Source organism: Apodemus sylvaticus, chromosome 2 (genome assembly GCF_947179515.1).
Source record: "Apodemus sylvaticus chromosome 2, mApoSyl1.1, whole genome shotgun sequence".
NCBI classification, from domain to species: domain Eukaryota; kingdom Metazoa; phylum Chordata; class Mammalia; order Rodentia; family Muridae; genus Apodemus; species Apodemus sylvaticus.
In genome coordinates, this window is record NC_067473.1 from 84,209,065 (window position 1) to 84,337,083 (window position 128,019).

The 128,019-nt window shown below is 40.8% G+C and overlaps 2 protein-coding genes across 6 annotated transcripts; one reads left to right on the forward strand and one right to left on the reverse strand.

Annotated features, from left to right (window-relative positions):
- Nucleotides 1-23,107: 23,107 nt before the first annotated feature.
- On the forward strand, nucleotides 23,108-118,614 carry Herc3 (HECT and RLD domain containing E3 ubiquitin protein ligase 3). 5 transcript variants are annotated; one of them, XM_052173826.1, is made up of 25 exons: nucleotides 23,138-23,343; nucleotides 35,098-35,352; nucleotides 47,064-47,223; nucleotides 47,810-47,886; nucleotides 48,759-48,980; nucleotides 49,872-49,963; nucleotides 51,345-51,475; nucleotides 52,720-52,880; nucleotides 57,514-57,590; nucleotides 64,076-64,200; nucleotides 65,484-65,543; nucleotides 68,485-68,596; nucleotides 68,962-69,151; nucleotides 71,222-71,385; nucleotides 71,544-71,657; nucleotides 80,353-80,376; nucleotides 80,466-80,555; nucleotides 82,960-83,130; nucleotides 84,174-84,317; nucleotides 86,084-86,250; nucleotides 90,011-90,077; nucleotides 90,500-90,582; nucleotides 115,139-115,322; nucleotides 115,529-115,631; nucleotides 117,393-118,614. In XM_052173826.1, the coding sequence occupies exons 2-25, from the start codon at nucleotides 35,127-35,129 to the stop codon at nucleotides 117,599-117,601; spliced, it is 3,153 nt and encodes a 1,050-aa protein (XP_052029786.1). In that variant the 5' UTR covers nucleotides 23,138-23,343; nucleotides 35,098-35,126; the 3' UTR covers nucleotides 117,602-118,614. The 5 variants fall into 5 exon arrangements, 3 of the variants coding, with proteins under 3 accessions (XP_052029788.1, XP_052029786.1, XP_052029787.1); XM_052173827.1 differs by lacking the exon at nucleotides 80,353-80,376 and having other exon boundaries at nucleotides 23,139-23,343; XR_007976619.1 differs by lacking the exons at nucleotides 71,544-71,657; nucleotides 80,353-80,376; nucleotides 80,466-80,555; ... (6 more) ...; nucleotides 115,529-115,631; nucleotides 117,393-118,614 and adding an exon at nucleotides 70,287-70,608 and having other exon boundaries at nucleotides 23,108-23,343; nucleotides 71,222-71,308.
- On the reverse strand, nucleotides 101,864-102,619 carry Nap1l5 (nucleosome assembly protein 1 like 5). Its single transcript, XM_052173829.1, has one exon. It carries the CDS (start codon nucleotides 102,532-102,534, stop codon nucleotides 101,884-101,886), a length of 651 nt encoding a protein of 216 aa, XP_052029789.1. The 5' UTR covers nucleotides 102,535-102,619; the 3' UTR covers nucleotides 101,864-101,883.
- Nucleotides 118,615-128,019: the final 9,405 nt, after the last annotated feature.

Consider the following 128,019-nt stretch of genomic DNA (forward strand, 5'->3'; position numbering starts at 1 on the left):
GAACATGTATCCTTATTACATGGTGGGGAGTCTTCTGGGTATATGCCCAGGAGTGGTATAGCAGGATCTTCTGGAAGTGAGGTGCCCAGTTTTCGGAGGAACCGCCAGACTGCTTTCCAGAGTGGTTGTACCAATTTGCAACCCCACCAGCAGTGGAGGAGTGTTCCTCTTTCTCCACACCCTCTCCAACACCTGCTGTCTCCTGAATTTTTAATCTTAGCCATTCTGACTGGTGTAAGATGAAATCTTAGGGTTGTTTTGATTTGCATTTCCCTAATGACTAATGAAGTTGAGCATTTTTTAAGATGCTTCTCCGCCATCCGAAGTTCTTCAGGTGAGAATTCTTTGTTTAACTCTGTACCCCATTTTTTAATAGGGTTGTTTGGTTTTCTGGAGTCTAACTTCTTGAGTTCTTTATATATATTGGATATTAGCCCTCTATCTGATGTAGGATTGGTGAAGATCTTTTCCCAATTTGTTGGTTGCCGATTTGTCCTCTTGATGGTGTCCTTTGCCTTACAGAAACTTTGTAATTTTATGAGGTCCCATTTGTCAATTCTTGCTCTTAGAGCATACGCTATTGGTGTTCTGTTCAGAAACTTTCTCCCTGTACCGATGTCCTCAAGGGTCTTCCCCAGTTTCTTTTCTATTAGCTTCAGAGTGTCTGGCTTTATGTGGAGGTCCTTGATCTATTTGGATTTGAGCTTAGTACAAGGAGACAAGGGTCAAAGGGATACAAATTGGAAAGGAAGAAGTCAAACTATCATTATTTGCAGACGACATGATCGTCTACCTAAGTGACCCAAAGAACTCCACTAGAGAGCTCCTACAGCTGATAAACAACTTCAGCAAAGTGGCAGGTTATAAAATCAACTCAAGCAAATCAGTGGCCTTCCTATACTCAAAGGATAAGCAGGCTGAGAAAGAAATTAGGGAAATGACCCCCTTCACAATAGCCTCAAACAGTATAAAGTATCTTGGGGTGACTCTTACCAAACATGTGAAAGATCTGTATGACAAGAACTTCAAGACTCTGAAGAAGGAAATGGAAGAAGACCTCAAAAAATGGGAAAACCTCCCATGCTCATGGATCGGTAGAATTAATGTAGTTAAAATGGCCATTTTGCCTAAAGCACTATACAGATTCAACGCAATACCCATCAAAATCCCAACTCAATTCTTCACAGAGTTAGAAAGAGCAATTATCAAATTCATCTGGAACAACAAAAAACCCAGGATAGCTAAAACTATTCTCAGCAACAAAAGAAAATCTGGGGGAATCAGTATCCCTGACCTCAAGCAATACTACAGAGCAATAGTGTTAAAAACTGCATGGTATTGGTACAGTGACAGACAGGAGGATCAATGGAACAGGATTGAAGATCCAGAAATGAACCCACTCACCTATGGCCACTTGATCCTCGACAAAGAGGCTGAAAACATCCAATGGAAAAAAGATAGCCTTTTCAACAAATGGTGCTGGTTCAACTGGAGGTCAGCATGCAAAGATTCTTGTTTGACTAAAGAGAAGACAAAAGATCTGATTCTAATAAAAATATACCCCACCCCACCCCAACCCAATAGGTCTCTGGGACACATGTCTGGTATTGACCAGATAATCCCAGAACAGGCAAAAATCTGTAAATGTAGGGAGAAGAAACATTTCAAGGACAGCTCAGTTTACAAAGAGTACAAGAAGTAATCTCCCTCATAAACATCCATAATGAGTATTAAGGGATCTCTCTATTGCTTCTCTCTCTCTCTCTCTCTCTCTCTCTCTCTCTCTCTCTCTCTCTCTCTCTCTCTCTCTCTCTCTCTCTCTCCTCTCTCCTTCTCTCTCTCTTTCTCCCCTCCCCCTCTCTCTCCTTTCTTTCCTTCTCTCTCTCTTTCTCCTCCTCCCTCTCTCAACTGGATCCCACCAGGAACTTTCAATAGATGTGAAGTGGAAGCAGACAGGGAAAATACCTTTCTGCCTAACTTTGAAACTGCATATTCCCGTCTTTCTTGATTAGAACAAGGGAAATACATATTTTCTATCATCTAAAGCTATAATTCTATGGACTGGAGAGATGGCTCAGTAGCTAAGATGACTGGTGCTCATCCAGAGGCGTAAGCTTCAATCCCCAGCACCAACATGGAAGTTCAGCAGCTTCTGCAGCTCCAGTTTCAGGTGATCCAGCACACTCTTCTGGCCTCTATGAGCTCCACGCCTACAAGTACATGAAACACCCATGCAAATAAAATAAAAATAAACCTTAATATAAAAACAAAAACATCCTACTTTATAGGGTTGACATGTAAAGATTTGGGGCTCTTTATTCTTTTCTTTTATCTGTCTTGTTTTATTTACAAAGAGGATCTTACTTCAAGGTCATGCTGATAATGTGTCAAGGATCTTGCCAAAATGTAAATTTCGTTTTACCTCACTCTTAGGTTCTGTAAGGAAACACACATACATACACACAGACACACAGACACACACACACACACACACACTGTGTAAATCAAGAAAAAGGAAGTATTTTTGAGATTTACAACAACAACAAAACAACAAAAAGCTTGATAGTTAAAAGTACCTGGGCAGGTAATCTTAATGTACTGTATATGTTTTTGGATTCAACACTTGATTGGGAAAATAAAATAAGAGAGAAAGATTAAGTGGGGCTGATTTAAGTATATAAATATGAGATTATATTTCTGGTATGAATAGTTTAAAAAGAAAAATTTCAGACAGTGATGGATTTTATATAATAAAATTAGACTTTTGTCTGAAAAATAAAAAAATTAGCAAAATTATAACAACTTAAAGCTACTTGCAAAAGGTCTAAATAAATTATATAAGGTTTGAGCATGGTGTGACTTAAAAATGATATATATTTGATGATTAAAATTTCTAGGGTTAATTAATTAATTACGATAATTACTTGTGGTTTGGCTTACTTTGTTATGCTTTAATTATTTTAGGAAACAGTCACAATAAACCAAGATTTACCAGAAACTGTTTGTCTTGTTTTCTCTAATTATTATCTAATTGTACACTCTTAATATTATGCAAAAATTAAACTTACAAGTCTCGTGAAGATGTCTGGGTGTTCTGGGTGTTCAACAAGGTCTAGAGACTACACCAGTAAGGGTAGGATGGTTAAAGGTCACAGCCAAATTTTTGATCTTTGTCCTCCAAGGCCAGTCAAGGCCCAGAGGACAAGATACCTCTGATAAGTCTCTTCTTCTCTTGATCAGAGACACCAGAGACTGGACTCTAACAAGTGCACATATAAGAAGAGGGAGTCAAGGGGACTTGGGGATATGTGCAATACAAATTTAAAATTGAGGATTGTATGGGGTCCACACAATCACTAAAACTTATAAGAAACATATGACTTGCAGAAAGGCAAACAAAGGAGTACTATCACAAATAAACATCATCTGGGAGACCTCTTATACTAAGGTCTTTCAAAGTATTATGTGGACATCACAAAAGTGTCAAAGGTAAAAACCAAACCAAACCAAACAAACAAAAAGCAAGCAAACAAATCCCTAAAATATTTACTGGTGATAGTGGACCACCTCTCTAGGTAGGTAGAAGCTACCCTCTTCACACAACTATTATTGCTGATAAGGTGAAAAAGTTGTACCATGATTTGGGGCACACACACACACACACACACACACACACACACACTTCTGCTATCCTAAAATATTTCATAAAGACATTAGACACTAATAGAAGTTATCATACTCTTGACATTACTTCCTAGTCTGGAAAAATAAGAGTGAATCAACTTTTAAGAAACATAATTCATACCTCAAACAAGATTAACCTGGCCTAAATGTCTCCTTATAGCTTTATTTAGGATTAAGATAGTTCTAAGAAGAGATGTGGACCACAAAAGTATTGTGTGGCTTCCTATATTTCAATAGGTTCATAGACCTTTGCCATCATGGAGACTAAAGATCAATTTCTCAAAATTGAGTCTTCCCCAATTTTCTTCCCCCAAATTCCCCACTTATGGGTCTTCCCTCCACTTTGCTTTCTCTCATGTTCCCAGACCTTCTCACAGATTGTTCTGCTCAAATGTCTAGGCCATCCTTTACAATCTAGGGACTAAATGCTGGTAAAAATCTGGAAAGTGCTCAAGTTGAAATAAAACTAGGAGGGGCCCTTTTAAATATCGTTAATGACCCAAATCATGATTTGGTTGCTTAAAAGAGGTTGGACAAACTACATCCACCATGCCCCCCCCACAAAAGCTGTTGACAACAGGATCTAGGGAAAATGGACAATCCTATCAGAAATTTAAAGACCCTTTAAAATTAAGATAGAAAAACCTGGTTTTAGTCTGTTTATTATAGATATAAATAATGAAAAACTTTGTGGTTAATGTAATTAAAACAATATTTTCACTTACTAGTCAGCTTGGTGTTATCTAGTTTTACTTTGAGGAAACTTACAAACCATAGAGAAGTTTCTTAAATGGACAAAATTAAGTGTCCTAGGTTGTCTCCATGTGTCATCTAGGGAGCATTTAGAAGTAATAATAAGATTCCCTGGGACCCACCTTACATTCCATCACACACAGATCCCTTATGATCCTCAACCACACCATAAATTCCATATCCCTCTACCTGACTTAGACTAGTTCCTTCTGCGTCACAGCCAACCTTTTCACCAGCAATATCTTCAACATTCTTCTTTGAGATCTATGCCTGTTAGTTTTCCTACCTTCTCTATTATCACCTCCTCAAAGTGCCGGATCTACATTCAGTGCCCTGGACTAGTCTAGTGTCCCTTGCCTGCACCATAGTCTCTTCTGCCAGGACCTTTTCTCCCTACCCCCCAAACCACAGACACCCCTCACAACACATCAAACCTTTCCTCCAGATAAACACCGGCCTCCAAGCATGAACCAGGAGGCACATCCTATACACAAATACAGTCCCTCTGTCTATCTGACCTCACTCCATTTAAACTGTTTTCAGTCTCTAGGCATAATCTGACCATATAACCTCTTTTCTGCCCAAAACTGTTCCATCCATACCAGAATTAAAACTAACAAAACAGGTCCAAAGGCCCATATTTCATGGCAAAAATACAAACAATATGAAACATAAAGACAGTATCTTTTTTCCAGAATCAATCAGTTCTAAAGTGATGTTTGCAAATGAGAACGGCCTATATGAAACCCTAGAACACAAATTTGAAAGAATAAATATAAACTTCCTCAAAGAATTCAAGGAGTTAAAAACAAAAAAAATCCCAATGAAATCAAGGGGAAAGAACACAGGAGGCTAACTACCTGAGTGATGTCCAAGTACACACGATGTGAGGCTGATAGAAACCAAAACAAACAAACAAACAAAAAACAAACAAACAAACAAAACCTCAGGCCTTGAGAATGGAATCAATAAGGAGGTATAAACACTGACAAGAACTGAAGCTGAAAGGAAGGTGGAGTTCAAAAACCTAAAAATCTCAAGTAGAAAACTCAAAGGATAGTCTTTCAAGTAGAATGAATTAAGCAGAAGATAGAATTTTAGAACTCAATTATAGAGTAGAGGATCTAGACAAATACACAAGGAATATAAGAAAATTAAGCAAAGCAAAACAAAACAAAAAAGAACACATGGGAAATGTGGGACACTATGATAAAAACAAACCTTTGAATTGTAGGCATAGATAAATCCCAAGTCAATGGCATTGACCAGATCTTCAATAAGATCATAAAAGAATACTTCCAGAAACAAAAGAAAGACATGTAGAAATGGAAGCACACAGAGCACAAAATAGATAAGACCAGTCAGGAAAATTTCCATGGCTTAATATAGATAAAACACTAAGTATACAGAACACAGAGGGTGCATTGAAAAACCCAAACACAAGTCATATATAAATGAAAAACCCTATAGAATACCAGCTGATTTCTCAATGAACACTTTAAAATCAAAAGAGCCTAGAGCAATGCATTCCAACTCTGCCATGACCAAACTCCACTAATACACCTGCAAAACTATTTACCATAATTGTACTATAATTGAGGAAGACAGAAAAAAATCATGATATAAACTGCTTAAAATTTTTACAGCCAATAAACCAAAGGGAAATATAGGAACCAATACTTTGGGCTGAAGAGAGGAATTAACACTGTCAAAAGACAAATTACCACTGAGAACACAGTGCCAAAAATCAACAATAGGATGACCACGATTAACACACACATTTTAGTAACTTAAATTATAAATGACCTCAATTCTTCAATCACAGACTCACTGAATGGATCAAGAAAAAAAATCTATAAATCTCCCGTCTAAAAGAAATATATTTTAGCTTTAAAGATATGCACTACTTTAGAGAAAAATGATGGGCAAAAATATTCTAATCAAATGGGACCAGGAAGCAAGAAGATGGGAGTATCCTAATATCTGCAAAATACCCTTAAAACTAAAACCAACAAGAAGAAAGAAGGAGACTTCATTCTAATCAAGAAGACATTACTATTCTAACCATACATGCGCCATCCAATTTCATAAGAAATGTATGTAAAGAAATTGATTTACAAGAGCATCGACTGCTCTTCCGGAGGTCCTGAGTTCAAGTCCCAGCAACTTCATTGTGGCTCACAATCATCTGTAATGGTATCCAATGCCCTCTTCTGGTTTCTGAAGACAGTGACAGTGTACTCATATATATAAAATAAATAAATACATAATTAAAAAAGCAAATCGATTTATATCAATACTCTATTTTCTCCAATAGACAGATCATCTGGACAAAAATATAACATAATTATCAGAATTAGTTGACACTATACATCAAATGATTGACTTAACAGACATCTACAGAACACATCACCTAAACCCAAAAGAATATACAATTTATCAGCAGCACATGTAAGTTTTCCTAAAACAGTCCACATCCTAGAACAGAAAACAAATATTTATAAATTTGAAAAGATTGAAATAACTTTTCATATTCTCTTGGACTTCAATAAAATAAAATTAAAATTGAGTTAAAAAAAAAGCTTCTAGTAAATAGTAACTCTAGTAAATAGTAACTCCTGGAAATTAAACAACTCACTACTGAAGGATGAATAGACTGAAGGGGGGGAAGGAACAAGAAAAATATTCCCAACTAAATGAAAACAAAACCTCTGGGATAGGTTGGTGGCAATCCTAGTAAGAAAGAGCACAAATATATTATGTAATGATGCAAAAATTTGAAATCAAAACAAGACCTCTACAATGAAAACATTAAACCTCTAAAGAAGGCGACGCTAGGGGACGTCACTGGAGAATGGAAAGACACCCTGTGCTCATGGACTGGTAGAATTAATATTGAGAAGATGACCACTTTACCAAATGCAGTTTACAGATTCAATGTTACCGCAATTGAAAACCCCATCTCATTCTTTTCAGAAATAGTGTGTGTGTGGGGAAACTACTAAAATCCACTTGGAAATGGACTCACAAAAGGTCCTGGATAGTCAAAGGAATCCTGAGGAAAAAGAACCGTGCTAGAGAGATTGACATTCCAAAAAGGAAAATCAGTGGGACAACAATCTAAGATGCAAATGTGAATACCTATAATTTCAATTACTTAATATTTGAAAAAGATGCCAAAAATAATCTGGAGAAAATAAATCATCTCCAACAAATGATGCTGGGGACTGGACGTTCATATGCAGAAGAATGAAATTAAACTAGTATACATCACCTTGGACAAAAACTAACTCCAAATGGACCAAAGAGCTAAAATAGAAGCTATTTTAAAATAGAAGCTATTATTTCTACTGCTAGTAGAAAACATAAGTTGATTAAAGTATAGGGAAGGACTTTCTGAATATAATTCAATTTGTGCAAGAATTGAGGCTGGTAGTCAAGAATTGGGACTTCACGAAACTAAAATTTCTGCCCACAACTGGGTGAAGAGGAAGCCCATAAAATGGGAGAATCTTTACCAGTTCTGCCTATAACATTGGATTAATACATAGTATATACATAAAGAACTCAAAAAAAAAAAAAACCAAATAATTTTTTTAAATGATGCATTTGGGAGACTGGCCTGGGTCTTGAACCAGAGCTCCTAGAAGAAAAACAATGGCCAAAAAATATCTTTTAAAATGCTCATCATTCCCAGAAATCAGGGAAATGCAAATCAAGACAACTTTGAGATTTTTATCCAATTCCTATCAGAATGACAAAGATTAACAAAAGAGCAGGAAATAAATGATGGGGGGGATGAAGGGCAAGGAAACCCTCATTCACTGCTGGTGAGATTGCAAATGGTGGCAGCCACTGAGGATATCAGTGTGGGGAATCCTCAGAAGGCTATAAATAGATCTACCTATATATACAACTAGCTATACCACTGTTTGGCATTAGACCAAAGGACTCAATATCCTATGCCACAGATACTTATTCAGCTATGTTCACTGCTGCTCTAGAAAATGAAAACAACATAATATCATTTAACTGAAGAATAAATAATGAAAATGTGGCAAATGTACTGTAGTATACAATTCAGCTGCAAAGAATAATGAAACCATGTATTTTGCTGGTAAATGGGTGGAACTTTAAGATAATATTAAGTTAGATAACCCAGCCCTCTCCAAATAAATGTTGCATGTTCTCTCTTATTAGAAACTCCTAGTATCATCATTTCATCAGATGTGAATACATATCCCGATGCAACTGCAGAAACCAGGTAAGTAAAAAAGAGACCATTGCAAAGACAGGGATTTAGGGAGCAACAGAAAAGGGAACAGAAGTGGGGAGGAGTGTTATTTTACAAAAGTAAAATAACAGTAATTATGTCTAAAATAATACTATTGATTATTTACCTAAAAAAATAAATATATATACATTTTTTCCACAACTGTGTAAAAGATGGAGTAGCCACCATTACCCAAGAGGGCCACATGGGGGCTTCACAGGGAGTTGGGTGATAGAAGATGGAGGATTTACAAGGAGCTTGGGTGATAGAAGATGGAGGATTTACAAGGAGCTTGGGTGATAGAAGATGGGGGCTTCACAGGGAGCTTGGGTGATAGAAGATGGGGGCTTCACAGGGAGTTTGGGTGATAGAAGATGGGGGCTTCACAGGGAGCTTGGGTGATAGAAGATGTGGGCTTCACGGGGAGCTTGGGTGATAGACGATGAGCCTGCTGAACACACAATATCCATGAACCAACTAAGAAAAGGCAGGTTTTATCAGAAGATGCCTTTAAAAAATGGTTTAATGGAATTGGAGCATGGCAGAGGGAAGTGGAACTAATGACATGGCATGGCTGCAGTAGACAAAGGACCATGTCCTTGGGTAGCTATCAGGCCTCCTCACTCCACTGTTGCCTGCTTGGCCAGTGCCACCACTCGACCACAATGACCAACATGGTACGATAATCCCAGGAGTACAGTAGTGGCACGTACAACTTGACGGTACCCAACAGCTCTGTATTTAATGGTTGTTTCCAATAAGAAAACAACTATTCCTGGTACTGGAAACCCAGCCAACTAGACAGGGAGAGTAAATCATGCATCTTGTAGGAGAGCCTACAACCACCACTTTACTAAACCTAAACAATCTCTAATTACTCTTTCAATATTTGTCCTTGTATCCACAGATATGTTTTGTCTTCATCCCTTGTCAAAGAAATTTCACTTTGTACAGAGACCATTAGAGATAAACTACAACCAATCAAAATGTAGCATTGTACAGCCTAGTTCCAGTAGATACATCTATGAAACAACTACTACATTTAAGTCTCAGGGGGACATTGAGGAAAGGGAGGCAGAAATAGTCTATGAGCCACAGGGTTAGGGAGTTTGCCGTGAGATTGTCTCCTAGTAATGTCAGGAAGAATATCCAGAAAGTCTCACCGACATGGCTGCCTAAACATGAGCTGAACAAGGACAACAAGAAACATGCCAAAGTGGATGGGGAATCCTGATAGCTGGACCATTCACAATGAACTACAAGCAACTGAGAAATGCTGAGTGGGAGAAATAGTCTTCCTTAGGTGGGAGCACTGGTATTGGTTAACCAGTACCAAATGGGAGCCCTGAAAATTTACACACAAGCAGCATTAAACAGCCTGAGCAGGTTATAATTAGAAAGATTTAGACACAGATACACATACACATACATGTATGCATGTCATTAAAGAAAAAAGAGGCCATGAACTTGAAGTGAAAAACAGCAAGGAGGAGTATATGGGAGGACTTGAAAGGAGAAAAAAAGAAGGGAGAAATGATGCAATTGTATAGTAATCTCAAAAATAAAATTAAAAAAGCAAAAAAATTTAAAAAGCAGTATGCTGAAGAAACTTTTTTAAAATAAAATTTTATATGTCAAAATTTCCTTTTGTGGAGGTAATGGGAGAGATCTACCCTTGAGGAGTTTATCATGTGTTTGAGACACTCACCTGTCTAGGTTTAATCCATCATCATGAACTTTCACTACAATGCTCAGTCTTGCTTTATGGAGCCAAATTTTATTTCCATAAGAAAAGTAAAATATGTGTAAGTATTTGTATGCTTCTTTAGGAAAGGGTATTTCCTATGCTGTAATGTGTTGTCTTTTATAGTACTAAAGTTTCATTAAGTTAAAAATGCATAGAAATTAAATCTTCTAGATGAAGTTGATGAAGAATGTATTTGGAAGCTTTAATAGTCTACTGGGAAATTGGAATAAATAATAGATATGCTCGTGTGTTTGCTTGAAAAGATGCAAATGTATCGTACAAACTCTAGTCAAGGACTATATAGTTCCTTGAATGCCATGGGTAGGAAGAGGCTTTGTCAGTTTCAATACAGAATTCTTTTTGTTGAGCAGACACTTCAAGAAGACCTCACATGAAGTCTTTGGAGGGAGAGAATCCAGCTGGTTGTTGAAGAGAGACAGGTAAGAATAGGAAATACTTTAGCAACTCAGGACTCAACCTAACTTGGTCTATACCCAAAACTTTCTTCTAACAATGGCAGCCTATGACTCTTATCTGTACACATGATACAAAACTCTCTTGAACTTAGCAGCATGTAAATAATCTAGAGCTTGCATCTACAAATAAATTCCTTCTCCCCTTAATGACCCATAAACTTTGGCAGTTTAAATTTAAACATATTTCTACACATCTAGGTATAAAGTAGAGATGATTAGGTTTGATCTGGTTTTGGAGGCCCATGTAAAAAGGCAAACTGTCCTCAAAAGGAAATCTTATTGAGATTCCCCTGTTTACCATGCATAATTGGACACATACTTATGCATAATTGGACACATATAATTAAGATTAGATGTATTATGAGGTGAATGCAAGTGAGAAAATAGCTACATAACTCGGAAAAGAAAACTACCTACACTGCACCCATAGTAGTCAAACTGTGCCTTTACCCAAACACCATAAAAAAAAGACCCAAATACTTACTGAGGCCCTTTTCATTCATGTGGCTTACTGTCAGTATTGACAGTGTGTCATCACTAATCTGGGCCATCACTTCGTTGGGAATTAAATTTCCCTGTTACCTTTGCAATCTGTGTGAACCATGTCTTTCATTCTTGAATAAGAGGCCATGATCCTGAAAACACCCAGCCAAACTCCAATTACTTGGTTATAGTTTGAGAAGTGTTAAGTGTTCATCTGGCAACAGATACCCCAGCCATACCACATTAAGGGATGTTATAGATTTTTTATAGCATCATCTGTGTTATTTATAGTAGTTTTCTAGATCCATCAAACTATTAAAAACTAGATGTTCTGAAACAACTAAAATTTTGTATCTCATAATTCTGGAACCTAGGAATCTTTTATTGAGGTGATAGAAGTGTAAGTCTCTTTGTACCCTCTTGTAGGCTCCAAGAGAACTTGTTCCCTGACTTTCTCTTAGTTTCTGATGGCAGCTTTTTTTTTTTTTAATTTATTGATATATTTATTTACACTTCAAATGATTTCCCCTTTTCTGGACCCCCACTCCCCGAAAGTCCCATCAGTCCCTTTCCCTCCCCCTGTTTTCCCATCCAACCCTTCCCACTTCCCTGTTCTGATTTTGTTCTAAACTGCTTCACTGAGTCTTTCCAGAACAAGGGGCCACTCCTCCATTCTTCTTGTACCTCATTTGATGTGTGGATTATGTTTGGGGTATTCCAGTTTTCTAGGTTAATATCCACTTATTAGTGAGTGCATACCATGATTCATCTTTTGAGTCTGGGTTACCTCACTTAGTATGATGTTCTCCAGCTCCATCCATTTGCCTAAGAATTTCATGAATTCATTGTTTCTAATGGCTGAATAGTACTCCATTGTGTATATATACCACATTTTTTGCATCCACTCTTCTGTTGAGGGATACCTGGGTTCTTTCCAACTTCTGGCAATTATAAATAGGGCTGCTATGAACATAGTAGAACATGTATCCTTATTATATGCTGGGGAACCTTTTGGGTATATGCCCAGGAGTGGTATAGCAGGATCTTCTGGAAGTGAAGTGCCCAGTTTTCGGAGGAACCGCCAGACTGATTTCCAGAGTGGTTGTACCAATTTGCAATCCCACCAGCAGTGGAGGAGTGTTCCTCTTTCTCCACATCCTCTCCAACACCTGCTGTCTCCTGAATTTTTAATCTTAGCCATTCTGACTGGTGTAAGGTGAAATCTCAGGGTTGTTTTGATTTGCATTTCCCTAATGACTAATGAAGTTGAGCATTTTTTAAGATGTTTCTCCGCCATCCGAAATTCTTCAGGTGAGAATTCTTGTTTAACTCTGTATCCCATTTTTTAATAGGGTTGTTTGGTTTTCTGGAGTCTAACTTCTTGAGTTCTTTATATATATTGGATATTAGCCCTCTATCTGATGTAGGATTGGTGAAGATCTTTTCCCAATTTGTTGGTTGCTGATCTGTCCTTTTGATAGTGTCCTTTGCCTTACAGAAACTTTGTAATTTTATGAGGTCCCATTTGTCAATTCTTGATCTTAGAGCATATGCTATTGGTGTTCTGTTCAGAAACTTTCTCCCTGTACCGATGTCCTCAAGGGTCTTCCCCAGTTTCTTTTCTATTAGCTTCATAGTATCTGGCTTTATGTGGAGGTCCTTGATCCATTTGGATTTGAGCTTAGTACAAGGAGATAAGGATGGGTCAATTCGCATTCTTCTGCATGCTGACCTCCAGTTGAACCAGCACCATTTGTTGAAAAGGCTATCTTTTTTCCATTGGATGTTTTCAGCTGATGGCAGCTTTTTGTTCCATGGTTTGTAAATGCTTCACTAACCTAACTAATGGCATCTTCAAACACTCTATTTCCAAATAGATTTACATTCTAGAATTCTAGGCAGGCATAAAATTGAGGAGGAACATACTTAGCTAACTGTGATTTCAAAGTTGTCTACACATCAGCATTTAGATAAAGCTACTGGCTAAGGGATTCATGCTCCATTGAGATGATCAGAAAGCCACTTTTAACTGATTCTTCCAGGGTTTCTTTTATGAAGGCCCTAATTCTAGCTTTGAGGGCTCTGCTCTCATGACCTAATTATCTTCTGTGCCCTTGCCCCAGCCTTGAGCAAGTTAAATAGACCTAAGTGTTTGCTATAGTTGGACCTTAATGACCCAGGTAGAGTCAATTTCCTACAGGAGTAGACTGCTTGAGGAGCTTGCTTTGCAACTCAATCCAGCTGAAATAAAGGATGGGGTGGGGGCGGTCTGTGTGCTTTCCCTATATAAACACAGTGCTGACTGTTAAGCTGTGAACCTTGATCAGAAACTTGTCTTGGCTTCATCCTTCTCTCGAACCCTGTCCTTTTTCATTTCTAGCCCCCCTTTTAGGTAACCCAGTTCTTCATGGCTGCTGGACAGCTACAATGTTCCAAAGACTTTCCCTATTCTCATCCATTACTCTGGGGCTGAGGATTTCAACACAAAGCTGAAACCAAACATTAAGATTTTGGCAGGATCAAAGATTATATCCATCTTATGACTGGCCAGCAATGTAGTTTTCCTGTAAAGCCTTGGAAGCACCAGCTCATACAGGAAGGTGATGGACAAAAGCAATTAGACCATGCTGGATGTTTGTCTCATTACTGTTGGGTCCTCCTTTCCCTTCCTCCTTCCTCCTTCCTTCCTTCCTTCTTCCCTTCCTTCCTTCCTCCTTCCTTCCTTCTTCCTTCCTCCTTCCTCCTTCCTTCCTTCCTTCTTCCCTTCCTTCCTTCCTCCTTCCTTCCTTCTTCCTCCTTCCTTCCTTCTTTCCTTCCTTTCTTCCTTCCCTCCCTCCCTTTCTTTACGTTTAGGCATGGAGAGTTAAATGCTTTTTCTAGCTGTCATTCAATTGCTGATGACAAATTCTGATGCTTTGCCTGGAACTTGGTGAACCACCAGCTCATTGGTACTGCCTGCTGCATTCTCTGCTGAAAATTAAAAAGACTAACACTAGACTGAGTTTGTGCCAAACTTCCTTTTCAGAGCCTTTATTTCTGGCAAATATGTGGGAGTACATGTAGAAAACAACAAAAACAACAACAACAAAAAAAACCAGAGTTGTGTACTGACAACTATAATCATAAAATTTTAAGTCAGTAGTTAATTTTTAAAATAAGTAGGTAGAAATATATTGCCTAAACTATTGTTTAGGTGTTGCATATTAATTTTTACTGCTAGACCTTTTGGTTTTATTTTAGTTTATTTCAAACATATTTTAATAAAGACAGATTTATGAAATTACTGTAATAGAAGGGATTTTTTTTAAATTATTGTTGAGGCAGGGGTTTGGGGATTGGAAGGAGCTAAGCAGAAACCACTCAGGACCTTTATTTGTTTGGTGCCATCCTGACAAATTACAAGAACTTAGAGTCTACATTCTACCTAACGTCACCATTCTGCTTTGAATAAGTTATTCTTGAGAACAAATATTTGTCTTTTTACACAACTGTTTATAATGGCAAAGAACTAAAAACAATTTAAACATGTGCTAGGAACAAATAACAATATATTCATTTTGCCAGATAGCATGCAGTTGTTTAAAATGTAGATTGTTACTCAGTTTTATTAAAGTGGTTCAAGCCAGGCAGGATGGTGTGTGTTTGTGATTCCCAACATTTTCTGAGACACAGACAAAAGGATTGGAAATTCAAGGCCAGTTTTAGCTGCATAGGGAATCTGAGGCTACCCAGGACTATAAGAGGGTGTCTCAAAGGATAAAGAAATAAAACTGTGGAGGTACATGTCTATAAACCCAGTGCTGAGCAGGTAGGGTCAGGAGGGTTAGTAGTTTCTAGTCTTTGGTTCTGGCAAAATTCAAGACTAATTTTTGATACAATGACATCCTGTCTCCACCCCCCAAAGCCCCAAACAAACAATAATAACAAGAACCATAATGAAACAAACAAGCAAAGTAGCTAGACCTGGCATCTTACTCCTGCAGTTCCAACACTTAAGAGGCAAAGGCAGGAAGATCAGTATTTCAAGGTCACACTGTGTTATATATAAATTTTGAAGTCACCCTGGGCTATATTCCCTTCGCCTCAAACAGTAAAACAACAACAACAAAAATGTTCAATTATGTGATTAATTTCAGAAAACAGCAAAAATGTGCCTAGAATAAGCAACTTTAAGATTACATAAATACATTGGAAAATGAAAGGTTTTTAAGCAGGCAATATTAAGCTATACTCTGGCTCTTGGTGCCAGGCAACTAAGAATTAAATGCAATACATGAATGACAGTTTATATTACTATTTTTTTCTTCAATGAATTTAACATATTTTTATATAGTATTTGTGAAGAGAAAAGCATTCCTTCTACATTTAGCATTTTTCATTAAGTTTAAAAGTTTATACGTTGACAATTTCATGTTTATAGAATGAATTTTGGTCAAATTCAACTTTATTACTCGTTATTATCTTTTACTTCCACCTGGTACTTCATTTGCCCACACGTCCACTTCTTACTTCCATGTCTTTTTTTTTTCTTTCACTTTTAATGACACTCTATTTAAATAGTGTTGCTTGCATGAACATTGATGTGGGGCTATTTCCTGGAGCATGGGTAACTAACAATGACAACTCACTTTAGAAGAATGGCCCCTTGTCTCTCAGGAGCCATTAGCTGGGACCTCAAGAGTCTGTTACCCACCCATACTGGACTATGGACTTAATGCATGTCTTGTGCAGATAAACAGAGCTGCTGTTGAGTTCAGGAGAGCGAAGGCCATGGTTTCCCCAGAAGACCAAATTCCACAATACTCCTCCCTAGCCCTTAGCTCTTGCATCTTTTTATCCTGATGTCCCCTGAGCCTTGGCTGGGGTAGCAATGACAATGTCCTGTTTGGGGCTGGGCACTCAACATTTAAGCTCAGCACTTCCAGTCCTTAGTCACTGCATTAGTAGTGCAAAAAGAAGCTTCTATGACAGAGGTTGACAGCAGTTACTATGTATATAAATAAACACAAATATGTCATGTATTTCTCTTCCCAAGAAAGATTCCATGATCCCTTTACTCTTGTATCCTTCCTGACTTGACTCCGAAGCCATCACCATGTGGGCAACAACCCCAAGCAGTTGCCCCTTTGGGATGACATCTTGGCCGCTTGAATGACCTTTGAATCAGCATTTGTATTCAGTTGCTTGCTTAGAGCAGAAGACCCTATAGGCTTTTTATTTCTGAAGTTGGAATCTTAATGTGTGTGTGTGTGTGTGTGTGTGTGTGTGTGTGGTGTATGTATGCACACACATGTGCATGTATGTGTGTCCTTGCCCCAAGGGCAACTTTCCTTTCATTAACACTTATCTAGCCTCCTTAATAATTCCAACCTGTCTTCCAGCACAAGCCAAAGCTGTCACATCAAGCTCGCCATGGTTCTTTTCCACTCCAAAACGTACATTTCTGCCCCCCTTCGTCTCTGTCACTGTAGAACTGCATTAAGTGATTACTAATAACCACTAGGCAGGGTCAGTTAGGCTTTCCTGAAATATCTTCTCATAAATAAGTTATTCCGTTACTTTTTAATTTAGCCCCAGGCAAGAGGACAGAAAGCAGAACCAGTCTTGGCAAAATAGTATAAGAATGGCCTCTAGAACAGTTGCTAATGATGCTACCCTCTGAAACCTCTTGAGCTGGCCCCCCACAGTCCACATTGCTATTTTTACTACTGTCTTCCAAGCACCTACTAGAATGAATCTGATAATAATCTTCAACTAATGTTCCAGTCTAAAGTTTCAAAGTTCACATTCCTCCCATTCTCTGGTTATGTCTTAAGTTTACTGTTGCTGTAATAAAACACCGCGACCAAAAGAAACTTGGGGAGGAAAGGGTTTGTATAAACTGATGCCAGGACTGCTCTGTGGTATGGTTAAAGGGAAGTTTTTTATTGTAGCTATTAGGAAGAGAATTGTGCAAGGCATCTGGAAGAGTTCAGAGCAGAGACTGAACACAGTCAGCAGATTGAACTTGGACATGAGAGGAGAAAGAGACACCGAGAGCTAGAGAGGAAGAGAAAGAGGGGAGCAAAAAAGACCAAGGGAGGGCATAGCCAAAATAGCAGAGCAATAAGGAGAAATGGGTGGCTGGGTTGAGGGAGGGGCAGTAATGAGAAGAGCCAGGAGCAAGCACGGACTTTGATATGAAACAGGCACTTGTGATACTGAGGAAGCCTGAGCATGTGCATTGGTATGCTAAGAGGCAAGTGGCTCCTTTGGTAGAGAAGAACTAGCTTCACAAGTTCCTGAAGATTGCTTTGTCTAGCCATCAGAATTTGGTGAGATGGAGTTTCCTTTGGACCTGGCAGGGTTTAGGTTTATTTGGGTTACCTAATCAAGTCAGAGTCTATTCAAGGATGCCAGGACAGAAACTCAACTGGGTGGGAACCTGGAGGCACAGTTGAGTCAGAGGCCATGGGGGAGTGCTGTTTACTGGCTTGTTTTTTATGTCTTGTCCAGTCTGCTTTATTACAGAACCCAGGACCACCAGTTCAGGGGTAACACCACCCACAATGGACTGGGCTCTCCCCCATCAATCACTAATAAGAAGATTCCCAGTCGTAGGGTTGTCTATGGCCTGAGCTTTCGGAGGCATTTCCTCAGTTGAGGTTTCCCAGTCTCAGATGACTTTATGTCCGATTGACTTAAAAACTAGCCTGTATGAGTGTCTCAGTTAGGGTTTCTATTCCTGTGATAAAGCATTATGACCAAAGCAATTTATAGATGAGAGAGTTTATATGACTCCAGAGGGTTAGAGTTCACGGTGATGAAAGATGGCGGCAAGTTGCTGTCATGGTGGCTGGAGGAGCATGCTGAGAGTTACACCCTTTACTGAACCACAAAGCACAGAGGGTGAACTAGAAGTAGGTGAGGCCTTAAATTTCTAAAGCCCACGCCACAGGACATATTTCCTCCACCAAGATTGTATCTCCTAACCCTCCACGGCAGTGGGACTAACTGGGGACCAAGTATTCAAATCCCGAGACTACAGGAACACTTATCATTTAAACCAGCACATTTGTAAGTGTGTCATGATCAGCTGGTGAAACAATGACAGTTAGCTCCACTGAAGGCCTATGACTTCTCCAGCCTCAAGTTCTTGACTAGATTTACCATACCGGGCATGAATTTCTTCCTGTGAGATGGGCCTCTTATCTCATGAGAAAGCTGTTGGTCACCCACAAACCATTTATGCCATTCCTGTATGAGGGGGCACATCTTGCCTGGCAGGTTGGTACTGCAGCATGCAGGGTCTACTCCTGGTTAATATCATTGATGATACTCCCCACGCTCTCCACAGACACTGGCTTGAATAGCGCCATCTGGTCTTCTGAAAACTGACCAGCAAGAGGAAACCTTGCAGCTGTCTAGCCTGACAGTAAAATATGTGGTATCTTCAGCAACAAGGTCTTACCATCACCCAGGTCTGTGGCAACCAAGAGCAGTGGCAATAACCTGAAGTGTCCTGGGGTCCTCTGGAGTCTCCTGGAGCAACTCATGAAGAGCTATGTCATGCCTCAGATTTTCATTGAATAACCCTAGGCTTCCAGGAGCAGCATTATCCATACTTGTAGAGTACTTCTATTCAGACTCTATTGTTATTGTTGTTATTATTATTATTATTATTACTATTACTATTATTACTATTACTATATTTTAATTAGCTTAAAACAAAATAGGTTTCCATAAAGTTTTGTCAGGCATCCTTAGCCTTTATTAATCCTCTCTCCCGCTCTTTCCTCTCTTTCCTCTCTTTCTTCTACCATCTCACCTCCCCTTTCTGTTTTCATGTATTATGTGCTCTAGAATCCTGCCCCTGCTGAAGGCCTCTTCCCTTCCACACACTCTGGGCCCTCAAGCTTCCTAGCCTCTACAGACACTCCAAATTAAATATCTAAACCTGAGCTAGGACTCACATGTGAGGCAGAACGGGTGGCATTCGAGTTCCTGGGCTGTTTTTTATTCTTTAATCAAGAAAATGAAAACTATCAGGAAATGACACACAGATACACATGTACAGTTAACAATAACAATTTTTTTTGTCTTTGTTTTTTAAGTCAGAGTCTCTCTGAATAGCCCTGGCTGTCCTGGAATTTACTCTGTAGATCAACGGGGACCTTGAACTCAGAGATCTGCCTGCCTCTGCCTCCAGAGTGCTGGGATTAAAGGTGAGTATTGCCACTGCCTGGCTAATATATATATATGTGTGTGTGTATGTGTATATATATAATTATATATATAATTTATATATTTATATATATAATATATATATATTTAAGATGTAAAAGTAAAGTCTCTTTACTGTTCCACCTATGATAAAATGCCTAGGCTTTTGGCCATTTTATAAGAAAGCTTACAGAACTCTAGTTATTTACGCATCGTTTCTACCTCATCTCTAGGCTTGAGTGTTTGATAACAAACTTTTCTCTTCAATTTGAAAATTTACACAAAACCAACTAGATTCATAGGCCAAAATTGAGACTGATTATGAACTTTATATTTGAAACAAGAAACAGGATCCTGCTGTTTATCGTAAGTTCTCCTTGGCCATCTACCCAGTTCTTGCTAGTGACATTTCTAATTTCACTTATATCTTTGTAAAAGATTGAGTATTCCCAGCAGTGCTACACATCTGGAGAAGGAGTGATTACTCTTGCTTCTAGAGTTTCTCAACACGGCCTTTGTGATTCTTATTTCAAAAGTTTGTGTGTTTTTTTTTTTTTAAGACCCTGGCTTTTTAAAGCATGAATCACAACCCCATATGGAATCACATCACTGAATGTAAGGGTCACAAAAAAAATCTGTCAATTTCTGAATATTCCGTGACCAAATATTCAGTCAAAAGTACTCCCTGCCCCTGAATTGTAATTTTATATTTCATTGAAGTTTTGGTTTTGAACATACAGTAGCATGCTTTGCATTGCAGAAATTGTCAAACCACCTGTCAAATGTCAAGCATACTGTCGTGCCTAACCCACCATCCACCAACAGTGCCTTGAATAACTCAACTTAGGTTGGAGACTATTGTGTATTGAATTACAATGTTTTCCTGCACATACAGTTTTCTGCTCTTATAGAAACATAATGGTTTAATTACAGAGAAGAAAGACTTGATGTCTACTTATTGACATTCCTGAACAAGTTCATATTAAATTAATGCATCTCTGGGTTGGATTGTGGTAGAATGTTTAATTTAAGAAATTGAATTCCTGACTTGAGTTTCAGTTTAAGAAAACAATCGTCCAATTAATTTTGACCTGAGATCAGAACAATTTCTCATCACTTAAGAAATGACCTTAAATACACTTCAGTTCTTTTATACTGTGCATATATACATATACACATACATATATACATATATATGTATATATGTAAATACATAGTACAAAATGACTGAAGTACAAGGTCAAACAGTTTTCTCAGTATTGATGCTTATAGGATCAATGTGTCTAATTCTGAAAAACAATGTTGTTCTCTGTCCTGGAGTGACAGGCATTTAAATAAGATTTAATTCCTCATGTAAAATAAATGAGCAATCAATCTAACTAGTTAATTTCCTGTCCTCTTTAATAAATGTTGAAACTGTATGATAACAAAGAATCATTTTAAAGTTAAATTACTTATAATTTCAATGCCTATTTTATATGTCTGTATGTAAAATTTTGGGAGGCAAAGAGAGTTTAGGAAACCTTGTCTTAGATTACCTTAGTTACGCCAAGAGATTCTACTTCCTCCTCTTCTTGGTCTCAGAAGTGGTTCAGTTGTCACTGAAGGTCCACATGAAGCCAACATCCCTGCCATATCCTCAGGGTACTTCCTTACTCCTTAGGATACATTGGGGTGCTACCCTATTCCTCAGGATACATCAGGGCAATGCCTTATTCCTTAGGATACATGGGGCACTGCCATATCCTCAGGATACATCAGGGCTTATTCCTTGGGATACTTCAGGACACTGTCATATCCTCAGGACATATCAGGGCACAACTGTATTTCTCAGGATACACCAGTCTCCTGCCCTATCTTCAGGATCTATCAGTCCTTGAGATTTCTTTTCTATTGTTAGATTTTCAGAGCCTGCAGACCTGATGAGATCTGAATTATTATGGAAATGTTAGATTATGAAATTTCTTTTACTTATACTCATTTTCCTTTTAAAATTTAATTAAAATTAAATTATATCATTACCCCTCCTTAAACATCTCTCAGGTGCTCCCCTTCAAATTAATGGTCTGTTATCATTACATTTGTATGAGAAAGTCAGGATGTGCTGAGGAATTCCTTTAAGAGTTGATTGCTTATATATGTTCTCAGGATTGTATATGTTGATAGGGGATCATACCTTCATTTTAAATTAGTTTTTGGAGAATTTTGTACATTCTTTTGGGTTAAAGTCTCCATGTTCAGAGTTTCAAATTCAAGGCAGACAGATACATCAGTTCACTGTTACCATACAGTTTTCCTGAAGATTATTTGAAGATGAAAGGAGCCCTAGCTGGGAGCATTTTTGGCCTTGGGAGAGGAAGAAAGCTTGTATATCCTCTCACAGGCCTGGGAAAGGGGAGCTGAAACTTCTATCCAACCCTCCCCCCCCCCCCCCGCCCCACCCCTGTCCTTCACTGGAGTTTTAAACCAAAGGTGGTGCTTTATGATTTTAGAATTGGTGATTCTCACGCTCTCTGTTTTCTGCAGTGTGCAGAAAATAGTCCAGCCTGACTCTGCACTACTGCGGGTCCGCAGTCCTTCGCCCCAGAGTGACATCAATTTGGAACTACCCTCTGTTCTGGCAGTCACCCCACAGCTCACCATGCCAGTCCCAGTCCCCCCTCTCACCTCTGCAAGTGGGAGGAGTGGTCTTTGGTCAGGTAAAGGCTCAATAGAGGCCCCAACAAAGGGAAACGGACTGGGTGGGGGGTGGGGCAGGGGGAGGTGGGAGTGTGTCAGGTAGAGGGGCATATACATGGAGGCAGGGGGTGGGAGGAGGGGTTGGGAATCTTTGGGGAGGGGGGCTTTTAGGAGGGTGGAAATTGGGAAAGGTTTTACCATTGGTAACGTAAATGAAGAAGCTACTCAAGAAATAATTAAAAAAAAACAAACCAAAAACCTGAATCCAGAACCAAAAGGAACCAACCAAGCAACCAAACCAATGTGCCAAACCCCCCACACCATCGGGCATCGCTCCTTTGCATCCTCGCTGGCAAAAAGCAATTTCACTCCAGCAATTTCACTGCCATCTCCCTACCACCTCCTGGCTGTGGGTCCCGCAACCTCCAGTCACCTTTCAGCCGCCGTTCCCACCACCTCCCTGTCACCTCCCTCGCCCTAGGTCCCGCCCCCTCCGGGTTTCCTCCCAGCCGCGAGTCCTGCTACCTCCCCGCCCCCTCCCGGTCACCTCCCCGGCCCCTCCCGCCCCGACGTCGCCCCGCCTTCTCCGCACCCGCCGCGCCCCGCCCCGCCGCCGCCGCCACCATTGGCCAGGCGGGAAGTCGTTCTCTCAGCTCATTCTGCAGCCGCGGGAGTGCCGGGGGAAACTTCATTATTACTGTGACGCGGAAGGCCGGGAAAGCCTGAGCCGCGGGGTCGGCCTGCGGACCCGAGTGCGGGTGCGGGTGCGGGCGGGGCGACGATCTCAGGGCACCGAGCCCGCCGCACCCGCGGGGGAGGGGCTGGGCTGTCCGCAGCTCCCCGTCGCGGAGGCGCCTCCCGGCTCTGCTCGGCCGCGGGCGGCGGGTGACCTCCCCTGCGTGAAGAGCATCGCGGCGCGGCGGCAGGGGAATTCGCGTTGCGGCTGGCCGCGGGCTCCTCCCACTCAGCTGGAGGGCGGGGCTCGGGGATCTAGTGTCTGGTGCAGACGCTGCTGCAGCCTAGCCGACGGCTGGACCTTGGAGCAGGTGTGTGAACCTGGGGAGACTCGCTCCGGCTGCTGCCGGCAGCGTGTGGAGCTCGGGGCTCCAGGGGAGGAATGCTTGAGCTTCGCTCTTCCTGGCTGTTTTCTGAGTTCACACCTGCCCCATTAGGAAGTGCTTTGAATTTTACCTAAGGCGTCTAGGATTTTACTGGGATTTGTCTCATCCGGGGTGCATTGGGGGAGGACGATTCAAGTGATATCTTCCATTTTTATGTGCCTTCTGTCTCTTTCCACAAATAGGAAGCTATTTCTAGAACCTTTCATTTGATAATTTGATAGAGTGAACTGATTTTTAGCTTTAGATTGGAAACACAGGAAAGCGAAGTAAAAAGGATTAGCTTTTTAAAATGCAGCCAGAGCAATGTGGTACTTTCAGAGGCAAATTACAGTGCAGCTCTCTCTCTCTCTCTCTCTCTCTCTCTCTCTCTCGCTCTCGCTCTCTCTCTCTCGCTCTCTCTCTCGTATTTCTTTCCGCGTATATAAATCAGAAAAACAAAATCGGTGGCTTACTTTGACCCCATCAGAGAAGTTAAACTGCAGGAATCAAATTAGATGCAAAACTCCATTGTCGTGAAAAACAGAAGTGTAGTTCACTTAGTTCACTGCTTGTCAGTTGGACTTGTTCAGTAAGTAGTGGGGATTCATTGTGTTTAAAAAAGAAGCAGGAGTCTAAAAATGTTCCAAACTGTGTTGGAGAAGTCATTGGGTATTGCATTTCATGTTGCGGGACAAAGTTGAATCTCTTTAAGATCTGTATAACCACTTAAAAACGTCTGTGTAAGTAATGAAAGTAGCGCCCCTGCTGGAGACAAACATAGCTTTGCACCAGTTTCAGAAATAAAAGTGAAGAGTCTCCTAATTGAAAGAGATTCTCATTCGGAGATAGAAATGATGTCTGAAACTCATCCAGGACCACGGACTATATAATGGTTCGTACCAACAATGCTGCTCTGTGGGGAACCTTGTTACATCTTAATGTTCCTCTTTGCTGTATTTGGGTGACTGGAGGTGCCTGTCTGTGACTTCTTGTATTGCATGTAGAGGATATGGTAACAGGGAGAAACGAAAGTAGCAGTTGCGGTCAGGTAGCTAGCTGTGAAAGACACCTGGAGAAATGAGCAGCAAAACTGAATTATTTTTTCAATAATTTCTGTCCAATCTATGTAAGAAATATGAAAGTAGTGAAAATTTACTGCCCCTATTAAGTAGCAAGAATTTTATAAGGTTCTTTCTATGGCTTTAGTCACATTAAAGATTACTAACTTGGTCAAACCTCTATCCTGATATACACTGAAGAACATTCTGCCTTGAATGGCTAAACATATTCTTAGTTTCAGAAGTTTACTCTTACCTTTCTTTCCTTTTTTCTTTTGGAGGTGGAGTCATGCTATATAGTATAGACTGGCCTCTAGGTACTATAGCCCAAGTGTATGTTGAACTCTCAGTAATCCCCCTGCTTCAGCCTTACAAGCCCCGGGATTACAGTTGTGCGACCTCACTCTGCTTTAGGCTTATGTATTTTTAAGTCCTTAGCAGAGTCCTGTTCTGAAGTTATTTCTTTAATGTGCATCTCCCCATTCTGAGATGTGAAAGCCCTGGCTTCTAGTCCAAATGCCCAGTATATGATTAGGAGTGAGTTGTTTTTTTTTTTTTTTTTTTTTTTTCTCCCCTGTCTTGAAAATGGTGATAATATCTAATGCCTAGAGCTGATAAGAGGATTAAACAAAGTTGAGGGCTGTAGCCGCTTGGTGAGGGACCGAAACACATCTTTGCTTTGAGGTAGTGCAGAGAAAGAGGCAGGTCTGGAAAGTAGGGGACCTAATTTCTGGGCTCTGCTTCCACAGCTCCTCCTTCCTCTCGTCCTTTTGTCCCCCTCCCTGCCCCCTCATTCTAAGACTGGATTTTATATAGTTGAGGCCAGCCTTGAATCTAATATGTAGCTGGTGACCACCCTGAACTGATGCCCCTGCCTTTACCCTCTTAAGTGCGGTCATTTTCTGAAGCCGCTTAACTATAGTGACTTTGGTCCTGAAGCTCTCAGCTTCCATTTCTGATGGATTGGTAAACCCGTTTCAGTAAGATGGCCCCCTGCGCTCTTAAACATGTAAAACCTTCAGAAATGATACTTGCGGGTGCCAAGGGTGTGTGTTTCTGTGTAGGTGAGCTGGGTTTTATCATGAGTCAAGGTTGTAGAGGACGGGCTGGTTAACTCTAATGAGATTTGCTTGCTCCCCTCTCTCTCTGGCTACCTTAAGTTCTGGTTGTATAATCGCCGATGATTTAGCGAATATGAGCTCACTTTTTGCCTACAGCTTGTCTTTTTACATTTTCTTTTTAAAAATGTTCTTTTAACATATGCTAATTACATATAGTAATGGTGTTATTATCACATTTTTATACATTTATAGTTATTTTGATCATATGCAGCTTTATCTTTAAACTCTTACAAAATTTTAGAGTGTGTGTGGCTTTTGTGATTTGGCTTGCTTTTGTTTGAAACACAGTTTAGGGTTGTGTTCAAGAGTGTGGCTTGTAGACTAGTAGAGGGAATTTGAATTCTGCCTTTTGACTTCGGAAGGTTCTATTTCAACTCCTTATTTACATGTTCTTGGGCAAGTGATTTAATCTTGCTAATCTTGAGGTTTCTAAAGTGGTTTTGCCAACTTAAACTCCCACCAGCTGTGCATAATAAGACTTCTGGGTGTTCTAGATCCTGGGCTTGACAGAGGGTAAATTAAATAAGGTTTTTAGATCTAGACCGAGGATAGGTTTGCAGTCACGGGAAGCATTGTTTTTTTCCTTTATTCAGAAATCATTTTTGAGCCCTGTCCTACTTAGCGTTACTATTGCTGTGATGAAACATCATGACCGAGGCATGGGCGGAAAGGGTTTGTTTGCTTTATGCTTCCACATCACCGTTTCTCACCAAAGGAAGGCAGAACAGGAACCTGAATGCAAGAGCTGATGCAGAGACCGTGGAGGAGTACTGCTTTCTGGCTTGCTCATAGCACCCAGGACCATCTGCCCAGGGTGGTGCCACCTACTGTGGGCTGGGCCCTCCCTCATTAATCACTACTTAAGCAAACACCCTCCAGGCTTGCCTACAGCTCCATCCAATGGAGGAATTCCTTGCGGTTCCCTCCTCGCAGATGACTTTAGCTTCTGTCTAGCTGCTGAAGACTATCCAGCTCAAGCCCCTTCTGTGTGCTAGACACCACTCTGGTCTCTAAAGATGGAGAAGTGAACAAAAGAGTCCCAGGCTCAGAGCTACCAGGAAGAGCCAGAATTCCATTCTCTCAGTTGTAGCACCTTGGTATGCTTGCTGCAGTCCCCCCTATGGGGGGCGGTGTGTGTGTGTGATGCAGGGGCCTTGCTGGGCATGGTGCTTCCCTACTCACCTCCCAGGTGACGCTAGGGTAGGGTGATTGTCATGGGCTTTGGACGAACCTGTACTGCATAGCTAGACTCAAAAACAGAACAGTGGGGTCTAGATGGCAATGTAGCTCATGGTAGAGCCCTGAGTTCGGTCCCCAGTAATGCAAACAACAACAAAACCCCCACATTTTGTCAGCTGTGATGGCTCATGTCTTTGATCTTGACACTTGGGAGACTGAGCTGAGGCAGGAAGATTAATGTGAGCTTTAGGCCTATGTGGCCCATACACTAAGGGCCAGGCCAGCCTGGGCTTAATGAGTTAGACAGTTCAACTGTATGCCCAGGAATAGAATTCCTGTGCTGTGCATATTCATATCTACATTTTCAATAGCAAATGCCAACTTCTTTCCCATAGTTATTCTAGTCTGGGCCGCAGAGTGACCCTGTCTCAAAAAGTAAAAGGAAAGAAATATGGCAGGCATGTCATCACCAACCTGTAATTCCAGCACATGGGAGATAGAGGTAGGAGAACCAGAAGTGTCAAAGTCATTCTTAGATATATAAGAAATCCATAGTGAGATTGGCCTGGGATGCATGACACACAGTCTCAATAAAGAAATAACCAAGTAAATCAGAGAAGTGGACAGAGTCACCACTTGTTCCCTGGCATATATGGTTGTGGTTAGAATATTTACTGTGCTGTACCCAATCCCTGCTCCACTTCTGCCCACTTCCAGGGGCTTCTGGTAATTTCCAGATAAAAATTCAATGTGTCTAAACAGTCTGGTGACACCAGTTCCTTTTTTTTTTTTAAGTATAGCAGTATGTATACATGTGTTCCTGTGCACATATGTACATGAATAATTATAGTAAGTAGAAAAAAAAAGCCTACTGACCCAAGCAGGGGATGTTGATCCACTATGTTTAATGAGAGCTACATTGTAAAAAGCATTTCACTTTGAGGTCAGCTGAAGCACAGGAGGTCCATTTTAAGTGGAGAAATACATTGTTATTTTTGTTAGGAATAGAAACTAATTAGCTAAATCCAGGCTGGAAAACATAACTGTATGCAGGTTAAACCTGGGAAGTGTGGTCTTCTTAGATCACAACTCAGTTCATTTGTCTCTCTGTGCCCTTGCATTCGGCTGAGAACAGGAGCCATCAAAGAGGAACGAAGCTTGGTTCCTCCGGTAGTGGCTGCCAGTCTGCGTGGGCATAGGGGATGGAGGGAGGCGCTAAGTGGGACACTGCCTTACCAGTGCCTTTTCTAAACTGTGAAATACTTGTTTCATAAAGTAATGCTGCTGATGTGTGTTTAGAGATGTGAGAATGGGTGTTCTTCTAGGTTGTCTGCTCGGCCCCTGATGGCTCCAGAAGCACTACTTTCTGCTTTGTGTTTTTGAAGGTTTCTGACTCATACCTTTACTACAACAATGTATTTGTTTTTACAGCATTTAAACTTTGTAACATTCTGATTTCTTGTGTAACTCAAAACTTGGCTGAGACTCAGTTATACTGTGTCTTGGTTAGGGATTTACTGCTGTGAACAGATACCATGACAACATTTAATTGGGGCTGGCTTACACATTCAGAGGTTCAGACAGTTATCATCAAGGCAGGAACATGGCAACATCCAGGCAGGCATGGTGCAGGAGGAGGTAAGAGATCTATGTCTTCATCTGAAGGAAGCTAGCAGAATACTCACTTCCAGGCAGCTAGGTTGAGAGTCTTATAACCCACACCTACAGTGACACACCTACTCCAAAAGTCACACCTTCTAATTGTGCCACTCCCTGGGTCAAGCATATACAAACCTCCTGTTAGTTTATTTTTAATTGCTGTACAGTATTCTATTTTATGCATATGTAATTTATGTTCTCTTTGAGACAAGTTTCATGAAGACCAGCCTGGCTTTGAACCCCTCATCCTTCTGCCTCTATTAGATTCTGAGATTACTTTTAGCCATCTCACAAAACATTCTTGTTTCTGCCCTGAGCATCCTCTTAGGGGGTAGGTATGTACCACCACACTTGGCTTTTTTTCTTTCTGTTTCTAACAATTAAAATTTTTATATATGAATTATATATATATATATAATATATTTATTCACATTTTATCTAACTATATATTATATACATTTATACAGAAAGACATTTAATATTTAATATTTATACTTATTTATTATGATATATAAATATATATTTATGTATAAATATTTATATATGATATATATCATGATGCCTAGATTAATGAATTTCTTGGTAAGGTAGCTAGTAGCCAGTGTGCTCACTGCTATTAAAATTAAAATCAAATAGTATCGAAATTTCAGTTCTTCAGTTGTATTAGGTACATTTCAAATGCACAGCCACTATAGTGGACAGTGCCAGCATACAGTATTTCTGCACTGCTGCATGTTCCAAGTTTCCAGGTTTTACTCTCTGCCTCTGTCTCTGTGCAGTTGCAAGAGAACCATAGATTCTTAATGAGTTCGTCTGGCTGTAGGCTCAGGAATGAAATGTTTTCCAGAGTTGTTAATGGTGGTTCACACTCATTAGCTGTGAGTAAGAGCTCTGGCTGTTCTGGTGTTACCAGGCTGTCAGATACTTGCCTGGCTGGCTGGTTGTCTTTTGAAGGCAGTCCACAGCTCCCATGGAGAGCTTCTCATTCAGTTAGCTTCACAAAGCCTAATGCCAGATAGTGAAGGAGGCATCTTGGTAAGAAGGTAATGGGGAGGAGCAGGAATTCTATGTGATGGCTGACAGGGTCTGGTGACCCAAATCCCACTAAAAGACCAGGAAGCCACAGAAGGGAGTGGATGTCTTGATTTGCAATTCGTGCTAGCAGAAAAAATTTAATAATAAAGCATGTCATTAGATGAATCTTGTTATTGGCATTTGAGTTTTGCCTCTAAATTTGCTTGCATCTGGGGCATACTTGCAGTGTGCTGAATTCTTGTACAATGCCTTAATACCTGCACATACATCACCATCCACATATATCACCATTCATGTATGTATTGATAAGCATATTTGAGAGACTGAACATCATTATGTTAAGTGAGATAAGGAGTCCTGCCTCTATGTTTCTAGGTTTCTGTGTCTTTCAGAGGAGTAGGAATTGGTTGTTAGGTTGTTGTTAAGACAGTTTAGGAAATGGAGGTTGTCATTCAGTATTCAGTTCACTCACTAGGACTGGAACAGACAAATCTATCTACCTTTTCACTCCAGATTGTAAAGAAAATCCAGAATGCTCTCTTGCCACTTCAGATGCCCTAACAAAAATTACAGCTGTGGCCGGGCGGTGGTGGCGCACGCCTTTAATCCCAGCACTTGGGAGGCAGAGGCAGGTGGATTTCTGAGTTTGAGGCCAGCCTGGTCTACAGAGTGAGTTCCAGGACAGCCAGGGCTATACAGAGAAACCCTGTCTCAGAAAAACCAAATAAATAAATAAATAAATAAATAAATAAATAAATAAATAAATTACAGCTGTGTTGGAAGCTCAGCGTTGCTGTGGTGCAGGCTTGGCAGGACATAGCTAATGCCAGTCCTGGCCAAGGAGATCAGGAGTGACACCTCAGCCTCTTCTGGAACTGTGTTGTCTGCAGAGGCCTTCATGGAGAGCACCAGGCCTTGTAGGAATCACAGTGGTCACTTACTATGTTATGCTAGCACAGTGCTGAGCCCTGTCTACACATTTGGTGTAGAACTTACTTATTCTCGATTGGAGAGAAGGGGAAACAGGCCTGGGAGTCTCTACACTCCCTTCTTCAGACTTCCCGGCTAGTTGATGGTTAACTCAGGACTTGAGCTGAGTTGACCCGTTTGGCCATGCAGAGTATCAATCTTTTACCAAAACTAAATGAGAAAAAGAATGAGCCATGTATGACACCCAGGGAAAGTTGTCCTTTGAAAGCCGTCTCTGCTTTTGGTTTGTCATTGATGGAACAAGAGGCAGGATGTGGAAGCTGAGACTGAGGAGGGGTAGGGATGGGTGACATTCTGTAGTCTTCTGTCACAGACTCCATAATTGGGTATTTTGTAGGGAAACAAAAGAATTACCTTCCTTAATAGCTAGGGAGAGGCAGTAAATGTAGAAAAATGGATGAGCAAATCGGAGAGATCAAAATGCCAGTGATGCCCAGACTGGTTGAGCTAGATGTTAAGTTCATGGACACTGGCAGTACCCAGTTCTGGGGGTTCAGTTTAGAGTAAGTCTGTAAGTGAAAGTGAATTAATGGTGTGTGTGTGGGTCTTCCTCCTTTTGAGAGGGTCTCCCTGTTAACTCAGCGTGGCCTCAAACCCATGTTTCTCCTGCTTTAACCATCCAAGTACTGGGATCTCCAGGATGTGCCATCATGCCAGTTAGCTGGATTCTCTTTAACACGCTGAACATAACCTGGAAGGTGGACTATTTCAGTGCCCCCTGATGCCATTCTGAGAAATTATGATAACCTCAACCATATTCCAATTAGGAAAGCAACCCTCCTACAGAGATACCTCTGGTTTATGTTACTGCTAAATTCTCCTGGCAAGCAGATTTTACTTAGCTACTTGCAGATTCCTTTAATTCAAGCAAGGTGAAGTTTTGAAGGTTTTTTTTTTTTTTTTTTTTTTTTTTTTTTTTTTTTGTATTTTTTGTATTTTTCTTTCTAAAATGTTTCTACTTGTCAATCGGAGGTCACACCAAAGGCTGGTCACCTAGGCTTATACTCACCCAGAGCACTGAGAGTTCAGTCAAGCACAAACTCCTCCAAGTTGATTGACTCAGGATGCCAGCATGGTAATAAAGAGAGGTGCCATGCGGGTTGGGATGCCTGGACCCCATTGGCCAGTATGTTTCATCACTGTTGTAGACTTGGCCCTGGGGGTTGGGGGAATTAGGTTGCTTGTTCACCATGGAACCAAGGCAAAAGGCTGGGTAAATTTGGGAACTGGTGTAATGGAGTGCTATATCCACTATTAAGAAGTAATTCTTCAGTACATCCAATACACTGACTATTGATCAGGGTGTTCATTCTTTGTGGACAGTTCTGGGGACGCTTGGGAATGCTGAACATTCAGTGTCCATTATAGGTTCCTTACTGGAGAGGTAAAGAATAGAGTCTGAATTCAAATCCCCTGCGTGCCACAGTGTGAGTGTGGCTCTGTGATTGTTTCCCTTGGCACGCTGTTTGTATTTCCCTTCATATGTATGCATGTACTTAGATACATGCATACATATATATAGTCACTTTTTGGTCTTTCTGTATGTGTAAAATCTTATAGAAGATGAAACAGACCAATACCTTTGAGTTTGCCTCAGAATAAGCTCAAATTAAGTTTTACCTCTAGATAGTCTTAATGATGTAATTATTAATATTATCAGTCAGGAGTTTATTTTATTGCAAGTAAAACAAACCCAATTCCAACAAAATTAAATGCCCAGCACAACAGTCTTTTCAAAAGCATTATTTGTGTGATTATATAGACATAGTTGATTCTCATTATTTCCAATAATTACATTTTATAAAGCTACTATGAACACCCCATTAGTGATCTATGGAAACCTTACTTCCAGGCAGACACAGGTGAGGGTACTATGTTTTTGTCACCATGAATGTTGCTTTATGTATGCCTATTTAGTATACATTTCAACTAATTAACTATTTCTTTATACACTAATTGAGGAGGTTTCCTCTTTTTTGGTCTGGGTAATGAAATGTTGGTATTTTAACTGTGAGCCTCTAGATGTCTGGTGTGAACCCACAGACACACAGCTGCTCCCATAGTCTCTGTGCTTTTGTCGTGTACTCTAAACTTAATGTAAAGATAGAAGAATTTTCTGTTTTTTTTTCTGTTACTGATTATTTATGGACTTACAACTAACATTTTAATTTATTCATGGAGGAAACTCACCTAAAACACACATGATCTTCTCACAGCAGCCTTCTTGCACCCAGTACCACTACAAGGCACTTCAGCTCTAAGATTAAAGGCAATTCTGAACAGCAGAATCACCAACATGTCAGGGCTCACACTTGAGCAGGCTCTCAGCTCTGGACTTCTTGTTTGCACAGCAGACACTCTTAACTGCTGAGTCATCTCTCGTCCCCAGACATGTTTTCTTCTGTTGGTTAATCCTATAGTTGCTCATCTCTGAATTATGACTAGTCTGGGCTCAGAGGGCAGATCTATTTTAAATTTTACAATTTCATGCCTTTGTTGAAAGCTTAAAAATTCAAAGAATAAATTAGAATTACTGTAGTACCATTATGTTTTGTGTACTGACTATAGTGCAGTCACTCCTAAAGTGTTTTTGTGCTGTGGCATTGTAGGTAACATGTTCCTTGGGTAGCAGGGCCGGCCTGTGGATCCGTGTGGACATTGGTGTCAATCTTGTATGTGGAGTGTGGCTCTGCAGCCTCCAGCTGTGTGACTGTGGTGTTTTAGAATATTGGGAGTGCTGCTTTATCTGAAAGTGGTTGTTACGATGATGACAGGAGGTAATAATAAACTATGTGATATTGCAGTGGCTGATAGTGTAATATCTTGGTGCTAATACAGTTATTGATAGGAGAGAGAAGACAAAACCACAAAATATTAAATTGAAAGAATTGAGTGTGGATCAGCAATTGAGTTAGCTGGGGAAGTTCCACTGTAAACAAATGACTTCTCCTTGTCCTCCCCCTGCCTGTTTTGTACTTACAGGTTTTCTTCCCTAATTTAGCAATTTATCAAAGAATAATACTTAAGCTTAATGCTTTTTTTTTTTTTTTTTTTTTTTTAGTCTAGCATTTAGACAAGATATTAAACTCTTGGAAAGAAACAATACTTTCTGGATGTGAAAAAGAATTAAGTTCAGTTTTATATTTTCGTGCCTTTGTTGAAAGCTTCAAAAGATTTTAGAAATAAGTTAGAATCGCTGTAGTGCAGTTGTGAAAATATTTTACATAAATCAAGGACACAGTACAGTATCTTGTCGAGAAGTATTGGAGTAGACGTCACTGGATTATAATCTGTTTGTAGCCTGTGCTTTTACATTAGGAGGAAGGAGTTGCCCATTTTAAAGCCTGCCTTTGCACAAAAAGGCTGTCTGCTTTGTGCCCATAGACCCTCAGAAGTTAGTCAGAGTTCTTCTGGTGGTCTGGTTGATGGGGCTGTCATGCTGTGTCTAGCCCTGTTCATAGTGAGACTGTCATGTCTTAACATCAAGCACTAATTATGTAAGCACCTGAAATGTGTGCACTACTGAAATTTGAAATGTAATCTGAGTGTTCTAGGGCCAGACTTTGGAAGATTTCCTTTAAAATCCAAATAAAGTGATTTAAGTGACAAACTCTGCTGATCAGAGGTCTTCTCCAATGGTCAAGAATTGCTAGGGCAGGAAGCAATGCTTAACTATCTGTCACTTGCCTACAATTCTTGGTTTCCCCACAGTCCTCAGTCTTCATTTTAGTCTTCTGGTTTTTCTGTTTTTTTGTTTTTAGAATTCCCTCCTCCCTCCAAAGCCTTTTCCATCAAGGTTCTGCTTTTCCCCAAAGGTACTTATTGTAAGGATGTCGAGGCTCACTAGATGTTTTCTTCAGTGGGGAATTACCTGCTTGATATTTCCAACTGTAGTGATAGCAAGAGCCACTTTTTAAAAGGACAGAACTTTTGAAGAACTGCCCGCCATTTTCCAGAGCAGCCACGTCAGTCATTTTGTGTTCTTGTAGAAGGGCTCCAACTTAATCTGGCCACTTCGGTGCATATGAACTGGTAGAGAGGGAGACTTCGTTTTTTTGTTTGTTCGGAAAAGCATTCCGCTGTGGGGCATATTTTAAAAGCTTGTGGATCTCGTCAGCAGTAGTCAGTTGGTCAAATCTGATGCCCTGCTATCTGGAAGAGGCCTACACGATTCTACGGTTTCTGGTGAAGGGGGTTACAAATATGATGGAGTTCAGTTTGAAGAGTAGAGAGAAGGAACTTATCAGTTCAGGTAGACAAGTAGCCATGTCAGAGAAAGCAGGTGCAGATACATGTAGAGAGCCCCACTCCCAGGTAGGAAGCACTCAGTGATGGGAAGAAGATTTATTTAAAATTCCCCTGTAAGCACTACTAAAACAGAAAACAGCATCTTTCTAACTTATAGAGCTACTTTGTATAATATTAATGTGTTTTATTTTAAGATGCAAGGCGTGATGATTATTAGGCGAGGGCCTTTTTTAATTAACCCAAAAGTAAATGGATTTTGTTCTGAGGTTACATTCAGCTGTCACACCCTTTGCCCACAAGGAGGGTCATTGTAATTGGTTGCATTTGTTACGTGATTTCTTCTGATGCTTTTAAACAATTTTTTCCTAACCTCCCCCTCCTTTTTTTTTTTAAACAAAACTATTTTCTAGGCTATATGAGACCCTGAAGGATAAGAACAATGTTATGTTGGGGGTATTGGTCTCTGGGCCAGCCAGGCATCAGCTCCAACCTGCAAGGAATCGTAGCTGAGCCTCAGGTGTGCCGTTTTGTATCGGACAGAAGCATCAAGGAAGTGGCATGCGGAGGAAACCACTCGGTGTTCCTGCTGGAAGATGGAGAGGTTTATACCTGTGGAGTAAACACCAAGGGGCAGCTTGGCCACGAGAGGGAGGGTAACAAGCCAGGTAAGTGCCACCCCTGTCTTGATCATCAGACACTGCTAAGACAGCTCATTTCTTACTAGTCCTCTTTCTTCAGGGAAGCTCTGGCTTCTTAAAGTAGTGCAGTATTCCCCATTGAACTGTGTCTAATTTAAGCTATGTAATGGGAAAATAGCCTTTCTTCTTTTAATCTTATTATACAACATGCAAAGCAGGATTGAGAGGTGATTTTCCCTAGTAATTGAAAGCTAAGACATGAGGGTTTTAAACAAGGAGTCCTCACGTGATCAGAATCAAGTTCCTCCCTGGTTTTCTCTGCATTTTTTGATATCTGTAACATGCTTTTGTAAAGCATTTGGTGCTGAGTGTTGTGTGGGACTTTGTGAGCAGAGATGAAGATGCTGCGGCCAGGCAAACCTGTGATTCTTGTGGCAAGTTTGCCACGTGGATGTTTGGGTGCAGACTTGTGACAGATGCGCTGGGGTAGAATGGAGAGGTGAGGTGGGCAGAGGAAAAAGGATGAGTAGATTTTTGACCCATTAACAGATCTGTGTATGTGTGTGTGTGTGTGTATGTGACCTAGTACTGACTGCACCCCAGGGTGTGAGTGGCAGATGTTTGTGTGTGTGTGTGTGTGTGTGTCTGTGTGTTTGTATGTGTGTGACCTAGTACTGACTGCACCCCAGGGTGTGAGTGGCAGATGCTTGTGTGTGTGTCTGTGTGTGACCTAGTACTGACTGCACCCCAGGGTGTGAGTGGCAGATGTTTGTGTGTGTGTGTGTGTCTGTGTGTTTGTATGTGTGTGACCTAGTACTGACTGCACCCCAGGGTGTGAGTGGCAGATGCTTGTGTGTGTGTCTGTGTGTGACCTAGTACTGACTGCACCCCAGGGTGTGAGTGGCATATGCTTCTGTGTGTGTGTGTGTGTGTGTGTGTATGAGAGAGAGAGAGAGAGAGAGAGAGAGAGAGAGAGAGAGAGAGAGAGAGAGAGACCAACCTAATACTGACTGCACCCCAGGGTGTAGGTGGCAGATGCTTTTGTGTGTGTGTGTGTTGTGTGTTGCTGAGTACTGAGTGTACCCTAGGGTGTGAGTGGACAGGTGCACTAGTGCTGTGCTGAGACTGGTAATAGTAAGGGGAAGGAAAGACTAAGCGGAAAGACAAGAACTCATCAGGGTTCTTATATCCGTGCTTTGCACTGATTTCTGACAGCCGTTGTGCATTTTAATCCTGGTAGTCTACATCCTTTTCTCCTCACTGTATCACTACATAACCTAAGTTTGACCCTCCGTGGACTTTCAGTGTAGACTTGCGACCTTGGAGTGGCGGTGCTGAGGCGAGCATCCTTGACTGTGCTCGCAGTTCATAACCTAGCACGCTCGCTCGGGAGCCAGTTTCTTTGCTCCTCGTTGCTCCTTCACCCAATCCAGACCAAGTCTAGACATGGAAGCTCACCAGAGAGCAGTCATCAGGGCTGGAGAGATGGTGAGGTGGTTTACAATCACTGCTTTTTCTAGAAGCCGGGTGTGATGGCTCAGATCCTCCTGTAACTCCAGCTCTGGAGGATCCAGTGCCCTTTTCTAGTCCCAGTGCTCATCCAGCACATATGTGACATAGACAAATATGAATGCACACAATTTTATTTTAAAAGAAAAGGCCAGGGGTGGTGTTCTATTAACGCCAGCATCTGTGGGCCTGCAGGGTCAAGAGCAGCCATCTGTGTTTCCTGAGGGGAGTTGTGACCTGATTCGTACTGTTTCCTCCGCATTACCTTACCCGTGTGCCTGGGCCCTTGTTCTGGGGTCTTAATTTGTAATCGAGACTTCCTGTTGAACATTTGAAAACAACAGACTACAGGATTGGTTTTAGATGGAATTTATGCAGGGTTTAATGGCCAATGCTTGCAGTCTTAGCACTTGAGAGGTAGAGGCAAGAGGCCCCAGACTTCAAGGCTGCACTCACTTATAAAGCAATTGCAGGTCAGCCTGGGCAGTGTGAAACTGTGTCTTCTGCCCTAAGTCAGGAAGGATATGAGTGTTCTTAGAGGGCTTCCTCCTGTTCATTGTCTGCCACCGAGTGCCCACTTGAACAGTGCCTACTATGTGTTTTTATGTGGATGTAATTACAGATTTCCTAACACATTGCCCTGACTTTTGGGATTGGTGGGAGTGGGTATGTAGGCTCACCTATTCACCAGTGTCCTTTTATACAGTGCATAGAATATGCAACGTATTAAATGCTTGTTTTGTGCAGTAAAATACTATCAATGAAAGGTGTCAATAATTAATAAATAAGTCATATTATCTGTTTTACCATTAGTATAGTATAGCAGGAAATTTATGCTTTTTAATCGATGGAATTCTGAGTGGAAAACATTAAAACCTAGCATCTTTTTCTGTCTTCTCTTACAACTCACTGAGTCATATTAAGCTCACTAACATCCTGTTTCTTCAGGTGAGAGGCATTGTCTATTGACAGTGCCTACAGAGGGGTGTGGCAGCTCACAGCTTGCCTTTAATAGGGAATGTTGCTATTCAGACAGTAATTGGTGGCTTGGACTCACCTCCTTCCAGTGATTTTTTTTTTAAATGTGTGTGTGTGTGTGTGTGTCTGTATGTCTGTGTGTCTGTGTCTGTGTTCATTCACACACATGCGTATTCATGCACTTATGGCACATATCTGGATGTCACAGTGCAATTTACTTTGTGGAGGATTTCAAGTCAGGCAGCATAGTAGAGGTACTGCCCAACCCATTCTGGAGGTAGTCTGTGCTGTTTCATGCAACATCTCCAGGTCCTATTCCAGCTGGATGAGTCATGCTCCTTGCAGCTCTCTCTAGCAGCCGGGAAACTTTGACCTTTCTCTGAAATGACAAGGCTAAATGTCTGAGCTGAGAGTCTGAGAACTGGTCTTGTCTTTTTACCACTAGGAAGTAAATGCTATACAAGATTCTTCCTGAGCTTCAGATCCATTTTCTCTTAAAAGATGAGGCTTCTTGTTCTGGTATTGTAGATTTTTTTTTTTTTTTTTTTTGCAGGGAGGGCAGTGTTTGTTTTTGACACGTGTTCTCTTGTAGCCCATTCTGGACTTGAACTTTATGTGAAACTATACATGACCTTCAACAACTGATTTCCTGACTCTACCTTCCGAGGGCTGGGATTATAGCTTTGAACTACCCCCATCATTTGTCATAACCCTGCATCTGGCAGGGAGCTTCACTCAGAGGCGTGGGTGCACACATCTTACTCCATGTCTTTTCCTTAAAGCCTGGAGTGGTAACAGATAGGAAAAGGAGCAAACTTGGTGGCACAGTAATGGCAGCCATCATTCAAAGGCACTGTAATGGATAGAAGTACAGTCTCATGTATCTCTAGAGAGCCTTGGGACACCGTTATGTGAGCTAGTGGGAACCCTTGGGCCTCTGTTAAGTGGGCATTGTAGGGCAACCCTTTGTTTGCTTGTGCCCAGGGTTAGGCCAGCACCTGCCAGCACAGCCAGGGCTGGGTGATTGCAGAAAACCAGAGAGCAGCACCAAGAAGGCCTTTGGCGTCAGCAAGGGGAGCTGGTCCTGCCTGGGATGTAACTTTGTGGTAAGCCAGACTCCTAGGTAAATCAGGAGAGTCCAGATATTTCTGTTCCACTTTAAGCTAGTAGGTTAATTATAAACTCTACAGCAACTGTTGAATAGTGCCTATGAATGGAGAGATGTGTAGGTGGGCGCCTCCCTCTTTAACTTTTTCATGGGGTTCTAAATCTGGCTAAAAATAAATTGGATTTATTTTTAATGAGTGGAAGAAAGAGATTGAGCGTTCATGCTCTGGGTGCTTGTTGGGAATCCTTACCTGGAGAGCTACTAGACCCAGAAGGGCAGCAGGGGATTATGGGTAGGAGTCACTAGACAGAACACGCAGAAGAGGGGTGTAGTCTTCTGTACTGTGGGAAGGGAACGAAGGAAAACAGGGCAAACGGGCTCTACTAGAGAGACCTTGCTTCCCTGGCATCAGCACAGTCCTTCAGCACAGGGGAGGAAACTGCATGAAAGCCCTTTGTTAAGAGGGTGTTCTTGAGGGCCAGGGTGAGATTTCAGCTCATGAAGAGATCAATTGTCTTTGGAATATGAAGGTGCCTTAGACATGAGTATGTGATGATGTACCACAAGGCTTTGAGGATGTGAGGAGAAGAGTGAGAAGAGTTGGAGTTGTTCTATGGGCTCTAAGGTCTTAGATGTGGAAATAGTTACTGCACCCACCCTTCTCTGGCTGAGGGAAATGTGAGACTGGACTGTTGTACGTGTCGCAGTCATTACACTCACATCACCTACAGCACTTGGATGCCGATGGCTAGTGCAGCCTCGGAGGACTCACCACTTTGCCTTAACAACTTTATGTCTTGAAAATCCAGTGACCCAAGGACCTGTGAGTCAGACCTGCAGAGGAGGAGAGTTGGGCGGTCTCAGGACGGAGGTTATCCCTTCGGCAATATGCCTTCAGTCTGTCTAGCTAATTGTCAGGTTGTTTACTTGCTTTGTGTAACTGGTATGCCACATGGACTTGACTTTTTGATACAGATACCCAGTTTTTTTTTTTTTCTCCTTGAGAATATGTGTTACTGTAGATGCCCTTGAGCCTCCATGTTTTCCTCAGACTGCCATTTTCAACTTCTCAGATTAGTAATGCACCCCAATCCCTGTGTGTGAAAAGGAGGCATGATTTCTTTTTAAGGAATTATTACTAGTTCTGTGTGTGTATATCTATATCTGTGGGGGGGGGGTATACGCACATGAGTGCAGTTTGCCCGTTGAGGCTGGAAGAAGACATTAGATCCCCTTGAGCTGGAGTTATAGTTGGTGGTTACTGCTGCTCAGCTGGGTGTTGGGAACCTAACTCAGCCCTGCTGCAAGAATACATGCTCTTAACTTTTGAGCCAACAATTCAAACTGTAAAAGTGGGTATTTCAAGAATAGGCTGAAAATGAAACTCCTGGCTTTGGCTGTCTGTATAACTGTCTAAAGAGAGGAGAGATATTGTTTAGGTGTGTGTGTATGTGTGTGTGTGTGTGTGTGTGTGTGTGTGTGTGTGTGTGTGTGTGTGTGTGACATCTGTTTGCAAACAGGCTAAGGGCAGTGAGGCCTGGGACAGCCAGGCCTGGGACAGCCAGAACCTTTTTCCTAAAAACTTATAAAACGTCATCTAAACCCGGTGTCTAGCTTTTCTGGCCCAGGTTCTTCTGTAGTCTGCCTTTTCTTTCTGTTCTCCATCTTACATTCTCATATCGGCCCACCCTCACTCCTCCATCGAGGTAGCTCTGCTGATTAGAGGATGGTAGGATTATTACTAATTCCTTTATGAACATAAAGGAATTATAACAGATAAGAACTTGTCTGTTCATAATTTCATAATACAATATTTTTATAGGCAACATAATTTGTCACTGGACAACAAGTAAACATGGGTGGACCTCCTTTTCGTGAGCTCTGTAGAAACCCTTGTCTGTCCATTTCTTGCCCTTCTCTTGCTTTCACCCCATTGTTAGCATCTCACCCCCACTTCCTTCACATACCCGGATTTGCAGTGTTGAGATTTTGATGTAAGCTAATCCTTGTGTTATTAGGGATGTCTGAACTTGTATAAATACCTGCTAGCCTTTCTTCCTGTTTTGAATAGGCAAGAACTGTGGTAGGTGCAGTAAGTTTAATTGAATTTCACTCTGTTAGACTTCCAGTTCTGCAGAGACATTGCTGGAAACCTTTTGTACAGAATCTGAAGGGCGAGCGTTTATAACAAGTCTCTAACGCCCTGTTTCATGCATCGCTAGAATTCTTTCTTTGTCCTTCCTCATGGTTAGTCTCTCCCTTTCTTGTAGATAATGTAAGTCAATTCACACACTCTGTATTCCATCTAAGCACTTCCACAGTGCCATCACTGAATGGAGTAGCTCTGCCGATTGATGAATGAGGTTTAAGAACATCCAAAAGCCTCAATTCCCAGAACTGGGGCTGCTGCTGGAAGTTAGCCTCTCAGCTCGGGTATCTGGTTGCTCTTGGCATCTGAAAGATGTGACAGTTCTTGGTGAAAAGCATGCTGGCTGAGCTGAAAGGAGACTGGAGCGGATCCTTTACTGACTCCATGTTATTGAAGTGCGTAACGTCGGTGTAAAGGCAGAAGTCACCATAGGAAACGTCTAGGTTCAACACTGTCCCTTGCTTCCTGGTTTGAGTGGCAGGTGGCCTGGGAAACTGCATAACCCTCTCTGATGGGGACGACAGCAGTCATCAACCCAGTGCCCTCGCTCGGTGGTGTGTAGACCACCATTTGATGGGGTTGATCAAAAATTACTACTTTCTGCCTGTGAGAGTTATTCTAATTTCTTTAAAGACAGTTGAGTATTTTTGAAAAACTGTACTTGTTAACTAGCATCCATCTTTATGGAAGGAGTATTGGTGTTTCATAATTAGCATTATTTTAGAAAATTAACCCAGTGGCTTGCATTGAAAACAAGAGGCTCTGGTTACGTGTCATTGTAAGAGTGTTTATAGCTGTTACAAGCTGTCATCATCTATGCTATGATTAGCTTTTTAAAGCACATTAATCCTCATTGCTGGCTCTAAAGTAGGTCAGTATTATTGTCTGATGTATGTGTAAAGGACAAAAGAGTTGAGTTTGGGCCGACAGTTGGGAATTCATAATTCTAGGATGTTTGTGCACAGATGTTTTATTTTTATTTTATGTGTATGAGTTAAGTGTTTGCCTGTTTGTTTATATACCACTATGTGTCTGGTGTTCAAGGTCATGGGAATGCATCAGATCCCCTGGAACTGGAGTTACAGGTGGTTGTGAGCTGCTATGTGGGTGCTGGGAAGGAACTCGGGTCATCTGCAAAACCAGCCAATGTTCTTAACCACTGAGCCATCTCTTCAGCCCCGACACAAACATCTCAGGTTGACTAGGTCTTCCTGATAGGGTTTTATTCTCAAGTTGTTTTTTATTTTATTTTTTTATTTTTTCCCCCTGCCCCCCATTTTCTTGTTTATATTTACTTTCTGTTCATCCTAATAGAAGAACCAAAGAGGATATATGCTTGACCACAAGGAAGTCTGCATTTTTTAACCTACTAGCTAAAATACTAAGTACAACAGAAGGTATTCATTAAAAGGTATTGAGAGATAGTTCTTGTTTCAGTGATAAGATCATTAGACAACTGTTGTGAGCAACATGCTTTTTAAACAAAGTCCATGCACTAGCTTGTGCACACATATGTGTCTAACTTTTTCTGGTTTCCTCATGTATATCCCCATGCACAAGGACTTCTTACCCTCTAGAATAAATGAGATCAAGAAAGAAATACATGAAATAAATTAATGAAATAAATTAATGAAATAAATAAATAAAAATTATTACATTACATTAATACAACACAAAAATTCAGAATTAAGAGGTATCTTTACTCACTGAAGTTATAGAACATTTCCAGTATATTGACCAAAAGACACTGCTCAGAGCTGCTAAGATTGCATGGGTCCCATAGCTATTATGCTTGTTAAAGATCAGAGATCAACACTTGGAGTGGTCTGTCTTAGACCTGGTTCACCATGGGACAGCTTATTTTGCTTGTTGAGGACTTTATCCTGTAGTACATGGTGAACTGCTTTAGATAATATTTACAGGTATAAATTCCATCCCTACCAAGTCTATAAGCTTCCAAAGAGTAGGGCTGGAATAAATTTGTTGTGTTCCAACAATGTCTAGATGAATGAGACTAATAGTATAGTTACACAGAAAATATCTGCTCAGCCACTCTCTCTCCCAGCAGCTATCAGCTGTTACAAGTTCCCCAGTCAGGGTCAGGATCCTTTTCCCTGCTCCATGCCAGACTTTTTAACTCACATGATATGTGAGTAACCACAGCTGCTTTGAGTTCACGGGTTTGATATTCATGTCATGTGCAGAGCTAACCATCTCTAGCTCTTATGTTTTTTCTGTCCTCTCTTCTGGGATGCACCCTTATGCTTATAGAGATGTATGTAGAGACACCTCATAGAGATGTCTCCTCTACAGCTGAGCACCCACACTCTCTTATCCTCAACATTTTGAACAGTTAGTATTGTGTGCACTACCCACTGCCCAGTGCAGTGAGGACCTTCTCTGAGCCAGATCAGTACACCCAAATTTATGGACATAAACATCAATATTTAGAAGGCAGTCTAACAACAGGAAAGCCAATAGTCAGTCTATAGATTCTGGACTAGGGCCATGGCTTCGCTTAACTCTTAGAGCAGAGGAATTAAACTGTGAATTCTTTTAGGATAAATTTATTTTTGGTGCCGCCGGGGACAGTTAGCAGGGAGTTCTTTTTTTTAATACTCCCTGCAATTTAACCCATGTGTTTTGACCATGTCTGTAGTGCTGGACATGGGTTCCCTCCTGTGGAGCAGGCCTCGGATCTGATCTAGAGTGTGCTTGTTTAAACACTCATGCCGCTGTCACACCAGTGGACACATCTTGCTTGGTATGTTGGTACTGTAGGGTAAAGGGTTCAGTGTTGACTGAGACCATAGATAACTTCTTCCCCAGCAGCCTGCATGCCATTCATTTTTCCTATCCAGCCTCATCCTTCTGCAGTTAACCTCTCTGTCTCCTGTCCCCCCCCTCCATATCCTCCCGATCCCATTCACTGTCCCCTGTCACCATTTCCGCTCTATCTCTGTGCGATCAACTGGCATAACTTCCATATTTAGGTGAGAACCTACAATATTGATCATCTTGTGTCTGATTTGTTCCCCTAACATAATGTCTTCCGAGATCATCCGTATTGCCCTATACCACAGAATTCCATCCTTTCTACAGCTGAATAATATTTTTTATTAGTATAAATACTAAATTTACTTTATCTACTTATCCATCATTGGATGCTTAGTTTGACCCATACCTTGGCTATTGTATAAATCTGAGTATGTCATCCTATTTTCTTCTGTCCTGCTAGACTCTTAGACTCTTATTCTGTTCTATATGGCTTGAATTTTTATTCTTACTGTTTTTCTGAAGTTTTTTTTTTGTTTGCTTGTTTTTTTTTCTGTCTTTGACTAAGTTTAATTTGAGCTGTGATGTACTTATCTTTCTAGGGTATTGGCAAGTTTTCAGCTGTTTTTCATTAAATACATACCCTGTGGCTTTCTGCATTTCTTTTTCTTCCTAGGGAATTGCAGTGATTTGTTCCTCTAAGACTGTACTGTAGGCCTCACCTCCTTGTTTTCCCCCACCCCACCCCCTTTTGAGATCACCCAGCCCTCCTTGAACTCTCCGTTCTTCTCTTACGTCCTCTTTAGGACTGGATGGTAGGCAGCTGCACCATGCTTAAGGATGGCCTTGGCATTTATTGTTTCCTTCCTCAGTAAGTGAGTCTATTCTTCAACTTAATTTTACATTCTTTTGCTTGATCTACTCTGGTGCCGTGGCTCTCAATTATATTACCTACTTGTTGGATGGTTGGTTGGTGATGGTGTGTTTTGAGTGCACACATGTCAATTATGTATATGGTACACTGTGACCCAGGCCGTGGATGTTTGGAGTGGTAATGGCGTGGCACAGTTTTGCTGGGGGTGGGCCTCCTTCCTACCTGCAAGCCTGGCTGGTAAGCAGTGACCTAAGTGTCATCTTTTCTGATGTGCAGAGATCTCTCTGTTTCCTGGGAGTCAGCTTGAATTTCAGCCTTTCTTCTTGGCCCTAGGCTCTGGGCAGCTATTAGATGCTGCAGCCGCCCATGTACTTGTGGTGGAATGAAAGAAGAAATTCAAGATGGAGGTATATTGTGGCTTCTCACTTTCAAAGCAGTTCACTTGATTACAAAATGGCAGAGAGCTGGATCCTCCTAGTTCCTGGCTAGGTACAAACATGATGTGTTTTGGACCTCAGTTAAAAACAATTAATTTAAAATTATGAATATTTTGTGGAAGGGAGAAAAGGGCATCACTGTTCCTGGTAGAATTTCATGCACTCCATGGCTTTTAAGAATATGCCCCTTCCTGTTCACATTTGGGGCTCTTTGCTCTTTGGTTCAACATGCCTGAATAGTAAACTTGCACAGTTCTCTCTGCATAGATATGTACACATATGTCTGCCAAAGTTCAAGGACCATCTGAGGATTTATGTGCTACAATAGGCATGTTCTACCCAGTATAGCTAGAATCTATATTGATGATATTTAGCAATATATAAAGTTGAGTCAAACACACACACACACACATTAGGTGTAACAAAAATTTCAAGAATAGAAAAATCTGGAGAGCAGAAGAGAGGGAAAAGATGACTTTAGCACACTGCAGAAAACAGAGTAAGTGTAATGGGCTGAGGAAAAGAGAAAGCATCTCAGAAAACATGTATTATAATTTCTTCAGTTGAGATCACACAGTTGTGTGTGTGTGTGTGTGTGTGTGTGTGTGTGTGTGTGTTTCATTGGCTAATGGCTCCGTGACCTGGCCATTATGAATAGTACTTTGATTCGTATAGCCATGCTGGTTATCTCTATTGCATGCTACCCTTTCTCTTTCAGATATACATCCAAAGTGGTACAGCTGGATAGTGTGGACGTTATCATTTTAGTTTTTTGAGAAACCTCCTCAGTTGCTGTACTAACTTAACATTTCTACTAACAGTTTCTAAATGTCCTTGCCCAGCCTCTCTGGCATGTTTATTGTTCTCTCAATACTAGCCATTCTGACCTAGTTGGAATGGTCTCAATGTAGAAGTGGTTTGCACTCTCTTGATGACTAAAGATGAAACGCTTTTATTCATTGTCCACTTGAACTACTTCTTTGAGAAACGTCTGTTAATTCATTCACCCACTTATTAACTATGCTATTTATTCACCCATCTATTAACTGCATTATTTATTCTTCTGGCATTTAAGTTTTAAAATTCGTTACATATGTTGGTGATTAATCCTCTGTCAGATAAACACATGGTAAAGGGATTTCCTTGTTCTGGGGGTAAGCTTTTGCTGCAAATAGTTTGCTTTGTCAGCAAAAGCCCTTCACTTAGATGCAATCCTACTTGTCAATTCTTATTTTTTCCTGAACTTACACAATTAGCTTATGTTTTCTCTCATATGTGGAATCGCAGTTAAAAAGAAAAAAAATGCCATGAAAATCGAAGGAAGACGTCAGTGAACAGGAAGGAGATGTAGGGGGAGGCATGTTAAATACACCTAATGAGAATGAATATGAGCAAAGTCTTATATACAGTTAGAAAATGTCAAACATGTACCGATGAATCCCCAAAGTTTAGTACCTCTGCGAACCTACAGGTTTCATGGTTCTCTTTATAAACTAAAATTACCTTGGATAGTGATTGCTGTGGTTTACCTTGACTGTCACAACTGGATCTAGGATCACCTAGGAGATATCTTGTAGTGTTTTTGGGGTGTTTCTGAGGTTTGACTGAGGATGGAAGACCTGCCCTAAGTGTGGGTGTTACCATCCTGTAGGCTGGGGTCCTACCGTGAATGAAAAGGGGTGAGGGAGAAAGCCAGTAGAGTGCCAACATTCCAGACTCTCTTCCCAAGTGCCCAATGTGAGGATTCACACTCCTTTCACTACAGTGTACCATGTGCTTTTAGCTGTGTGCTGGAATAAATGCTCCTCCCCTCCTGGTTAGGTGTTTGGGCATGCAATGAAAGTGGCTAATGCAAGGGGGAGCAACTTCTTTATTCCCATGGTCTTCCTTTATTTTGATCTCTTTCAGAACAAATTGGAGCATTGGCTGATCAGCATATCATACACGTGGCATGTGGCGAGTCACACAGTCTGGCTCTCAGTGACCAGGGCCAGCTGTTTTCTTGGGGTGCAGGAAGTGATGGCCAGCTGGGCCTTATGACTACTGAGGATTCCGTGGCAGTGCCCAGGTGAGAATGTTACCCAAAGGCTTCTTGATTTGGTAAACTGGTAAACGTAGTGACCAAAAAGGGTGCCCCTTTTATCTTTTTATACTTATATACCCTGAACAGATGATCAGGAAATTTTAAATTACTTTTCTTTCTTTTTTGAGACAGGGTCTCATTTAGCCAGGTTGTCCTTGAACTCACATTGTAGCAGAGGCTGACCTTGTATTTCTGGTTCTCTGGCCTGTACTTGCCAAATGTAGGTTCCTGGGCACTGTCAGCCATAGTCTCCTCCTTAGCTTGTGTGGAAATAGTCTATCATTTGGAGATTCCAAAGATTTTGTATGCTATAATAATTACTTTCTGAAGTGGGGGTGGCAGGTAGTAGGATTTTAGAAATAGGTCCAAAGGTGGGAATTTTTTTTTTTAAATAGTAAACTTCTAGTGAAAGCTGTAATAGACTCTTTAACAGACAGAATTGCATGCTTGATTTTTTTTTAAAGGTCTTTTAGCCAAGATAATGCTTTTTATCAATCTGTTTAGTTGAGATATTTCTGATAATTGTGTTTCTATGTGAATGCAAATTTAAGAAAACCCCTTTCTGTTTCAGGCTAATACAGAAGCTGAACCAACAGACCATATTACAGGTTTCCTGTGGCAACTGGCACTGCTTGGCTCTGGCAGCTGGTAATTTATAGAAATATATGCTAATGTTATGTTAATTTTAAAAGCATTTCTCCCCTGCAGTCCTGTGTTATCTAACTTGAAAGCTTTAACCACAGTGACGGTGTTTATTCCTCAATGTCTGTGTATCGCATCCCTTCACTCCTGTGTATCGCATCCCTTCACTCCTGTGTATCGCATCCCTTCACTCCTGTGTATCGCATCCCTTCACTCCTGTGTATCGCATCCCTTCACTCCTGTGTATCGCATCCCTTCTTGGAGATGTGGATGATGTGGGAGACATGATTGCTCTTTCACCTCTTACAGAAAACAGAAACAAGGGCCAGGGCTGGAAGAGTTTGGAGAATATAAAATATGTGCAGCTTTATTTTAAAAAACTACAATCCATTCTCAAGCTCTGTTCTACTGAGGATTCCAGATGAATGTAAAATCTGGACTTAGGGAAATGGAAGGCAGGGCCCGGGCATACTGTTTTTGTTATTTGTACTGGTCAGGCCTTCATCCCAGGGCAGTCTGGGGTTGTAGCTGCAGCTCCTGAAACTGTCCCAAGTCTCCTGGTTTAGTGCAGTCAGAAGTAAGGTCACCTTGCTTAGATAAAAGCCTGGTCACCAGCCTGTTTATAATCGAATTTACTTAACTCTTAACACTTTAGATAAGCGTTGAAGGCCACTGAGGCTTGAGTTTACTTCTCTGTTGTCAAATGCTAATTTAGGCTTTGGAAATCTTAAAACACAGTGTCTCTTTCTTTTGGGTGAGTTTGGTGTCTATAGGGTAACTAACGAAGGGTGTAACAGCTGAAGAATCTGGGTATGGAATCTATATCTGTAATCTCTGTCATTTTGTTTGTAACATCACTTGCTCTGTTGATATTTCAGATGGCCAGTTCTTCACATGGGGAAAGAACAGTCACGGACAGCTGGGCCTGGGGAAGGAGTTCCCCTCCCAAACCAGCCCACAGAGGGTGAGATCGTTGGAAGGGATTCCGCTGGCTCAGGTGGCTGCAGGAGGGGCTCATAGCTTTGCCCTGTCTCTCTCCGGAGCTGTTTTCGGATGGGGAATGAACAATGCAGGACAGCTAGGGCTCAGTGATGAAAAAGGTATGTGACGTCTTTGTATACACTCTTCAGTTCAAAAACCACACTTACTTAACAAATGCTTCTTGGAGACCTACTGTGTGATAGCCGAGTGCTAGGTATTAGGGGAGCAGCAGTGAAAGAAACAGGACATCTGTGACTTGACTGAGACCATGTTCTGGTGGGTGGATGGAAATAACCAACAATAAATAGCGAATTACATGACTTTGGAGTAAGCTTTGTGTTTCTCACAAATTGGTCAGGAAGGAGCTCTTTGATAAGAACACATTCAAAATGAGTCCTTTGGGAAACCAGCTAGGAAGTAGGGCGTGTAGATAGCTTGGTGAGGAATGTTCCAGTCAGAGAGAACAGGAACAAACAGGGAAGAGTGGTGCGGAAGCAGAGGCAGAAGGAACGGAGTGTGTGGGCACTGTTACCAAGGACTCCTGAGTTACAGGGAGGACTTTCACTTCCTTTCTCAGTGAGGGGAGAAGAAACAAGGGTTTCAAAGAGAGGCGTAGTCTAGTTTGAGTCAGTGTGGTGAATCAAGGGCCAGGGATTTGTTGGGAGGTGGACACAACAGTCAAGCTTTTGTAGAGCTTAGCGACGATGATACTGTTCATAGGCTGTGCCGTTGGAAACGGGAAAAGGGAAGGCGGGAAGGATCAGGTTGTATGTGTGTGCCAAGGAAAGATGGCATGAGCTGGAGTGCACAGAATTGGAGAGTCAGAGAGATTATGACTTAAGGTTTTAATAATTAAACTTAGATTTTTGTTGGACTTTTTGAGTAGAGTTGGAGGCAGAGAGGTAAAGTAAATGTGAATCAGAAGACTAAGGGACATGGAATTCTTGCCATTGTTGTTTATAGTGCAAAAGGCCAACGGGAATGACACCCTGATGCTTAATTTATCTTAGATCGAGAGTCACCATGCCATGTGAAACTTCTACGAACACAGAAAGTCGTCTACATTAGTTGTGGAGAGGAGCACACAGCAGTTCTCACAAAGGTGAGGAGCTTAGAGGGGGCTGGGCTGTGGTGGTGGTGGTGGTGGTGAGATGGGCAATTCCAAATGTGTCCAGGTAGCTCACTGTGGTGGGAAGTTCCTTTTCTTCTACTTGAATTTTCTCTTTGGCTTTGTTGTGGTTGTTTTGGGAGGAGTAGAAAGAAGACTGCTTTTTAAAAATACTCCTATGCGTTCCTCTTGGGTAACCTTATGTATTTTCTAGGTAGCATTTAAAATAGTTTGATAGAAATAACTAAGTATGGTATGTATACATATGCAAAACAATTCTCATCTTTTGTTCTTTAAAAATAATTCATTTGAATATATAAAACACATTGTAATTTAATTGCTATTTTAAAACCATTAGGTGGTCTCTATTGCTTCTAAAGACACTAACAAGCTAGAAATAATAGAAGTCTGTCCTCCCTCCCTCCCTCCCTCCCTCCCTCCCTCCCTCCCTTCCTTCCTTCCTTCCTTCCTTCCTTCCTTCCTTCCTTCCTTCCTTCCTTCCTTCCTCCCATCTTTCCTTCCTTCCTCCCATCATTCCTTCCTTCGTTCCATCGTTCCTTCCTTCTGTCCTTTTTTTTATGGCCATTTTGAGACAGTGTCTTACATATCATCCTTCTCCTGTCCTGTAGCATGCATTAGCATGATGTTCAACTTTTGCCCCTCCTGCCTCACAAGTACCCAGATTATAGACTTGAGCCAGCATGCCTAGCTTGAAAATGTCTTTTTTATTGAGGACGTGTTATCATATATTGATAGTATTTATATAGCATTTATTTGAGTACAAATTTAAAATTTTTACTACAGAGTTTATGGAGCCTCCATTTCTTACATGTGACCAAACCTGACAAATTCTATTCATTTCACCTGTTTTTTCCTTTAAAAATTTATTTGCCTCCTCACACATTGCTACACTTAAAACATTCCTTTGTGATTTGCCTGTGTATGTCTGTTTGTGCCATGTACATGTCTGTTGCCTGTGGAGTCCAAAAAAAGGTTGTTAAATCACCTGGAACTAGAGTTACCTGCAGTTGTGATGGCGAGTGCTGGGAATAGAACTCAGGTCCTCTGAATGAGCACCAATTGCCCTTCCTAAACTACTGAGCTAACTCTCTAGCCCTGCATCACCTCGCTTTTACATATTCTTAAATTCTCCGTTGGCAACCAGTCCTTTAAGCAGTTCAGACCCATTCCCTAAAGCTGTAGTCTTACATTCCTTTATTCTTTTCCACTTAATAAATGTTCTCAGGAAATGCTGACTACTGTCAGGTGAATGTAATACCTAGAACAGCCTGGTGAAGTGGAATTCTATGAATATATTTTAGAGGACAGCCCTCGAACTCAGTTACCAAGTCACCCAATCCTTGTTCCTTGCTAGAGTGGGGGCGTGTTTACCTTTGGTGCTGGCTCCTGCGGACAGCTTGGACACGACTCCGTGAATGATGAAGTTAATCCGAGAAGAGTCCTGGAGCTGATGGGCAGTGAAGTCACTCAGATTGCTTGTGGCAGGTGAGTGTCACCGAGAGCGTTCTCGTGGTAGTGATGGTAGAGAGATCCAGAGTGGATCTGGCAGTGGGAAAGCCTGCGAGCTCACTGAGCCTCAGCCTTTTAAAGACATATTTTGTTGTAGTTTGTTTTCTTTTCTTACAACCTCTTTAAGATAGTACTGGTCAATGTGCCCTATTCTGGCCTTAAACTTGGTATGTAGTGTGGGATGGGGTGGGGTGGGTGGGTGGGGACTTCCTCCTTTTTATGTCCTGACAGAAGGATCTACAGGCATGTGCCACAATGCTCAGCTTTGCTTTAGGAAATCTCACCTGTGTAGGGAAAGTCAGACTGTGGTAGGTATGGAAAGAAAGGGATTTAGGTAGCAGACAAACAGGAGGACATTGGACCTCTTACAGAATAGAGGGTGAGTGGCAGAATGTTGGGAAAAAATGAAGGAGGAATGTGACAGGTTCTTGTGTGGGCTTGTTCTGCTTTTCTTTCAGCCCAAAGGGAGGATGTGGCAGACTGTTAATCCCTTTCCACATACCACAATCAGTAGGCACATGTGTGACCTTTGTCACAGCATTATAACATTGTCATCTACAGTTGGGCTGGTGAGATAGTTCAGTAAGTTACAAGTCTGCTCTACAAGCACAAGGACACAAATTAGAACCCTCCACACCCCCCTCCCCCCCAAAGCACAGGAAAAGCCGTCTGTAATGTCAGTGCCATTACAGGCTGGGACAGGTGTGTGCATCCCCTAAGCACTGCCAAGCCAGTCTAGTTCACCAACAGACTCTGCCTTTTAAAAGGTTCAGTGAGAGGCTGTTTTTAAATATAAGGAGAAAAATATTTCTGGCCTACCCACTTGTGCAGGTGTGCATATCCATATGCACATACATATGCATAGCCTCCATACAAGCAATTATAGTGCACTCACGCATGTACGCATGTGTGCATGCACGCACGCATGCACGCACGCACACACACACACCATAAAATCAAATTATAAAAACTTCTTATTTTAAGCAAGTTTATGCAGCAGTGTTGGACCACTTTCAAAGCTGTTGTGGGTTTCAGCCTCAGTTAGCCATGCCCGACCAGGGTGTCAGAAGTTAGGAGTCTGTTATAAACACAAGAACAAGGAGAGACTCCACAGAAACCCCTAGGAATTTCTGCGATTTTATGTGAACATTAAACTATCAGGCTAAGTGCACATTGCCACCAGAAGGATGTCTGCGCCAATGAGTTCATTATTTCCACAGACAGCACACTCTAGCCCTCGTGCCTTCTTCTGGACTCATCTATGCATTTGGTTGTGGAGCTAAAGGTCAGCTGGGAACCGGACACACCTGTAATGTCAAGTGCCCATCTCCTGTGAAGGGTCACTGGGCTGCCCACAGTGCCCAGCTCTCAGCTCGAGCTGGTAAGAAGGATTTTCATTGCAATTGTATTTTCAAGTAATCATAACTATTATCTTAATATGTATTTGTTACTTGTCTTGAACTACTTTAGAGGGAATAAATAAGAGCTTCCTTCCTTCCTTCCTTCTTTCCTTCCTTCCTTTCTTCCTTCCTTCTTTCCTTCTTTCCTTCTTTCCTTCCTTCCTTCCTCCCTCCCTCACTCCCTCTCTTTCTCCTTCCCTCCCTCCCTTCTTTCTTTTCTTTCTTTGTGTCTTTGGATACTGATCCAGTCATTTGAGTACTCTGCATAAAAGGCTGCAGTCGAGCCTAAAGAACAACGGAAGATGCTGGTATCAAGGTGCTTAGTAGTGTGTATCTTAGTGTCGTAAAGTGGTGAAAATTAATCTTCAAGTCATAATTGATTGCTTAACAAATTCCATTACCGTAGCAATAATAATTTGTTTGCTAAAAAGCAAGCATGTGACCATTGGCCATTACCCCGGTCTCAGGAGCAAAGGACTGTTCTCCCAGGAGGTTAGGTAACTTGCCTAAGATCAAAATATTTCTAGAGGCAGGATTTGAACTCAGATGTGCCTCATTCAAAAATCTGTGTGCTGTTTGGTGTCTGGTGATAATGGGATAAGACTTTTTTTTAAAAGATTCTCTTGAGAAGATTGAGCAAGCAGACTGAAACAGTTCATTGGAGATTAAAATTAGACAGTTATGTCTATTGATCAAGTTCCTCATCCTGAAATCATATATCTAGAGGTAGAGATAGAGCTGCAGAGTTATTAAATAGAAGTATAATTTAATAATCTAATTTTGAAATCTAAACTAACACATTTAGGGCTTGATATTGATGTAAAGGGCTTGATATTATCTTACTTTGTTTGTTTTTGGAACAGCAGAGAACAGAGATTTACTTACTTGGACACACAGGAAGGGCACCATTGAAGGGTCCAGTGACCTGCAAGTTTGTCTTTCTCCTTCCTGGATGTTAAGAAACTTAAGGCCAGGGAGTAAATAGTCTAATCTTTGTAAACCTAGCACACATCACAGAGCTGCTGTGAAGCTGTTACTCAGTAAATACATATGGGACAGATATGTCTGAGATGTAGCAAGCTTAAAATATAAACAAGCAGGACTGTGCATTAGTATTCTCCAAAGCAGAGAATAGCTTGACGTTTTCTTTGTCATTTGTAAGTATCTTTCTCTGGGCATTCTCCTCAGACTCGGAATATATATGTTTAGTAAGAGTGCTCCTGGATTTAATGGTTCATGCCTGTAATAGAGACATACTATAGGACTGCAAGGCCTAGGTCAGCCTGGGCTGTGTAGCCTTGACTCCGTCTTTTCCTCCTCCAAACAATAAGCAAGTCAAGAAATTTAAGTTTAATTTGAAACCACACTTTTTAATAATGAATCAGGGACTAGACAGGGCTGCCCCCTTTCTCCTTATCTTTTCAATATTGTACTTGAGGTACTAGCTCGGGCAATTCAACAACATAAGGAGGTCAAAGGGATACAGATTGGAAAGGAAGAAGTCAAACTATCATTATTTGCAGATGACATGATAGTCTACCTAAGTGACCCAAAAAACTCCATTGGAGAACTCCTACAGCTGATAAAGAACTTCAGCAAAGTGGCAGGATACAAAATCAACTCAAGCAAATCAGTGGCCTTCCTATACTCAAAGGATAAGCAGGCTGAGAAAGAAATTTGGGAAATGACCCCCTTCACAATAGCCACAAACAGTATAAAGTATCTTGGGGTGACTCTCACCAAACATATGAAAGATCTGTATGACAAGAACTTCAAGACTCTGAAGAAGTAAATGGAAGAAGACCTCAAAAAATGGGAAAACCTCCCATGCTCATGGATCGGTAGAATCAATATAGTTAAAATGGCCATTTTGCCAAAAGCAATATACAGATTCAATGCAATACCCATCAAAATCCCAACTCAATTCTTCACAGAGTTAGAAAGAGCAATTATCAAATTCATCTGGAATAACAAAAAACCCAGGATAGCTAAAACTATTCTCAGCAACAAAAGAAAGTCTGGGGGAATCAGTATCCCTGACCTCAAGCAATACTACAGAGCAATAGTGTTAAAAACTGCATGGTATTGGTACAGTGACAGGCAGGAGGATAAATGGAACAGGATTGAAGATCCAGAAATGAACCCACACACCTATGGCCACTTGATCCTTGACAAAGGGGCTGAAAACATCCAATGGAAAAAAGATAGCCTTTTCAACAAATGGTGCTGGTTCAACTGGAGGGCAGCATGCAGAAGAATGTGAATTGATCTATCCTTGTCTCCTTGTACTAAGCTTAAATCCAAATGGATCAAGGACCTCCACATAAAGCCAGACACTCTGAAGCTAATAGAAAAGAAACTGGGGAAGACCCTTGAGGACATTGGTACAGGGAGAAAGTTTCTGAACAGAACACCAATAGCGTATGCTCTAAGAGCAAGAATTGACAAATGGGACCTCATAAAATTACAAAGTTTCTGTAAGGCAAACGACACCATCAAGAGGACAAATCAGCAACCAACAAATTGGGAAAAGATCTTCACCAATCCTACATCAGATAGAGGGCTAATATCCAATATATATAAAGAACTCAAGAAGTTAGACTCCAGAAAACCGAACAACCCTATTAAAAATGGGGTACAGAGTTAAACAAAGAATTCTCACCTGAAGAACTTCGGATGGCGGAGAAGCATCTAAAAAATGCTCAACTTCATTAGTCATTAGGGAAATGCAAATCAAAACAACCCTGAGATTTCACTTTATGCCAGTCAGAATGGCTAAGATTAAAAATTCAGGAGACAGCAGGTGTTGGAGAGGTGTGGAGAAAGAGGAACACTCCTCCACTGCTGGTGGGGTTGCAAATTGGTACAACCACTCTGGAAATCAGTCTGGCAGTTCCTCCGAAAACTGGGCACCTCACTTCCAGAAAATCCTGCTATACCACTCCTGGGCATATACCCAGAGGATTCCCCACCATGTAATAAGGATACATGTTCCACTATGTTCATAGCAGCCCTATTTATAATTGCCAGATGCTGGAAAGAACCCAGGTATCCCTCAACAGAAGAATGGATGCAAAAAATGTGGTATATCTACACAATGGAGTACTATTCAGCCATTAGAAACAATGAATTTATGAAATTCTTAGGCAAATGGATGGAGCTAGAGAACATCATACTAAGTGAGGTAACCTAGACTCAAAAGGTGAATCATGGTATGCACTCACTAATTGGTGGATATTAACCTAGAAAACTGGAATACCCAAAACATAATCAACATATCAAATGAGGTACAAGAAGAAAGGAGGAGTGGCCCCTGGTTCTGGAAAGACTCAGTGAAGCAGTATTCCGCAAAACCAGAATGGGGAAGTGGGAATGGGTGGGTGGGAGGACAGGGGGAGAGAAGGGGTCTTACAGGACTTTCGGGGAGTGGGGGGCTAGAAAAGGGGAAATCATTTGAAATGTAAATAAAAAATATATCGAATAAAACAAAATAATGAACTCAGAATCTGGCTCGACTTAGGTGGTTGTAAGCTTATGTCTGTGTGTTTGACAAAATATGGTGCAAGTAGGAAAATTTCCGAATTTCATGTCATACACCTTGTACTCACGGGCCTTTGTGGTAATGTGAGACCTCAGAGGAAGGCACCCAGGAGGTGCTTTATAGCTAGAGGAGTTTACTGTTGCTGGGTTGAGTTTGTCAAGGGGATGGCTGTTGAGGGCTGTTACCTGGAAGTGAAAATTCATGTCCAAGGAAGCACACCATTCAAGGAGAGTATCCAGTGTGAGAGGAGAAGGGAAGACGTGTGGGGCGATGAAACAGTCTGAGAGATTAGGGTATTGGAAGAAATAATCGTTCATATATGTGTGTGTGTATATATATGTGTTTATACAGGTTTATATGTATACATGCAGGTATATATGTATATATACACATATATACATACATACATATATATATACATACATATATACAGGTAACACTAAACAGAATGGGAAGGTTTTTATATGTGTGCGTGTATGTGTTTGTGTGTAATAGTAACAATTAAAAAGGGCCATGATATCAAAGGGAGAGGGTAAGAGGGTACATGGTAGGTGATAAGGGGATAAAGGGAAAGGGGGAATGATGTAATTATTTAAAAAAATTTTTTTTAAATTAAATTTTTTTTCCAGTTTTTTTTTTTTAAAGCAATTAGGTGGTCCTAAGAATGTCCCCGTGACGGGATGTCAACACCGGACTGGGAAAAGAGGTCCTAATATTGCTATCATCATCCTGAAGGGGATAGAGAGGAGAGCCCACAGATGTGTGATTGCTACGCATATGTTACCATTTATAGTAGTGCCCATTTTAGGTTTCTGGCTGGTGGCATGACGGAGTTAGCATGAGAAATAGAAACAGGGTCAGGGTTAGCTGGCTGGGAGGGAGGCGGGCTGGGCACGCTTTCATATGTTTATTTTTAACTGAACTAGAAACAGGTCTGGGCAGGGAACCAGGAGGGCCCTTTTCTGCACACAATTAAAACAGATAAGCCCTTGTGAAGCACATTTTGGAATGTCAGGAGAGGATGGAGGGTAGTGACCATTGACAGACATGCTGTTTGAAATGCTTTTTGACAGATCGCTTTAAGTACCGTGTCGTTAAGCAGATCTTTTCTGGAGGGGACCAGACTTTTGTACTTTGCTCCACGTATGAGGTAAGATTTTCATTTATCACGTTTGAAGTAGAGTAATGATAATCATTGTTTTTTTTAATAGCTACACAAAAGCTTTGTCACTCTTTGTTTCTTGTCGATGATTTTATCTTATTAAAAGAATCAACTAAACAACATTATCTCCACTGAACGCCTTTGAATTGCTAATAATTATCTTGTTCTTAACATTGTAGAGTTCTAATTTATAGTGTAGAGTTATTTATATTTATATTTGTTCTAAAAGAAATTTAAGAGGGCTTAGAGCATTTATGTTATTATTTTTCTGTTTCTTCACTATTCAGTACCAAGGAATTCTAGGCGTTTGATAACTTACTGGGTTTCATTGTTTGGAATGACTGAGTATATGATAAATATATAAAAGAGGTACAAAAAAATTAAGATTTTTTTTTTATTATTTATTACCTGATCATCATTACCACACCCCGATTTCCCTTCTCTTTCTCCTGCATCATTCTACCAGTTAAGGCACAAAGAACAAGTTGCACACATGGGCATAGCAGTGTATACTTGTAATGCTGGTTCTTACCTGTAGAGACAGCAGTTCAAGGTTATCCTTGCCAAAGAGGCCTGTTTGGGCCAGCCTGAGCTACATGAGACTGTCTCAAAGAAAAAGAAAGGAAGGGGAAAGGAGATGTTGCCTTTCAGTATTCAAAGTCTGCGTAGATTTAAGAGGCAGAAGCAGGTGGATTTCTGAGTTCGAGGCCAGCCTGGTCTACAGAGTGAGTTCCAGGACAGCCAGGGCTACACAGAAAAACCCTGTCTCGAGAAACAAACAAATAAGAATATGTGACATTTATTTAATTCATTCTGCTCTTCATGGTCTAGGGCAGCCAGCTGAAGAGTACTGAGGTATGGTTTGTCTTCTCATACTCCCATTTCACAAACCCTGTGGGGGTGGGGGGGGTGGGGGGTAGCAAACTCAAAGCAGTAGTTGGAAAAGCCTGAGATGATGGGAGAGAACAGCATCTGTGGAAATACAGGCCCTTTCCATTGCGAATGTCTCTTTCTTGCTCCGATGCCACCATCTGGGCCCTTCGTACCATTCTGTGATCCCACAGGAGAGGTGCAGGCCGGGGATGCTCTGCAGATGCTCAGCTGTGCTGCAGGTCAGGCACTGGCTGGAAGCCATGTGCTTTAGCCATCTTAGGGGAGATGTGGAATAGCTGCCTTGGGTTCAGCTTTGTAACTTCACAGAGAAATCCTAAAGGGAGCTGAGGTTATGCCAGTAAAACAAATGATAAAAACACCGGGTCTCTTCGGAAACTTTTTTGTTTTCAAGAAGTAGACTTGTAGGAATTTATTTCTCAATGAAACTGATGTAAGATTCTGTCTTTTGCTGCTGTTCCTGAGACAGGATTTCTCTGTGTAACCCTGGCTGTCCTGGAATTCACTCTGTTGACCAGGCTGGCCTCTAAATTAGAGATTTGTCTGCCTCTGCCTCCTGAGTGCTGGGATCAAAGCTCTATGTCACAACCACCTGAGAAATTGGCTTAAATAATATCCAACTTTTGTTTTTCTGAGAATTAAACATAAAACTCAAATTTGCTTCCTTTTGTAAACATGCAGTAAGATCTGTGTAGCTGAGTTTTAAATGTACTAGTAGTGTTGGGTGTGGAAAACAACCCACTGCTTAAAGAATGTAAGGTATACAGTAGTGTTAGTTAGCTGGTAAGTTAAGGTTTCAATTGGTGAGAAGTGTCCCCCATTAAAGTTTTAAACTCACAGTGGAACGTTCCTCCCCTCTACCTTGAGAAGGTAGCAGGGCTCACTTGAAGCACACAACTGGCCTTTGTCTCAGGCTGTGAAGTGCTGTCTTTGCAGCCATGGCACTCCAGACTTTTCAAGTGTAAAGTAATACTTATGTGCATTTTATTTTATATATGTACTTATGTGTATATATATACATATTCTCTATATAATACATATATACATATATGTATGTATATAATGTGTGTGTACATATGTGTATATATATATATACTCATGCACTCTAGATGCTCATTAGATACAGAGATTGAAAATTATAGTCTTACCTCATGATCTCTATTTATCACTACTTTAATATGTGAAGTGACAGCTAGAAAAATCTTTCAGATTCTTTTGCATTTTGAAATATTTGCATATGCATAAAGTATCTTGGAGTTGGAACCCAAGTCTCTACAAGAACTCATGGCAACTCCAGTACATTTTGGAGATAAATGCCGTATGACATCTTAAGTCACTGTGTGCGTGAACATGAAACTTACCAGGACTCACACACCCTGAAGGCGTGCTATTCGCCATCTTAAGTTACTGTTTGTGGACACATTAGACATACCGTGAAGGTGTGCAACAGGGCATTTTAAGTCAACGCGTGCGTGAGCAACGCTTCCTGCTGTGGAGTTCTCCACTTCAGCAGCATGATGGTTTGGGATCTGAAGCTTTCAGGGTTTGAATGTTCCACCTGTGCTCACTGTGGAATCTTCTCTCTCTCTCTCTCTCTCTCTCTCTCTCTCTCTCTCTCTCTCTCTCTCTCTCTCTCCCCCCCCACCTCCTTTCCCCTCCTCTTTCTCTCTTTTCCTTTCTCCATCCCTTTGTGTGCATATGTGTGAGTGTGTGTGTGTGTGTGTGTGTGTGTACAAGTGTATATGTGCGAGTGTGTGTGTGTGTGTGTGTGAAACTGAACAGTGATATGGTGATTCCCAACTTTGATTCTCCATCAGTGTCTCCCATCACCTGGGGGGATACAAGAAGCAGAGTTGCTGTTGGTGATTCTAACCTAAACTGGCCTAGAGTATGCATTGGCATATGCCCTGGAGTATGTTGCCCGTTAGGATGGTTCAAGGTTCTCTTGGTATTCTACAACCCAACCACATTTGAGGAGCACTGACCTAGTGCAGCGTTTTTCTTTTTGGCCTGTATACAACCACAAGTGTGGAGGCCTGGGAGGAAAGCTCAGGGATTCAGTACTTCCTAGCATGTTTGGTTCCCACACCCGTAGAGGAAGAAATTACACTTTTTCTTGTATCTGTGGGTTATTAAATATATGATGAAGAATGAGTACAATCGTTTGAAGCCTGCATTTATTTTCTGTAAGTTTGTGTTACTGTTGGTGTTCAGTTGTCCCTTTGGGGATGCATTTCAAGTTTGGTAGTAATACTGCTTTACCGCTAAGATGGAGGAAATATAGCTGGGAGTAGGCCATTCTGATGCTGGCCCTTGTGCCTGTGGAGGGAAGCCCGGCCAGGAAGGGAAGTCATTGGTCCAGTCTGGTGGCTAGAAATGCTGAGAGGCCTTTCCATTGCTCCAACATGGCGGGTTTAGATAAGAAGATACACCCAGGCGGTGGTGGCGCATGCCTTTAATTCCAGCACTTGGGAGGCAGAGGCAGGTGGATTTTGGAGTTCGAGGCCAGCCTGGTCTACAGAGTGAGCTCCAGGACAGCCAGGGCTATACAGAGAAACCCTGTCTGGGGGTGGGGGTGGGGACAAGAAGAGACAGCTCATGGCTTTAAAGCATTATTATATAGAAAAGTAGGGGGAAAGAAAAGAGATAGAAAATTTGAGAGAGAAAGAAGAGATAGAGAGGTTAGAGCTGGCCATGGCCACGTGGAAAGAGAATGGGGAGAGAGGGAGCAGGAGAGCAAGAGACAGGGGAGAGAGTAAGAGAAGAAAAAAAGGACAAGAGAGCATGGGCAAGAGAGCGGGGGGGGGGGGGGGGGGAGGGGCCACGCCTCCCCTTTTATAGTGGGCCGAGCTTCCTGGCTATTGCCAGGTAACTGTGGGGCAGGGCAAACCTGGCTATAGCCAGGTGACTGGGAGTGAGTCCAGCAGAACACTAGAGGGCTGGGGCGTGGCCCTGTGTGACTGATGGCCATAGAGGGCTATGTCCAACAGCTGGGTGCATGTTTAAGTTGTGTAGGTTGGTTTAAGAGTTTCTTTGATATAATTCACTATATATTTGTTCTTTTAGCCTATGTCTGTACTCATTTTTGTAGAATCATTATCAAGAGCCAGATGATCTGATATGTGTTACAGGTACCTTTCTTTCTCTGTATACTGCTAAATCACAACTGTAGAGTAGACCCAGCAAGCTTCCTTTGAAAGCAATATTTTATGTACAAGTACAAAGGAGAAAATGATGGTTTTTTCTATGCATTGATGTCTGACTGCTTGAATATTACTTTTCCTTCCTTTAGGAGGCATAAAGCACCATCAGCTTTTTCTTAGTTCTGGATTACAAATAGCTGTTGGAGGAGAAAAGTTGAAAACAGGCGGGTTTAGAGAATAAAAGTGTTTATAATAGTTTCTTTAAAGATACCATTAAATGGGTTGGCAAGTCAGCTCAGAATAATGGTGATGCCACTAAGCAGGCAACCCTTGATCTATCCTTGGAACCTGCATGCTAGATGGAAAGAACTAGATCCCTAAATTATCCTCTTACCCTCACGCACGTACCCTTGAGCGCGCGCGCGCGCACACACACACACACACACACAAATTAATAATCGTTGTATACTTAAAAATATCACTGGGGTTGGTGTTGGAGAGCTGGCTCAGTGGTAAAGAGCATTCATTGGTTGTGTTTCTAGAGGACCCAGGTTCGATTCCAAGCATCCACGTGGCAGCTCACTGCTATTTGCAACTCTAGTTCCAGGGGATCCATTGCCTCCTGGTTTCTGTGGGCATCAGACATGCAAGTAGTACACAGATATGCATGCTGGCAAACTACTTATACACATAAAAACAAAATTAAAGAGTATGTATCACTAAAGGAAGGATGTACAGTGTTTGGGATTTTTAAAGCTGGGATAACATCCCTTTTGATACTTTCATAAAGTTTATAGGTATATACTTGGACTGAGGAGATGGCTCAGTAGTGAAAATGCATGCCCTACAAAGTGTTTGGACAAGAGTTCAGATCCCCAGAACGTTTGTAAAGCTTGAGGCATTAATCCCATCATTGGGAGGTGGAGACAGAACTAGCTGGCTAGCCAGGGGAGCCATTGGTGAGCTCTATGGTCACTTGAGAGATCTTGTTTCATTGAATAAGGTGGAGAGTGATCAAGGTGGAGTGACCAGGTCAGCCTCTGGCCAATACATGCTTGTACATGCACATGTGTATACCCATACACATGAAAATACACCCATAAAGGCATGCACAGCACACACAAACACTTGAGGGGGAAAAAAGGCATGTGAAAATGAATTTTTTAGAAATTGCTTACACTGTAACTAAATTCTGCATTTGTTTCTTAAACTTACTTAAACAGGGTTTTATGTATCCCTGGCTGGCTTGAGAATTCACTATTCACTGTATAGCCAAGGGTGATCTTGAACTCTTTTTTGATTCACCTCCCTCTCCTTACTTCCAAAGTGCTGGGATTACAGGCATGTACCGTCATGTCTGATTTCAACACTTTTTTTTTTTTGGTTTTTCTTTCTCTTTTTTTTTTTTTTTTTGGATATTTTATTTATTTCCATTTCAAATGTTATCTCCCAGTTTCCCCTCCACAAATCCTCTATCCCATCTCCCCTCTTCCTCCACCCATCCACGCACTCTCACCTCCCTGGCATTCCCCTATACTGGGGCATTGAGCCTTCACAAGACCAAGGGCCTCTCCTCCTATTGATGTGAGTTAGGGCCATCCTCTGCTACTTATTCATCTGGAGCCATTGGTCCCTCCATGTGTACTCTTTGATTGGTGGTTTAGTCCCTGGGAGCTCTGGGGGGTCTGATATTGTTGTTTCTTCCTATGGGGTTGCAAATTCCTTCAGCTCCTTCAGTCCTTTCCCTAACGCTGCAATTGGGATCCCCATGCTCAGTCCAATGGTTGACTGCAAGCAATCTGTATTTGTCAGGCTCTGGCAGAGCCTCTCAGGAGACAGCTCTATCAGGCTCCTGTCAGCAAGTGCTTCTTGGCATCAGCAAGTGTCTGGGTTTGGTGTTTGTATATGGGATGGATCCCCAGTGGGGAAGTCTCTGGATGGCCTTAAACATTTTTTATACTACATTTTATTGGAGTTGAGGGAACAATTATGGCAACCAATACCTCTGTGGCCTGGTGACTCAGAGCAAAGGGAAGGAGATCTGGAAAGCTTGTCACGGAGCTGAAACAGAAACTCTAGAAGAGTACCTCCTCAAGAGCAAAGGAGAGAGGGCTTGCTGGAGGGAGATGCTGGGCTTAGGTCTCTTGCAAAGAGACCTCACCCAGTGTGGTGTGGTGCCCTGAAGTTGAGGGAAAGGAGATGAGCTTTTGTACCATAGCTACCTGCCACCGAGTGTGAAAGAACAGAGCCATGGCTTAGGGAAGATCCTGAAGAACAGCCTGCATCCTCGCTGCAGGGGTGTGGACAGGTCTCTGCTCCAGGGGAGAGGATTTGGGAAGCTTCAGTCCATGAAGTGCGATCTGGAGACCACACTGAAGAAGGCAAGGGGAGAATATCCACATCTCTCATTTCTCTTTTCTTTTGTATTTATTTCTCCAGAATTCTTCTCCTGCTGTTGACTTCAGAACTGTGAACCAAACACATTATACCCACTTAATAAATGACGAAACCATAGCAGTTTGGAGACAAAAACTCTCAGAACACAACAACGCAAATACTGTCAAGTATGAGTTTGTCTGCTTTCATTTTGCTTCTTTTAAATCATGCTAGAGTTTCCTGGCCTAGTGGCTGGTACTCCCTGCACCTACACTGAGGTGGTGAATATGAATGGAGCTTTGCATTTACAGAATCATTTTTGTATATTTATTTGGAATCTCATCTCATTAGCCCCCAGCTAACACAGTCACTGCAAGATTTGTGACATCCTCTGAAGGAAGGCCTGAGGTTGTATCTCTGCTGAGAGCTCTCTGTATCATGTTGCATATAGAAATGGCTTTCTTCACACTGTTGTTTCAAGGAATCTTGAATATTAACAGCCTTTTATTACTTTAACTAATCTGAGAAACTTCTACAGTTTTGCCATTCAATGTGATTAGTTGAAATAAATATTCAGAGTCTTCTGGGTAAAAGGTACATTAAAATGTGAGACTGGTTGGGTTTGAAAAATAGTTTTCTGTACATTTTTACACATTTTTTTTACTTTGATCAGCATTTCCATACTTTTCCTGTAGTCTCACTTATGAAAACAAATCAGTCTGTATCTTAAGTGCATAGTGAGTTTTGATTTATGGTCAGGGCTGTTCTGGAGCAAATGCCCAGGGCCTACCCTGGAGCAGCCTAAGGAATCTCCTATTTTTTGGGTATTGTTAAGGAGCTGAGGGTAGAGGGGGAGAGAGGCCAGGTTGCTGAGCAGTGGGCAGCCTAGAAACATGGGCTTTACCACCGTTTTCTTGCTTAACAACAGACGCTAGAGGAAATCATCTCTAAAGACCTTACTTGATCCAAATGCTACAGCTGACAGAAGTTACTATGATCTCCTTCCTAGCTGTTTACATTTTGTATCCCTTGTTTCTTGTGGTAATCCTGGGTCCTCACAGAGTAGACCCTTCCACAGATACTGCAGCATTTAGTTAATAGGAATAAGACTTTATTCCTACTCATCCTTAGTTTCTTTCTCAGATGGTCAGTATGATGGCAGACTGACCGGACATGTATTAACTTCTGTACTTGGGAAATAACAGCTCACTTTTTCTGTTTGTTTGAAATGGTGGTGAGAGAGTGTCCAAGCTTTTTATGATTTTGACACATACACATGTATGTATGTATGTATGTATGTAACCTGTGGGATACTAGTTTTTGTCCATTTGGAGGCAAAACATTGTTCTCTAATTAGGTATGCACTGATGACTCAATAGAGGCTGGCTAGGAAGATGTCTTGTTGTTGAAGCTTTTATAAGTGCTGATTTGTAATCTTAAAGACTCCTTTCTCCTTTTCTGTTTTGAATAGTGGTGTTGTTCAGATACTGTCTTCTGCAGCTTGTTGGAATGGAAGCTTTCTGGAAAAAAAGTAAGTGCCATAGACTCCTCAGAATCTGGCGTAATGTAAATACTTAGCAAGGCTACGAAAGACTTCTCCATAGGGCTTGGTTTCAATGAAGGGGAAAGCTGACATTTGCACAAAATTTGAAATATCCAGAAATGATGAATTAGAGGATCCCAGAGTAGTGATATTTGCTCACTCCTCACTGGAACAGATTTGCAGATAAAAATGGTCCCTTGGGACATCTAGCCATGACCCAAAGCCAGAACTCCAGGATGTTTCAAGATGATGCTTTCACATGTGTGTATGATTTATTCTTAAATTCAAAATTCTCCAGTAGTTCTTTGGCTCTTTAGTTTGCTGAGGTATTTTTCATTTCTCAACAGGAGTGAAGTCATGTAGAGGTCTTAGGGAAGCTTCATTCTGGGGCTCTGTGGATTCAGTCAGACTCAGCACTGGCTAAAACCAGAGGCAGCAAATAGGATGTCTCTTTTGGCCTTATGTTTTCTGCAGATGGCCACTCAGGAACCTTATGCATCAGAATGACCTTGCCAGGAATTAGGATCTTCAGGGATCCCAAGTCCTATCTTTTTGTGGTCCTTTTCAACCACTGACTAGGTTAATGAAACATTAGGAGGAATATGTTAGTTATGTCTCTGTTATTGTGAAAATACCTGTGATGACTAAAAAGGACATTCTTACCTGAGGTGCGTTTACAGCAGCATCTTCAGTCCATGGTCAGGTGTCACGTTTCTCTATGGATAGTGATAAGGACATCCATCATCGTAGGAGAAGATTCCATGTAGAAGCTGTTCACCTTTTGTTATCTGGTAGGGAAGAGATAGGAAAGGGCGAAGGTCTGGTATTGAAAGGTACAAAACACTATATCTCAACTTCTAAGTGCTCCACTACCTCCCAGCCTGATGCTATAGGCTGAAGTCCATGCCTTCTACACATACCATTAAGTAGATATTCCAAATGCAAAGGTATAGCAATGAGAACTAACAGGAATGGGTAAGGGGGTAGCTGATCAAGATAGATGGGGAACAGTGCGCTCAATGCACAGCATTTACTAGTATGGAATGTCCCTATGTAAAAGAGTACTATGTATGATACTATGTATGATTACTGTATATATACATATATATATATATATATAAAATCAAAGAATTTTTTAAGTATAACAATGAGTCACATGTTGATTCTCTGTGTGAATTACCATCTACCATGTAATTCAGTTATAGCATACCTGGGCATAAACCCAAAGGACTCTATATTTTAAGGATACCCGCTCATCCATATTTAGGGTAGGAGTACTCACCCCAGTATGCATTGTGTGAGATCAACAGACCAACCATAAATCTGGGCCATACCTTCTAGTGCCAGCCACATAAAAGGACGTGAAAACTTTGCTTTTTGCCTACTTACCCTGACTCTTCAGGACAGGATCATCTGTCCTGTTGCTGCGGCATTCCTTCGCTGGTATTAAAACCTACTTCAGGATTCTAACAGAAACCGAAGACCAGTTACATATCTCAGCCACATGATCTAAAAAAAACTACTGAATTCTTGGTCATTTTATGGGAAAACAGCCATTGTTGGACTAGTGAGACCTCGTCCTATAAGACATTCTGATGAATCCCATGTATATGTATGCATCCCATCTAACGTGTTACTAAGAAATATCTTTAAAATTATTCAACATCCTTAATGATTAGGGAAATGCCAATTAAAATGACTGAGATATCATCTTACCCCAGTCTGAATGTATGAGTTCAGGAAAAAAGCTAACAGATAATGCTAGAGAGAATGTGGGGGAAAGGGAGCCCCCTTTCATTTGGATTTTTCCTAACAACATAGGAAAAAGTCCTTCCACCTTTGTTCAAGGTTACCTCTAGGATATTAAAATTGATGTCTTAGTTAATTCATTGTAGGAACAGGAACAAAATACCCAATCAAGGAAGTCTAAGCAGCTGTTCTGGGTTTTGCCATTTTGATTCTAATATATGCAATGTCTACATTCTGAGTTTTCCTCTATTGTAACATTGTCAGAGATTGTTAAATCACTTGAACGTATACATTACTCAGAACAAAGCCTGTTTTTCAAATGACTATTTTGCAGATTAATATAATATATTCAATTATATATCAAGTGACAGTCTTAGAGATATCTTTTGTCTCTGGGAAGCCAAGACTATGCAGAGTTGGAAAAATGATTTTATTGTTAAAGTTTGAACACTAGCTGTAAAATCCCTGGTGGGTAACTGTAATTGAATCTGTTTAAGTAAGAGACATAATAACTTGGCTTTTTGCTCTGATTTTTATTTTGAATACTTCTTGAGGAAGGCTTAAAATAAAAGAGTCTAAGTACCATTTGTTCATGTGTGAGTGGGCCCCTTTTGCATAAGGGAAATGAGTGGGTATGGGTAGGTGATTGCAACCAGCCACAACATCCACATCTAGCAAACAAACAAACAAACAAACAAACAAAATCATAGTAGTGGCTTGGGCAAGGGACCTGCTTCCAGGCTTTGTGAATGCCTGGTTTGAAATGGTAATGTTTCTACTTTGACTTGAGGGGGAAAAGGTTTGAAAAAATTTGAATCATGTTTAACAGTGGAATTGTCCTCAGCACTTAGGAGGCAGATGCAGAGGCAGGTGGAACTTTGTGTTGAAGGCAAGCCTGGTCTACATAGAGACTTCTAGGCTGGCAGGGGCTACCTAATAAGACCCTTTCTCAAATTAAAAAGAAACAACCAAAGTGGGGTAGGTAGAATTGCTGTAAGGCTTAATCTGTTAGCCTTTCCCAAATTACTATTCTTGGATAGCACATGTACTAGGGTAAATTAAGATTTGTCTAGACTGAGTTAGCTAAATAAGTACTTACAGTTTTTTTTTTTATTATCAGTACTTGCCTTTTATTTTATTACATCTGGATTTTTGCTTGTTTGTTTGCTTGCTTGTTTAGAATTGATGAACATTTTAAAACTAGTCCCAAAATCCCTGGGATTGACCTGAACTCAACTAGGATTTTATTTGAGAAGTTAATGCACTCTCAGCACTCCATGATTCTAGAACAGGTACGTTGTTTACATTTATAAAATTTGGTTTACATTGAAGTGTTCTTCTCTTAAGACAAAGGGGACAGCAAGATAAAACTATACATTCTTGTATAAGCTGTAACTTTGTGAAAGCATTAGTTTTGGGACTTGGGCTATCTTTTGCTCATATCTTCCTGAAGAGTTGCCTCTCTAAAGTATTAGTTCTGTGAGGTTGGGACTTGTTCCTTCTCCCCGATGTCTTGGGAGTCTGAACTGGCTCCTTCTGTTTGCTTAGTGCATATCGAATGAGCAAGGGTTGTGAGTTCATTAAATAACGTATGGATTTGGAGATGAGTTATTTAAGTCTCAGATACATTTCTCACTACTTTATTTCTTTCTAACAGATATTAAACAGCTTTGAAAGTTGCCTCATTCCCCAGTTGTCAAGTTCACCCCCAGATGTGGAAGCAATGAGAATTTACTTAATACTGCCGGAGTTTCCGCTGCTTCAGGACTCGAAGTATTACATAACGCTGACCATTCCCCTGGCGATGGCCATTCTGCGGCTGGAAACAAACCCTAGCAAAGTATTAGGTAAATTCATCAAATTTAATACCACTGGCTTCGGACTCACTTGTTCTGTTTTGTCAGCTGACTCTTGTGGACTGAGATCTAACCATTTGTCGCCATTTAATAGCTCTACCACTTAGTCCTTTCTTTGCTGTTGATGTCTAGCTAACCATGTTTGCAATTTAGGCTAATTGATCTCTTATTTAACTCATGTGAAATGATTCATGGGAGGTTAATCCCAATTCTGAGATATTCATAAAGTTAGGTTATTCAACTTTAAACTGTTTTTTTTCTTCCACATTTGCTTGTAGTTGTAATGCCTCAAATATTAGTGTCCTTCTGTCTGTCCATCTCCAGTACTGATGTTAGGGGGTGGGAACCAAACGGACAGCTTTTGTGATGCAGAGATCTCCACACAAGGGGGAACAGAGTGACCCAGTGAGGACTTACAGAATGTTTGTTTTCTTTTTCTTTTTTAGGACAGTTGAGTCCACACTGATTTTTGCAGGCTCCGGACACTTTGCTGAGATAAGAACCTTCCGTTCCTCAGCGGGCTGGAGAGGGTCTCTGCTGGAGTAGCACCCGAGACGTTTTTTCCCTTAGTAATCTGGTGCAGAAAGCTGTCCCCTGGCTTTTGACATTTTTCTCCTCCCTTGGTAATTTTCCCAGGAGTTCCTTTGACTTGGTAACTTCTATGGTTCAGGTGGCCTGAGTATCACTGCAGCATGGTTTTCCCTCAAGTGAATTGATCTGCTTCTGGCTTTTCCATTGCTTCTGCCTTCACATGAGAGTAATGATGACCATATTAGTAATGTCTTAGCACTCGCTACTACTTCCCCACATCAGGGGCTGTTCAGAGCATGTTTTCTTAGGTGTTTCTAATAGGTGTAAAATAGAGCAATGGCTGTTTAAAAAGATATTTTATCAGACTTTTAAATTTTTGGCATTTTAATTTTTAAAATTTTTCTAGGCCAGATAGCACAAAACAGAATGCGATCATTCAGTTTTATAATTAGTTTATTTCTGACATCTGACAGTTCAAATTGAAGAGAAACTTCAAAGTAGATCAAACCCAACAGATGCCTGTCACACGAATCCAACAGCTCTCAATAGTTTGTTCTTTTTGTTTGATGTTTCTCCCACTGTGATTTTTTTTAAGGTTTCTTTTATGTATATGGATATTTTGCCTGCATGTATGTCAGTGTACCATATGCGTGTCTGGTGCCGTGGAGGGCCGAAGAGGGCATCGGATCCCTGAGAACTGGAGTTTCAGATGGTTGTGAGCATGAGTGTATGTGGTAGGAATCGAACCTGGGACCTCAGGAAGAACAGTCAGTGCTCTTGGACATTGAGTCATCTCTCCGGCAGTCCTCTCACTTTAATTTTTAATGCAATATTTTAAACAAGGAAACCTTATGGATTTCAGTATGGCTGATTTCATTTTTGAAGATACAGTGAAATAATCCTGCTTGAATGGAAAGGTACTACTCAGAGAGAATAAACATAATCAATTTCTTAAATTAATTATGCCTCATAACAGGAAGAAATGGTTTCTCATGTCCTCTAAGTGTGAAGTGTCCCTTGTATAAAATGTCAGTAGTGGCTGAGATCCAGTCCTGAAAGACCAAGGGTGCCCTAATACTACTGCAGTAGGTGCATCCTGCCCAGAGTATGTGTCCGGTCCCAACACAGCCACTGAACTGAATGTTTTCAGATTAGCCTTCAGCATGAGTCTGAGGACAAAAAAAGAGAAAACAACGAAAACTCCTACATAAAAACTTTTAAGAAAGGAAGGAAGGAAGGAAGGAAGGAAGGAAGGAAGGAAGGAAGGAAGGAAGGAAGGAAGGAAGGAAGAGAGAGAGAGAGAGGTAAAGGAGAGAGAAGAAAAGAGAGGAGTTAAAAGATTTAGGGCCTCTTGTATAGCCATTTCTCCACACGTTTCAATGGTTCCTTTGAAAAATCATTTTTGGGAAGTTGTATTATAGACTAATATTTACCTTCTAGCCACAGGAGTTTAGCTAGCAGGAAGACAACATAAGAACTCTCGTCCACGGTTATGTACTAATATATGTTTTCCTTTCTTCCTTTCTTAAGATAACTGGTGGTCTCAGGCATGCCCCAAATATTTTATGAAGCTGGTAACCCTCTATAAAGGTGCCGTCCTTTACCTCCTAAGGGGAAGAAAGACATTCTTAATCCCGGTACTGTTTAACAACTACATGACTGCAACCCTCAAGCTTCTGGAGAAACTGTACAAGGTAACCCTCGGGGATGGAGAGGGAGGGTGTGGAATTGTACACCTCCTGGGGTTGTGGAGAGGGAGGGTATGGAGGGATGAAGTATTCTGCTGGGGAGCTTTCTCTGGGAGATTTTCCAGTTCCTGGGTTTTAGTTGTTCTTATTTTGTTCTTCATCAGGTAAATCTTAAGGTGAAGCATGTGGAATACGACAAGTTTTATATCCCTGAGATTTCTACTCTTGTGGACATTCAGGAAGACTACCTCATGTGGTTTTTGCATCAGTCTGGGATGGTAAGATTTTCCTGTGTTGCATATTTTAAGGATTTAGCCTTTTTGTTTGTATTTGAAGCATGCACTTGAGCCATATACCTTGCCTTTGACTGGAATGCTGGTACCACACCTATCTATTTCATTCTTTGGATTCTTGAAACTTTTAGATAATCATAAGTGTCATAAGTTTCATCAAGTATTTGGAACTAGGGTTGTAACTTGTTTTTTATTTATTTTTATTTTTTATTTTATTTTTTGTTTGTTTGTTTTTTGGATTTGTTTTTTCGAGACAAGGTTTCTCCGGATAGCTCTGGCTGTCCTGAAACTCACTCTGTAGACCAGGCTGGCCTCGACCTCAGAAATTCGCCTGCCTCTGCCTCCCAGATTGCTGGAATTATAGGCGTGCACCACTACTGCAGCATAAGGTTGTTGTAACTTAATGGTGGACTTTATGCTTAGCCTGCTCAGGGCTTTAAGTTTTATCCCAAGTACTACATTTAAAGAGATGAAAAAAAGAAAAGTAAATCCAAGATTGTAAAGCAGTCAGACTGAAAAACGCAGAAAGCAGAATGGTTGGCACTGGGAAACTTGAGTTGTTTATTTTTTTTTATTTTTTAAAGATTTATTTATTATTGTAAATAAGTACACTGTAGCTGTCTTCAGACACCCCAGAAGAGGGTGTCAGATCTCATTATGGATGGTTGTGATCCACCATGTGGTTGCTGGGATTTGAACTCAGAACCTTCATAAGAGCAGTCGGTGATCTTAACCGCTGAGCCATCTCTCCAGCCCCTTGAGTTGTTTTTAATGCATCTTAGGTTCCAGTTCTTCAAGACGATATAATTCTAGAATTCTGTTGTACAACAGTGTGACTGTTTCAGTCGCTCTTGTTCATCTATCGATCTATGTATTTATTTTAATATTTTACTTTATGTGTTTGAGTATTTTATTTGGATATATGTCTGTGTGCCATATGCATATTTGGTGCCCACAGAAGCCAGGCAAGGCCATTTAAGCTCTTGGAACTGAAGTTACAGACTACTGGGAGCTGCTATATGGTGCGGAGAATCAAACCTGTGTCTTCTACTCTTTAACTACTGAGACAACTCTGTAAGCCCTTGTTTTATTTTTGAGATAAGATCTCATTTATTCTTGGGTAGCTTCCGACTCACATACCCAAAGATAACCTTGATCCTCCTGCCTCTCACCTCCTCTCAAGTTCTGAGATTATTAGTGAGTGCTTCTATACCCGTACTTTATGCATTGCTGGGTATCATACTGAGGATGTCGTTCATCTAGACAAGTGCCCACCTAGTGAACTACGTCTCCAGTCCATGGAAATAATCTTAATATTGCTTAATATTCATATATTTGAAAATAGTGAAAATGATATATATTTATACTGTTTACTTACTTTTTTGAGCCACAAATTAAAACTCAAGACGTTAATATATAAACTTGCAGCATTTGTTGGGTCTTGGGAGATCTAGCACATAACAGGCTTCCTGAAGTCACTAGCAGGCTGGTAGAAGAACATCTTCTAGATGTGCCATATCCCCACTGATTTATCCCTGACATTTAGGATCGTTGGCTATTCGTTTCCTGACAGATAGCCTATCTCACTCTTGTTATGTCAACTTTCTGGATCCTGTGGCCACTTCTTATTGAGGATAGCGCAAATACAGATGTCATACAGTGCTGTCCCACCTCTGATGGTGTTTGACACAGAACTCCTGAGTTCCTGCCTACCACCTTAGGCATGGCAGCGGTTGCTCAGTAATAGCAGACTGGCCTGGATGCATGCAAGGGGTTTAGGATTTATGCAAATCTGAATATCAGAAAGCAAGTAGTCATTTGGTACTTGTATTTAATCGATCTGGTGCAGCAGATACACCTGAAATGAGTGTCTGCTAGTCTCACAGATTCATCACCAGCATTAGGGTGGCTTTTTTTTCCTGTATGGTTTTTAGCTCTGCAATGGTCTCTAAAGGCAAAATATTTAAGTAAGTTTATTTTATTAAATAACCAAGTTAGTTTTCCTTGTCAGATGATAGATGATCAAATAGAGGTATTCTAATGAAAAATTAAAAATTTTGGGACACTTTGTAATTTTTGTAAGGTTTTGTTATTGTTTTGAAAACAAAAAAAATGCTTTTCAATAGAGATCATGTTTTAAAAGAGATGATAATTGGAATTTATACATGGGAGCATCAGTGGGCTCGCTCTCTCTATCTCTAGAAAGTATGACATGTCAGTTTGTAAATTATAAAATGTTAGAGGTAGACATGAGTCTTGAGTTCTTTCAGGTAACTACTTGGCCCCAAGATGAACACAGAGGCCTGGGTAAGTTGAACAGTTTTCTCTAACTCTGCTTGCTCTGACAGTCTGTAACTTCTCTTTTCTTTCTGGCCTTAAGAAAGAAGTTGTTTATATGAGAATGTTTACCATGGTCTCTGAGTAAAGGTACTTAAATGAGCAGTTTTACTAGTTTCTTTCTGTGGTAAACAAATGTCTTAGTAGATCTTGAAAAACTTTCATCTCCTCTTCGCTAGTTAAAGCCATTACTACAAAAAGATAGAAAATCAGCTGAAGTTAGTGTATCACATGTTATGCTTCCAGTAGAAATTTTTCTATTAGATAAGGTACAGTGTAATTAGAAATTGAAATTGAAGTTTCTTGATGTCTTGAAGTCTTGCCTTAAAATACTAGTGGAATTTCATATAGGTTTTGTTTTAATCACTTAAAGAATAATCAGTTTGCTCTATTAATATTTTAGCCTGGTACTAGCACAGTATGTAGGGGAAAAGCACAGGGTCCATCCTGAAAGAACTGTGTGGGCATGGGTAGTGTCTCTGCAATTGCTGAGGCCTGCAGAGAGGTGAACCATGGAGAGGCAAGAAAAAAACTCCATTCAGCAAGACCTAACCAGGCTGGCTGCAACTTCTGAAGTCTGACACCAGACAATTTATTTTAGACATATTTAAGTACAATATGATTTTGGATAAAAGTTTCCTATAACAATTATCTCCATCCCATGTGCACAATAAAGGTTAAGGTGTGACTACATCAAAACTATTTAGTAAAGAACATGTGACCTGTATCATGAAGATGGGTTCCATAGCTTAAGGGCCTAGGGGAGGATCTAGGGTCACCAGGCTCTATACAAAGCATGTACAGCATCTCCCCAAAGGACGGGTTCAGCTGATGGACAAACAAAGCTAAAGGTAAAGGCTTATGCAAAAATGCTGGTAAGATAGCCTAACGAAATTGTAAAGAAAGACAGTGGAACTGCGTGCAGCAGAGAACCACAGTCTATACCCTTCGCTGATATATTTCATCCAGCTGCAAGCGCAAACAATCGTGCCTGATGCGGAAGGAGCCAGGAGCAGGGCTGACACCTACAGCAGCGAGCTGTGCTGCTGCCTGAAGTTGGTAGAAACAGGTCAATCAGTACTGAATAGGGCTCTCCCTAGGCCTGCGGGCTAGCCCCCAACGCGCAGCCACCATGTCTGCATCTAGTGCTGCTTGTCGTGCTGGGAGATGAAAGGCACAGGGCAACAGTGCCACCCACATCCTACAAGCCTAACCCCGGTGGCTGGCACTGAGGATAGGGTGGTGTGCAGCACACAGCCTGGAGCTCCCTTGGAAACATGTCACTATTGGATAGGGCTGCTGCCCTGGACCTCTCGGCCAGCCATCCACCAGTGTTGAGCCATGGTGACTGGAGAACCAGAAGCTCAGAAATAGGCCTGCCTGCGGGCCCCCAGCATGTAGCTGCCATGACTGCAGCTCACGCTGTCTGCCCTGTTGGAAGACAGATAGTGCAGGGCTGTGGTGCCCACAGGCTACAAGCACAAAAGGCAAGCCTAGCAAGACTGGGATTGTCTACATCAAAGCCTTGGATGTTGTGAGTCAGCTAGAAGCTCTCACAGAACCTAGCCACACATCACCCCAACTGGGCAGCAGCAGGACATCCAAGACTCCCCGGCAGTGGTCTAATATTTATGGTGCTTCAGACACTAGAAACCTTGACCCAGACCGATGAGTCATTGCAATAAATATTTTCACGCAAATCTGTACACCATGCAGTTTCTAGGGCTTCTACAATGAACAGTTATGTGAGGGAGAGGTAGGAAAGATTGAGGAGTGAAGAAGCAGTGACATGGAGCTAGGGACTGGCTGGCGATGTCAGGTGTGTGAGAAGACTGTTGTGGCAGGGGTTGCAGAATAGGGTTGACAGGGTGATGGGAAGCAGCCTGGAGCGTGTGCAGACTCAGCCCCAAGCACACTACCCAGCCACGGGATTGCTCTGGTTTTGAGAAGCAACAGAATATCTGAGATGAAGATCAATTCTTTTCTGGAGTAGACTACCTCAAAGTCCTCTATAGTCCATGCTGTCCCTGGAGCCCATGTTCATTTCCTTAGTCTGCTACCCCAGGCCCTGTTGAGGCCTTAAGTTCATGTGAATTGTTCATGGTCTGGGCTGCCACTAGAGGCTGGGTAGATGTCCATACTCTGTGCTACCACAGGAAGCCATGTTGGTCTCCATGTTGCCAATAGAGGTGATGTCGACGCTGAGGCCGTACTGATCTCCCTAATTCATTGAGGCCATACTGATCTCCTAGTTCATGTGGTTGTTAGAAACTTTGTGAAAGTCCATGATTCATATTCCTGCTGACTGCAAAGGGCAAGAAAGCTACTTTTTCAGTGGTATCACTGACTACAGACTCACAGTTGAGAAAGCAATGACAGCTCCTCCCCATGAAAACCATATAACAGCCTAGACAGAAAGCCAGCAAAGAGAACTCTTAAAAATTGTGATAAGGATGCTGAAGAATCAGAAAGCGTTTCTACATAAGGCTTTCTGGCAGGAGTGTGGTTAGGGAAGGACTCAGTTTTCTTTAAGTTGCTGGCCACTGTTAGTTTGATCATACTCCACTGAGTATATAGACAACATAGTTTTGGACTTGGTTTTGTATTATTTTTTCTTCTTTTGTAGAAGAGATCACAACAGTAGGGGAAGGAGGCAGATTGTGAGGACTGGGAAGTAGGTGTGATCAGGGTACACGATACGAAATTCCCAAATAAAAAAGAAAAATACTACATTGAAAAAAATAAGAAAGGAAAGGGAGAAGAGGAGGGAGAAGAAGGGGAGGCAATAGTGCTTTATCTTATTTGTTAATAATGTGCAGTACTCTTTATTTCAAAACTGAAAGGTGTACTGAGTAAATTTCTTTGTAGGCTCAGTAGAGGGCAGTGCAAGTGAGGCTTTCACGGGTTTGCAAAGGCCTTCAGAGACTAAAGGCTGAGAAATCTTGACATCTTGCTGGTGCATCAGAGGAGATGCTGCATACAGGGAGTGTTTGCCTTTATATGTCAATCCTGAGCACATGCAAGGAAGAGAAAATAGAGCCTGAACAGAGGTAGCTCCATCTCAGCAGCAGGGCTTATGTGCCTATGTGCAGAGGCTCCTGATCAGCACATCTGGGAAGTGCTGACTTCATATTTAAGAAAGAATGTTTCTGATTCTTCAGCTCTGAACTATTTGCTTATTTATGGCTTCTGTTTCATGTAGTTTGGAAATGAATTTATGCCATAGGTACGACTCTATTGCAGGCAGACACCTGGAAGTCCATTGTTACCGTAGAACCTTAAGTTTGTGAGACCCATTTCTGGGAAATGGATAGTCCAGTATAAACAGCCTTATAAGAGGTGATCAAGTCAATCGTTAAATTAAAAATATTTTGATCTATCAGTATGAGAGTGAACTAGACTGGGCCGCATTATGTGTGCACTGACCTGCCTTATTTGTTCCAGACATGTTTCCATCGACTGGCATTGTCTCTGGTGTTTCTCAGTATAGAAAAATGTTCTAAGATCGCTCAAGGAATATAGTTCAAAAGTATCAAGAGGGTGGATTTTAATTATTATTGCTGTTATACAACCTCGTTTAAGTATGCATAAACACAAAAGGTTTCATATAATATACATAAGCCAAATTAAATAAGAAAACATTATAGTCAGCCAAATGCGGAGCTTCACCGGTTCAGAGTGGTGAGCTGGTGTGTCACCTGGAAGCGAATGTCCCAGCAGTCTCGAGAAGGCCTTCAGCCCTCCAGACGCAGGCCTGATTCTCTCAGAGGCCTTCAGGAATGATTCAGCTCTTTTTCTCCCTCTGCCGTTAAATCTAATTCACGGAGCAAGCTAGTATTGGCTTTTTCCTTAGTAACAGCAGCATCTACCAGGCACAAATGTCTTTTTGTTTTCTCACTGTGCTCACATAGTTAAGTGTTTATAACCCACCCACGCAGTCATTAACAGATAAGTGTAAATTGTGTGATTATACACAGGTAAGAAGAGATCTTTCAGAATGTTTTTATTTTGTTCAGAAAATCGTTTTAAGAACACAGAACATTCTAGGCGACATTAAAGCAACGGCACTCAGGTCTCTAAGCCTGAATTTCGCTCATTGTTTGCTTTTCATAAATATCATAGATCAAGATGGGCCTTGCTGCTCATTTTTACGTCTCTGTTAAAGATATTATTACATAGCTGGCATGAGCACACTATGCTAGAAACATAGGCGGATATGTTTGTGATTTCTGCAGTATTAGTTTATTAAACAACAGTGAATTCACATTTACTAGTTATTTTTCCACACTGTGTGACTATAAGCCTGAAAAAAAAAAAAGCAATTTAAAGGGGTTCAGAGGGATGTGGTCCCTTGTGATGGATGGGAGCAGCCGCAATCATGGTATCTTTCAGGAATTTAGTCATTCGGATGCCCCCCTCCTCCCCCCCCCCACTTTCTTTTCTTTCTTTTCTTTTTGAGATAGGCCCTCCTGTAGTCCAGTCTGGCCTCAAAGTCAGAGAATGACCTTGAACGCCTTGCATACCCCTGCCCCACCCTTTCTGAGAGAAGGTCATAAGCATGCACCACCATGCTCAGTCTGTGTAGTGCTGGGAATCAAACTGCAGGTATTATATGTGTAAGGCATGCGCTCCACTAACAGAACTACTCCCTTAGTCTGACATTTCTCAGTTTTTATTCTGGGCAGGACCCCAGCCCATAGAATGGTGTTTTACACTTCCAAGGTGGTTCATTTCTCCTTTTAACACCCTTACCAATATATCCAAAATGCTTTTCAGAAGATTGTAAATTGACCATAGGAGCTAGCTATCGCAGTAGCTGACCATTATCAAATTACAAGCTCTTTTTATGCTAGTCTTAATTATTAGTCTTACCTGTGAAATCCTAGATTATATTCCATTCAGTATACACACGGGTGTCATATTGTCTACAAAAGGGTTCAAGAAGCCAGAGTCCATATGGAAAGCAGGGGCAGAGAACTCTGTTGCCGGTGGTCCAGTGTTGTTGAGTCCAGACAGATTGCTTCTGGAGGCAGCAGAACTGATCCGTAGGACCAAAGTGAGAGACAGCATGAAGCTCAGCTGCAGGACTGTAGAATCATCAATGCGAGGTACAGGACTTGGCTCAGATAGATAGATGCACAGGTACATCGACAAAAGGACAGAGGGTTGGCTGGACAGGTAACACCTCACATGGACCCACGTTTGCTGAGCTGATGGCCCTGGGACACCTGGTCTTCTCTGCCTGGCAGTCAGTCACTTGAAACATTCACCGGCTGCCCAGTGACTGGGATCTTTTACCACCTTAAGGTTAACTGTCCTTCTTTCTGTGAGGTCCAGGCAAGTATGGTGCCCTTTTGTTGGTTTGTGGCATCTGAAACGTTCTCGCGCCTGGTTTTCTACATATGGGTTTAATTTCCCATTGTGCTTATGATTGTAGTCTGTGTTGATAAGTGCCATCTGCTTACAGTCTATCCCCCATGGTCAGTGCTGGACAGGTGTGGCGAGTACTTGCAGATAAGATGCATCTTCGTTTGTTACCCTGCCTGTGTTTACATTCAGACTGGAGCCAGCTGGTGCTCTGTAACAGGGCATAACCCGAAAGCCACTGTTGTTCACCATTTGGAGCAATTTAATGAAGTGCACAGTTTGATCTCTATAAATAACATTTTTTAGACGTTTTCCTCATTTTCCTGACATAAAACTGTACTGTCTTTGTTACAAACATTTCACTGTGGCTAAATTTGTTTTCTATGACTCTTCTCAAATTTAGAATCATTTCCAATTTTATAGAGCAGCTTTTAAGGGCAAAATACTTCAGTCTAATGCAATTATTATCGTCTGGTTCCACTAAGCACGTGTGCAGGAGACGGATAAAGTATTATTTGCATTCCAGACTTGCAGCCTTAATCTGGAATCCAAGTGCTATCCTCACATTTGCTCTCTAGCCCAGGCTGGCCCACAGCGGGCAGTTCTCCCACCACGGCCTCACAGGGGCTAGGTCATAGGCACGTGCCACTCAGCCAAGTGGAATTAGATTTCGTATGAAAAGAACTCAACCCTGTGAAGTATGAATGGCCCTTAAAAGTCTTTTACTTTTTAAAGAAATTATTTTTGCTCTTTTTTTTTTGTGCCCATCAAAGCATGTCTTCTTTCTCATTAAAACATTGTCAGCTATTGAAATAGTATTAGGTTGATGGCTGAATAACTAGATAATGTGAAAAGATTGGTTTTATATATATATATATATATATATATATATATATATATATATATATATATATTTGGGGAGGTAAAATTATGCTTTTATAACTCAAGTAAAAATTACTTTCTGTTCTTTACACAGAAGGCTAGACCGTCTATCATGCAGGTAAATATGCCTTTGGCATGCACATATGTATGTCCAGTGTTCTTTCTCTGTAGATGCTGTAATAACACTAACAATGTATTTACTTGTAGGATGCTGTAACCCTGTGTTCCTATCCTTTCATCTTTGATGCCCAAGCCAAGACCAAGATGCTGCAGACTGATGCCGAGTTGCAGATGCAGGTGGCCTCTTCAGAATCATTCTCTCCTTTACCATTCTTGTCATTGTACACATTCCATTGTAATTTCTCCTAGTAGAAGGGGAGGTTTCTGTGTGAAGTTTTATTATGACATTAAAGAGTTATATTTTTTTAATAATGTCATTATTTTATTTTTTGATAAAAGTTCTAATTATAGTCTAGGCTTCTTTTGAAAAATATTCTGGTTGGAATTGGGTTATATTGTCACACATATAATTTTATATATATGTAGATTGTGTGTGTGTGTGTGATTATATTTACTTTGTTTTTTGACTTTCCATTATCCTCTATCTCCCTCTGAGCCACATTCTTGCTGGTTCCCTTCTCTAAGAAAATACCTCTCCCTCCTTTCACATTTTCTTCTGTTACTCTCTTGGCCCCAGTTAAGCCTCTTCTACTCTCTAAGTTACCTTCTTCCTTCCACATAAATGTATACAGTTAAACATATATCGTATATATAAGGCAGGATATGTTTTCCTCCTGGGTTTGACGTCTTTTGCTTAGCATGCCCCTCCAGACAGTTTTCTGCAAATGTCATATTTTCATGCAATCCCATCAGTGAGTTATTTCTTGTGAAAGCCCTTGGCTAGGTCTCTATTTTGAAGCATTTTTTTAATCTACCTTTTCCTCTAGTATTTTCTAAGTCTTACATGAAGGCTTCTTTGATATATTTTGAGTTGATTTTTATACAGGGATGAGAGATTCGGTTCTAGTTGTTTTTTTCCCTTTCCTTCCTTCCTTCCTTCCTCCCTTCCTTCCTTCCTTCCTTCCTTCCTTCCTTTCTTTCTTCCTTCCTTTCTATCTCTCTCTCTCTCTCTCTCTATCTCTATCTCTCTCTCTCTTTCTTTCTCTATTCATGTGAATATCCAGTTTTTCCAGTATCATGTGTTGAAGAGGCTGTCTTTTTCTAATGTGTGTTTTTAACATTTTTGTCAAAGGTGAGGAGTCTATAGCTATGTGGTTTTATTTCTGGAATCTGAATTTTTTCTCTTTATTTTTCTGCATGAAATATATCAAATAATACTGTTACAGGAGTGTTTAGTTTGTCAGTTGCATTACTATACAGAAAATAAAGTGATTTTTAAAAATAAAAGTTTTGATGGAGATTGTATTGACTCTCTCTCTTGCTTTTGGCCGATGATTGTTCTGCTGTGTACGGCCTGTATCTCAGCCTTCTTTGTCAGGTTTCCATTTTTTGACCCATGCATCTTACACATTTCATTGTCAAGGTCTTTTTTACCTCCTGTTTGAGTTTCATTCCAGGCCAATTTTGACTTCACTATGTAGTCAAGGTTACTTCTTGGCCTTTCTCCAGGGCCCTGTTGCTAAGATTACAGGTGTGTACCACCATGCCAGCTTCAGTAATTTTACGTTCAGTGCATATTCATGTAGACTTGGAGTGATAAGTAGTTTCTGTTTCTGCCAAGTAATAAGCACTTGAGGCTTTGTGGACCCCGTGTGTCTCTATTAAGAACCATTTATCTCTCTTGTAGACAGCAGTCTCAGAAAAAGAAAAAGGGACTTAAAAAAAGAAACGTTAGAATGTCAGAACACCTCAAAATTAAAGCAAATTTGTATATATGTATATGAAAGCTTGAATTTCATATATTTTCTTACACTGTAAATATTATACCCAACCTTTTAAAATGATATAAAATCATTTTCAAATGCGGAGGGCCAGGCGGGGGTACATTTTGCTGAGTTGATACAAGGGGGATAATTAAAGGGTGGCCCTTAATGAATCAAAAATGATTTGTTTAATAGTTTGATTTATTATGCATTTTATTAAAAAATATGATATATTTTGTTTGAATGTATTCAGAGACAGTGAATTAGAAATTCAGATCTACCACGCCCTCCTGTTAGTAGATCTGACAAATGAAGATCTTTTGTCTTCATTTCATTTGTCTTTCTGTCTCTCTATTTCTTTCTGTCTTTCACTGATTTTTGTCTTTGTCTATATTCATATCTGCTTTCATATAGAAATAGCTTTGATACTGTTGAGGGGCAGGTTTTCTGCTGAAATGGACGCTTTTCATACTGACAGTTGGTTTCTTTTCCTGCTGTGTTTAGAATCATGTTTTCATGTCCTCTGCCATGATTCTTCGAGCATCTTGTTACTTTAGTCTTAACCAATTGAAATTACTTTACTTGGCCTAATTATTTAGATCATATAACTCATAAATTATTTCAGCTAACCTTGTTGAGACCATATTAGAAAGATTTAAGTAGCCTGTCAGTATAAGTAGTAGAAAAGTTAAGGCTTTGGAGAAAAGGCAAAATGGAAATGAGTCAGCCATTTCTGGTGCCTCACATTCTGGTACAGTACATTCTTCACTGAAGACTGTGTGCTGTACTCAAAAGCTTGCTCTGCTGTTCTATTCCAGGTGGCAGTCAATGGAGCCAACCTGCAGAATGTCTTCATGCTTCTTACCCTGGAGCCTCTGCTGGCCAGAAGCCCCTTCCTGGTCCTTCATGTCCGCAGGAACCACCTTGTTGGAGATGCCCTGAGAGAGCTGAGCATTCACACTGACATTGACTTGAAGAAGCCTCTCAAAGTGAGCCCCTTCCCTGAATTCCTTTAGTACCTTTGGAAGCATATGGCAACAAGCAGAGACCTTACGAAGATATGGAGGGTAGCCATATCTCATATCATATCATATCATATCACATCATATATCATATTGATTTCTTTTCTTCTTTTTTTTAAAAACAAGAATCTAATAACCTCCTTTTGTGAAGTTGCCAGGAAGAGCATCTCATTGTGACATTAGATTAAATGCTTTTGGGTTGTTGAGTAACTGTCGGGCTCTGCTCCTGCTTTCTTTAGTGTCCCTGCTCTAGCATGTAAGATGTAAGGCTTTGACAAAATACAACTAAGTTCTCACCTAGGAAGATGAAAAGGGAAATGAGAAATGGAGAGATGGAAAGGTGGGAAGTCATCTTGAAAACTGTTGGACTAGTAGAAACTTGTAATTAGTAGTAAAATATCTCTTTCCATAGTCTGTGCATTGGTGCATAACACTGCTTACTATGCTCAAGGCTGTATGGTATCCTGAGGAATAGTTAATGAATGTCTTGAAGTTATTTAAAATTAAATGACTTCTGCCTCTTATAAATTACCTCATAAATCCTGGTTTCAGGAGTTTCAGAACCACAGTCCACAAAAGATTAAATTGTTTTCTTCAACAGTTTACATTGTTACCACTTCCAAAATCTTCTAATAATGACACATACTCTACACAACACTAATCCTAGCTAATCAAGAGGCTGGTGTAGGAGAATGTAGGTCCACAGCCATTTTGGACACATGGATAGATTTTTTTCGCAGAATGAAGCGCTTGGAGTATATTAGCTCCATATGAGAGCGCTTGCTTCTCCTGTGTGTGGCTCCTGTTAAACTACTAGGTCTTTACAACTTGTTAAAAGACTCTCAGAATCTTCCTGCTCTAGCTGGTCTTTCTCTCTAGACGTTTTGGGCTTTATAACACAGGCCACTGTTTTCAGTTATTCAGACAGGCCTCTGGCTTTGTTGCATAGTTAAGTCTTTGGTTGGCCATTTCCTTTCTCTAAAGTATTCATTTTGTTTTCATGTTCCAAGGTAATCTTTGATGGGGAAGAAGGAGTAGATGCTGGTGGTGTTACGAAGGAGTTCTTTCTTTTGCTGTTAAAAGAACTTTTGAATCCAATTTATGGGATGTTTACCTACTATCAAGATTCAAATCTCTTGTGGTTTTCAGATACGGTAAGTTCATAATGTCAAAATTAAGTACACCATTTGTTCTGGACTTTGTGCTTGTTGTCAGCCTAGCCCTTGGCTTTCTGTCATTTCAGTATTCACCGTTAAAATCCCTATTATGTACAGCCTTCAGGTTTACCCTACTTTCAAGACACCTAGTGCATTTGTCAGCCATGAGTCCCTGTGTCATTTCTAGTGGTAAGACTCAGGGCATAGTATACAGGAAGGTTAAAAGGAAATGCGATAAATTAGTGTGAGGAACTGGAGAGACAGAGGAGTGGGTAAGAGCACTGACTGCTCTTCCACAGGACCCAAGTTTGATTCTCAGCATCTGCATGGTGGTTCATCAAAAATTCTAGGGGATCAGGCATCAGGCACACATGTGTCTACAAACATGCATGTAGGCAAAAGAGCCATACACACAACAAAGTAAAGTAATGTTGTATTACTTTAGCTCTTCCCATTCTGTATCATAGTTCAGGATCAAGATGAGAAGAGGACACATAGAGTTCCACATGTATGGACAGTAGAGACAGACTGACCTGGTCATCCCAGCTCAAAGGCCAGAACCAGTACTGGATATATTTTGGGGTTCTTTAAGCATTGAGAGAAGTGAAAACATTGCCATCTACTTTACAACCAATAAGTTCTATCCAAAATGCCAGGAAAATGCTTTCATTGAACACTTACAAAAAGAAAAGAACAGAGGAATGGATACAGAAAATGTGGTATATTTACACTATGGAATACTACTCAGCTATTAAAAACAATGCATTCATGAAATTCTTAGGCAAGTGGGTGGAACTGGAGAATGTCATCCTGAGTGAGGTGACCCAATCACAAAAGAACACACATAGCATGCACTCACTGATAAGCAGATATTAGCCCAGAAGCTCGGAATACCCAAGACACAATTCACATATCAAATGATGCCCAAGAAGAAGGAAGGAGAGGCCCCTGGTCCTGGAAAGGCTCCGTGCAGCAGTGTAGGGAATTACCAGGACAGGGAAAAGGGGGTGATTGGGGAACAGGAGGAGGGAAGAAGACTTATGGGACTTTCGGGGAGTGGAGATCCAGGAAATGTGATATCATTTGAAATGTAAATAAAGAATATATCGAATTAAAAAAAAAGAGAAAAGCATTCAGTTTTCTATTGTGTTGGGCATCGGTAGTTATGTATTTGTTCTTTTAATAGTTTGTGTCTGAATATGTACCCACAGACCTGTACCTTTTTTTTTTAAATAATTCAATAGGAGAGCTATGTTTTAAAAGGCATGCTGGGATTAGGGGTGTGGATCCATGGTAGGGCACTTGCCATGCATGCATTAAGTACCTGGGTCAGATCCCTAGCACTTGAGGAACTCTTGATTTATCTAAGCCATAATTTAGGGGCTCCTGGAGTTTTTTTCCCTAGATATTCATTAAATTATAATTCAATAATAAAAATTTACTACTACTCATATTTCATGAGCTTTGTAACCAGTGGCACAAGAATACAATTGTTCCATCAGCGCAGAGCAGTAACTGAACCATTCTGCTGGAGAGAATAGGAAGCTGTTTCTTTATCATCAGGAGAGTCGCAGGTGCTTGACTGGGTCTGCATTGCATCTGTCAACACTAACAAACTTTGACCAGGGAAGTTGCTATGCCTCAGAATGTAAACATAAACAGGGCTTTATTCTAATATACTGAAATATTTTGAATAGGAGGCAGAGTGCTTCAGAGTTTTTAAACACTACTTCTTTCTAATACGTTTGCATATGCCCTAAAAGTGTTTTGTAGAGCACAACTGGTTTCACTTGATTGGCATAACCTGTGGATTGGCGATCTACAACTCCACTGTGGTTGACCTCCACTTCCCGTTGGCTCTCTATAAGAAGTTACTGAATGTGAAGCCTAGCTTGGAGGACTTGAAGGAACTGTCACCAACTGAAGGAAGGTAAAGAGCTAAAAGGTGTGCTAGTGGTGTGGCAGCCTGCCCCCCTGGCTCTAGTGCGGGAGCTAAGACGGAACACAACATATGTGCAAGTCTGGGTGCATTCGAACACTGGAGATCACACAGCATTGTGTAAAGTGTTGCCTATGTCACTGTATAGACAAGTGAGGAAGTTACAAGAGAGGCCTGGGCCAGTAGAGATGGCTCCGTAGTTAAGAACATTGGTTGCTCTTTCAGAAGACCTGGATTTGGTTCCTAGAAACCACATAATGGTTCACAACCATCTGTAAGTTCAGTTACAGGGATCCAATGCCCTCACCTGGTTTGCACAGGCGATGGGCATGCATAAACATGCAGGCAAAAACACCCACACACATAAAATAAATAAACCTTTAAATTGAGAGTGGGGGAGGGACCATAGTAGCTCCCCAGGAATATACAATAATCTCTGCTTTCATTATTTTGAACCCAGAGGGGGGGAGAGGAAGAGGGGAAACTGAGCCTTGTCATGGTGCAGAGATAAGAGTGGGGAGATTATTGAAATGAAAGACTTTAGAAAAAATTTATTGATAAAGTGATAGATAATTTATATACCATACAACTGGCCCATGTAAAGAGTATTTAAAATATACCCTAGTGTATTTAGTTGTGTGACCATCACTGTAGTCAGTTCTAGAATATTTTTCTTACCTGGAAAGCAGCTTTGGCCTTTTGCTAAATTACCCTGGTCTCCATATCATGAGTCCTAGGTAAACACCAAATGCTGCTGTCAGTCTACCTTTCCTAGTTTTTGTTTGTTTTGTTTGTTTTTGTGAGACAAGTTTCCATTATGTAGCCCTGGCTGGCCTGCAACTAACTGCAGACCAAGCTGCCCTCAGACCCGCAGTCTGCCTCATGCTGGGACTAAATATGTGCACTGTCATGCCTAGCTACTTTGGATATTTTTTAAAAATGGAATCGCAAGTGTTGTTTAGTCTGTTTCATTTGGTATGTTTTCCAGATTTGTCCTGCTGTTACATGAATCAGTGTTTTACTTTTCAGACTGGCCCATAACATCCCATGGTGCACCATTCTGTGGGCTACCATCCCATTGTGTTATAGCCCACTGTGAAATAATCTGTTGTATAGATACATCATATTTTGTTTTTCTGTTCTTCGGTTGATGGACACTTGGAACATTTCTGCTTTGGAACTGCTGTGAACAGTGTTGCTGGAAACACTTGTATACAAGATTTTGTGTGGGCATAAACTTTTGTTACTTTGATGTATGCCTAGGAATGTAATTCCTGATTCGTATACTGATTGCATATTTAGCTCTTAGAGGAGTTGTCAGAATGCTTTTCAAAGTAGTCAAGCCATATTTTTATGTCACTCTCATTTTTTTGGTGTCTTAAACACCCCCTCCCCCTTTTCTTGAGTTTCTGTGTTGCTTTTGGGCCGTAAACAAACACACAGCTTGCTTCAGAGGGAGGGAGCAGCTTTTTTTTTTTTTTTTTACAGTAAGAGGTGCTGCTTTTAAGTTGCAACAGGGGCTGGCAGGATAGCTTAGTAGCACCAAGCTTGTCTAGCTTCTCAGAGTCTCGGAGTTTTTAATCCAGCAACATGAAGCAATAAGCCCACCCGCCGTAGTAGTGGACATCTGTAATCCTAGCATGCAGGAGGCGGAGGCAAGAGAACCAGGAGCTTATAACTGATTTCCATTTCACAACTAGTTCAAAGCAATACTCTCTCCCAGAAAATAGGCTCTGTACAGAGCTTGGGGGTATAGCCTAGGTTTAGCCCCTAATGCCAGGAAAAAAAAAAAAAAAAACATTACTTAAAGGTGAAAGGAGACATTTCCAAGATACCTTCTTCGAGAATTGAGACTGCCATGCTTACATAGATACTGAGAACTCAGGAACAGTGGGGTGGGAGCACCAAGAAACTTAGAATATGGAAAAAGGCGGAGGAGACAGAGGCTGGTTTTATTTTGGGTGCTAGAGAGAAGGCTGCGGGAAGAGATGTGGCTGCTCTTTGCTTTTTAACCACCTGAGAAGTGGATGTTGTGAGGTATGGTTTCGGCTGGCTACCTGGTGGCAGACTCAGGTTCCACGGAAGGAATTTTTCCTCAGGTAGCTCTTTGGCTTGCTTTCTCTGCAGTCCTCCTTTACTGCTGGTTCTGGTCATCATTTTGACACTATGTCACATTAACAAGGCTTTTGCTTAATCTGTGGGGAGGGGCAGAAGGGAGTAGGGCACAGCAGGTGTGACATGCAGAACTTGCCTTGTCACTTCCTTTCATTTTACCTTCTGAGGAGAGGCTGGCGTGTGGCATTTTAAGATGTTTTCCTCAGAAACCTGGCATGTTAATGATTTGACCCAGCAAGAACAGAGCTGGGAAAACTGCCATGGGGTAACCTCTCTCAGTAGGAAAGATATTTCCTTTGTATACATATGTATTTATAAAAGATAAAATTTCTCAAGATCCTAGCTCTTTGGGTGACTATATATTTGGTGGTGGGTGACCCAGTGTCATGACGAATCATCAAAAACCTTTCAAAGGCTTTGGGCTGTTCTTCATTTCCAACGGCCACACTTACGAAACTGCTGCTCACACCTACGGAGCAGGTGCTGCTTGTTGCTACAATTCATTTTTTTGATGTATTTGTTTGTGAGTAATGTGTGTATGTGTATCTTTACATCTGTGGTTTATGTATTTGAGTGTTTATGCTTTTGAAAGCCTCTATTTGCCCATTTTGTGTTTTGAAGTGGTTTCATAAATATCTTTGTTCCTTTAAGAGCAGAAGCAATGGTCTTTTCTGTTTGTTTGTTTGTTTGTTTGTGAGGGTTGTTTTGTTCCTTATCCTTTTTAGGACTGGGTATTGAACCAGGAACTGTGGTGAGCCACACCCACCACTCCTAAAGAATTTTTAAAATTAGTTTTATTGAAATTGTATTTGAGATTTTGGATGTTAGAAATTTTAGACATTAGGAATTCTGATGTTTGAGGGTTTCAACATTTGAAATGGTAGGTTTGGGTGATTAAGTCCTCACTCACCCTTAAGATTCCTATCTGGATAAGGTGACTGTATTAATAGCTTTTCTTTTCTTGTGATAGAAAGTCATGAAGAGTTTTCTGGGCTTCCAGTTTCAGAGGGCTAGGACTTCGCCGTTACAGGGAGGCACAGCAGCAGGCAGCAGACATGATGGCAGGAAAACAGACGGAGCAGACTGGAAATGAGAGTAGTTTTGAGACTTCAGAGCGACCCCAGTGACACTTCCTTCAGCAAGGCCACACCTTTTAAAACTACCCAAACAGAGCCACCAAGTGGGGACCAAGTATTCAGATGCAGGAGCCTATGCGAGTCAGTCTCATTTATACCCCACCACGGTGACTTTGTGACTTTTTTTTAAATAGTGTTAGGATTATTCTCCTAATATATGGGGGCAAAGCCAGATTATGGGGCCCTTAGAGAGTACCCTGTTCGTGTGTGTATATGTCTACACTAAGCGATGCTAAGGCAGAGCAAATGTAAGTGTGTTAGGGTCAGTCCATCCTGATTTCATGGCCAGTTCAGGAATCTGTGTCACGGGGGAAGGGAATTAGTAAGCCTGTTGCTTTAGTTCTCTAAGGTTTAGGTACATGGCTTTCTGTATTCTGAATTTATATTCACTGTAGAGGTTTTTTTTTTTTTTTTCCAGTTTCCTTGGCAAATAATCTAAATGAAGTAGAGACGCGATTACAGTGTTTAACTTGCCTCTTTTCCTTTTCTTCTGTGTCTAGGAGTCTTCAAGAGCTTCTAGATTACCCTGGTGAAGACATCGAGGAGACCTTTTGCCTCAACTTCACGGTATGCGCTCCTGTACTTATGACTGGCTGTTCTTCATGGCGATGGCAAATCATGATTCACATTAGATTTCCAACAAAACAAAGCCTGACTTTCAGTCAGCATATCTTGAATTCAGTAAATATGTTGCAGAGAGGAACCTGTTTATCTATGTACTTAGGAAAACTGCCAGGACATTGGTCTTCTTTGCTTTTGACATTTCTACAGCTCATGTTACTCTGTCCTTGATTTTATTGCTACATGACTTAAAATGGTTTGAAGATGTTGATATTTTCTGACTCAGATTTTTATCCTACCCCTAATTTCCAGTAAACATGGTTATTAAATAAATTACATTTATTCCTAATTTCTCCTGAGTCATTTGAGTTCTAGAAAGGCAAATGTTAGTTAACAAAAATGAAAACACATCTTTTTCTGCTTTGAAGGTGTGCCGAGAAAGCTATGGGGTGATAGAACAGAAGAAGTTGATACCCGGGGGAGACAAAGTGGCCGTGTGCAAAGACAACAGGTTAGTCCTGACCTTGGGCTGCTGAAGATGTGGCTGTTTTACTTTCCTGAAGTTTGATGTATTACTCTAGGATTAAAATTATATTTTAATTTCTCTACAGAGAAGATGAGGGGAATAGAGCAAGAACTTGAAGATTATAGAGAGTTTTTAATATCAGGGCAAGCCATGGAATTTAGTGGATAGCTATTTAGCTACAGATCTGCATCCTTCTGGCTTTGAAGCTGAGTAAGTCATTAAGTCACATAAACTGTTTGCTTTCAGATATCTCATCTATAAAGCAAAGATGATAAGAATCACTCTTCCTACCTTAGGGGATAGTTGTTTGAATACAGTAATATATAGGAAGGTATTTTGAATGAAGGTATTTGAATTATAAAATAAATGAACACCATCGGGTTTCTCCTACCTAGAAGGATGCCTAGTGCTAAAATGCTATCTAAAAAATGTATTGAATAAATACGTTCAGTGTGTGTAGAAGGGGAAGCCGACTCAGAGCCCTTGCTGCTATACTTTCACGACTAATTACTTTTCAGCCCTGAAAGTTGTCAGGATTTCCACCTCACAGTAAACAAGCAATTAACTCCATTCCAGACAGCAACTCTGTGCTCATTAACCCAGCTCAGTTGTGATCTGCACTGTTGTGATAATGAGACTTTTTATCACAGTTACTACAAATAACCTGAGAACAATAACCTAAAGAATAAAGGTTTGACTCACAGTCAGACCTCAGCTGGTGGAGCATCGTGGTAGCATGGTATGGTACAGGGAAGCCGTCTCTTCCATGGGACCCTGACGTGAGAGTGGCTGTAAGAGGACAGGAGCAAGATTCATCCTTCAGTGATGAGACTAGTGGCCTACTTCCTCCATTAGAGCCACCTCCTCACAGCCCCACTAATATGAACTCTTTAATGGATAAAGCCATTGGTAAAGTTGGTACTGTTGTGATCCATCTCTTAATAACACCACAAGCTAGGGACAACACGTGCACCTTTTGAAGGTACAATTCATATTCAGATATGTCTATCTGAGGACTCACTTGGGACTTAGTCCCCAAAGATAACATCTTCATAGGCCCACCCCAGTCCTTGAAATTCTTTACCTGTGCTTCTGAGTGACTGGCCTATACATGGGGTTTCCTATATGCCCACCCTTCTCATATAGATTAATTTGAGTCACAGAACTCAGAGAAACAGTAACTTGAGTAGGATACTAATGAAGAGACACACACGATGAGGTATGGGGAAATGAGCTTTTGTTTGGTGTGTCTCTTGGCCACCTTCCAGGAACTTGTCTATTTTTAAGGTGAGATTTGTAATTCAGGTTTGAAGATTTAGCTGAGTTTTCAGGATGAATCTCAGTCTCTGGGTTATCTTGTTAGAGGAAGGTAAATATTTGGTTTCATTAAGTTTTACATTGAACTGTGATACTCTGCACAGACATTCAATTACTTTACAAACACAGAATATTTGCTCTGGGCCCATCTGGTTGCAGACTGTAGCAGATAACTAATTTCTGTCCTTCAGTCTGCGAGTTGAGAATGTAGACAGATATGTAACAGATCATAGTTATATGTTATATGAGTTCTATTACAACTGCTATAGAAGTAGGAGAGAAGCAACAGACTTGTAAGACATTTAAAAGTGTAAATGTTGGAGCATATTTTAGCTAGTAAGTATGTGAGTCAGAATGTTCGGGGTTGATAGAGGATAGAAATTATTGAGAATTTGTGAGTGGGCTAGGATGTGGTGAATATACGAGTTCTAGAGTGAAGACTATCAAAGCCTTCAACAGGCCTTGGATTGAAAGGTAACCGGCCTTAGTTTAGAGCGATAGCTTTGATGACCTTATAGAAATAGACAGTGGGTATAGAGACCCTAGAGGAGGCCATTGAGCTGGCTCAGATAAAGAATGACAAGTACCAGAGCAGAAGTTGTAGAAATGTCAAGTGGAATATGTGAATGGCACTGTCAGTAGGTGTCTGATTATGTATGAGCAAGGCTGGAATTGGGATCCTTGCCACAGTTTCTAATTTGGGTAGCTGTATAATAGGTAACAGACTATAAATAAAGGTGGTTCATTGAGGGAAGTTCCATTTTAAATCTGTTACTTTGGCGGGCTGGCTGATAATACCAAGGCAATTACTTAAAGCAGGAAATTGACGTGGGTCTCAGGAAAGAAGTCCCATTAGAAATCTTTGGTTATGCTTGCCAGCCTCAATTATGGTGAGTTTGAAGTCACTTAAGTGGGAAATTGATAGAAATGTTAAAAGAAGAATGAGGAAAGTATACATCCTTAGGAGGACCTGTATAACTAGATTGTAAGGCAAGTCACTGGGATGAGAATTTGAGCATTCTTGCCACCCTCATTAGCCGTCAGTGAAGCTTGTGTGAGAAGAGCAAGGGACTTGGGGCATGAGAAAATGTTCTCTGAGGAGGAAGGCTGGAGTGAGGGAAGCCCAGCTTCAGTTAGGCTGTGAGTGAAACTGTAAATCACAAGATTGTATTCGTAAGTATTGATGCCACCCCCCAACCCACTTTAATTCTCACTTCAAAGAGAATAAGAAACAGCTTAATCTAGAGCCAAATTTAAGTGACTGTGGCTCAGACACACGTCACTAGATTATCGCAGCTTCCGTGTGTCCGTGCAAAGCAGTTTCATGTGGTTGTACTGCAGCAGAACAAGGAAGATGATAAATCGAGGCAATTTTAAAACACTGGTGCAAGCCTCAGGCTCTGTGCCTGCAGCTTTCCAGCCTTTCTATATTACTGCAGTTTTAACAGAAAGTCTCTGCAGGCACAGCTCTTTTGAAGATTCTTGTTTACCTAAGAAATCTGTAGGATTTTAATTTCTAAGCTGACTTCAGGCTTTAGTTTTCTTAGTCTAAATAATTGGAAAGCAGCTGTCGGAGAACCTGTGAACTTCCTTCTGTCCAAGTGATCTACCTTTATTTCCTTCCATAGCCTGCCCTTGAAAAGAGAAAACCTGATAGGCTTATTTTTTGTTGTTTGGCATTTTTACAGAAGAGCTAGAAGCTAGTGAAGATTTGAAAATCTTTTTTAACTCAATATACTCTGGATCAAACACTCTAGCTTTCTGTTTTCAGACTTGTGGATATTTGTATATACTTCAACAGCTGAGCATCCCTAATCTAGAAATATAAAAGCAGGGGCCTGATAATCAAACTATTTTATTGAAGAAGTTTCAGACACTGGAGCATTTGACTTCAGGTTTCTGGATTAGGGTTCACTTTGCGTGGTATCTTATAATACACAGTGACCTTTTTTTTGTAATATAAACCTTCCAGTCAATCTAGGATATTGTCTTTGGAAACTATTAATCCTGCCACCAGAATGTTGAGTACCCAGCAAAAATGGCTTTAAATGATAAAGTTACCCTGGTGTCTGCTGTTGTTCTACTGCTGTGTGTGAGCATTACCCATGGTGACTCTTATAAAAGAAATCATTTCACTGGGGGCTTCCTTACAGTTCTAGAGAGTTAGTCGTGATCATTATGTGGCAGGAAGCAAACAGTCGTGGCCCTGGATCTGTATTTGAGAGCCTTACATCTTGATCTGCATCCAGTAGCCCAGTGGTGCATTTCCTCCAACAACCCTACACCTCCCAATCCTTCCCAAGGAGTTCTACTTACTGGGAATGAAGCATTCAAACCGTATGAGTCAATGAGGGTCATTCTCATTCAAACTACCATGCTTGGTGGTAGAAGTCTAGTCTTGACTCAGATGATTTTGCAATCATTAAAAATGTTTATTGGATAAGGGACGAAAAAAAGCAGGTCCTTTATTCTTGTAACATTGGTATAAAAATTAGCATTATATATAGCTTATTCTCAGGATATTTTTCATTTGTAAAAACAGGCTTATTTGTGGCAAATTTATAAAGCACGTATTGCTTACAATTTGGTTCCATTTATTCTTTACCCCTAATTTTGGTCACTGCACTATAACAGATGGATATGCATATGTAGATACAGATACAACTATATGACATATGGTGACATTTTGGTCTGTGACCAAATGCAGGAATGACACCTACAGAACAGAATACATGAGAGTAAACAAGTATGTCACTGAGTTTTAAGTTTGTCATACTCTACTTTCTATAATTATTTTAGAGTGTTGTTGACATAACAAAAAACAAAACAAAACAAAATAGCTCTCACCCCAAAGTGAGTAAGAGGTTATTATAAAGCCAGTGAGTCACCAGTTTATAGTAAGCATGGAGTTTATTATACCAGGTTCCATGTTTAATTTCAACAAGGAAATTAAAAAATACATTAGTGGAAACCTCAGAGAGACAGGTTACAGCAAGATGGAGGAATATCTTCTGTAGGCTTCAGATGCTGTCTGAGGAATTCTGTTTGCTAAGTTAATACATTCCAAAGGTTTTCTTCTGTTAATCACAGAATGGTAGGACCAACATTTTGTTAATCGTAGAATGGCTTAACAGGTTAAATCTAATCCAAGATAAACTGTAATTAGGCAATGGACTTATTCTGACCTCACCAGACCCCTGAAGTTCAAATCAGTAGTTCATATTTGCAGATACAGCTTCTTTCTGGGAATTCTCATTCTCTGTTCTCCTGGCAGCCACCTCCAGCATCAGCTGTGTGTCTGTCTGTCTGTAAGGATAGACTTCGATGGCCAGAGTGGTGAAATAACTTATGACTATGTTTTATACAGGGTATTTTCAAGATGCACAGCTAGATAGTCTTTAGCCTTTCATAACATGTCTTACTGTTTGTATTAATTTGGTCTCAGAAAAGTGTGTGTTGTGTGTGTGTGTGTGTGTGTGTGTGTGTATGTGTTTGCATGTGTGATTGTTGAAAATTAACACTGGGATAGACAGCAGCCTGAAGAGGGATGATAGAATATCTCGTGCTCTGGTTAGTCTTTACAGGGCCATGTGTGCTCTTGAAGGGGAAAAGCAACCCAGCTCAGGACAGGCAGTTTGCAGTGTAGACAGTGGTTGTGACAATTTTTGGCACTTCGAAATATTTTTCATACTGTTATTAAATTATTTCTCACACTTTCCTTATTTAGCTGACATTTCTCTGAATCAACAGTTCAGTTGAGTCAACAATTACAAGATAAACTGTATGGGAGTACTGAAATAAAACCGTTTAATTAGGGAGATAAGCTGTTGTCACATGCCACCAGTAACTAGGCTCTGGAAGACTTAATAGCCGTGCTTTAATGTGAAGACAGAGAGGAAATGTTAAACAGATCCGAGGAGAATCTGCCCTACCAACACTTGGACACTGGGAAATGGAGAAGAAGGGACGCACACATATGAAATGGTGTTTTGTGAGGTGGTGGATAAGCCTGAGTTGGTCAGGCAAAGAGGACTGGGGAACACTGTTGGGAGAAGTTTGGTTTGTACCGCTTACTCGGCTCAGATGGGGATTAGACTGTAGAAAACTTGGGACTTTATAGAAGGTAGGCTTCCACTTGTGGGTGCTGAGACATCACTGCTGTTCATAAACGGAGCCACTGTCACAGAAGTGGGAATAGGGTACGATGTTTACTTTGCCTTTTTATCTTCTCCACTGTTTGATTCTGTTGCTGGCACATGCACGGTCATGGGCATTGGTGAACCCCTGAGCACTCACTTGCCAGCGATCCTTGCCCTCGGAGGAGACCTTGTGTTTATCTGAAAAGCATGCCTGTTTTCTTCTTTCTTGCTTTTCAGTTGCTGGTCTCCCTTTGACATCAGCGCTACTCTTACAAACTGCCTACTGTGCTCTGCTCTAATGGTACCAGAAAAATTGTTCACAAACCTAGGAGTGGTAACAGGACAGCACGCACAAAGTCCATTTCCTCTCCTGTAGTCTCATAATGAATGCAGGTTACTTTAGTGGCTCCTGACTTTAGTTCCATGGATTTCACACTACCAGTGAGCAAGCAGGCAGTTCTGGAGCAAACATGACTGGCAGTCCTTGAACCCAATTTGTTTCTTTCACTTTTCTGTGGGCATAGCCCACAGGCTGAAGACTCAAGTTTCAACACCCCTTGTGACCCCTGTGAGGCATCAATTGTGAGTCTCAGGTTGCTTGACCTTGGCTTCTGACTGACTGGCTTGTTAATTGAAGTTCCCATAACCACTGCCTTTAGTTCTATTGGTATACTTCAGTTGCTCACAGATTTCAGGGAAAGATAGTTGCCTCTACCGATTTGTTGTAAAAGACATTATACAGGTTACACATGGGAAGATGCCTCAAGAGGTAAGGTATGGAAGAAGTGTGTGCCCCTCAGGTTGCATCTCTCTCTAGAAACTCCCATGTGTTCAACTGTCCAGTAGCTATTGAAACTCTACTCTTTTGGGATCTTATAGTTCATTTTATAGGCATGGAGGCCTAACCAATTGTGTGGAATTTTTAGTGAATAAGAAGGTACAATCTAATGCTAGTATACTGGGAAGGGAAACCCAATGAGGCCTGTTCAGGTTTTTTCTAGACTATGTAGAATTTCTTTATCTAGAGTATAAGGCAGAACCCCATGAAATGAACTTGTTGTGACCTTTTATAGGACAAGATTAGTTAAAGAATGGTGGGTTGTTGCTTCTCTTTCTCTTTCTCTGTCTCTGTCTCTGTCTATGTCTTTGTGTGTGTGTGTGTGTGTGTGTGTGTGTGTGTGTGTGTGTGTTGGGCATGGAACCCTAGGCTCTGTCAATATTAAGACATTTGGATGAAAGTACCAGAGGAATACAAATTCCATTCAAATGAGTTACATGCATCCAAAGAGAAGAACTTCTGTGGCTACTTGCTGGTCTCTACCTAAGCCAAGTTTCTCCATAGTGGTGGCCACATCTGGATGAAATTGCACTGCATCACTCCTGGGATTAAGTATTTTTTATATTCCATAGCATGTGTTATTACCACTAATGGAAAAACAAAGACCTTAAGTTGGTGCAATTAATTCCAGCTTTAATACTGCAGGGCATCTAAATTCTGTAGAAAGGATCTAAGAATGGAGCTGTGGCTCTCGGTGACCTCTCTAGACACCTCATGGACATTAGTGAGGGCTGCAGTCTTTAAGGGCCATGCTATATTTGTAGTAAGTTGTTACAGAAACAAAAGATAACTTCTGGATAATAAGAGCTTGAGCGTGCCTGTCCTCTCCTCCAGGGACAAAAAGAACAATTCAGTGTTTCTCCATTCTGGCAGACTATATAATTTCCTAAGAAGAGAAAGCTGTTATAGTTAGGCGCATACAATAAATGTATGGAATTTAACGTCTGAACATTGAACTAGGGAATACAGTGCATGTGTAGCATTTAAGATGAGATAACACCGTCATGAGCATCTCGTGGCACACACCTTTGATCCCAGGGCTGGAGAGGAAATCTTTGTGAGTTTGAGGCGAGCCTACGTAAGTGAGTTCAGACAGGGCCTGAGAACCTGTCCAGAAAAAATAAAAGCAATCAGTCAAACAAAACAATAACAACCGCCTCATGGATACGTGTGTAATACTGTATAGTCCACTATGTAAATGTGTTTTCTTTGGATATTTGGTCTGTTTGTATGTTCTTTTTTTATTACCCTTTCTCTATTCTTTCAGCCCTTTTCCCACCTTTATTGAGTGTTACAAGCATTTTTTTTTTGTATTAAACAAAAGGAATATTTTTGCCTTTAAAAAATGCTTTTTAAGGATCAAATTCCAAGGATAAATGTAAAATTATGGCATTTTGAATCTGTTGACAAATATTTTTACCAGGTTGATTTTATTAATGAGATGTACCAGGCTATTCATCTTTATTGGTGTATAAGAATATCTATTTCACTCTGTCCTCACAGTATCTTCAAAATATTTGCATTTGTTTCATACATAGGATACTTTAAAGATTCTTCCCAGCATTGATCCGTCTGAATGCTGTGTGAACTTAGTGTTTGCACAGTACTATAAACATCTGAAATTGCTGCTTTAAAAAAAATGGTTTGTTTTATCTTATATAAGTTCAGCTCAAAAAAAACCAGCATTTGTTTTCATGTATGTACATTTGTTCCCATGTATGTGCATGCATGTGTGTGGCCCGCAGACAGGCAGAGCTTCGGCTCCAAGCATACACTGTGAGCCTTGAAGTGCTGCAGCTTCCTGTGTCACACACTGAGATCGTGCACAGAATAGATAATGTGTGCTGCTGGCTGGTGACAGCGTGTTGCTGGGTTTGGCCTGCCAAGGGTTAAAATGGTTTACTGCAAAGCAGTATTTTACTTGCCTGAAGGAGATGGTGTCCTGCGGACATTACAGTGCAGCTGTGACGCACTTTCAAATAAGCAGCTCAGGAGACACATGTTTAGGATCAGCTCAGTGAGGAAACGAATTGATCTCCATCCTAAACATTCCTGATGGGCATGTATATGAAATATAAGAGATATATATAATATAAATAGTGCCTGCTGGCCAGAGCACACAACTCTGTTTCACCTAGTTCTGGCCAGAGCAACATGTCTCCCTTCTCAGCATTTCTTCTTTTGAAAATAATCAGCAGGGGTTCTTTATATAAATTTCTACTAGTTATATTTTAATTTTATGTAAATTGATGCCAATTTTATTTTCATTTTATTTTAGTAGTATAAAACAGTACTGATTTTTATGTGATTTGTCAAACTATTAAGACTTTCTGTTGTCTATATCTGTGACAGCTATAATTCACAGTACTTGTTTGCATTTGAAATGAGTGTAAATACTCAAAATTTGATTGTTTTCTAATTTTTTGTCTTGTCATGTCTGTTTATTTCTTTTGGCTGTATGTGTCCTAATCTCAGCCTTTCTGTATCTAATAATTGATAAATATTTTATGTATTTTCTTCATTAAAAATATTTCCCTGAGTCAGTCTTAACTCGTCTCTGAATTATGGAAAGCTATCTTAGCTATTCTTATGGATAAACAGCATAGAAATTGTATTAAATTCCAGATCCCACTTGGACTTTAAACTGAATTGTGATGAATTATAAATTAATTTTGGAAGAATTTATGTTTTGTGACAATCTTCTAAATCAGGGATTTTTTGTGAAATCCCATATTTTTATATGTATTATACACATTTTTATTAGAGGCTAGCTTATGTTTGTATATATATATATATACATGTATATATATATATTATTTCTAGTATAAAAGAAATCTTTCTTATATATTTTAATGCCTTGATAATTGATTTTATATATTTTTCTGACAACCAATCAATTAATCAAACTTTTATCTAATTGTTTTCCAGTTTATTCTTTTCGGTTTACTATATCTAATATTCATATACCTATAAAATAAATTTCCCAGTGTTTAGACCATTTATATTTATTTTTTAATTCTTACTAGACCTAGAGAAATATTAAATGACCATCCCTCCATTTCTGAAGATGAGTAAATATTAATTTCATTACCCTTTTTCTTTTTAAAATAATCATATGATTATGTTTATCATAAAATATATAATATACACCTTCTGTTGTATTGGATTTGCCGCAAGGATGGTTACCACTACGTTAGAGTTGTTCAGAGCCATCTGTTGTCATTAGCAACAGGTTAGTACTGCCCCCCCCATCACCAACGTCATCATCAGATTTTGCTGCAGTGATTAACCCTTGCTGCAAATGGAAAAGAATGGCGTCTGATTTTTTTGTGTGTGTATGTGTGTACATTCATATTGTCACATTAAAGTCTTATCTTGTCTGAGAGGAAATTAAAACCAGGCTTTATATGGAGGAAGCCAAAACAAGATAGTTTTTGAATGTCCTATTATTTCTAAATTAAAAGCCATATTCTTTTCTGATAATAAGGAATCAACAAGGTAGAAATCAATAAAACTACCATTTTCTCTTGCGTAGCAGGGGAGGAAGGGAGTTGAATTTTCCATACAGGTCTTTTGTTTTTATTATAACAATCATAGCTGGAAATTATTCCTGGGTGTTAGAAGCTGCCGTGGGGACTGTTAAGTGTAGTAACTCATTTTCTCTACATAGTAACTATGAGGAAGGGACTGTTACCACCCACGTTTATAGATGACAATACAGTCAGTCAGAATAACAAGTTTTTTATTTTTGAAAATACTGTTTTGTTAACACCACAGTGGTAAACAACTTTATGTTTGAGATTCTTTACAGAACATTGGTTCACAGACAATTCAAAACCCACAAAGAAGCTAAAGGCCTTTACATCAAATGTCTTTTTCCCTTCCTTTATGCCATTCTGTCCTCAAGCAATAAAATTTGATTTTGCACCATTTAATAAGTCACATTTACATAGCAAAATAATGAAGGCACAGCTAATATAAGCAAACTTAAACCCTTTCTATTTCTGAGCTGGGGTTGGGTATACACACTTGGGTTTGATCTTCAAGTATATACTTTTTCCACACATTAGCTTCGTTGAGGAGTTCTGAGGGTTTTCACAGCTACTTACTAAAAGCTACAAGACAAAAAGACTTCACAAATGTCAAACTAGGCAACACTGGATACACATGCTTTACACAATTGCTACATTCTACATCTCTTCAAGTAAATTGTATTTCTAAGATGCTATAAGGTAATTTAATACTTAAAACATTTGGGGTAATTTTTACGATTTTGTAAACAAACACTACCAAGAAAACAGTTATGAGACCATAACAGATGAACACGTGTTGACAATATTATACATGGAATACACCCTCATTTTTGGAACCGTGTTCTTTCTGCAAATTCAAATATTAAAAACATTTTTCACAACTTGAAATGGCAGTTTTCCTAGCCACATAACCAGTAAATGCTGTCAGTCCAGGCTTCCTCCATGCTGCGTCTCCTCTGAGGTGGAAAGCTGATGTCTGGGGTTTGCAAAAGCAAAAGTCTTAAAGATGACGTCGTTCTTGGGTTCCTTTTCCTCTGCACTGGGAAATGTAAAGAAACTGAAGAAATAAGCAGTGAGAAGAGTTCTGTCTTAGCTTGGGTGTTCAGGTGAAGTGTGATGAATGGATCTCAACGTGTGACGCACTTCAATTCCCATCTAACTGACAGCCTTTCACCAGTCTCAAGTCCAGTTCCCACGGAAGAGCAGGGAGGAAAAAAAATAAGTTTAATTAGTTTTTTTAAACAAAAACAAAAACATCTTTTGGCATCTGTTTTACACAAATAAAGATCAGATTAGAAAATGGGCTAGCCAGAATCTACTTGATTCAATTTAATTTTAGGAATATCAGAATAGATTCACATTGTATTTGGGGCAAATCCTGAGTCTTTTAAAGTCTGCCGACTTTATTTTTATTGGAAATAAAAGGGGGAGGGGATTTGTCACCTGTCAGCTGCTGTGCTCACTTCTTGGCGGCGGCGGGACCCCCAATTGCGCCAGCTGCAGCCTCCTCTTCCTCCTCCTCCTCGTCTTCTTCCTCGTCGTCTTCATCATCATCTTCCTCCAGGGTCCACGCGCAGCCCTCCATCTCTCCGGTCAGCTCCTGGATCTTGGCGAGTAGGGGCTTGTAGATTTCGTTGTACTTTTTCTCCAGAGCCTGGAATTCCTTGTCAAATTTGGCCTCGATCTTATCGCAGCGCTTCTGCAGCTTTTTGAGCGCCAGAACACGGCATTTGACGGAGTTCGGCAGGCTCTCGATAAAGTCTTTTTTGGGCTTGGTGGCATTCTCTGCGGGTGCCTGGGGCTCTTCAGCCACAGGCGCCGCGGCACTGTCACCGGTCGCGGCATCCTCACCACCCTGGGCTCCCTCCATTACCTCGTCCTCGGCGCGGCTCTCAGCGGGTCCCTGCTTCTCGGGGTCAGCCATGGCTAGTGCTCGGCTCAGCTGGGCTTTTTTGCCGCAGTGGTCTGGTGGTTGCGCAGTCTGCGACAGAGCTGGGCCAGAGCCGTCTTGCAGCTGTGACTGCGCCTGGTCCAGAGTGAGTTTTGAGGATGCAGCAAACGCTGACGGCTGGAATGGCTGCTCAGTATCAGCTGATGGCTGTGAGCACATACTGCACCAAATTGTTGCTATGCTGCTATCTCCAAGGTCCCTTAAACCTGCCACTTAGACACCCAGCCCCCAGCATCCGCCCCCACCCCTCCGTTACCGGCTGGAACCAGCTCGACGCTGAAACTGTAACTTTCCATACCTGTTTATGCGGCCCCCTTCTGTTTACTGTGTGTTCCCCCTCCCATCTCAGCTCTTCGAATCCGCAATGCACCTGACAATCTTTGTCGGAAGTGCGCCATAGCTGATTTTAGTCAGCCTTGGCTATGGGTACTTTCCAAATCTTGATTGCGTCTTAAATTTACTTCCTGAGAACAGAAACGTGGGAGAACCATTTTCCTCCTCCCTTGCAGACCCTCAATGCGTTTATCTGCACAGATCATCTTGGGCTCCTAGAGCAGCCAGTGAGACATCTATCTCTGTTAAACCTAGTTACATATATCCTAGTGGCAAATTCCAGTCCTTGGAATTGGTTCTGTAAGTTTGTGTGGCAAATTTCTGCACTGTAAGCCCTTTAGTAATATTACCAAAGGGTCCATGCAGGTGCTTATGAAAAGAAATAGCGAAGATCAACAGAAGAAAAACAAAGCCCTCCGATCGTGAAAAGATGCTCTCATGTACAAATGTGTAGGGTCCAATTCAGTTTTTTTGGGAGGCACACTGCTTCCAGTTAGCAGATTAGACATGCCCATAAAGGCTGGGGAAAAGAGGTCATTTTAATACATCTGGAAAAGCATGTGTTTGGCCCTACTCTTCCTTAAGGGACCACAGATGCTTCTACAGTCATTTGTCACCAAACACTTCACAGTTAACCATCTGTTCTTTGGATCTGCTTGTGATTTGGATGTGAGATCTTTAGAAAAGACCATAAACATCAAAGTCTCGTTTTCTGATAATGGAATGATCTTTTATTTTTTAACCCATACAAGCCAGATTATTATTTATTTCTTTTATCTATTTGCTTACTTAGCTGGTCCAATCTAGCTTCAAACTATGCGAACTCCCGAGGCCTTCCTGCCTCCTCAGAGCATCTTGAATACAGAGCTGGGCACAAATCTTAAGTGGTTCCTAGAGGATATATTCATTACCTATTTAGGTCTGCTTTTCTCTGTGGTGGGTCTTGCCAGAGTTTTATGCATATGAATTCCGTAAGGAATCTCTATCTTTTGGTTCTTATGTATATTAAATTAATTATATGTAAATCATTTAGTGCTGACATGGAGTAAGCACTTGCTTTTTTAAAAGTAAAATTACTCTATTAATATGCAAATATAGTTATGCATATATGTAGCAGAGGATTGCCTTGTCAGGCATCAAGGGGAGGAGAGGTCCTTGGCTCTATGAAGGTTAGATGCCCCATTGTAGGGGAATCAAGGGCGGGGGAGGTAGGTGAAGAAACACCCTCCAAGAAGCAGGGTGAGGGAGGATGGGATAGGAGATTCCCGGGGTGGGGGGGTGGGGGGGGTGTGACTGGGAAAGGAGATAACATTTGAAATATAAATAAAGAATATATCCAGTGGAAAAAAATAGTTATGCATAATGTCTTTCAAAAAACAAATACCTTTGTCCCTCTGACCAAAGAAAGTAAATATTTACAAAATACATTTTTAATGTACTTCTGAGTCCTTTAGTTTGCTTTACTTCCCTACCCCTTGTTCTTTTTTACATTACATTTTTGTCTTTATTTGTTGATGGAATGTTTGCACATTCCACAGTGTGAATGTCTGTGGGTTCTATCATTCCAACTATGTGCTTCTGGGAATTTCATTTAGGTCTTCAGGCCCTAAGAAGCAAACGACTTATCTGCCGACCTTCCTTGCTGGCCCTCTTTTAAGTCATTTACTTTTTCATTCATAAGATCTTAAAACTTAGACTAGGCTGTTAGTAAAACCCAGCATTTGGGGAGTGTTTCCACCAACAAATGTGTTAATGTAAGCTCTATGGTAATCAAGATAGAGAATGGTGATTTTACTTCCCTAAAATAACCATGGGGCCTTTCCCTTACCCTGCGTGTGATATATTGATCTATATAATGTCTTAAGAATTCTTGCTTTGTTTTTGGAGACAGAGTTTCACTGTTCAGCCCTGGCTGTCCTGGAACTCTCTGTGTAGACAGGCTGGCCTCAAACTCACAGAGATCCACTTGTATCTGCCTTCCAAATGCTGGGATTAAAGGTGTGTGCCACCACCACCTGGCTTAAAAATCTACTTGTTTTGTTTTTCAAGACTGGGTTGCTCTGTATAGCTCTGCTGTCCTGTAGCTTGCTCTATAGACTAGGCTGGCAAGAACTCAAAAGATTCACCTGCCCCCCCCCCCCCCCCCCAGTGCTAGAGATAAGGGTGAGCACCTCCACGGCCCTAATTCTGTACTTTTTAAATTGTGAATGAAATCATGTGTGGCTTTTGGAGTTTGCCATTTTCATTTGATACTCATCAATACAGTCATGTTATCAATTTGTTACATTGTATGTATTGTTGAGGAATATTTCCAGTAGTATTATTTTTAGTTTTAAAAAAGTGGATGCTACCACTGTGATCATCTGTCTGAAGATTGCTATGTGAGCACATCTTTACTGTAAATACTTACCAATAAAGTTGCTGGATTATTTGGTATATTTAACTTCATAAATAATGGCTACACTTTTCCACATGGCTATAATAGTTTGATTTTACACAGTAATGTGGAAAAGCAGTAGTTGTTTTGCATGCTTTGTTTTGAAATAGAGTCTATATATCATACCGATTTGTGTGCCAGACCTGGAACTCGCTCTCATCAGCATCTTGAGTGTTGGGATTGCAGTGTTCCTGGTATACTTAATGATAAGTGATTCTGAATATTTATCAATGTGCACATTTACCATTCTTATATTTTTGGATAACATGTATTTAATTTTGTTACTTATTTCTAAATTTTTTTCCCTGAGTGCTAAGTTTTTCTTATGTACTCCGAATGCAAATTCTTTGTGACATGTATTTTATGCATATTTTCTAGACTGGCATTTTAATTTTATACTAGAAATCAAAAGTCAGCTTTAAATAAGTAGACAAAAAAAAAGAAAAAAAGGCAGGGTCTTTGTACCAAGTTCTATAGTAGTCACTTTGCTATAGTAAAAATCAATTTATGGTAGAAAGAATTGAGAACCTCATTTGAAAAAGAGAAGGAAGGAAGGAAGGAAGGAAGGAAGGAAGGAAGGAAGGGAGGGGAGGGAGAGAGAGGGGAAGGAAATGAATGAGATTATTCAGATGGATCTGATTAGGTTGATTTTCAGTCATTGCTACCCAAGCTGTCTGGGAGTGTGGTGATGCTGTGGGTAGGCTGAGATCTTGGACTTCACCAGTCTAGGACTGTGTACAAACTGAAGTAAGCTCTATGAATTTGGAACGGGGTCTGATTAAGACTGAGCTGGTGGCCAAAGTGTGCGGAAAGGGAGCAAGCCGTGGGTGGTTGGGAATGGTGTAGACAAGACCACTGGCGGATAGCTCCAAGAGCAGAGGAGGACATAGGCAGGCTAGGATTCAGGGAGCTCTTCAGACTGGGTACAGGGTGAGTGCCCTGGGGAAAGGCATGAAAGTTGGATGTGGCATAGGCTAAATCAAGCTGACCAGACTGGGAATGGAGTAGGCAGAGTTCTGCAGGTCATACTTTTGAAGAAATAGGAAGTCATTGAAATCTGAAGAGAACTAAAAACTTTCAAAACATTTCCTAAAACTAGTGAAATTGGGAATGCAGCACCCACAGCTGGAGGCTGTAGAAAGCTTCACTGGCAGGGAAGCTTGCAGCAGTGAATACGGGTGTCAGTCAATAAAAGACTTGGAATTAAGTTGGGCATTGGTGGTGCACGTCTTTAATTCCAGCTCAGGAGGCAGAGGCAGGTAGATCCCTGAGTTAGAGGCCAGTCTGGATTACAGAGCGAGTTCCAGGACAGCCAGGGTAACACAGAAAAGCCCTGTCTTGAAAACACAAAAACAAAAACCGACTTTGAATAAGAAAACCCATAAGGCATCTCAAGGGCTTAGAAAAGCAAGAACACACCAAATCTGTTGGGGTCTAGGAATAGCTGCACAAACCACTCAAAAACCAGTCTCAAGTCAAATAGGGATGGTTTATTGAATGCCACATCCCAAGATTGATCAATCAGGGTCATGGTTCAGTTCCCAAGCATTACGTAGGCTAAACAAAACCTAAAATCAGATTGAAAGGAACAGCAAAGAGAAGAGCCAAAATAAAAACTCAAAATCAAATATATGTGAAATAAATGGAGTGGTAATGGTTTTCTTTGAAAGCGTAGAAACAAAAACTTACCCAGTTTTTAAAATGAGAATTCTAGCCTAGATTTGAACCTGTCTCCTCTGGTTTTCCATTGTATTGCACTGTTCAATTGTTGGGTGGGTAAGCACATGCAGAATTTGTCTTTCTGAGTCTGGCAGTTTTGTTTCACTTGATCTCTGATTCCCTCCATCTTCCTGCAAATGACCTAACTTATCCTTTATGGTTGTATAATACTTAATTGTATACGAGTCACACTTCATTCTTACCTACTGATGAGCAATGTGGTGTTAGTGTTCATTGTCAACTTGGTTTGGTCATGGGTCATTCGTGCAGGGTGGGTCGAGCCTCTGGACACACCTGGGGTTGATTCTCTAGACTAAGATTAGTCTCTGATTTTTAGTCTCGGATTAGGACCCACTGTAATTCCAGTCAGGACCAGTCCTTCAGTGTTGGGTCCTGAACTATATAAAATAGGAGAGCAGAACGAGCAGGGCATGCATTAATTCATTGCTTGTGGCTCAGGACTACAGATCTAATATGACCAGGTCACTTACGCTCCTGTTACCTTTACTTCCATGGTAATGCATGTGTAATTGTGACCCAAACAAGCCCTTTGACCCTTAGCTTGCTTTCATCAGGAAATTTTATCACAGCAATAGGAAAGGAAAGTAATACAGGCAAAGGTTGGTTCCATAGCATGGCTGTTTGGATTAGTAGCACAGTAAATATGGCAGAGCAGGCATTTCTTGGACAATTTCATTTCCGCTGGATTTATTTCGCAGTAGGTCTGTTATTGGTATATAGAAAAGCTGCTGGCTTTTGTACATTGATTTGGTATATGGCTGCTCTGATGAAAGTAGTTATCAGATCTCAGCCTTATTGTGAAGTCTATGAATAGGGATGGTTTGTGTCTGTCCCTTTTTATTTATAGCCCTTCCATTCTTCTTCTTGACTTTTGTTCTGGCTGTGCTTTCAGACTATATTGAATAAAGTTTGGGAGCATGGACACCTCGGTTTCAGAAACCCCATTTTTGTGCCTGATTATAGGGTGAATGCTTTCAGTTTTCCCCCTTCTATACACACTGGGTTCTTTTCTGTTGTTTTTCCGTCTTTACATCATTGATTTCTGTCACAGTCTTCACTGTTTCTTTCTACGTGCTACTTTTGGATCTGTCTTGTTCTTGTTTCTCTGCAATGTTGGGTCATTTATTTGAGATCTCTGAAGTTTAATGTGAAAACTCATGTCTCTAAAGTTCTTACTTAGAACTAGTATTGCTGTGACCCTGAGGTTGTAGTAAGCTGTATTATAACTTTCATTTGAACTTACGGAATTTATTAATTTTCTTGCTGATTTTTATAACCCCATTGTTCAGGCTCCATGCACTGACTTAATTTCTATAGTTTTTTTTACTTTTCATTCCTGAGTTTCTTCTATTTTCTGATGAGATACAAGAACATTTTCTTGTACTTATTGGCTTGCTTTATGACTTAAAATATATTCTATTTGAGAAAAAGTTCTGTGGACTCCTAAAAAGAATGCGTATTCCACAGCTGTTGGATGGAATAGTCTGCGGATGCTTAAGTCCATTTGTTCAATGGTCCAGTTTAACTCTGGTGTTTCTCTGATAATGTTTTTGGTTTTTTCTTTTTTCCCTCCACCTCTTCCTCTCCCCTGTTCTCTCCCTCTCTCTGTCCCTTTCCCTCTTCCCCTTTATCTCCTTTCTATCTTTCCTCTCTCCTCTTTTCCTCTGCTCTTTTCATTTTATAATCATCTTTTTAATTTTTATTTTTGTCTTTTTTTTAATTTTTATACGTATTCACTTTACAGCCTGCTCATTGCCCTCCCTCCTTGCCGCCCCCTCCTACAGTCTTTTCTCCCTCCCTGTCCCCTTCTCCTCTAAGCAGGTGGGGCCTCCCTGGTTATTCCCCAACACTGACATTTCATGTCTCTGCAAGGCTAGCGGCTGCTTCTCCCACTGAGGCCAGACAAGGCAGCCCAGCTAGAAGAAAATATCCCATGTACAGGCAAGAGCTTTTGCGATAGCCCCAATTCCAGTTGTTCAGGACCCACATGAAGACCAAGCTGCACATCTGCTACATATGTGCATAGAGGCCTAGGCCCACTCCATGTATATTCTTTGGTTGATGGTTCAGCCTCTGAGAGCCCCACGGGTCTAGGTTCGATGACTCTATTTGGCTTCCTGTAGAGTTCCTATCCCCTTCAGGGTCCACAGTCTGTTCTTCTCTAGAGTTTCCAAGCTTCATCCACTGTTTGGCTGTGGGCGTCTGCATCCATCTGAGTCAGCTGCTGGGTGGTGCCTCCCATAGGACAGCCATGCTAGACTCCTGTCTACAAGCATAATAGACTATCTATCTTTAATAGAGTTAGGCATTGGTGCTTGCCCGTGGAATGGGTTTCAAGTTGGGCTAGATATTAGTTGGCCATTCCCTCAGTCTCTGCCCCATCCCCCATTCCCACATTTTTTGGTAGACAGGATAAATTTTGGGTTGAAAGTTTTGTGGGTGGGTGGTGTCTACAGTATATGGCCTCTTCAAGTTCCATAACCCCAATGCTGTGAGTCACAGCGAAGGTCACCTCCATTGATTCTTGGGTGCCTCCCTTATTCCAGGTCTCTGTCTTGTCCTGAAGATGCTCTCCACCTTCGTCAGTTGCAGATTTCCATTCATTCTCATGGCCATCTAGATATCTCTCCTGTCCTTCCCCTCACCTGATCCTCCACAACCACCCCATTCTCCTTGCCATCCCCTCTCTCTCCCTGTTCCCTCTCCCATCTGTCTCTTATGACTATTTTATTCCCCATCCTAAGTGAGATTCAAGCATCCTAGCTTGTTCAAGAAACTAAGCAAGCATCTTGTCTAGTTTCATTGGGTTCGTGGAGTATACCATGAACATCCTATATTTTATGGCTAATATTCCCTTGTAAATGAATATATACCATGCATACCTCACGTAGAATGATATTCTCAAATTCCATCCATTTGCTTCCAGAATTCATGATGTCTTTGTTTTTAATAGCTGAGTAGCATTCCATTGTAGATGGAATGTATGCCACATTTTCTTTATTCATTTTCCAGTTGAAGGACATCTAGGTTGTTTCCAGTTTCTGACTATTATGAATAAATCTGCTATGAGCATGGTTGAGCAAGTCTTTGTGGGATGCTGGAGCCTCTTTTGGGTATATACTCAGGGGTGGTATAGTTGGGTCTTGAGGTAGAACTATTCTTAGTTTTCTGAGACATTGCCAAATTGACTTTCAAAGTGGTTGTTCAAGTTTACACTCCCACAGAAGTGGTGCGTATTCACCCTGCTCGACGTCTTCGACAGCATGTGATATCTCTTGCATTTTTTATCTTAGCCATAGAATCTATATTTCTTTTTGGGGGGGTGGTTTTTTTTTTTCCGAGACAGGGTTTCTCTGTGTAGCCCTGGCTGTCCTGGAACTCACTCTGTAGACCAGGCTGGCCTCGGACTCAGAAATCTGCCTGCCTCTGCCTCCCAAGTGCTGGGATTAAAGGTGTGTGCCACCACTGCCGGGAAGAATCTATATTTCTATGCTGAATATCCCTACCCAAGTTGTTGAATTTCTTATCTGTATTTTGAATTGACTTCTTCAGTTCATTCTTCTGTTTCTTTGAGTGATCTTTGAAGTCATTGATCATTTTTAAAAAAACAAAAAACAAAACCCTAAACTTTTGAATTATTTGATAGTTTGACCATTTGAGGAATTTCAGTTTTTCTGAGAATTGCTAACTTTTGGACAAATTGTGCTACATTGCATTTTTGGATGGTGCATGTTTCTAGGTACAGCTTATGGGTGTGCTGGGATGGTATCCTTTCTGGTTTTATTTTAGGGTCTTCAGGGTGGCCAGCTTTCTTTTGAGAGCTCTGCTACTCAGAGAGTAAAACAAACTGCTGTTAGAATACCAGAAAAATAAGTTACATAGACAAATTGCAATCAAACCAAATAAAGCTAAGAACTACACTAACAAGAACTTTAGGGGGAAAATAGTATCAAAGTATGAAGTTTAAGAATTCATGATGGTTAAAGGAATAACAGTGAAGAATACAGTAGAGGAACTGGGAGGGAAGGAGGAAAGAAAGAAACACGGCTAAGTAAAAGAGGAGGGAAAAATGTAGCTCTGAGTTCTGCACTATAAGGAACCAGCTCTGCCGGTACATCTCAGCTCTTTCAAAGCCTGTGACAGGGAGTGGGTGCTCTGGTGAGTCAGGGTTCAGATTCAGGTAGTAGCCTCAGAGCCCTGTCTTCACAGGAATCCTCAGGCCTCACCACAGAATCCTCACCACAGCACTAACTACATCCGCAATTCTCAAAATGAACAGTCTCCGAAATGCTCAGTAGAAACCAAGCTTCTCAGTGTGAAGTAAACCATGTCAACATTTACATAAATTGCTTCCTTGCCCCTGAAACAATGTTACCAAGGAAAAGCAAGATCTCAACCACTTACAGCCCCGACCCTAGGCAAGTTATTTAGTCTGTCTTTGCCTCTGTCTTTTAACCTTGGAGGCGAGGGCAGTGAGACACTGTCCCTCCAGAGCCTTGGCTCCCACTTGGAATTGTTCCATGTTTACAGGTCCTCTGTTGCCCTCTGTCAGGATGGTGTCTTTCAGCAGCACTGAGATGCTGAGAGATGCTGAGTTTCCACTCCTGTCCCAGAGGAGTTAACCTAAACCAACACTGGACTTTAGGCTTGCAGGAAGTGAGTACTACTCCTGAAGTCAGGCCTGCTGGTTTCTTACCACCAGGGTCCTCTGCTTTACCTCAAATGCAGCTTCAGCAGGGCCCTCACATTCCACACCTGGCCTGAGCTGCTGCTTCTCAACTTTTTTCTGCAATCCCCTTCTATCTCTCTCTGCCTTTTAGCCATTCTTTCACCATGTTTTCAATTCCCAATGCTCTTCCTCTGGAATATAGTCTTTGCTTTTGACCTACTGATTCATGGAGTCTCAAGACAGAAACTTCTAATCTGCTGTCTTCTAGAAGCCTAAGAGATATATTTGATTTTGGTATTTTGAAAGATGTCATTGATACCAATAAAACCCCATATATTTCTTCATCCTATCATGCTCCCTCCCTTCCTCCCTCCCTCCCCCCAGCTCTCATTTCATACTGAGGATTAAACATAGGGCCCTGAGATCTCACACATTCTAGGCAAGCCCTCTCCTGGCATCCATCCCATTCCCTAGCCTTTGCATAAAACACTGCCCATTTGATGTGTTATTTCAGGTTTTCAACTTTTATAATAAACATGTATATCAAGACAGAAACATTTTAGCATTATTGCTTTTATTTTTAATGATGAAATGGTATATGACATATGATATGATATACATATCATATATGTAAATATCCCTAAACAGTATGAGAGCAATAGCTTACATATTATTTTAGACTACTCTTCGGTCTTAAGCACTTTTATAGGTATTAACTGTTTTCCTACTTCCCAGATGGGAAGACTGAGGGAAAGACAGAATAAATAACTTACTGGAGGTGGGGTTGTGAGTGGTGGAGCTCTTGCTTTTCATTGGAAACACTGCTTTGAGGGCAAAGGAAAGAAAGCATGAATGCTGGTGTGCTTTACTTCGCATCAAGAAGCTTGGTTTGCACTGACCATTCCTGAGACTGTTTATTTGGAGAAATGCAGCTCTAGTTAATTCCCTGAAGCCAGTCTACTTGATGCTTTCTGTCATGCCGTTATCCTTGCGCATTCTTATGTTAGCGAATGGTTGGTTTTGTTTCTCTGAATTCTCTTGTTAACAGGGATGTACTGCAGCAGACACCCCAGGTTCCTTGTCCCTTTCCTCCAGTGTCTCCAGATCTCTCTGAAAGCTCATAAAGGGACCATAAAGCTCAGGATGAAAAAAACAACAACTTTTCTATTTTTAACTTTTCCAGATATTGACAAATTGTCCCCTTGAGTATTTTTTGTCTCACTTCTTAGCTTATGCCCCTGTTTGTGAAAGATTACATAAACACATGGACATTAGCCTGCCCACCTACAAGGTAGAATTTTGATCCATGTGTAGCAACTTACAGAGGAAAACTAACTCTACAGGAAGCCATACAGGAGGCCTTACTATTTTCCTGGGAAACTTTGTTAGCAATCAGATCAAAATGGTCAGGATTTTAAACAGTTAGCAATCTTCCTTACTACCCAACTACTAGACAGATGGGGATGGGGTGAGGGAGGGGAGTAGATACCCTAAGTATTTGCTTAGGATGCCTGCGATGCCTGCATCTGTTCAGCCAGCCACAGCATCCATGTACCAGAAGCTACTACCATCAGGCTGTTTTGAAATTGTCCCACTTTCTGCTATGAGTTGCAGATAATTCTCTCTCCATTCTTCTGACTGCTTTTGAGTCATAGGCAACCGTGGCTGACTCTCTTGTTATAGAATGATTTCATTAAATAGTCCTCATTTTTCTCGTTTGGCTGGTCTTCATGTATGTCCCCAGCAAGTATGCATAGTTCCTGTCATGCCCTGGTTCATCCTCCCCTGACCCTCTATGAGGTTCCAATTTCCCCTGGATGTCATCTCAGTTTTAAGCATATGCTAGTCAGATGGGTGCAAATGATAATTCACTGCTGTTTGCATTTATATTTGCCTGATTACTGGGAGATAGAATAGCTGTTAAGACAGGTGTTTCCTGACATACTTAAAGGATTTATAAGAAGGCAGATGAAGCCAGGTGTGGTGGGACAAATTTGTGATCCAAAAACTAGAGGCGAAAGATATCAGAAGATGCAAAGATCTCCCATGTTTATGGATCTTTAGGATTAACATAGTGAAAATAACCACCTTACCACAAATAATCTAAAGATTCAATACAATCCACATCAAAATTCCAACATAATTCTTCACAGATCTCGAAAGAACAATTTTCTACTTCATATGGAAAACAAAAAACACGGGGATAAACAAAATGGCCCTGATCAATAAAAGAACTTCTGAATGTATCACCGTCCCTGACCTCAAGCTATACTACAGAGCAAATAGTAAAAAAACTGCAAGTATTTAGTAGTGAAAACTGCATGTACTAGTATAGAAACAGACTATTTAATCAATGTAATCAAATTGAAGATTCAGAAATAAAACCATATACCTACAGACACTTGATTTCTACAAAGAAGCCAAAATCATATAATGGTCAACAAATGGTGCTGGTCTAGCTGGATGTCTGTATGTAGAAGAATGCAAATAGATCCATATTTATCACTCTGCACAAAACTCAAATCCAAATGGATCAAAGACCTCAACGTAAAACCAGATACACTAAATCTAAGAGAACAGAAAATGAGAAATAGCCTTGAACTTTGTCAGTACAGGAGATAATTTCCTGAGCAGGATACCAATGGCCACCAAGGTCAAGAATCAATAAGCAAATGTAACTTTTAAGAGGAGAAAAATGGAGGTTTGTGTTAGAATGGGCTAGGATGCAATGGTATATTTTGATTGGGCATGTTAATTGAGTGAACCAAAGGGGGCTTTTAATTGCTAGACTTTAATCATGTGATAGCTGGGCCCTGCTAGTCAGCCTCAAGAGGAGGAAGTGGCCAAATAAGGGAATAGACCTTGGTGATTCGCTTTAGAAATGTAATCTTGTGGTTTTTGTTCTGTTTTGGTTTGGTTTGGTTTATTTTAGCAATGCAGAGGGAATAGAGGAGATGGACAAGGCTTGCCAGGCCTGGTCTGGCTAGAGTCCTTTCATTGACATTGTTTAGATTCCCCGAATCCAAGTAAAAACACAAAGCATGATAGTATACACTTGTAACTCCAGTGGTAGGGAGGAAGGAGGCAGATCTACAGGGCTCCCTTGTCTCCAAAATCAAGATGGATGGCATCTGAGAAATGATACCAGGAATGTGTCTTTTACACTCACATGCATTGCACATGCATACATTAAAAACAAAAGAAACACACAAGGATATAGGTAACAGGTAGCTTTATCTTCTGAAGATGGCTATTAGCCTGCAGCTATAACCTTGGGCATTTTTTAAAGGATTTTTTTCTCTTAAACTCTAAGGAAGACCTTAAAGAGATGACAGCTGGAGTAGCTCAGGTAAAATCAGTAGCTCGGTTTTATATTCTTGCCTCCCCTGCTGTAGATCATTGCTTTAGGCACATAGTAGAATCCTAGGATTAGAAGCTGGGGAGGAGAGTCCCCAATACTACAGGATGCAGGATGCCCAATGAAAGGCCATTTCCATCACTTTTAACCTATGTGGAGAAAGGCAGCTCCATAAAGCCTGGGTGCTTCAATGCCACCTCTGCTTATTTCTCTGGTCCTCCTGCAGGCAAGAATTCGTGGATGCTTATGTAAATTATGTCTTCCAAATTTCGGTTCATGAGTGGTACACAGCCTTCTCCAGTGGCTTCCTAAAGGTGTGTGGTGGCAAAGTCCTCGAGCTCTTCCAGCCTGCAGAACTGAGGGCCATGATGGTGGGGAACAGCAACTACAACTGGGAAGAGCTGGAAGAGGTAAGATCTGGGAAACCACATGTGCAGCACAGTGGGCGTGCGCACAGGTGGGCATGCCAAGGACCTGGTCTTCACATGCATTATGCTTGAGTAGTTGCTGGAGGTCTCCTGCCTCCCTGTGACTTCTGTTGAAAATGCACGTAATATCGGGTGTACTGTAATGTTTCTATAAGATTCATTCTCCTCCGTCCTCCTCTTTTGGACAGAGTGCTGTCTACAAGGGTGATTATTCAAGTACACATCCCACTGTGAAACTGTTCTGGGAAACATTCCATGAGTTCCCATTAGAAAAGAAGAAGAAGTTTCTCTGTAAGTATTTATCACATGGGGGGGGGGGTGTTTATATTTTAGTGTGACGTTGTATAGGGCGATGTGATTCACGGGTAAAGGTTAACTTCCAACCTTCAACATATTTACAGTATATTAATTAAAATGCATCGGAGGCTGTTAGTACACGTGTGAAACAAGAAGATCAAAATAAGAGTCATTTCACCAATCTTTACTTTCTTTAAGAATAATAGTCACTTTAGCTTATAGTCCCAGCTACTTGGAAGGTTGAAACAGGAGGATTGCTTGGATCCAAGAGTTGAAGATCAGTCTGAGCAACATAGTGATAGCCTTTTCCCACCAAACCTGAAGAGATTGATCTGGAAAGATTCTAGATGAAAATGAGGAAGATTTGACTTAAGAAAGCATTGCTGTAATATTTTCCTCTTAACATGCTGTTTACCTGTTCACAGTGTAAAACCATGGGGGTTGTAGTGTGTACATGGTTTTAAAACTCTCACAGGTTTGGAGTATGTTCACTTCCCAGAAAGAAACTCCATACATGTCAGCAGCACTCTGTCATATCTTCTTTTCACCCAACCCAATCTCAAGTTTGTCCGTGGTAGACGTTTCTTGCAAATAGAATCATGTAGTATATAGTCCTTTGGAACTGGCGGCATGACATTTAGTAAGGCAATAGCTTTAGAGAGTGAAGTAAAGTCAGTTCCCATGATCAAATCCAGCCTTTTAGAAATGGTTGGATCTTCTGTCTACAGCTGTGAATAGAATAGAATTTTTATCTGCATGAAACAAAAAAAAAGCAACTTCTTTGCTTTCTAAGAGTGAGAAGACATTAATATTAACTAATTCTCCTGCTTACGTGGAGCAAGGATGAGAAAAATGTCACCCTAGAACCCTGTTGCCCATGTAAGCTGTTAAGAAGCAGTGTCATGGGAGACGATGAAGGGTTGGGTCATCAAGTCAATGTGAAAAGCTGTTACTTTCCTACTGGTCTTGGGAGTTTCCTTGGAAAAAGGCATCTCTAGTTAGCATTGGCTTTAAGCAATTTCTTATCAGTTATTGTTACTGTGTTATTAATTTTGGAAGGTTGGCAAGAATAGTGGTATGTTTATATGCCTTAGGTAATGGCAGGTTATTTGAAGTGACTGATGAGAGCTGGCACATAGTACAGTGACAGAATGCTTGCCCAGCACCCAAGAGACCCTTGGTGCAACCCCCCCCCCCCCCGTCCCCTGATACACACCCTGAAATAAATAGTTAAAATAAATGAAAGAAATCGATAATGAGTTCATTCTAGTAATTTCTGGAAGTTCAACAGTGGGAAAAACAAGCAAATTAGAAACAGCAACAAGAAGCCCTGTATAACTGCTTCATCTATGTTACCCTGTGCAGGGGGATCTAATTATATTTGTCAAGTAAGAATGTATCACAGTAGTGAACTAAAGAACATGTAGGTCTAGTCCCCCGGTTTTTGAAAGGAGGGAAATGAGCGTGTAGATCCCTGAGGAAACAGTTTTCAGACACCTGAGAAAAGGGGAGGTCTTGAGGTCACAGAGACTTGAGTTCTTTGCTAGCTGTCCTTTTCTATGACACTAATTTCTTTCATCTTTGATTCTGTGAAGGTCTATGAGGACATGCATGCTATAGAGGCTCTAGGGAATGTCTAGTGCATACATGTTAGTACCTAAGAACACCATGGCATTCATGGAAGCCACAGGGTGTTGTGCCTTTCTCTGTTGCTTAGAATACTGCATACCATTGATGCCATTTTCTTCTCTTCAGTGTTCCTCACAGGCAGTGACCGGATCCCCATTTATGGCATGGCCAGTCTACACATCATCATTCAGTCCACAGCCACAGGGGAGGAGTACTTACCTGTGGCCCACACCTGCTACAACCTTCTTGACCTCCCTAAATACAGCAGCAAAGAGATCATGAAGACTCGGCTCACCCAGGCCCTTGACAACTATGAGGGTTTTAGCTTGGCCTGAGGCACCCCAGCTTTCCCAAGACATCCATCCCTTCCTTCTTCTGTGGCCACATTGAGGCTGATATAAAAATATCATGGGAAGTGATTTCTATTTTTTTATTGTTTAAGTGGTTTGAGACTTTTGAATCCTAAAGCCTAGTCAAAGGTGTTTCTGGGGTTCAATAGTAAATAGTCTTTTTGAAACATCAGTGGTTGGGAATGAGCCAGAAAGTTGGCTTTAATATGAGAAATGGATCTGATTTTTTTTTTTTGTCTTGTTTTGTTTTAAATCAAGGTACCTGTTGCTGTTCCTTCATCTGTGAATATGTTGCAGTCTGCTGGATTTAATGGCAGGTTTTCAGCTTTTGTTTCCCAGGTGTCTCTCAGCCCTGACGTCTCTTCACCATGCTTCACTGTTCTCTTCCTGGCTTCTCAGTCCCCTACAGGGGTGACTTGACGGATATGTCCCTTCTGGCCCGCCATCAGAACATTTCCTTCTCCTCAGCACTGGAAATGCATGGCTTGTTGCAGCCCACCCCAGCCCCTAGATGGAACAGGCTTCTTCAGAACGCCCAGTTCCAAGAAGCTGAGCCTTGTCATAGTTCGTGAGTCTTGATGGGAACCTTTATGAACATGTCCTGCTTTAAGGACATAGGTCATGACTGCCTCCTGCCTGGGCCTCCTGCATCACACAGACACAGAGCCACAGGTTGCAGGTGGGCTGCATGTGTCTTGTTAGCCATGACCCCTGGGCTTACAGTGAATTGGTAGACCTTCTTTATCATACTTTTGAAATGAAAGTTGCATTTTCTTGTTTCCATATTGCCTAAGAACAGTACAATTAATAAAGGTTCCCCTTCCTTATTACTTTTTATCTGCTGCTCTCTCTTCCTTCCCTTTCGTCCTGGGTTCCCCATTCCTCCCTTCCTCTTGCCCTCTAACTTCCTTGTCTTCACTGCTTGACTCTGTTCTCCTCTTCCTTCTGGTAGTGGATGCATGATGTCTTTTTTATTTTAAATTTTGTAAGTTTTTTTTTTAAGGAAAAAAACCCCTCTGTCTCTAACTGTGAAAATATGAAGATACTCTTGATAATAGAGTTTTTGTTTATCACATGTGAAATGTGCATTTACAGTGATATTTCAGCAGAGGGATTATGTTAAGTCAAATACATGTGTCTCAAAAGTGACATGTTTAACTGCTCATCATTGTATAAGAAAATTCTACATGGTCGGAGAGTTCATGTAATTCTAATTTTAAATCTATAGTGGATAGAGAAAGTATTTATTTATCTAAAATGAAGTACTTACAGATTGTGATGCAGCACCGAGTCTTGATGAAGGAATGTAGATTTTGCTTTTCCTTTTCTTGTTTTGAAAAGTTACTCCAATTGCTAAATTGGTAGTTTTTCTGTCCTTATAAATATAACATTTAAAAAAGATACACAATTATATGAAATGTTTATTTTCTATGTGTCTGCATATAGTTCAATATTATCCAATAAATTTGGTGTTTTAACTTAAAACAATTTGTGTTGTAATTTTGGGATGGACACTGTGCTTTCCATGGGAGCATTAAGCCATATAGCCAAAGAATCAAATGACTGAACCCAATGCTCAACAAGTAAATAGGAGAGCAATGGGAAAGAATGGGAATGGTGAAGGTTGTTAATGTTCAAAAAGCATTCCTGGAGCGGGAGAGGAGTCAGCAAAGGTTCAAACATGGGGAAAGACACAGGGACGAATTCAGGGAAGTTCAGAAGGTAAATCAGAAGAAAGAGAGTAATGGCCAATAGAGCAGAACCGGAAGGAGAACTGCAGGGCCTAGAGTTGGGAGTTAGATGTATTTGAGAGGCTCCACAGGATGTGTTCAGGAGTTCATAACGGGAGAGATAAGACATGAATTTGAAGAATGTGGATGATGTGATTTAGAGGCACTAGAATGGGAAGTACAGCAGCAGAAAGAAGCTCATAGCATTGAGGGAGGCAGATAGTACAGATGGAAAAGAATATTTGAATGGTAGAGAAGGGGAGGGAAGAAGAGAGACACTGAAGTGAGTCAGAACCTCACAGCTCATGCTAATTAGTATTAGCCCACGTACAAAATCTGTGTGTGGGCCCAGCAAGAAAGTACTTTCAATAAATTTGTAACATTAGTTTGATGAATTGTTTTGACAGTGTTAATAGGTGGTTTAATGAGATAGCTCAGTGGATAAAGGCACTTGTCACCATGACTCAATCCCAGGATCCACCTGCTAGAAGGAGAAAACCAAGCCCTGGAAGTTGTCTTTTGATCTCTAGTTGTGTACCATGGCATGCACATGCCCCCTCCCCACACACACACATAAATATATGTAATGGAAACTAAATGTAAGTAGTAAGGGGAACAGTTGCTTCTTAATGCTAACATCCAATCAATAAACAATAACTTCAATAAGCACTAGGTTTTAGGGAAATAAATCTGGAACACAAGTTATTTCAATTTTTTAATGCAAAATTCATTCCTTTGGAATTTTGTGATAATATTTGAATTTTTCTATTCAAATAGAACGGTCTTTCCGTTCATGTAAGGAACATTTTTCCCTGATAAGCATTTATGTCACAAACTGTTTTAAGACTTTTATATGTGAACATTCAGGTTTCCACATTTCTAAAACTGAAAAAGGTAGATTGAGATTGTTATCTGTGTAAACAATAACTATAATCTTACAGCTTAAAACTCTTACAAGCATGGCTCTTATTAATAGTTCATAGCTTAAGTAACTAAAGAAGATAGTTCAGAAAATTGTCTTTGAAATCTTTTGGAGGTTGACTTTTAATCATTTTACCTTTAAAAAGAAAACAATAACAAAACCTGTATCCAGAGAGCATGCCCAGTACATACTGTTTGTCCAGTAGAGGTCACCCTCTTAGAGTACCTTAATAGGTAAAGAAAGCAATCTGAAATTCTCACACGGGCTTAATATGTCTGCACCCTCAGTTCTTGTCCACTGATTGATATGTCTGGTCTTTTTATGACAATCCCATGCTGTGTTTCTTAGTATGCCTCCAAAATATAACCTACCACCTACGAGATGATGGTAACTCAAACAGTTATTTTGGGGGGACTGTTGTTCCTACTAATCCATGCTGGAATCTTCTTTAACTTCTCTTTTCAGTATTACAAATTATTTCAATTATATAAGTCTTTCAGTTCCCTAGTAACCAAGATAGTTTTTGAGGCTATTGTTTATTGTTTGAATGTCGTAAGTCTACTGGGTTTTGCTGGTTCATTTTGTATTGTGCTACTTTGTGGGTGTAGGAGTTTTCTGTTGGAGTTTTTAAGGTCTTTTAAGTATAGAATCATATTATCTACAAATATGGATACTTGGACGTCTTTTCTGTTTGAATCACCTTCTGTTTTCTTATTGCTTTAAGACTTGTATTATGTTGAATACAAATGGAGAGAATGAACATCCTTGTCTTAGTCCTGATTTTAGTGGTAATGTTTTTGAGTTTTTCTCCACTTTGCATGATATTGGCTATAAACTTGATGTGTATTTCCATATTATATTGAGGTATGTTGAATGTTTCACTAGTCTGGGACTTTTATTATGAGAGAATATCATGTTTTGTCAAAGCCTTTTCTAAATCTAATGAGATAATTGAGTGTTTTTCTGTCTGAATATGTTTATGTGGTGGGTTTAGTTACTGATCTACAGATGTTGAACCTCCCCCCCCACCCCCAGTATCTCTGAGGATATAAGGCTGACATAATCATAGTGGAAAATCTTTAGTCTTGAATTCAGTTTGAAAATATTTTATCGAGATTTGTGAGTGTGTATGTGTGTGTGTGTGTGTGTGTGTGTGTGTGTCTGTGTGTCTATGTTCACCTGAGGTGATGGCAATATTTTCTTTTAATTTTTTAACTTTGTCTGATTCTGGTACCATATAAAATATTTGAAAATGTTTCTTCTCGTTCTATTGTATGAAATAATTTGAGGAGTATTGTTCCTCTCTGAAGGGTAATAGAATTCAGTACTGTATCTATATAGTCCTGGGATTTTTTTTTCAGTTGGGTGTTTTTCAATCATTGTTTCTCTATTTAAATTCTTTACTTCCTCTTAATTTAATTCTGGTAGGCCATATATATTTAAAAACCCATCCATTTCTTTTAGATTTTTCAGTTTAGTAGAATATCAGTTTTTAATATATGTCCTTATAATCTCCCATTTCCTCAGTCTCTGTGGTAGTATGTCCCTTTTCATCTCTGCTCTTACTCATTTAGTTAATTTGCCTAAGGTTTGTCAATCTTGTTAACCTTTTCAAAGAACCAACTCTTACTCATTATCTGCATTGTTTTTCTCATTTCTATTTTATTAATTTCGGCCATGTTTTTTATTATGTCTTGCCATCGTTTTCAGTCTGTCATGTTTTCATTTTCATTGAATTCTAGGAAGTGTTTAGTATCCTTCTTCACGTCTCCCTTGACTCAGTTTTCATTCAGTGATGTGTTGTTAAGTTCATGAGTGTGTATACATTCTGCTATTTATCTTGTTCATATTCGGCTTTGTTCCATTGTGGTCAGATCAGATGCAGGTTTCTATCTACGTTTCCCGGATTTGTTCTGACTTGACTTGTGACCTAATATATGGTCAGTTTTGGAGAAAGTTCCATGGTCTGATAAGGAGAAAGTGCAGTTTTAGTGTTTGGGTGGATTGGACTGAAAATGTCTGTTCTCTAAATGTCACTTGCCTTATAATATCATTTAACTCTAAGAGTTAATTTCTCAGTTGTTGTTTCTCTGTCTTTTGGCGAGAATGGGTATTGGAGTCACCCTCTATCACCGTGCTGGAGTCAACCTGCTGTTTTAAATCTAATCATTTCTTTTTAATGTGATTAGATGCTCCTTGTTTAGGGCATATCTTAGTTATGGTTACTATTACTATGGTGAAAGTGTGACCAAAAGCAACTTGGAGAGAAAGATCTTAGGAAGACATTTTCTCAGTTAAGGCTCCATTCTCTCTGTTGACTCTCAGTTGTGTTGCATTGACACAAAACTAGTCAGTATAGTGCATCTATGTTTACATCTTAATATCTTGTCTGATGATTTTTCCTTTAACAACTGTAAAGTGTCTTTCCTTATCTCTTCTGGTAGACTTTTGTTTGATGTCTACTCAGACATTTGAAGAGTCTTTTTCTCATTCCTTGACCCTGAGGTGGTGCCTATCATTGGTCATAAGCTGTGTTTCTTGGAGGGAGACAGTAAAAAGGTGGATCCTGTTTTCTGATCCAGTCTGTGCCTATTTCTCTTTATTGAGGAGTGGAGATAATTTATATTGAGTTATTATTGAACAGTGTGTCTTTGCTTATGTTATTTTGTTGAAAGGGATGAAAGAGCAGGTCCTTGTATCTTTAGAAAAAGTGAAGATTCTCCCTTTAGCTTAAACTGACCAGGGTTCAGTTGTAAGTGACACAAGACACACCACTGAGCCTCTCCATCCTGGGTTCTTGGAAAAGAGAAATTCTGAAGCCCTATAAGAGAGGAGCTCTGTAAAGAATATACAGACATTGGTCTCTGGCTCTGGGCTTCTGGTGGGGTGCAGGTGAACAGCTTGTCACTCCTAGCATTTAAGCAGCCTTTCCTCGAGGACAAAGATACCAGAGCCTGTAGCGGAACAGGTGCTGGTAAAAGTGCCAGTGCTGGTGTGGGCTGAGGCCTTGTTTCTCTCCTGACTCCTCCATGTCTGTGTGTAGTGAGGCCTCATCTCTCCCTAGACTTGTCTATGCTTGTGTGGGGTGAAGCCTGGTCTCTCCTCAGACTCGACCATGCAGGCTTTCTCACTTACACATTGTCTCTTTCCAGAATAATGGGATGTGTACTCTTATTGTAGCACCAATAAAGGTAGCTCAGATGTCAGCTTCTTTTTCTTTCCTAGCAGTGACCGGGTGCTTGGCAAAGTGCAGAATCACATGCTCTTCAGATCTTTTGAAAGCTGATTTTCCTCAGTCTAATCCCATGAGAGTTAGGTACAATTTATGATAATTATGGATTCTGTTCCCACTGGTGTTAAACTTCCTGACAAACTTAAGTAAGAATTAAAATGGAGCCAGACACTAATAACCAGACTGGTCTTTTGTGGTCCCCTTTTCTTTCAGATTAGGAGGAAGATAGCAAAAGCAGATTTGTAAATAAGCCTGTTCTCTATTGGCTCCTTAGAGGCCCGTGTTCTCCCGGATGAAAGCCAAGAGCCCAGGCCAAGTAGGTTCTGGCTGCAGGTCCTGCATGGCTAGCAGGACACTGCCAAAGCTGCTTGTTAAAAATAGATCTCTTGACCTTTTGTCTCTGAACTGAAGGACTCTCAAGTTTAAGTCACTATCAGAGTGTTCAGAATAGAGACCTAGGTATGCTGATTTCTGAAGTAATGTTAGGGGTGGGAAGGAACAAGATTATGTAATAATTTGAATGTGAAAGCTGTTCTGGTGTTGGCCTCAGGCACACATGGTCTTCAGCTGGTTCTTCCTTCATAATGGTGAAAGAGAGGAGCACACTGCATGCTTTCACTACGCAGCCACGGCCACAGGCTGTGGGATTTGGGATGCTCCTTAGCAGCTGGCAGAATTACAGCAAACTGTCCCTCCTTAGGCTACAGTTTGTTTTTAGTTTAAAATAGACCCTGAAATAAACTTCAGGGCATCTAAGTCATCCAGAAACCCATTCACAGGTCACCCCCTGCCTTCACTCCACTGGACTCAGACATTTGTTTCCACATTGATCTCATTGACCATCTCAGTTCATTCTGTTGATGTGTCTGAACAGATCTGGACCTCCCAAAGGCTTTAGAAAGAAGTATACTTAAAGGTTTCGTCTGCTCACTGAGGGAATTTAGCAAGCATAAGTCCTTCTGAGAAAGCAGCCAGGGTCTTTGAAAATAGTGATAGGCATGTCACGGTTTTTCCTCAACAGAATTGGTTAACTGTTTCCATAAAATCTTGATCATCTTTACATCCTAGGGTGGATTTCTGGCCTATACACACACACACACACACACACACACACACACACACACACACACATACAGATACACACACACAGGTACCCACATGTACCCAATAGAAATACATACAGTATACATGTATAACACATACATGTACACCCACACACATACACCCCACTAGTGCACATGGATAACAGGCACATACCACACACAAACATATGATTGAACACATTCCTCCATACTGACTCATCCTTAGAGTGTTGGAGTCATATTGTGTTTCTAACATACACTAACAAGAGAGGAAAGGGTGATGGGGAATGGGTTGGCGAATGAACTTAGGAAGTATAATGCCCGTTCTCAACGACTTTAGAATGTGTTGCTGGACTACAAAAACACTTTATTTCAATGCTGACACAACACTTGAGTCTACCGCAACCTATAAAGCAAGTAATACAATTTGCCTTTTTCATACGATGAAACAGAGGCTCTGGGAGGATAAATCCTGTACCTAGATCAAGCAGTGGGACCCTGAAGCACCTGTAGGCATTCTGTCTCTGGGTGTTGCCAAGTGGGTTGTTTCGTGTTACTCAGGAGATTAGATTAGTTGTGGAGCTGCTCATTTCTATAGATCCACAGCATGATCTGCATCCTCCCAGGCTGGATGAGCAGCATGGCGGAGAGCAAGCAGTAGTGAAAGGCCTGCCCTCAGACCTGAATCCTGTAGCCCTTTCTGAGCTATCATACTCATCCCAAAGCCCTGACTGAGGTGGCATCCCAGTAGCCCAGCCACATGTTTGTTTTGGTGTGAAGAGCACTCTCTTGTCAGCTGTCCCTTTCCCCTTCCTCACCCTGCCTATCATATACAGTGATTGTCAGTAAGTATGTGTATCCTTTGCTTGTATTTTGTGTTAAGAAATAAGGAAAAGAACCCCTTATTGTCGAGCATGTTGGTATTGCCCCCTTAATTTTTTTTCTCTTGGGGACATATGAAGCAAGTTACCTGTTTTCTGTGTCTTTTTCTTTTCTTTTGTAAACCTTTTGGTTTGGTTTGTCCAAAAATGGCTTTATAAAAGAGCTTTTGTAAAAAAACAAAACAAAACAAAGTACCAGTTAAAGAAAAATGTTAGTGTTGCAAAAATGTCTTACCAAGTACTCATGCCCAGAAGTAAAGATTGATGCATATTTTTGAATTTATGGCAGCATATGACTTAAATACACATGATCTCTGCTAGGAATCTGAGTGGTCCAAGCGATTCTTTTCTCACCATGTTTTGTGCCATGCTGCCCTCGTGGTAATAAGCTATGTAGCTGGTGAGGAAAGTAAGAACCGAGCTGTCAGCACCTCAGGTCCTGCCAAATCCCCCGTGTCTGCATGCCAGGACTCTGAAATGCACTCGGGAATTTTGATTTGGCTTAGTGGGTATAAGATTCTACTGAGTAAGTTCAGCCTTGGCAAGCTGACATAGCTTAGAGATAACACTGGTAAATTTCATCTTACAAGATGCTGAATCCATTCCAGAGAGGCAATGATGAAGCCACTTAGGTCTCCTTTCCCTTCCCTAGTGAGCCCTCCCATCATGGGTAGGTCACATTGCAACATTCTGTTCAGGCCACCTGCTTTGCAAGGCACAATCGCTACATGGCCAGGGCAGAGGGTAAGATGAACATCCGGAATCCATCCAGCATTTGACACACGTGGTAGACCTGTGTGAATCTGAGCTCACTTAACTCTTTGTTCCCTCAAAAGAATCAGCATCTGCTCTGTGGGTACACTGCTTGCTCTAAAACCATGAGGATCTGACTTTGGATCTCCATCTCTTACATAAACATCTAGGAATGGTGGTGTGTCCCTCTAACCCCAGCACTGGTAGAGGAAACAGCAGGCACAGCTCACTAAGTCCCTGGCAGTTGAGCTTGCAGTTCATCTAGAGTCTTTGTCTGAAGGCAATGAAGTGGAGGATGATAGGAAGTTTCCAGCATCCTGTCCTGCTCTGGCATCCTTCATTGTTACACTTACATGTGTATATCATATAGAATGCATGCATACACATACAAAACAACTTCAAGATATTGAAGGAAACGCGGTCACTAAATACCGCCTTTCATTTTTTTCCAAATTGATTACTTTGCTCCCATTGAAGAAAAACTAAAGTACTTCTGGTGAAAACTAAAGTACTTCCGGTGGGCTTCAGTTTGGGAATAATGGAACTAAATATCATCGCTGTACTCTGATTTCATCACTCATATTTCAGCAGTAGGACAAGGTCTTTCCACCCAAATCATTTAATCGGAGTATATACACATGAGCAGATGGGGTTCACTCCCATGCCTTCTACCACTGGAGTCTGGTGTCCTTTCAGCCTCTGGGGCACAGAGTCCTGTGCCTACAGTTGAGACTTCCCTTCAGGGAGCAGGAGCTGTGTGGTCCGTGGCCTGCCAGGTGACTCAGAAAGCTGAGGTGTTCACACAGATGCGATGCATTTTCTTCAAATTTTTGATTGTCCATGTTTAATTTTATAATAGTAAATGCTTAAAAGATGTACCTAAGGTGGCCGCATAGACTTCGGAAATGTATTTAACAAAAGAGAATTCTCCTTAAGGAGACTTTGCTTTGCTTGTGCATCCCTTCAGCTGTTATGGATAGTTGAAAGGCAGCTGGCAGAAAGTACCAGCTGCTTTTCAAGGTTCTGCATTGACTACCACATGTGCACAATTTGCTTCTCCTTGCAGGGCCCTCCTTCTCTGCAGACAGAGCAAAAACCGAATCCTCATGAGGCTTTGCAGGGACTCAAGCGAGCCAGCACTAGATCCTACAAGAAGGGAAAGGTCACACCCTATTACCAGCTTAGTCACGTGATGCTGACACAAACTTCAGAGCTTCTACAGTTAAGAATAATTTATTTTTTAAATACGAAATGCAGTAATGTGTAAAAACAATGTACATAATGGTTTGAATTCAATTTCTCTTTGAAGGACATTGGAAATTTAAATATTTTTCTGCTTATATTTCATATAAGTATTGTGCTGGCGTCCATATTAGTGCCATTTTACCCATTTCTGTGGGATTTTTTTTTCATGCTTCAATAACATGTCAACACACTGATTCCTTGGGCCATGCAGTTGACCATGGCTGGCACCATACTGGGAACCATGAGCCTTTCTTAGAACCATGAACCTTCAAAATAGTACAGAATAGTAAATGTGCATAGACTTTCCTTTCACATACACATCTGACTGCAATTCTGGCCTTGGTCTATATCCATACATGTGCTATGATCATGGGACAGTGGCCAGTGATGTGCACAGTGTTGGGTAGGTGCATAGTACTCTTGTTTGGCACATCCTATGTTGGCTAGCATTTGTAGCCATGCTGGCAGAGCAATTTGAAAACATGTTGGCTTGTTTTTCTTTCTTTCTTTCCTTCCTTCCTTCCTTCCTTCCTTCCTTCCTTCCTTCCTTCCTTCCTT

What these genes read in the sequence shown, in the direction of transcription:
- Herc3 (XM_052173826.1), top strand. Translation starts at nt 35,127, where the DNA reads ATGTTATGTTGGGGGTATTGGTCTCTGGGCCAGCCAGGCATCAGCTCC. An exon ending in GAGGGAGGGTAACAAGCCAG is followed by an intron (nt 35,353 to 47,063) that starts GTAAGTGCCACC and finishes GATCTCTTTCAG; the next exon opens with AACAAATTGGAGCATTGGCT. An exon ending in GCCGTGTGCAAAGACAACAG is followed by an intron (nt 90,583 to 115,138) that starts GTTAGTCCTGAC and finishes GTCCTCCTGCAG; the next exon opens with GCAAGAATTCGTGGATGCTT.
- Nap1l5 (XM_052173829.1), bottom strand. Translation starts at nt 102,534, where the DNA reads ATGTGCTCACAGCCATCAGCTGATACTGAGCAGCCATTCCAGCCGTCA.